The 123,623-nt window shown below is 41.9% G+C and overlaps 2 protein-coding genes across 2 annotated transcripts; one reads left to right on the top strand and one right to left on the bottom strand.

The window, feature by feature from the left end:
* Window positions 1-18,936: 18,936 nt before the first annotated feature.
* On the bottom strand, window positions 18,937-38,289 carry fkrp (fukutin related protein). The gene is made up of 3 exons (XM_060856226.1): window positions 38,247-38,289; window positions 31,735-31,942; window positions 18,937-22,847 (listed from the first exon to the last, which is right to left on the bottom strand). Exon 3 carries the CDS (start codon window positions 22,668-22,670, stop codon window positions 21,165-21,167), a length of 1,506 nt encoding a protein of 501 aa, XP_060712209.1. The 5' UTR covers window positions 22,671-22,847; window positions 31,735-31,942; window positions 38,247-38,289; the 3' UTR covers window positions 18,937-21,164.
* On the top strand, window positions 37,808-90,560 carry LOC132836769 (striatin-3-like). Its single transcript, XM_060856223.1, has 18 exons — window positions 37,808-38,061; window positions 47,051-47,154; window positions 52,845-52,918; window positions 58,611-58,692; window positions 63,428-63,607; window positions 66,061-66,220; window positions 67,223-67,364; window positions 68,125-68,229; window positions 69,603-69,724; window positions 73,432-73,607; window positions 75,252-75,299; window positions 75,770-75,891; window positions 76,479-76,646; window positions 77,469-77,609; window positions 78,771-78,869; window positions 80,336-80,422; window positions 81,269-81,475; window positions 83,743-90,560. Exons 1-17 carry the CDS (start codon window positions 37,849-37,851, stop codon window positions 81,436-81,438), a joined length of 2,193 nt encoding a protein of 730 aa, XP_060712206.1. The 5' UTR covers window positions 37,808-37,848; the 3' UTR covers window positions 81,439-81,475; window positions 83,743-90,560.
* Window positions 90,561-123,623: the final 33,063 nt, after the last annotated feature.

The following is a 123,623-nucleotide window of genomic DNA, read 5'->3' as shown; positions in this document are numbered from 1 at the left end:
CCTTCTGAAACTCAAAAATCACACCACCACGTTAGAGTCCAATATTTTTATTTGGAAGCACTAGCTTTCGGAGCGCTGCTCCTTCATCAGGTGGTTGTCAAACTTGGTTTTATATTGGAAAGGCTGGGAACAGACCAGACACAAGGTTAGACTTCATGCTGTGATCAACAGAGCGACACTGAAATCTTTCATTGGATGCTTGAAATGGAAACTTCAGCAGGAAGATTGGGAACTGCTGGAATAGCTGCAATACCGAAAGGACTTCTTGTGCTGGACTTGAAAGGTGGGTGCTATTTTGCTCTTCTGGCTGGTTTGATTGTAGCTACATATTGGGGTGAGGGAACAACATTCAGCCTGTCCTTTCCTATTCCTATACCTTCCTGATTCAGCCCTTTCCTCCGTTCCCATCTTTTGGAAAAGTGTAGTGTAGAGTCCCTTTCGATTTGGTTAGATTCCCTACCGTACGGAAACAGGCCCTTTGGCCCAACAGGTCTACACCGACCCTCTGAACAGTAACCCACCCAAACCCATTCCCCTACCCTATATTTACCCCAGACTAAAGCACCTAGCACTATGGGCAACTTAGCATGGCCAATTCACCTGACCAGCACATCTTTGGACTGTGGGAGGAAACCGGAGCACCCAGAGGAAACCCACGCAGACACGGGGAGATTGTGCAAACTCCACACAGACAGTTGCCTGAGGGGGGAATCCCTCTTCAATCGCCTTTGAATATTTCCCTCATGTTCATGAGGAGTAGGCATGAGATCCAGGCAGCGGTGACTTTGCTATAATTACTAGTGGCTAGGCCTAGCCGCATTTGTGTTGGGGGAGGGTTTAGTTGAGTTGGGAGGCCATGTTGCAGCTGTACAGGACATTGGTTGGGCCACTTTTGGAATACTGAATGCAACTCTGGTCTCCCACCTGTAGGAAGGATATTGTGACACTGATTTACAAAGATGTTGCCAGGGTTGAAGGGTTTGAGCTACAGGGAGAAGTTGAATAGGCTGGAATTGTTTTCCCTGCAGTGTTGGAGGCTGAGAGGTGACCTTATAGAGATTTATAAAATCATGAGGAACGTAGAATAGGGTAAATAAACAAGGTCTTTTCCCTGGAGTGGGAGAGTCCAGAACTAGAGGGCATATGTTTAGGCTGAGAGAGGAAAGATATAAAAGAGACCTAATGGGCAACTTTTTCATGCAGAGGGTGGTACGTGAATGGAATGAGCTGCCAGAGGAAGTGGTGGAGGCTGATATAATTACAACATTTAAAAGGCATCTGTCTGGGTACATGAATAGGAAGGGTTTACTGGAATATGGGCCAAGTGCTGGCAAATGGGACGAGATTAATTTAGGATATCTGGTCGGCATGGATGAGTTGGAGCAAAGGGTCTGTTTCCGTGCTGTGCATCTCTATGACTACCTCTGCTGCCCTCGTCACCATCTTGGTTCATAATAAAAAGCCAGAGGTTCATGTCCACCTCAATCTGACTATCTATTATTGGGGTGGCTCAGTGGCTAGCACTGCTGCCCCACAGCACAAGGGACCGGGGTTTGATTCCTGCCTCAGGCGACTGTCTGTGTGAAGTTTGCACATTCTCCCTGTGTCTGTGTGGGTTTCCTCTGGGTGCTCTGGTTTCCTCCCACAGTCCAAAGATGTGCAGGTCAGGGGAATTGGCCATGCTAAATTACCCATAGTGTGTTAGGCGCATTAGACAGGGGTAAATATAGGGTAGGGGAATGGGTCTGGGTGCATTACTCTTTGGAGGGTCAGTGTGGACTTGTTGGGCTGAAGGGCCTGTTTTCATACTGTAGTTAATCTAATGGCAAGAGTTGCGGGGCTGTTGCCTGGAGGATTATGTTGTTGAACATCCTACCCTTCAAACCATCTGAGCGCCTTCTCCCTGCCATCCTGGTTTTGGGATGACCTTCCTTTGCTATATGGAATCTTACCAGCACCAGGTTTATGACATCTGGCACAAAGTGTGCTGTGGTGCTGCAGGAAGGGTGTTTCGAATGGCATGTGGAGGGTTGTCTTCAAATTGTCTTATATCTTGGAAGCAAGAAGGTTGCCTGAATTAGCTGTGATTCCTTATAAGAAGTCAGTACAAAATATTTTCCAATGAGTTGCCTGTTGCTGTCTGTTTCATAACATCATCTAGAAGGACAATGGCAGCAGGTACATGGGAACATGTACCCCCTTGCAAGTTCCCCTCCAAGCCACTCACCATCCTGACTTGGGAATATATCACCGTTCCTTCATTGTCACTGTGTCAAAATCTTGGAACTCCCTCCCTAATGGCACTGTCACTGTCTGCGGACTGCAGCTGTTCAACTAGCCAGCTTACCACCACCTTATCAAGGCCAACTACTGATCGGCATTAAACTTTAGCCGATCCAGCGATGGCCACATTCCACAAGTGAACAGCAAAGAAAGGTCCTTCACAGACTCTAGACTTTCTCTAGCCCTTTCCGTTTCTCACTTTGTAAATACAAGTTGTTCTCAAGTTAATCCGCTCTGCAAACCCCTTCTGCTGGTTGTCAGCTGCAAGTTCAATTTTGATGTTCAATTCACAGAATCATCACATCCCTGCAGTGTGGATACAGGCCCTTCGGTCCAACAAGTCCACACCAACCCTCCGAAGACTATCTTACCCCGACCCATTCCCCTACTCTATTACTCTACATTTCGCATGACTAATGTACCTAACTTACCCTGAACACTCTTGGAAATTTAGCATGCCAATTCCCCTAACCTGCACATCTTTGGACCTTGGGAGGAAACCGGAGCATGCAGAGGAAACCCACACAGACACGGGGAGAATGTGCAAATTCCACACAGACAGTTGCCCGAGGCAGGAATCAAACCATGGTCCCTGGTGCTGTGAGGCAGGAGTGCTAATTACAATTGGAAGCAAAAACTTACATTTATATAGTTCCTTTTCACCTAATCGTATTCCAAAGTGCTTTACATCCAACGAAAAGCTTTTGAAGTGTGGTCATTATTATAATGTAGGAAACATGGCAACCAATATATTCTTAGCAAGCTCTTGCAGACAGCAATGTAATAATGACCAGTTTTTTTTTGGTTTGTTGATGGAATGTATCATTTGCCAGGCTGGCATTTCTTGGCCTAATTGCTCAGGGGAAAACTAAGAGTCAACCACATTGCTGTGGGACTGGAATCACATGTAGGCCAGACCAGGTAGCAATATCAGATTTCCCTCCCTAAAGGACATTAGTGAACCAGATGGCCTTTGACAGTAATTGACAGTGGTCACAATTAGAGCTCAGACCTTTTGAGTTTATGAGTTGGGACGTCATGTTGAGGTTGTACAGGACATTGGTGAGGCCTCTTCTGGAGTACTGTGCCCAGTTTTGGTCCCTCTGTTACAGGAAGGATATTATTAAGCCGGAGAGGGCTCAGAAAAGATTTACCAGGGTGTTGCTGGGAATGGAGAGTTTGAGTTCTAAGAAGAGGGTGGGACTTTTTTTCCCTACAGCTTAGGAGGTTGAGGGGTGACTTTTATAGAGGTTTATAAAATCATGAGGGGTACGGATAAGGTGAATGGCAGGTGTCTTTTTCTATGGCAGGAGAGTTCACAACGAGGGGGCATATGTTTAAGGTGAGAGGAGACATGAGGGACAACTTTTTTTTACACACAGAGCGGTTTGTGTGTGGAAAGAACTTCCAAAGGAAGTGGTAAGTACATGAGCAAGAAATGTTTGGAGGGATATGGACCAAGCACAGGCAGGTGGGACTAGTTTAGTTCGGGATTATGGTTGGATGGCAGGGTCTATTTCCGTGCTGTATAACTATGACTCTATGACCAGATTCCGACTGAATTCACATTTTTAAACACAGTGGGACATGAACTCTCGTTGCACAGACCATGAGCCTGGGATCTGGATTACTAGATCGGTGACATTACCACTACACTACCACCTCGATGACCTTTAATGACATTTCTCATGGGATAAATATCGGTTCGGATACTGGGATAACTCTTCTGAAAGAGTGAGACTGAATCAGTTACATTTACCTATGTCACAACGTTGGTCTTTTTACAAGGTTACTATGCCCTTAAGTTTTTTTTCCCCAGAGATGGGAGGAGGGTAATTGGTCAGGCTCTAAGTAGGCTGGGTTTGAAAGGTTAATTGGGGCCCTTTTTATTTACCCCGAAGGCTTTCCTGCATAAAAACAAAACGGAATAATCAAAGGGGAGCAGCCAGCTAGCTGTATAGCTCGCCTTCCTTTTGATTCAGTTTTTGATTCAGTTCAGCAGCAGTGTATGTAAAGAAAGGCTGCTGGGGTAAGACCAGCCAGGTACTCTCTAACTTAAAGCTTTTGTTTCATTTTTGCTCCTTTTCTAAGGGATGTGTTGTTTGGGATTGGTGCAAGTATTTTCGGAACAGCATCATTAAGTCGGGATAGTCTTTCGGGTTTTTGGATAGGATATGTTATCCGGTATTCTCTTTTCTGTTTTTTGTGTTTCATTCTGTAATTTTGTAAATAAATTCTGTTTGTTTAAAACTTGGCAGTCAGATCAGCTAATATCCACTATACACTTACTAAAACAAATAGCAAAGTTATGGTCTGGGCTACCTGCTTAAAAATGTTTAGAGGGGTCCGGCTTGGTCCATAACACATGAGGGATCATATGGGACCTTGTCTCATACTTCATCTGAATGACGGCATTTCTGAGTGTGCAGTATTCCCTCAGTACTGCACTGGGAGTACTGGGCTATATTAGGTACTCAAGCCTCCTGAGAAGGATATCTGCTCAGTGTGGACGAGTTGGATCAAAGGATATACTTCCAAACTGTACAACTCTATGACTCCATCTTGAACTCCCCCAAACTTCTCACTTAGTAAACCAGCACAAAGATAGACTTGCATTTTTATAGCACTTTTCAGAACCTTACAAACCAGTTCACAGCCAATGAAGTGCTTTTTAAACTACATTGTTACTATATAGGAATCCATGAGGGAAAAATTGGTTCCGCCCTATCACCTCCAATGAATTTTCCCCCAAAGAAGACAAAAGCCAAGATGTCAAAATGGCTAATTCAACTTGTGCCCTCCTCCAGTGGGAAATCATGGAATCCGTACAATGTGGGAGCAGGCCATTTGGCCCATTAAGCCCTCTGATGTGCATCCCCCCAGACCTAGACCCCAACACTATAACTCTGCATTTCTCATGGCTAATCCACTAGTCTGTACACCCCTAGATACTACTGGGCAATTTAACATAGCCAATCCACCTAACATGCACGTTTTTTGAACTGTGGAAGGAAAACCATGCAGACACAGGGAGAATATGCAAACTCCACACAGTCAGTTGCCCAAGGCTGGAATTGAACCTAGGTCCCTGGCACTGTGAGGCAGATGCACTAACCACTGAGCCACCATGCTGCCTTGGGGATGACTTATCTGAGGAAGGAAATGGGGAGCTGCACCTGCTCCCAAACTCTTTTGGGATTGACAGCTTTGAAAACTTGGTCTTTTTGAGAGAAAATGCATTAGCAGGTGATCATTTGACAAATGATACAGACAAATCTTCTTTAAGAATGCATACATTTGTCTGCTCCACAGATCAATGATGCATCTTATACAAAGTATAAGGGGATTGGAACTGAATGCACAGCTCTTTAGCAGAGGTGGCACAGTCACTCACAACACCAGGGACCTGGGTTCAATTCCACCCTTGGGTTACTGTGCAAACTCCACACAGATATTCTCCCCATATCTGTGTGGGTTTGCTCTGGGTTCTCCAGTTTCCTCCCACAGTCCAAAGATATGGATTGGCTGTGCCAAATTGCCCATAGTAAATCCCCTATGGGAAATGCAGGGGTGGGGTAAGGGGGCTGAGTGTGGGTGGGATGCTCTCCAAAGAGTTGGTGTGGACTTGTTGGGCTGAATGGCCTGCCCCAACACTGTAGGGATTTCTATTCTATGAAAAGAGTTAGCAGAGGCCAAGGGTAACTGAATGGCTCCTTGCTGTAGTCACTGTGTGTTTCTCCCTTTCAATTCACTCTTGGGAGCAACAGCTGATCCTGAAGTAGGCCATGTATGATGACTCCCTTATGAGATGTATTTATAAGTTTACTGCTTATGTGAGTTCAGTTTGTTAGGCTTCCAATCATTCCTGTTTGTTGAACAGCAGCCAGTTGTTAAGATGGTGATCTGGGTTATAATAAAACATGTTGTCCCTGGCTGAAACAGCAATAGCAAATGTTTTCCTCCAAGGGCCCTCTTCTGGCCAGTCCATGATGAGATTTTCAGAAAATGTTTTGCAATGTGTTTCTCTCAGTCTCTCAAGTGTTCATTCCTGTAATGTAATAAGTATGGGTATTTTTAGCTCAAAAATTAATCTTTGTCAATGACCCCCAAGTCTGATGCCCTCTCCTGAAGAAACCTGACTGTGGTAGGGGTGTGTGTGCACCATCCTAGTTTGTAGTTCATAGAAAGTAGGCGCAGGAATTTTTTTTAGATTAAATTCCCTACAGTGTGGAAACAGGCCCTTCGGCCCAACCAGTTAACACCGACCCTCGAAAGAGTAACCTACCCAGACCTATTTCACTCTGACTAATGCACCTAACACTATGGGCAATTTAGCATGGCCAATTCACCTGACCTGCACATCTTTGGACAGTAGGCCATTCAGCCCATCGAGCCTGCATCACCATTCAATCGGATCATGGCTGATCATGCAATCTCAGTATCACGTTCCCTCTTTCTCTCCATATCCCTTGATCCACTTAGCCGCAAGGATCACGTCCAGTTCCCTCTTTAATGTATCTGATGAACTGGCCCCAATAGCTTCCTGTGGGAGAGAAGTCCACAGGTTCACGACTCTCTGAGGGAAGAAATTCTTCCTGATTTCTGTCCTGAATGGCATACTTCTTATTCTTAGACGGTGACCCCTTGTTCTGGACTTCCCCAACATCGGGAGCATTCTTCCCGCATCTAGCATGTCCAGTTCAATCAGGGGTTTATATGTTTCTATGAGATGTCCACTCATTCTTCTAAATTCCAGTGAGTATAAGCCCAGTAGATCAATTCTTTCTTCATAGGTCAAATTATTGTTCCTCCAAATATTTACTGTTAACAGTCTACAGGCTCCATCCGTGTAAGATGCCCCACATTATCTCCCTCAGGTGGCTCTTCTTCAGATAGTGAGCTGTCTATGCTGGGGGAGAAGGCTTCATCACCATGTCCAACTCTGATCCCACCAAGTGCCTGAATATCACGTGCCTTCAGGTTTTGGGTACCCAAATTCCCCTCCATCATTACCAGCCCATTCAAACTGCTGCTCTGGTTAGTCGTTAACTCAGAATAGTTAAAGAGTTTGAACTATGGACTGAGCTAGTTTGGCACAGCTCAGCTCTGTACCAGACGGTGTAATTACCAGCTGACCCATGAGAGGCACTTGGACATTTAAATGAGTATAAACTCCCTTCACTGATTTCTAATTTGTCTCGAGGTTCCACCTCCCCATCCTCCTTCACTTTCAGATTTTAAAGGCATTACAGGGTATAGGGAGAAATTGGGAATATGGTGTAAGGATCAGATTGAATGGCACATCAAGCAGAATCCCTACATGTGGAAACAGGAAAATCCACCAAATAGCATCTCACTCAGACCCACCTCTCTATCCTATCCCTGTAACCCTGCATTACCCATGGTCAATCCACCCTAACCTACACATCTTTGGAGTCTTGTAGGAAACCCACACAGACAGAGGGAGAATGTGCAAACTCCACACAGTCACCTGAAGGTGGAATTGAACCTGGATCCCTGGCACCGTGAGTCAGCAGTGCTAACCACCAAGCCACCCCGTGAACAGTCTAGGCCTGCTCCTGGTTTCTATGCTTCCTCTTCTGTTTGCTGTTTTCAAGCATGCCAGGACAGCTGGTTTCATTTGGCTTTCAAACACATAAAGTAGTTGCCAAGGTGTGACTAGTGTGGTGTCTTGGGGTTCTGTGGCCTCAGCTATTTATTTTACTGACGTTGATGACAGAGTCAGAAGCTGATCTGGGGGAGGGTATAAAAAAACTGCCAATTAATTAAGTGAGTGAAGAATAAAATGGCAGATGGACTATAGTGCGGGGAAGTGTAAAGTTATTCACTTTCATTGTAAAAATGGGAAAGCAGAGCATTTCTAAAAGATGTCTTGAGATCACAATCGGATTGAATGGCAGCGCCATTTTGTCTACTCCTATTTTTATTTCTTGTAAATTTAGTAAAGTGTCTCCTTGGCAACTGTGGTTGGCAGAGAAATCCACAGATGTTTGTGGATGAAGGAATTTATATGAATGATTTGGATATGAGCATAAGAGGTATAGTTAGGAAGTTTGCAGATAACACCAAAATTGGAGATGTAGTGGACAGCGAAAAAGGTTACCTCAGATTACAACAGGATCTTGGTCAGATGGGCCACTGGGCTGAGAAATGGCAGATGGAGTTAATTCAGATAAATGTGAGGTGCTGCATTTTGGGAAAGCAAATCTTCGCAAGACTTATACACTTAATGGTAAGGTCCTAGGGAGTGTTGCTGAACAAAGAGACCTTGGAGTGCAGGTTCATAGCTCCTTGAAAATGGAGTCACAGATAGATAGGATATTGATGAAGGCATTGGTTATGCTTCCCTTTATTGGTCAGAATATTGAGTACAGGAGTTGGGAGGTCATGTTGCGGCTGTACAGGACATTGGTTAGGCCACATTTGGAATATTGTGTGCAATTCTGGTCTCCTTCCTATTGGAAAGATGTTGTGAAATTTGAAAGGGTTCAGAAAAGATTTACTAGGATGTTACCAGGGTTGGAGGATGCGAGCTAGCAGGAGAGGCTGAACAGGCTGGGCTGTTTTCTCTGCAGCGTTGGAGGCTGAGGGGTGACCTTATTGAGGTTTACTATATCATTAGGGGCATGGATAGGATAAATAGACAAAGTCTTTTCCCTGGTGTGATGGAGTCCAGAACTAGAGGGCATAGGATTAGGGTGAGAGAGGAAAGATATAAGAGAAACATAAGGGGCAACTTTTTCATGCAAAGGGTGGTATGTGTATGGAATGAGCTGCCAGAGGTAGTGGTGGAGGCTGGTACAATTGCAACATTTAAAAGGGATCTGGATGGGTATATGAACAGGAAGGGTTTGGAGGGATATGGGCCAGGTGCTGGCAAGTGGGACTAGATTGGGTTGCATTATCTGGTCGGCATGGATGGGTTGGATCGAAGGGTTTGTTTCCCTGCTGTACATCTCTATGAATCTACGTCAGATTTCTAAAGGCTGACATTCAGAGACACCTGGGCATGCATGTCAATGAATGCAAGAGGTCAGCAAATTAGGAAGGCCTTTATTGCGGGGGGACTGAGTGCAGGAACAAGAAGATCTTGCTACCATCGTACAGAGCTTTGGTGAGTCTTCATATTTGAAGAACAATGTACTTGCATTAGAGTAAGCACAGTAATAGGGTGTTCTGCTATAAGAGGCAGAGCAGATTGGGCCTATTTCCTCTGGAATTTAGAAGGTTAAGCTCAACTTAATTGAAGCATGAAAGATTCTTAAGGGGCTGAATAGAATAGGAACTGAGAGAATAGATGCCCTGACCAGTGGAAACAGAATACAGGGACAGAATCTCAGGATAAGGAGCAGGTCATCTGGGACAAAGATGGGAATTTACTTCACCCAAAGTGAAGTGAATCTTTGGAATGCTTTACCCCAGAGGATTGGCGGATGTTGCAATAATGAAGACATTTAAGACAGATTGACTTTTCTCTTGGACTTTTCTCTCTTCAATTATCTCTTGGAGAAAATTGAAAGTTATGAAGAGCAGGCGTAAAGCGGAGCTGAAGCTTGAGATCAGCCACAATCGGATTGAATGGCAGAGCCATTTTGTCTACTCCTATTTCTTGTAAATTTAGTAAAGTGTCTCCTTGGCAACTGTGGTTGACAGAGAAATCCACAGATGTTTGTAGATGAAGGAAGGTACATGCTGAAACTGAAATTTGCAACTTGTAAATCTAATGACTTCTGACTGACTACCAGGTGACCCCTTACTCACCAAAAAATGTTTTCACTGTCTAGTGGAACGGAATGTGAGCCAACACTGGAATGGGTGAGGAAAGGAAGTGTGTCTAGCAGCCTCAATTGCAAGTACATTAAACAGAACACAGAATCCCTACAGTGTGGAAAGAGGCCATTCAGCCAAAGTTTGCATTAATCCTCTGAAGAGCAGCCCTATCCAATTCCCCATACCTTGCATTTATCTTGGCCCTGCACATCCCTGGACACTATAGGTAATTTAGCATGGCGTATCCACCTAACCTGCACTTTGGACTGTGGAAGGAAACCAGAGCACCCAGTAGAAATCCATACAGACACAGGATTGACGTGCAAATTCCACACAGACTGTCACCCAAGGCTGGAATCAAACTGGGGTCCCTGGTACTGTGAGGTGACATACTAAACGCTGAGCCACTATGTCACCCACAAGTTAATAAAGTTAGGTGCCTTTAACTAAAAAATACTTCCAGGTTTACAGAAGACTTATCTTGTGAGCAATGCTCATGAAGAAAATCAAGTCCAAATGCAGGCTTCAGGTGTACTGTGTTGGGGTCGGGTGTGGGGGAGGATTGTAAAGTTGATCCAGGACGCACTGATGTAAATTCAGAGCTCGTTTTAAAGTAATATCTTCTGTCCTTATCCATAAAATCCTACTCTAAGTTCCAATAAACTCTACACATTGAATACAAACTGCTTATGGAGCTTTGTTTAATTGTAACTTCAGCTTCCCTTTGGGGTGGCGCCTCTATTGGCAGGAGGATGTAATTACAGACAAACACAAGGTCAGAATGAAAATTTCCTCAATGCGCATTTGAGGTGGGGTGTTTTAATGGAAGGTAAAAACAATGACTGCAGATGCTGGAAACCAGATTCTGGATCAGTGGTGTGGGAAGAGCACAGCAGTTCAGGCAGCATCCAAAGTGCAGTGAAATCGATGTTTCGGGCAAAAGCCCTTCATCAGTTTTAATGGAAGGCAATCAACACAGCAAATACAAGCAGATGTAAGTTTTAGCACAGCATAACATTTATATAAAGCTTCTCAATGTGTAGTGTTTTGTCACAACTGGATTTCTGGATTGCAATCTGAATGTGAAATGTTTTTCTGTTTGGAGTATATTCACTGTGAGTTGAGTAAATTGAATGTTGATCTGTTTGTTTCTCGCTTTGTTTAACTTCTGCCCTGCGACCATGTAATGTTAAATAAATTTTAACTGTGAAGTTAAATGCTCATGATGCATTCGTAAAAACTAGAGTTCACAGAATGTAGCTTGTCAAGTATGTGTGCATGCTATTTGTCAAGTAAGTTCCTTTGTCGTGGTTCACTGACTAGCACTCTTGCCACTGAGTCAGAAGTTTTGGGTTCAAGGACCAGTCCAGACCATTGAGCACATTATCCACACTGAAACCAGGGGAATCGCTGCACTATCTGAAGACCAGCCTCTTAGAGGAAACTATAAATGCGGGTCCCATCAGGTGGCAAAAGATTCCATGGCACCATTTTCCTTTTTTCTTTCATTCATGGGGTGTGGGTGTTATTGGCTAGGCCAGTGTTTATTGCTCATCACTAGCTGCCCGTGAGCACTCTCCTTGACCCACTGTTGACCAGTTGGTTTAGGGACACCCACAGTGCTATTAGGGAGGGAGTTCCAGAATCCTGACCCAGCAACACTAAAGGAACAGAATATAGTTCTAGGTCAGGAAGGCAAGTCTCTTGGAGGAGAAATTCTGAGTGCTGTTCTTCTTGGTGATGGTTAAGAGGCTGGAAGGCCCTGTCAAAGGAGCTAGGTGAGTTGTCATTACGTAGACAGTATGCAGAGGTGCCACTGTGTGTTGGTGGAGTGTGCGAATGTCAAAAAAGAATTTTGAAGAGGACCAGGACATGGATCTTGTTGTCCTGATCAATATTACCCCACCTCCAACAACTTTGACTGATCTCTTAAGAGTCATAGAGATGTACAGCATGGAAACAGACCCTTCGGTCCAACCTGTCCAAGCCGACCAGATATCCCAACCCAATCTAGTCCCATCTGCCAGCACTTGGCCCATTTCCCTCCAAACCCTTCCTATTCATATACCAATCCAAATGCCTCTTAAATGTTGCAATTGTACCAGCCTCCACCACATCCTCTGGCAGCTCATTCCGTACATGTACCACCCTCTGCGTGAAAAAGTTGCCCCTTAGGTCTCTTTTATATCTTTTCCCTCTCACCCTAAACCTATGCCCTCTAGTTCTGGACTCCCTAACCTCAGGGAAAAGACTTTGCCTATTTATCCTATCCATGCCCCTCATAATTTTGTAAACCTCTATAAGGTCACCCCTCAGTCTCCAATGCTCCTGGGAAAACAGCCCAGCCTGTTCAGCCTCTCCCCATAGCTCAAATCCTCCAACCCTGGCAACAGCATTGTAACTCTTTTTTGAACCCTTTCAAGTTTCACAATATCTTTCCGATAAGAAGGAGACCAGAATTGCACGCAATATTCCAACAGTGGCCTAACCAATGTCCTGTACCGCCGCAACATGACCTCCCAACTCCTTCATAGAATACAGCACAGTGCCGAACATTTGTCCTAGCTTAAGCACCTATCCATGTACCTATCCAATTGCCACTTAAAGGTCACCAATGATTCTGACTCTGCCACTCCCACAGGCAGCGCATTCCATGCCCCCACCACTCTCTGGGTAAAGAACCTACCCCTGACATCCCCCCTATATCTTCCACCCTTCACCTTAAATTTATGTCCCCTTGTAACATTATGTTGTACCCAGGGAAAAAGTCTCTGTCATACTCTATCTATTCTCCTGATCATCTTATAAATCTCTATCAAGTCACCCCTCATCCTTCGCCGTTCCAATGAGAAAAGGCCTAGCACTCTCAACCTATCCTCGTACGACCTAGTCTCCATTCCAGTCAACATTCTGGTAAATCTCCTTTACACCCTCTCCAAAGCTTCCACATCTTTCCTAAAGTGAGGCGACCAGAACTGCATACAGTACTCCAAATGTGGCCTTACCAAGGTCCTGTACAGCTGCAACATCACCTCACGACTGTACTCCAGTACTCAATACTCTGACCAATAAAGGAAAGCGTACCAAACACCTTCTTCACTATCCTATCTACCTGCGACTCCACTTTCAAGGAGCTATGGACCTGCACTCCAAGGTCACTTTGTTCAGCAACACTTCCTAGGGCCTTACCATTAAGTGTATAAGATTTGTTTTTCCAAAATGCAGCACCTCGTATTTATCTGAATTAAACTTCCATCTGCCATTTCTCAGCCCATTGGCCCATCTGGTCCAGATCCTGTTGTAATCTGAGGTAACCCTCTTCGCTGTCCACTACACCTCCAATTTTGGTGTCATCTGCAAACTTACTAACTGTACCTCTCATGCTCGCATCCAAATACTTTGCACAAATTGGCTGCTGTGATTTCTACAGGATCAGTGGCTATATTTCAGAAAGCTTCACTGGCTTTAAATCACTTTGGGACATTCCAGAAGCCATAAAAAGCTCCCTGCAAGTCTTCTTCTTTCAATGTCAAATGTATCTCAACGGTTTTCCTTGCTCTTCAATTTTATTGCATCCCCCACAAAAAAAATGCCCTTCTTCATTTGACGATGTTGATGGCTACTGAGGTTTGGTCTTGTAGGTACCTTGACCAAGCAGTGAGTTTATAGATGTCACCATGATGTTTCACTAAACCCCCATTCTGTTTGTGGTTTGCTTTACTCCTTCATGTTACCCAGTTGCCCATCCTTAACTCCCTTGAAAAGGTGTGGCCTTCATGAACTGCTCTGATGTATTTGGTGTAGATACAGCCAAAATACAACTGAAAAGGGAGCTCCATATTTTTGCCGCAGCAAACAAATGGTGATATAATGCTGAAAAGATGGTATTTTGCTTCTAAGCAGAATCTGGAGATGACAATGTTCCCATTCTTCAGAGATAGTAAACTATTTGATCCGTGATTAATGTGCAATGCGCTATCTAATCCATTTCATTCACAAGGTTAAACATGACAATGGTTTTACAGGCATTAACCATGGTTAAATTATAGCCTGCCATTCCACAAATTATTTTTTACACGTATAACGCATACTTAAATCAACTTCACCATAATTCCAGTAATGTTGTAGTTCTTAATGATAATGTTGGTGGAAGTTGGTCTATTCAATTTACACATTAACAGAGATGGTGCATTAGCGATTAACTTCTGTCCTTGCAGAATCTCTCTGTCAACATTCATATGGGCTCTACAATGCCTGTATATCAAATTTTTCCATGACTTCATTGTGGCCTGAGCATGAAGTCTTTTCTGGTTGGATGTTCCATGACTCTCTGAGCACTTGTTGTTCATCTCACTAACACAAGTTCGCGTTCCATCACCATTCCTTCCCTATCACATTGAAATCCTCCCCAAAACGAATGTATCTTGTTAGGGTGGCATTGTGTCTCAGTGGTTAGCACTGCTGCCGCTCAGAGCAAGGGACCTGGGTTCAATTCCACTCTTGGGTGACTTGGCTGTGTGGAGTTTGCACATTCTTCCTGTGTCTGTATAGGTGTGCTCCAATTTCCTGCTGCAGTCCAAAGATGTGCAGGTTAGGTGGATTGGCTATGCTAAATTGCCCACAGTGTCCAGAGATGCGTAGGCTAGGTGAAGTAGCCATGGTAAATACAGGGTAGGAGGGGGATCTGGGTGGGATGAACTTCAGAGGGTTGGTGTGGACCTGATGGGCTGAATGGCCTGCTTCCACACTGTAGGGGTTCTATGAAAGAAAAACCTTTTTAACAAATCCATCTAGAGATACCAACCCCATCCAATATAACTGGCAACAGGATTGGGCTCGTTTCACCCTTTGCCTTCTGTCTATTAATATCAAAAACCATAATGCCCATCAGTCCCCCTTTCACCCAATGACTCTCACTCCTGTCTGTGGATCTATCAAAACACATTCCACTCAAAAGTATCGACAACACTGGTGCCTAGAAATATGTGGATTTTCCCCAATAAGACAAATGGTCCTTTTGCAAAGTGCTATTTTGCACAGGGTTATGTCAAATTTGCAACACAAAACACATTGCTGTGTGCTTTAACAATGTTGCACACTCTCAGTCCTGTAGTAGTAGCATCAGTTTGGATTATATGTCCAGGCTTCTGGAGATTAATTGGAGCTGGTTAGAATTTGCTCTTGCCCTTTTAAAGAGAAAAATGTCACAAATTGGTACGTCTCCAGTAAATAGTTAAGATTTTTCCTATTCTCAGCATTATCAAATTGGTGGTAAGATTCAATTAAAAATATAAAAATCAACACAGATAAGTGAATAATATAAATAAATTGATTAAAATTAATTCATGATTGCAGGACATGATGTGCTGAGACTCTGGAGTCTAATCTTTGCTCAGCTGATGCGATCATTAGTTAGCCTCAAATCCTTTGTATTTAAGAGGCAAAAGTCAATAGAATTTCCACATAAGACCATAAAACATAGGTGTGGAAGTAAGGCCATTCGGCCCATCGAGTCCACTCCGCCATTCAATCGTGGCTGATGGGTATTTCAACTCCACTTACCCGCATTCTCCCCGTAGCCCTTAATTCCTTGTGACATCAAGAATTTATCAATCTCTGCCTTGAAGACATTTAGCGTCCCAGCCTCCACTGCACTCTGCGGCAATGAATTCCACAGGCTCACCACTCTCTGGCTGAAGAAATGTATCCGCATTTCTGTTCTGAATTGACCCCCTCTAATTTTAAGGCTGTGTCCACGGGTCCTAGTCTCCTCGCCTAACGGAAACAATTTCCTAGCGTCCACCCTTTCCAAGCCATGTAAGTTTCTATTAAGTCTCCCCTCAATCTTCTAAACTCCAACGAATACAATCCCAGGATCCTCAGCTGTTCCTCGTATGTTAGACCAATCATTCCAGGGATCATCCGTATAAATCTCTGCTGGACACGTTCCAGTGCCAGTATGTCCTTCCTGAGGTGTGGGGACCAAAACTGGACACAGTACTCCAAGTGGGGCCTAACCAGAGCTTTATAAAGTCTCAGTAGCACAACGGTGCTTTGATATTCCAACCCTCGAGATAAGTGACAACATTGCATTTGCTTTCTTAATCACAGACTCAACCTGCATGTTTACCTTTACAGAATCCTCGACTAGCTCTCCCAGATCCCTTTGTACTTTGTACATCTCCTGAGAATGCTCCTTGTTGGAAAAACTGTGCTTTCCAATGGGTGAGGACACAATTCGGCTAAAGTATCAATGCCCTCCATAACTTTCCGAAGCTGCCTGACCTTCTTAGTTTTTCCAGCAATTTCTGATTTCGCTTCCGATGTTCACTGTCTACAACACAGTGACTATACTTTAAAAATATTTTATTAGTTGTAAAGATCATGAAAGGCGCCATTTAAATGCAAAGCCTGGATGAAGTGGTGGTAGACAGCTGGTGCCTGTGGGGAGGGTGTGTGTGTGTGTGTGTGTGTATGTATGTGTGAAGTCAATTATATAATTGTAATAATGCAAAGCCAATTATGTAATTGTGATAATGCAATGTCATTTTCTCCTGGCAAGAGCAAAGTGTTAACATTCATTGAGGGGAAATGGTTGAGATTGTCTTAATTCTTGGACTGAGAGTGTGGGCCAGTTACAGTACTGGACCACAGGTGTGGGCAATGAGAGACAGCTGACAAACATGAAGGAGTTTGCCAAGAAAATCTGCAGCCTGGATCGGAACAAAAGGGGCAAAATTACTGTGTGGCATTCAGTTGTTCGTAATTTGTTTCGATCAGAACAGTTCACAATTATATCCATGCCATTAGACGTCTAGTATGTGCTGCTATGTCTCCGCAAGAATTTGATCGCAGCTCATGTATTGCCAGAGAAAGCAACTCGTTTGCATGGTGCTGGATGGAAGGGCTGAGCTCTGGTTCCAGTTTCTGTTAACTGATCACAGCCAGGATTACAACAGAGTGGAGTACTTGAACTCAGTAGCTTGGGAAAAGGAGTTTTGAAAATAAAACTCACCTAGATTTCCAGTTTGTAATCAGGAACTTTGATGTAGAACTCCAGCAAAGAAGAAATTGCACTTGCATAACGCCTTTCACAACCTCAATATGCTCCAAAGTACTTCACAGCCATTGAAGTATTTGGAAGTGCAGTCACAGTTGTAGTTCAGAAAACACTGCAGCCTCATATGAGCACAGGGTGCTTCCACAAATAAAAATGAGAGACTAACAGATAATCTTCCAAATGTAGGCCAGAACACTTCGAGAAATTTCCTTCATAGAAACGTAGAAATTAGGAGCTAGAATAGGCCATTGGCCCTTCGAGCTGGCTCTGACATTCAATAAAATCGTGGGTGGATCTTCCAATCTCAATACCATTTCCTGCTCTCTCCTCATACCCCTTGATAAATTTAGATCTGAAAATTTTATATCGTCAGTTGACCTAACCATCATAGCCTTCCATGACAGTGAATTCTGCAGGTGAATTCTCCTCTGAGTGAAGAGATATTTCCTCAACTCAGTCCTAAATGGCTAACCCTATATCCTGTGACAGTGACTCCTGGTTCTAGACTCCCTGCATCTAGTCTGTATAGCTCTGTGAGAATTTTATGTTTCAATTAGATCCTCTCTCATCCATCTCCATGCTAGTGAAGACAGACCTTAAGGCAGTCCTTCCATCCCCACTACCAGCCTAGTGAACCTTCACTACGCTCCCTCTATGGCAAGTAAACCCTCTTAGGTAGGGTGTGCAAAAAGGTACACAATAGTCCGGATGTGATCTCACCAAGATCCTGTATGATTATCAGAAGACATTCCTATTTGGCCAATATACCATCTGCCTTCCAAATTGCTTGCTGCAATCACCTATTTACTTTCACTGGTGGTCAAGGACACACAGATTCCTTTGTGTATCCACACTTTCCAACATATCACAATTTAGATATCACTTGGCCTTTCTGTTTGTCACACCTTCACTGTTGTGCTGCATATGCCATGTGTGTTTGCCCACATACTGAAATTGTTGAGATCACCCTGAAGCTCTTTGTATCCTCCTCACAATCCTGCCTAGTTTTCCGTCATCAGCAATATTGCATTTGGATAACTTACATATATCTTGAAGAGCTGGGGTCCAAGCACTGACCCCTGCGCTACATCACTAGACACTGCCTGACATTCACAGAAAGACCCATTTATTCCCATTCTCAGTTTTCAGTCTATCATCCAATTCTGAATCCATGCCACCATATAACCCCACTGCCATGTGCTTTACAGTTGCTCACTACTCTCTTCTGTGAGACCTTATCAAAAGCCTTTTTAAAATTCAAATTCATCACATCCACTGGTTCTCTGCTATCTATTCCATTAGCTGTATCCTCAAGAACTCTCCAGTAGATTAGTTAGGCATGATTTCCCTTCATAAACCCATGCTGATTTTGTCTAATCCCATTAATGCTTTCCAAGTGTTCTGTTATCATGCATTTAAAGCAAACTCTAGTATTTATCTCAAACTCATGTTGGGCTAACTGGTCTATAATTACTTTTTTCTCTTCCTCCTCATTTTAACAATAGCAAGGTTACATCTACCACAGTCCAATCTGCAGGAACTGCTCCAGAGTCTACAGAAATTTGGAAAATGACAATCAATTCATCCAATATTTCCAGCTCACTGTCTTTATTCTCAGGGATGCAGATTATCAAATTCTGGGAATTTTCTTCAAAAATCTGCTCAAGGGATGTGGGCATCACTGGCCAGTCCAGCATTTAAAGCCCATCTCTAATCACCCTGAAGACTGATACCAATCAATCACATTGCTGAGGGTTTGGAATCACCAGACTGAAAAAGGATGCAGATTTCCAACACTGAAAAACTTTAATGAACCAGATGAGTTCTTATGATAATAGAGTTCAGACTAGCATTTTTATTCCAGATTTGTATTGAATTCAAATTTCACCATTTGCCACGTTAGATTTGAACATAAAGCCCCAGAACAAGGGTGGCATGGTGGCTCAGTGGTTAGCATTGCTGCCTCACAAGAGCAGGGATCTGGGTTCAACTCCAGCCTTGGGCGACTGTCTGTGTGGAGTATGCACATTTGGCCCATGTCTGTGTGGGTTTCTACTGGGTAGTCCAGTTTCCTCTCACAGTCCAAAGATGCACAGTTTAGGTGGATTGGCTATGCTAAATTCCTGACGAAGGGCTAGGGCTTTTGCCCGAAACGTCAATTTTCCTGCTCCTCGAATGCTGCCTGACCTGCTGTGCTTTTCCAGAACCACTCTAATCTAGACTCTGATTTCTAGCATCTGCAGTCCTCACCTTTACCATGCTAAATTACCCATAGTGTTCAGGGATGTGTATGTTAGGTGCATTAGCCATGGGAAATGCAAGGTTACAGGGATGGGTTTGGGGGGGATGCTTTTTGGAGGATCAGTGTGGACTCATTGGGCTGAATAGCCTGTTTCCACATTGTGTGGATTCTATGGAACATTAGCCTAGGGTTCTGGATTATCAGTTTAGTGACACCACTGCTTTCCCCATTATCAGCCTTTTGTCCTATTAATTCCTCTAGCACCATTTTTATTTCACCAATACTAATTTTCTTCAATTCCTCCCTTGGTTTTTGGAAATTTATGTTTTCTTTGGGGAAGACCGAAACAAATCTCAGTGTTCAGTCTCTTCAGCAGTGCCACGGTTACTTTTACACCTACCCGAGAGAGCAGACCAGACCACACACATCATGTATTCCAAAGTTCAGAGTGCAGCTTGTGACTTCTAACTCACAGACAAAATTGACAATGCTGAACCATGAAGATTGCAACAGTGGAAAATGGTGAGGTCATAGTGGGAGCTGCTAGTTTGGCATTAATACATTAAGGATTGGAGAATGACGATGATAGCACGGATAAGATACCGGCCTTAAACTACTGGATGAGCTAGAATTTGTGTCTGGGATTTTGACCCTGAAAGGACCGAGCTGAGAAAGGCTTGGATTGGTATATAAACTAAAGGAATAACTGAGGCCTGGATAGGAGGTTTATTAAATTGGCAGTGGCGTAGTTCATTGGAATTTCACAACATGATTTTTCAGAAAATATATCAATAACTTAAACATGGCATTGATCACGTTTTAGTTCAGGTTCTGAAGAGTCACTGAGCATCTTCTAGTGCTCTGCATATTTTTAAAGTTCAAATTTTGCTTGCACATAACTCCAGATAATTTAATTGATCTCATATCAACTGGATTTATAATTCTGTAATTAGGAGTTTGAGCGGTACTCTCAAAGTTTGAGCACTCCTGAGAAAATTTACATCCTTTCATCTCATATATATTTAAAGCTATTGTATATTAAAAGGAATGATATTCCCATACTAACTTTGCTTGATAGGTTAATGGTAGTTGTTTTTTTCCCTAGCATGGGGGATTTCGAGACTAAGGGACATATTTTTAAGGTGAGAGGAGGTTGATTTAAAAATACGTGAGGGGCAAATTTTTACACAGAGGGTGGTTGGCATGTGGAATGAACTTCCTGAGGAAGTAGTGGATGTGGGTTCAATTATAACATTTAAAAGGCATTTGGATAAGTAGGTGAATAGGAAAGGTTTGGAGACATATGGGCCAGGAGAAGGCAGGTGGGACTAGTTTAGTATGGGATTATGGTCGGTGTAGACTGGTTCAACTGAAGGATCTGTTTCTGTGGATGACTCTGTGACTACATGGTGCAACACTGGAGCTAGGACAAAAGGCCTCATGTTTAATCTGTCTGTGGTCAGGTCAGGTTAGGTTGGGGATAAGACCATCCAGGTTTCCAGATGCTGCAGTGATACAGCACTACCTGTTGGAAAGTGAGTGAGTGCGGATATTAAGGAGTAAAAGTCTCCCATCTTCCACTCATTTCCTCACTATCTCTATCTGAATCCCCAAATCAAAAAGGTCCAGATAATGCCACCATAATTCCTGGAACTATCTCCCAGGAAGATGCGGTGTCTTCAAGAGAGAAAATGGGGAGGAAGAAATAAATGTGGAACAATAATTATCTGTGATATAACGTCTCAAAAGATTCTACCAGTCCTTATTGCTAATTAATATCCTCTGCATTTAATCCTTCCTCTCTAACTTTTTCCTGGCAGGGTTTGGGTACTCAGGATTTTCGATGACACCCTCTCCAAATTTCAATTCTAGGAAGCGCCTGTGATTGTTGGGTGCAAGTGCAGTTATTCCAGCAAACTGTATGGGGACCAGTGGTTTCAGAAAGTGCTCTGGGAACTCCATGTCCTGTTTGTGGTCCATCCACGTGTTTTTGGTCATGATTCCATCTCTGGCATAGAAAGGCCACAAGTCAACATGCAAGTGGTTGCTTTCGCTGTATTGCACACGGTAGAAGTCACCTTCCACTGCCTTTTCCCACACGTAGCCATTCTCGTCCACAACCGATCCAGAGTCCAGGCTCCTTAGAAATTCGCAATTTTCCACATCATCCAGATAAATCCCAAGGTCCACGTCGTAGTCCCATGGAATGATGTCCTGGTGACGGACTGCTCCCAGAAGAGTTCCGCCCTCCAGCCAGTAGCGGACACCAGAGGACTCCAAGATGTTTATGACATACTTGGTAGTCTCGCGCAAGGCTTTGAGGCAACAAGGTGGAGTCCACCTGTTTTCATATAGGTACTCAGGCGTGTCATCATGCACCGTCCTGAAACAGCGAGGAGTATCTTTGTTGCAGCCGTACCACTGCTCCTTTCCATTGGGCTGCACCACATGCTTCACGCCGAAGTCTTTGAAGAGTTGGGACAGCCTTGCTTTTGTGTTGATGTCTGCCTTCCACCGGTTATGGGCTGACATGAATAAAGAGCGGTGGTACGACGAGAACACCACATTCTCTGCCATCTTCACCTTCCAGCCATGCAGTGAAGACTGGACAAAGAGGGATGTCAAGAGCGGCCTTGTCATGGGCTGAGAGAAGTTGAACAAATCCTCCGTTCGAAGAAGAACCACTGCATCTCCGTCAATGGCATCGCAAACCTGGGCAGGAGAAAGCTGATAGACGGCAGTCCACTCCTTAAGACTAACTCGCAGGTTTAGACAGTGGAATGTTTCCTCATTCTGAATAGGAGCTGCTACCATCTGAATCTTTCCTTTGTTGGCCTCAAACTCCTGAAGAAGATGGTCAAGCTGCTGGGTTGAGTCCAATTGCACCCCGTCAGGCACCAGAAGGGTGTACTCAGTGTTGATGTAGAATTCAGGCCTGGTGACATAGTACGGCTGATCTGGAGATGCCTTCAATAGCACGACCTGTATGTTCTGCTTATTGGGCAGGTCCAGTGGTGGGTATGGTAGTTTGTCAGCCACCACAACAATGGGCTGGTCTGGTCTTTGCTTCAGGAAAGACTGCACCACACCTACTACCCAATTCTCAAAGTCTTCAAACTCTCGTATTAATACAGTGATCCCAGTGACTCTTGAAACTGCCAGTTTCCTGGAGGCAGCCTTCCCTGGGACTTTGTGTTTCAGCATTTGCTGCTGAGTTTTGGAGACATAGTAGAGAACGATGAGATTAATCATTATTGCCCCAGTCAGCAGCATCTGGCAAAAACTAACCCGCATTGTGCTTTTTAATAATTCAGTAGTGTTGATAATTAATTTGTTCACGTTGCAACTTTTCTTGAATTATCTCTCATTGTCTTTTAAAATTGCAAAAATGACCAATCACATCAAGATCCTGATTCATGGTCAACTAATAGTTGCAATTAATTCACCAGAAACATACAGTCTTCTTTGGATCTAAAAACAAAAATAGAGAAATTATTCTGCAAAGAGATAAAAGTACTCATTAATTGATGACTACGTGCAGAATGGAATCTCCTCAGTCTGGTATTCCTTGTAGAGGTCAGTGAATACATTGGACTTGTTGACTATTAACAAAAGTTAAGAAATAGGAACTGGAGTAAATCTTCTCAAATCTTCCATCATTCAACAAAGTCATGACTGAATAATAATAGCAAGCATTAATATAAAATGTCCCAAGATATTTCACATGAGCCTCAGAAACAAAGTCTGATACAGAGATATATTAGGAAATATTAGAGCAGGTTATCAAAAGTTTGGTCAAAGAGTTGGTGATTGAAACATCCTATAGGAAGAAAGAGACCAAGTGGCAGATAGGTGTCTGGGCTTATGGCCCAGGCAGCTGAATGTATCATCACCAAATGCCATGATACTTCAAGCCAGAGATGCTCAAGGGGCCAAAATTAGAGAAGCACAGATATCTTATAGGGTTGCAGATTTGAGGAGATTTGAGAGATCCAGAAGAGCAAAACTATAGAGGAAGTTGAAAATAAGAATGATAATTTTAAAATGAAGGTTTTTCTTAACCAGGAGGCAAGTGAGTCACAGGTGATGAGTGAACATACTCTCTGTGGATTAGGATATTTCAAAGGAAATTAAGTAGGGAGGATTTACTAAAACTATATCAGGTACTAGTCAGACTATAATGGAATGCTGAACAGTTTTGGATGCCTTATCTAAGGAAAGATACATTGGCATCGGAGACAGTCCAGGGAAGGTTCACTAGTCTGTTACCAGGTATGGAGGGACAGTCTTATGAGGAGAGGTTGATTAGGTTGGGACTGTACTTGTTGAAATATAGAAAAATGAGAGGCCATATGATTGCAACATACAAGATTCTTGGAGATTAGATGGGATTAATCAATAACAGTCAGCATGATTTTGTTAAGGAGTGGTCACATCTGACCAATTTATGGAGTCATACAGCCCGGAAAGAGACCCTTCAGTCCAATTCATCCATGCCAACCAGGTAACCTAAATTGTACAGTCCCATTTGCCTGCACTTGGCCCATATCCCTCTAAACCTATTCTATTCATGTACCTGTCCAAATGTCTTTTAAATTTTGACATTGTACCTGCCTCTACCACTTGCTCTGGAAGCACATTCCATACCAGCACCACTTCAGGTCCCTTTTAAACCTTTCTCCTCTCACCTTAAACCTATGCCCTCTAAAGTCATAGTTAGAGCTATAAAGCACTGAAACAGACCCATCAGTCCAACTCGTCTACCGCCGATCAGACATCTTAACTTTACTTAGTGACATTTGCCAGCACTTGGCCCATATCCCTCTAAACCCTTCCTATTCATATACCCATCCAGATGCTTTTTAAATGTTGTAATTGTACCAAACTCCACCACTTCCTCTGGGAGCTCATTCCAAACACACACTATCTTCTGCGTGTAAAGGTTACCCCTCAGGTTCCTTTTAAATCTTTCCCCTCTCATCTTAAACCTTTGCCCTCTAGTTTTGTACCTCGCCTACCCTGGAGAAAAGACCTTATCTGTTTAAGCTATCCATGCCCCTCATGATTTTATAAATCTCTACAAGGTCACCCCTCAGCCTCTGATGCGCCAGAGAAAAAAGCTCAAGCCTATTTTGCCTCTTCCTGTTAGTCAAACCTTCCACTCCCAGCAAATCCTTGGAAATATTTTCTGCACTCTCAAGTTTAACAACGTTCTTCCTATAGAATTGTACGCAATATTCTCTTGAAAGCATTCTATGTTTTGGCTTCAACTGCTTTCTGTGGCAGAAAATTCCACAGGCTCACCACTCTCTGGGTGAAGATCTTTTTTATCTCAGTCCTAAATGATCCAATTCCATATCCTTAGGCTGTGACCCTAGCCCTGGACTCCTCGGTCATCAGGAACATCATTCCTGTGTTTAAGCCAGTCTAAATCTGTTAGAATTTTCTATATTTCTACAAGATTCAACCTCCCTCCCATTCTTCTAAACTCCAGTGAATATGACTGTAACTGATCCAGTCTCTCTGCATACATCCGTTCTGCTATCCAAAGACCCAGTTTAACAAACCTTCCTTGTACTCCCTGTACAGCAAACATCCTTTCTCCAATAAGGACACTTATACTGCATGCAATACACCAGATATCGTCTCACCAAGGCCCTGTGCAATTGTAGCATGACAGCCCTGCTCCTGTACTCAAATCCTTCCACTATGAAGAAGGTCATCCAACCAGTTGCCTTCTGCACCTGCGTGCTTACTTTCAGCAACTGCTGTACAAGGACACCCCGGTCTCGTTGCACCTCCCACTTCACAATCCATCGCCAATTAGATAATAATCTGCCTTCCTGTTTCTGCTACCAAAGTGGACAACCTCACAATTATCTGTATTGTACTTCATTTGCCATGACTCAACTTGTCAACAGACATGAATTGAATTGAACTGAATTGAATTTATTGTCATGTGTACCGAGGCACAGTGAAAAGCTTTGTCTTGCAAGCAACACAGGCAGATCACACAGATAAGTAGCATAGATAAGTAAATAATGGGTAAACAGTGGCAAAAACAGAAACACAGGTACAAGCAAAAGTTAAGAGCTTGTGAGTCCATTCAGTATTCTAACAACAGTAGGGTAGAAACTGTTTTGAAAATGGGTGTGTGTGTGTGTGTGTGTGTGTGTGTGTGTGTGTGTTCAGACTTTTGTACCTTCTCCCCAATGGTATAGGTTGTAAAAAACCATTGCCAGGGTGGGATGGATCTTTGAGAATGCTGGCGGCCTTTCCTTGACAGCGGGCTTAGTAGATGGATTCTATAGATGGGAGGTTGGCCTTTGTGATTGTCTGGGCCGAGTAAATGAAATGTTTGATTTTCTTTACTTGGAGCTCACAAAAAAATCCTGATTAACCATCCTACTTGCCCTGAAAACAGCAACTCTCAAACTACTCGTGACTCACTACTTGAGCACCAGTTCTTCAAGTATTATGTTGTGTCTTATATCAACTTACACTCAGAATCCTAATGATCAGTGTTTGACTTTATCAATGAACATCTCCCCCCTCAGATAGACTGACTGGACAGCCTATGCTCTCTGTGATTACAGTTTTCATCCCCTTATCGAAGGAAAGATATACTGGCATTGGAGACAGTCTGGAGAAGTTCTGCTAAAATGATTCTGGATTTAGAGGGAATTTCTTACAAGAGGAGGTTGAATAGGTTGGGCTTGTACTCATTGGAATGTAGATGATGTAAAAGAAACCTTAGTGAAACGTACAATATTCACAGCGGGCTTGACAGGTAGCTGTGGCTCTAGTTTTGAACTCCCCTACCCTTGGAAAAAAACCTTGACTATTCACCTTATCAATGCCCCTCATGATTTAATGAACCTCTATCAGGTCATTCCTCAGCCTCCAATGCTCCAGGGTAAGAAGTCCCAGCCTATCCAGCCTCTCCTTAACTCAAACCCTCCAGTCCCAGCAACTTTCCTGTACTGTTTCTGGTTTAACAATATCCTTCCTAGGGCAGGACGACCAGAATTGTAAGCAATATTCCAAAAGTGGCCTTACCAATATCTTGTACAGCTGCAACAAATGATGTACTCAATGCTCTGATCAATGAAGGCAAGCGTGCCAAATGTCTTCTTCACCATCTTGTTTACCTGCCACGTCACTTTCAAGACACAATGAACTTGCACCTCTAGGTCCCTCTGTTCAACAACATTCCCCATGGCACTACCATTAACTGTGTATGTTCAGGCCTGGTTTGCCGTACCAATATGCAACACCTCATTTATCTAAATAAAACTCCATCTGCCACTTCTCAGCCTATTGTTCCATATTATCGAGATCTTGTTGTATTCTTAGATAACCTTCTTCACAGTCCACTATGCTACCAATTTTGGAGTCATCTGCAAACTTATAAACCAAACCTCCTATATTCTCATCCAAATCGTTGATATAAATAGCAAACAACAGTAGACACAGAACTGATTCTTGTGGCACACTGTTGGTTACAGGCCTCCGGTCCAAATAACAATCCTCTACCACCACACTCTGTCTTCTACCATCAAGCCAATTTTGTGTCCAATTGGTTATCGCTTCCTGATTCCCATGTGATCTAACCTTACAAACCAATCTACCTTGCGAGACCTTGTTGAAGGGCTTGCTAAAGTCCATGTAAACGCTTTGCCTTCACCTATCTTATTGGTAACCTTTTCAAAGTATTCAATCAAATTTGTGAGACACAATTTCCCACACATAAAGCCATGCTCAGTTTCCTTAACCAGCCCTTGCCTTTCCAAATGCATACAAATCCTATCTTGCAGAATCACCTCCAACAAATTAACCACCACTGACATCAGACTCACCAATCTATAGTTCCCTGGCTTTTCCTTAAACAATGGCACAACATTAGCCACCCTCTGGTTTTTTGGCACCTCATGCACAGCTGTCGATGATACAAATATCTCTGCAAGGGATGCAATCTCTTCTCTGGCTTCCCATAATATTTTGGAATACACCTGATCAGGTCCCGGATATTTATCTACTTTTACATGTTTGAAGAGATCCAGTAAATCCTCTTCTGTGACGTGGAATCTTTTCAAGACATCACTACTTATTTCCCCAATTTGCCTGGCTTCCATGTCATTCTCAACCGTAAATACTGAGGCAAAACATTTGTTTAGTATCTCAATCATCTCCTGTGATCCCACACATAGACAGTCTCATTGACCTTTAAGGGCCCTATTCTCTCCCTAGTTATTATATTACCCTTATTGTACTTGTTGAATCTCTCAGAATTCTCCTTAACCTTATTTGCCAAAGCTATCTCATGTCCCCTTGTTGCTCCTTTGCTTTCCCTTTTAATTTGGGCAGCACGGTGGCACAGTGGTTAGCACTGCTGCCTCACAGCACCAGAGACCCGGGTTCAATTCCTGACTCAGGCGACTGACTGTGTGGAGTTTGCACGTTCTCCCCGTGTCTGCGTGGGTTTCCTCCGGGTGCTCCGGTTTCCTCCCACAGTCCAAAGATGTGCGGGTCGGGTGAATTGGCCATGCTAAATTGCCCGTAGTGTTAGGTAAGGGGTAAATGTAGGGGTATGGGTGGGTTGCGCTTCGGCGGGTCGGTGTGGACTTGTTGGGCCGAAGGGCCTGTTTCCACACTGTAAGTAATCTAAATCTAAAGTGTACTTCTACTCCCATATACTCCTCCAGGGATTCACTTGATCCCAACTGTCTATACCTGTCATTGCCTCCTTCTATTTCTTCACCAGAGCATCAATATCTCTAGTTATCCAGTGTTCCCTACACCTACCAGCCTTGCCCTTCACACTAACAGGAACATTCTGTCACTGTACTCTCATTATCTCATGTCTTTGCCTATGAACAGCCTCCCCCAATCAACTTTTGAAAGTTTCTGTCTAATATCACCAAAATTGGCCTTACTCCAATTTAGAATTTTAACTTTCAGATCAGGCCTATTTTTTTCCATAATTATTTTAAAATTAATGCAATCATGATCGCTGGTCCCACAGTGCTCCCCCACTGACTCCTCAGTAAATTGCTCTGACTTATTTCCCAAAAGAAGGTCAGGGTTTGCTCCTTCTCTAGTAGGTACATCCACATATTGAAGGAGAACATTTTCTTAAACACGCTTAACAAATTCCTCCCTATCCAAGCCCTTTACACTAAGACAATCCCACTTTGTTTGGAAATTAAAACTCCCTACCATTACAATCCTATTGTTCTTACAGATATCTGAGATCTCCCTACATATTTGCTCCTCAATTTCCTGCTGACTATTGGGGACCATGCAGTACAAGCCCATCCATGTTATCATCCCCTTCCTATTTTTCAGTTCCACCATATAACTTCATTGGATGATCCCTCAGGAATACCCTCTCTAAGTACAGCCATAATGTAGTCCTTAATGAAGAGCTGACCAGGTGTGTGGATGATGGCAATGCATTTGATATCGTCTATTTGGACTTTAGCAAAGCTTTTGATAAGATCTTGCATGGAAGACCGATAACGAAGGTAAGTCCCATGGGTCTAAGGAATTTTGGTTAAATGCATCCAGAATTGGCCAATTGGTAGGAAACAGACGATGATGGTTGAGGGGTATTTTTGTGACTGGAAGCATATGTGTAGTGGGTTCCACAGAGATCAGTGTTGGGACCTTTGCTGATTATGGTATACCTAAATGATTTAGGCCTGAATGTCGGTTGGTTGAACAGTAAGTTTGCAGATGATAAGAAAATTGGTGGGGTGATAAATAATAACAGAGAGGGTCTTAGATTATGGGAGGAGATGGACTGTGGCAAATGGAATTAAATCTGAGTAAGTGTAGGGTGATGCATTTGGTCAGGACAAACAGCACGAGAATACAGGATAAACAGTAGGGCCCTGGGAAACACGGAGGATTAGAGAGATGTGGACATGCATGTCCACCAGTCCCTTAGAGTAGCAGAACAGGTAGATGAATTGGTTATGCAGGCATATGGGATAGTTGCCTTTCTTTATTACCTGAGGCATTGAGTTTAAGAGCAGGGAGGTTATGCTGGAATATTTTAAAATGTTGATAAGGCCAAAATTGGAATATTATGTGCATCCTGGAATCCACATTATAAGAGGGAGGTGATTGCACTGGAGAGGAAGCAGAGGGGTTTCATCAGGAGGTTGCCCGGGCTGGAGGGTTTTCGTAATGAGGAGAAGTTGGATTGACTAGCATTGTTTTCCTTGGAGTGGGGAACACTGAATGGGTCATGATTGCGTTGTATAAAATTGAAGGGCAGAGAAAGATAGATAGGAAGGAGATTATCCTTTTGATAGAGAGATCAATGAAGCAGAGATTTAAAGTAAGGCGCGGGAAATTTAAGAGGGGATGCAAGAAAAATATTGTTTCACCCAAAGGAGGGTGGAATTCTGGAACTCACTGCCTATAAAGGTGGCGGAGGCAGAAACCCTCATAAAACTACAGAAGGCTGTAACACAAAGGGACTCGGAGCTACTTGGACATAAAACACAGAAAGTCAGCACACAGGTCCTCAGGTAATCAGGAAGGCTAATGGAATGTTGGCCATTATTTCAAGGAGGTTAGAGCATAAGAGTAGGGAAGTCTCATTGCAACTGTACAAGATGCTTGTGAAACCACATCTGGAGTACTGTGAGCAGTTTTAGTCCCATTACTTAAGGAAAGATATCATAACAGAAAGTTATAACGAGGATGATCCCCAGTATGGAGGGATTGTCTTAGGAAGGTTGAGCCAGTTGGGATTCTACTCATTGGAATTTTCAAGAATTAGAAGTGATCTCATTGAAACATATAGGATTCTTAAGGGACTTAACAGGGTAAATACTGAGAGATGGTTCCCCCTGAGGGAGAGTCAAGGGTCAGAAGGTATAGTCTCAGAGTAAAAGGTGCACTAATAGAAGACTGAGATGAGGAGGAATTTCTTATCTCAGATGGTTCAGAGTCTTTGGAACTCTTTGCCATAGTGAACTGAGGGGGCAGAGTCCTTGTGTACATTTAGGACTGAGATAATTGATAATATGATCAGTAGGGGAATCAAAATTACAGGGCAAGGGCAGGAAACTGGATGTAAGGGATGTCAGAATGGCAGAGCAGGCTCTGTGACTCTATAACACCTCTTACATTACATGTCTGTAACAGCAGCAAATTTTCAAACTTCTGCTTATTTTCAAAAATGAGGAACATACACAAACACTTCTATTTTTCAGCAACTGATCTGGGAGAACAGGAGTTCACCTCAGCATATTTGGGGAATGGTCAAGTCCCATCACTTATTAGATTACTTACAGTGTGGAAACAGGCCCTTTGGCCCAACAAGTCCACACCGACCCGCCGAAGCGCAACCCACCCATACCCCTACATTTACCCCTTTACCTAACACTACGGGCAATTTAGCATGGCCAATTCACCTGACCCACACATCTTTGTGACTATGGGAGGAAACCGGAGCACCCGGAGGAAACCCACGCAGACACGGGGAGAACGTGCAAACTCCACACAGTCAGTCGCCTGAGTCGGGAATTGAACCCGGGTCTCAGGCGCTGTGAGGCAGCAGTGCTAACCACTGTGCCACCGTGCCGCCCAACTTCCTAGCTCCATGTTGTGAAGCAGCACTTACACTGAAGGTTTCATTGCAAAAATAAAAGACATCCACTTAACTGTGGCTCAGCTTTCAGCATCTTCACTCCTGAGAACCAAAAACAGTACATTTCATACTCTCAGCTGAGCCTGGATTGTCAGCCTTCTTCTCATGACTCCAGGCTCCACAAGGAGTCAAGGTCGCAATACAGCAACCAATGTCTCCCTTTGCACCTGGCATTTAAACAAGCTTGAACAGGCATCAATCGATCAGGGAGAGACCTGAACACAGATTTTTATCATAAACGGAATCAAGTGTTATAAGGATAAGGCAGGCAAGTGGAGCTGAGGATTATCAGATCAGCCATGACCTCATTGAATGATGGAGCAGACTTGATTGGCCAAATGGTATGTTTAAGCTCTAGCATCTTATGATCTTACTACTAAGTGACAAGACACTTCAGGTTCAGCTAAAGGTGCCCTCTTCCCAAAAAAGTGAGAACCGAGACACTATGGGCAGCTTACAATCCCTGGAAATTATACTAAATATCATTCCATAATGTTATCATTGTCTGGACTTGCTCCAATGCAAAAGGGTTAATATTTCTGTATCCGAGGCAAGGAATATGGAGTCATTAAAAAAAAAGTACTATATCTATAATTTGAATGTAACTTGTACTTTAACTTGCACTTCAACTTAAATTTGTGCTCAAACGGGTCAGTACAAAAGATAACACATTTGTAACTCAAATAATACCTTGTTTTCAAAGTTGTTGGCTGCTGAAGAATAGATTGAATCCAGGCCAGCATACTCTCTCATACACTTGCCCCCCATTGACAGGAACTGTGCTTGCAGGTGCAAGTTGGTGTGTTCCATTCAGAAGCAAGATTTCTCACTTTTCCGTGATGATCAGGTGTCTCCAGGAATTGCATATTTATCCTCCAGACACTGTTGCAAATACACACTGGAGAAAAACCATTAGAGTATTTTAAATTTTTCTTTGAATACCCCTGTTTATTGGTTATAAGAGCATTAAAGATGGGAGAAGATCATCTGTCAAGGATAGCATGGATTAGTGGAGCAGGTTGAAACCTGAGTATTGATGGAAAAGTACAAGATCAGGGGTCATTAACACTACATAGTTACTAACAAATTCAATGGGTAAATGAAGGGAAATTTCTTCACTCAAAGAAAGGTTTTAATGTGGAATGGTTGTGCAAATAGCTAATATGTTTCCAACATGTAATTAGATGAGTACATGAGAGAAAAGACAGCAGAAAGATATGTTGAAAGGCTCAGATGGGGTAGATGGAATGGAAGGCACTTGCATGAAATATAAGCATCCAGTTGGGCCAAATGGCCTGTTTCTGGGTTGTATATACTCTGTAGTCAGGAATCATCCAGTTAAATAATGCAGAGTCTTTTGGCTTTCCAATTGGCCATCAGAGGACAGGGGGTAATAAGGATGGGCATCTTTTTGTGTTGTATGTTTCTATTACTCTGTCAGGTGACCAATGGCAGGAGCATTGGGGTGTATCAATGGACACATGCTCATTTGAGATCTCCAGGAATACATTCAACAAGAGCTAACAAACGTGTTCAGGAGTCACTTCATAATCTTAGATGTACCGTTACTGATCTACGTAACTGATTTTTCTTCACAGTGATTTTCTCATCTTGGCTGTGCTTTTGTGATGGCCAGATACTCCAAAAAAAACCCAACTAGACTTAACCAACTGGGTGGCACAGTGGCTCAGTGGTTACCACTGCTACCTCACAATGCCAGAGACCCGGGTTTGATTCCAACCTCAGGCGACTGTCTGTGTGGAGTCTGCACATTGTTCCTGTGTCTGCACGGATTTCTTGCGAGTGCTCCGGTTTCCTCCCACAATCCAAACAGTGCAGGTCAGATGAATTGGCCAAGCTAAATTGCCCATAGTGTTCAAGGATGTGTAGGTTAGGAGCATTAGTCAGGGCTAAACATAGAGGAATGGATCTGGGTGGTTTACTCTTTGGAGGGTTGGTGTGGACTTGTTGGGCCGAAGAACCTGTTTCCACACTGTGGGGAATCTAATCTTAACCTACTAATGGTCATATTCATTTTTGATCTAACAAGTAATACAAGAAGGAACTTTTGACATGCTCACACTGCAATGGCTTGTGGATTGGAACCTCCTTTTTTCGCATCGACAAGTTCCAAAATTGTTCACTTTACTGCTAATTAAAATTCTGGTTCAGTGGGGAGCACTCTTGCTTCTGAGTCAAAATGTTTTGAGTTCAAGTCCCCCTCCAGAGGCCTCATGCAATTTAGCCTGACACTCCCAATGTACTCCTGAGAGAGGGCTGCAGAGTTGGAGCTTTTGTATGAGATTAAAATTAAGTTTATTGTATGCAAGAGCTTGGCACTAGACGACAAAGAGCAAGGGAGTACTCTCTGCTGTCTCAATCAATATTCACAAGGGAACGGTAGCAGAGTGGTTATGTTACTTACTGGATTAGTAACTCAAGGGCTTGGACTAATTATTACACTAATGGACTAAGATGGTAACCTTCTTGAAATATATAACTTGATAGGTTGAATACTGGGAGGATGTTCCCACATTTAGGAGAAATTAGAACTAGGGGATGCAGGTTGAAAGTAAGGGAACTCCCCTTTAAGACGTAGATGTGAATTTTTTTTTGCTTAGAGGGTTATTAATTTGTGGAATTCTCTGCCCCGGAAAGTAAAAGGCTGTGTCTTTGAATTCATTCAAGGCAGAGTTAGATAAATTTTTGATCGATTGGGCATTACACAAAATTAAGTCAGCTGCTTTCTGATTTTGCAAGCGTGCTATTCAAGAAGGAAGTTCATGACCTTTTTGAGAGCAATGAGGAACGGGCAATAAATGCTGGCATGGCTAATGATGCCATCACATGAATAAATTTTAAAAATGTTGGGATGTTCCCAAGATTCATGATAATGTAAATATCAATAAATCAACACTTGCCTCTTCTATTTTTTACATTTTACTGATGGATGAGTTATATTTTGGTTGAACATTTACTGGCAATATTAAATAAGTATCAATATTACGCATATGGTTGTTGTAATAAAAGGAATATTAAAATATCTTGAGGCAAGGGAAAAAGAATGGAGCTAGGTGAGATGGAGAAAAAGATTGATGCAATCTTGATTGTGCTGAAATGTTACATTTTTATGGAGAAGACACACTGGCAAAGCAGTTTTGTTAACATCAAAGCAGGGTGGGCTTGCATTATTAAGGTAAGCTTCAGTAAAGTGCTATCACAGTGATAAACATAACCTTTGGAACACTAATGGTTGATTGTGGGTCACAGTGTATTACATAAGATTGGCAACTCTTCCGGGATGTATTGCTGGAGATTTGGTCATGTGATATCTGATTGCATAGTGTCTGGTCACAAGACATGCTGACAGGTTATAAATGCTACTGTATTTATTTTATAAAGGTCAGGTCTCTTGTAGTTTCTTATTAATGCTGCTGCTGATCCTGAGCTGAGAGCCAGAAGGCTTTCCCTATGTGGACAGAAAAGAGTACAAAGCTCTACCTTTTTCCACAGCAGTGTGAAGAAACCAACTCCCAGGTCTCCCAGGCAGTTGGAAAGATCTGGCTCATTTTGGCAGAGATTGAAATAAGTACACCGTGCATAGTGAAGAAAAGATGATGCTACAAAAGAAATTATACAGTGCCTTTCACAATGTCAGCACATCCTGAAACTCTTTACAGCAAACCAGCAAATGTGATAATAACCAGCCAATCTATTTCACCAATGTTGCTGGAGGGATAAGTATTGGTTGGGACACCAAAGATTGCTCCCTTGCTAGTTGTTAAAATTGAGGCAGCTTTTCCATCCACCCGATAGGGTAGATGTGACCTCATTTCAAAATCTGTTAATGCAGCATTGCATTAGGAATGGCAGCCTGGACATGTATCAACTGCAACTCAGTTAGTAACATGCTTGCCTCTGAACCACAAGATTCCACTCCAGGATTTAAGAATAGAAATCAAGATTGACACTCCAATATAGTAGTGAAAGCATTCTGTCAGAGGTGTCGTATTTCAGATGAGATGTTAAACCAATGCTCTGTCTGGCCACGTAGGTGTATGTACAAGATCTCAAGCCATTACTTTAAAGGAGGACAGGGGTGTTTTCCCTGGTGTCCTGGCTAAAATTTATTCATCAATCAACATCACAAAAAAATAGAATATGTGGTTATTACTGTACTGTCCAGATTTACCAGATTAAATAATTTCAGTGTATTTAAAACTAACAACCAAATATTGCCAAGTCTACTGTTTCAGCCTTCCAGTTCAAACACTAACTCAAAGGCCAAGGAAGAACATTAAGACCAGTACTGTGGCTGACTACCATAAAGGGTCAATGCCAAAATACCTTGATATTACTCTTAACTGTACCTTGACTGACTGATAACATCTCCAAAACTCTGGAAAAAATATCCAAAAGAACTGTGGATGCTGGAAAGCAGAAACAAAATCAGAAGTCTGGCAGGATTTGTGGAGAAAAATCAGAGTTAACATTTCAGTCTGACGTCCTGAAGAAAGGTCACTGGACCTGAAAGATTAACTGATTTCTCTCCGCAGAAGCTGCCAGACCGCTGAGATTTTCCAGCAATTTCAGGTTTTGTTTCCAAAACTCTGGAACCTAAGTCAAGACAAGACTGAATCTCATAAAGAAACTGGCAGGTACCACCTGGCGTAACAGAACTAACACACTATGCACTGCTTTTCTTGCCCTAATCTATCCAAAGCAGATTCTTGCTGCTCAACAACGACCACACAAACATCTCCAGAAAGTCATGAACATTGGGACCAATATAGTTTAGAGTGACTGAATTCCTGTGCTGACAAATATTGAACCTCCATATGGAATAATCCTCTTTAAAGAACACCATTGACCAAGAGCAGTCAGAATTCCTTTAACACGAGACTTTAGGAAAAAAAAGCCACATTCTTCACTTCATCCCATCTGGTTCACTAATATCCTTCAGGAAGGAAACTGTGATTTTACCTGGCATTGGTCTAGATGTGACTCCAGACCACAGCAAGTGGTTGACTCTTAACTGCCCCCTGGACAGTTAGGAATGGGCAATAAATGCTGGCCTAGTCAGCAATGCTTTCATCCCATGAATAAAATAAATTCCCTGATGTTACGACACGGTGGTGAACCTTTCTGCTAATTAAACCAAACACCCAGAAAAGCTCACCTCACCTCATAGTCTGGTTAAGTATGAGTGACAGAGAACTCCGCAAATTCCACTATTTAAAGACAAACTATCAATTTTATTCTTTAACTCTAAATGTGAACATTAAACAACAACTATTTACAACTCTAAGTCTCCTTTCTCTTAAAGGTCTGTTATCTATCTCCAACTCTATAACAATATGCTGATCCAATAAAAGCCCCTATTAAAATTACGGGTCAACTTAATTTTCAAAACCAGACATGTGGCTGTCATTGTCGGCGTCTGTCTTCCTCTGGACGTAGATCTCCTTGGGCTGTCTTTGGTCTTTTGTTGCAAAGATGTTTAATATGTAAAAGGTACCTTTGATTGAGGCTGTTTTGAATAGCAGTCTCTCTCTAGATGGCAGTTTGTTGCTCTCTCTCACTGGCTAACTTTTAAAATGCCAGTTACTTTATACCCTAAACATTGGATTGACTCATTGGTTTGATGTTGTTAAAACAGTAACATTCAGATTTTAGTATCCTGGAGCATAATTTAAACTGATTGGTTAAATTAAATGGTGGTCAAAATAACTGCGGTATCTAGTTTACGGTCAAATTTTACGTATTTTCAATGTTCCAGTACACTCTGAGTTTGCTAGTTAATCACATGACAGTTGCTTGCAAACTCTCACTGCCAAAACAGCAACTTCATCACACCTTCAACTTCATAATACCTCCCCTTAAAAAAACTCATCATAATGAAAAAATGGCTTTTTTTCTTAACCCCATTACAATGAAATACACATACATAGAACATCTGTTCAATCTTATCTATACTTTATCCACACCCTACCAATTGACGACAGCCCCACTGTTGAGTGCAAACTTCACTGAACATGACCTGCTATCTGACCCAAGCAATGAAGTCCAGATTACACCCTTCCAATGAAAATCTGGAGAAGCTTCAACTACTTGAGGACAAGCCATGGAAAATGTTGGCCATATGCTCCAAAGGTGCACAAGTTCAAACTGTGGCATGCAAGTTTAACCATCAACTATGTACTGCGGGATAAATTCCTGGAAGCATCATAACCATACACACTGCATCAGCCATAGGCATTTGGAATGATATGTTCAACAGTGAACTATCAATGTTTCATGAGTTAGCATTATGAATTTTAAAAATCACACTGATGTTTGCTTTGCTGAGTGAAAATTAGCTACTGCACTTCCTATATTGCAGCAATGACTGCACTCCAAAATGTCCTACAGTGGTTTGAGATGTCTGGTGGTTGTGAAAAGCGTTATGTAAATGCAAGTCTTTCTTCTCTCTCTATACAGACCTCCAACCCACACAACTTGTGAGTCAGAGTGCTACGCACTGAGCCACAGCTGACATTTGCAGTTTTTTTTTAAAATAGAAAGTAGTTAATTAACAAGATATAGCATCATGTGCCACAGATGGTGCCCTGTGCTTCCCTCAGACAGACACACCAACATCCTTTCTACTCAATGAATGACTCTTGACTGGAGTGTAGGATGTTGTGGTGCGCATTATTTGGCAGGAAGTCAGCCCGCCTCCGTGGCTAGGGCGCATGCGCCGCCCGTTCAGGCCGACGGGGACCTCACTATCTGGCAAGGGGACAAGGACGAGACGGCCAAGAGATGGAAGGGCAGCCAGCCGCCATGGCTTCGGCGCTCGGCGGCGCGGGCTGTCCGAACCCGGCGACCCCACCAGCCCTGGAGAAAATCACCTCAGAAAACTCCCCGGAGCCGGATTCCTACACGGTGCCGGGGATTTTACACTTCATCCAGCATGAATGGACACGGTTTGAGATGGAAAAGGCGCGATGGGAAGCGGAAAAAGCCGAACTGCAAGTAAGTGAAGCAGCCGAAAAAAAGAGGGGGGGGTCAGACGGTGTCGGAAAAAAAATCGAAATCCCAAATTCCGTTTTCATTGTTCCAGTCGGTTCTTTACGTTGAACGCTATCGATATCTGAGGAAACGCGAGTGCGAAAACGTGCTTCATGGGAGAAAAAGAGGTTTTTCTCAGAAAAAATTACCTTCTATTGTTGCGGAGGGTCGGTGGTGCGCAGCCATCTTGGATTTAAAGATGGCGGATTGTGGTTATGTCATGAGCTCAAAAAATCCTACTCTCGAAATTGCAATTATTTATGCTTTTTATAACCCTTTGCAACGTGAGCTATTCATACATTGTACCTGCAACAAGCCTGACATTGTTTTAAACGTTTGATAGGCAAAGATAGTGTATCTGAGGGCTAAGTGGAGTTTCCTCTCCAAATGTTGAGGATTCCTCTTACAAATGCTGTCTCCTAAGAATTTGTCTTTTTTTCGTCCTGTTTATTAGGGCGTTCAATAATTGAAGACTTGTTAAGTACAGCACTTGTAACTGTCACACCTTGTAGATGTCTAGTCTGCTTTAGAATCAGCAAAGTGGGTGATTTTGAGTTGTAGTACTGCTATGAGAACTTGATTTTTGCATTGATCTTATGGATTGAAGACCTGCCAGGATCCCTGAAACTAAATTTCACTGAACTCTCAAAATGGGAAAAGTGGATCGAATTCCAATGCTTTCATTGTACAACGCAGAGGAAATTGATGTTCTTTTTACAGCTGACTTTGCATTTTGAATTTCTAAATTATTTCAGATTCAAGCTAATTTTAGCTTATTTATTTCTCCAAGGGTAATGCACCTTTATAGTTTATTGTCACCTGGTTTGAGAACAATAATGTGGTCTTGAACATAGAAATAAATGGTCAGACCAGAATGTAACCAAATATAAGGTTAGTGTTCATCTGAGTTCAGTTACAACTTCTCTTCATGGATTTCTTTCATGAATCTGATTTTGTATACGTATTTAATGTTTTCCTTTGTCTGTTTCTTGCTGCATTGTAGCTGTTGAAATATGATCTGCAGTCTTTCTTTAATCATTTTCTACTCTCCACTGATGGCTGTTCATATAAACCCAGAGCCATTTCTAAACTAGGGCACAGAATCCTAAATTTGGAGCAATGAATCACAATTTTTTTTCATGTTTAGACTTACCTTTGTTATAAATCAAATTCTTACCATAAATATATTTGGACCAGTTAAATTAACAGCTTAAAAAATATTTATGACACTGTAGAATGGAAGCTAAAATCGGGATCAATGTGGAAAAATTAGTCCACCTGATGCAACAATACACATATGAGAGTGAATTTCTCTGTAAGGCAAGCATAAAGTAAGGTTTTACTTATTACATGGCTATAAATATTGTCCAACTCGTCCATGCCAACCAGATATCCCAACCCAATCTAGTCTCACCTGCCAGCACCCTGCCCATATCCCTCCAAACCTATTCCTATACCCATCCAAATGCCTCTTAAATGTTGCAATTGTACCAGCCTCCACCACATCCTCTGGCAGCTCATTCCATACACGTACTACCCTCTGTGTGAAAACGTTGCCCCTTAGGTCTCTTTTATATCTTTCCCCTCTCATCCTAAACCTATGTCCTGTAGTTCTGGACTCTCTCTCTCTCTCTCTCTTTCCTCCCCCCCCCCCCCCCCCCCCCCCCCCGGGAAAAGACTTTGTCTATTTATCCTATCCATACCCTTCATAATTTTGTAAACCTCTATAAGGTCACCCCTCAGGGTCTGTTTCCATGCTGTACATCTCTATGACTCTATAAATAAGAACTGATTAGGTGTTTGGATTATCTATGCTACTTGGTCTGTTTTTCACAAAATATTGGAAGAGGGAGAAGGGAATGGTAGAATTGAAAGTATGACTCTGATCTTTATCCACATTGCTATTGAGTTGAAAGTATATGATATTATTGCAGGATAGCTTGACTATGATTCTTTCCCCCGTTTGGTCTCCCCTCATTTATCTCCATATTAAGGTTTCCAATATGCCACATGTGAATACCATTGTATATGGCTGTCCAAACTCTACAATCAGCTTCAAATAAAAATCCAAGTTCTCTTGAAAGAGGATCAATGGAAAAAGATGCCTGTTTTTTAAACCTTCAGGCACAGGACCGGCATTTCCCTAAAGTTTTTTTTTGTTATTGACATGGTGTCAAGACCTGCATTTATTGCCTATCCCTAGTTTCTTTCATGATGATTCTTGAATTGTAGCATTCCTGCTGTAAATATGTTCTTTCAGTACTGTTAGGTAGGGAATTTCTGTATTTTGATCCAGTGATAATGCAGGGTTGATTATTATTGGTGTGTAATTTGGAGGGGAACTTGAACGTAATGACATTTCATCTGTCAGCCACCCTTGTCCTTGTGAGTGCGAGTCCCCAGTGGAAGTTTGGGAGTTGCTGCTGGAAAATCTTTGGATAACTGCTGCAATAGATCTTGTAGAAAGTACACATTGCTTTCTCCCTTTTGGTGTTTTGGGTATTTAAGAGTGATGAGGTGCTGATCAAGTAAATGCTGAGCCCTCCGGGAAAGAGAATTCTGTAGGATATAAAATCTTATGAGAGAAAAAAAAGAGTCTCCTCATCTCTTTCTTAATTGGGAGACCGTTATTGTTAAAGTGTCCCTTTGTTCTAAGCTTTCCGAGAAGGGAAATGACCTTTCAGCATCTATTCTGTCAAATCCCTCAAGATCTTATGCATTTTAATGAGATCTCCTCTCAGTGTTCTGAACTCCAGTGGATACAGGCCTAACCTTTCCTTATAACACCCTGTGAATTAGTTGAATGAACATTTAGCAAACCGCTTCTAATGCTTTCCTTAATTAAGGAGACCAACACTGTACACTATATTCTGATGTCATCTTATCAATGCCCTGTACAACTGTAGCAAAAGTCCCTCTTTTGGAATCCATTCCCCTTATGATAAGCAGCAGCATCCCATTTACCTTTCCAGTCAGCCACTATGCTTGCGTGCTGACATTGAGTCATGCACCAGGACACCCAAATCCCACTGTATCTCTGAGTTCTATAATCTCCCTCAATTTAAATAATTGCATCATGTTTCTTCTTCATGCTATTTAAATACCGGCCTCTCTATTGTTGAAATAGCTACATATTTATGGATCTGACGTTGTTCCTGATCACTGGTGGCCCTTGGAATATCACTAATAGAGTAACCTGGTGACAGTAATGCCTTTGATATTTCAGCAATATATTACATCACTTCATTAATGTAAAAACAGGTGGAAAAGCCACAAATTTGACTCTAATGAGAGCTTAACACAGTAGTTTGAGTACCTGACAACTTGGCTTCCAGTTAAGAGCTCAGCAGTTCAGATTCTGGGATTGTGAGTGTGCAGTCATGAGTTTTTCACATCTTCTCTGTGGTTGTTAATTTGGGCATAAATCAGTGATCTTCTCATTTGTGTTGCTCAGTTAAATGCTACAGCAGTCAACGAAATCATCAACGCAGTTTTGTTTATTTTTAAAGAAATGTCAAAGGAGCAGATGAGAGTGGCAAGCTAGCAGTGTCACTTTTATGTTAAAGTCAGTGGTGTCTAACATGTCACAAACATGATTTGAATCTGGCCACATAATGGTCAATGTGGCTCAATTTTAAATAGAGTGGAAGTGAGAAAGATAGGTTCAAAATGGTCTGTGCAGGTGCCTAGTCTTTACAAGCTGGTGGATAACAACTGAGTTGGACAGGAGAAAGCTACTAAATGGCAAAATCTTCCTTTGTCAAATGTTTCCTCAGTCTCAAGTTGTTAATTAACTTTAGCTTAGTGGGATCATCTGCTAATTTATTGAGTTAACAAAATAAGTAAGCGAAGATTTCAATTTTAATTAATTATGCCCATGGTAAAACAAAGAAGTAAACTAAACAGGCTGAAACACAGTCAATGAGGCACAGAAATATGATTTAAGTAGTGAATTTTCTGCTATGGAGAGGTTTTCATTGCCTTATAGAGAATACTTAATTTGTACTTGCTGAAAAAGGATGGTTGAGTTCCCTTTAGTGTTCAAGCAGGCAAATCAGAAAGCTGCCAGGCTGAGGCCTTAGCCTACACAGTTGCCTGGTCACAGCTAATGAAGCTATGATTATATTCAAAATTTTTAGGTCACAGGAGAATGTTGGTGAGATTTCCTATTCCTAAGTACTCTCCCATCCCCTCCTTGTATGTGTCTGCGTATGATTAATGAAGCATGTTTTGGCACAAATATAGACCACCCCAACTTTGCATACCTTGCCAGCATCCTGTCTAGGCTTGTACATGAAGAATGATAGATGTGTGGCAAGGCCTTTAAAAAGGAGAGGAAGATTGGTGGGAAAGACAGAATAGGAAAATAAAATTGATATTGTGCTTGTATCCATATTTGATTAATAATTTTCACTTTTTCCTTATGGCTTAAATGTATTATTGAAATGTAATCCCATACACAAGCTCTGTTTTTCTCCTCAAATCTTCCCACTATAATCCTTATCTTTTCACCTGAAGGGTTCCCCAAGAGTCAGTGGATTTAAACGTACTGTTAACTTATAGTGGCTATCCACATTGCCCATAGAAAGTTTGGGCCCAGTCGTATCTGTGCTCAAAATGCACTAGAAAGCAATGGATATGGATTAGCAATGGAATCTCTGGATCACTTCACCTCCCTGATGTTGCTGAAAGTGCAAGTTGTTGTAGCATATGTCTGATTGTCTCGTCTCATCCAGTTCAGATCAGTGTGTTTTATGCTTAGTGCCATAACTATATTACAGGCACATGGCTTATCCAGTGATTGAACAAAGCCAATCCTGCAATCAAGTCGTCATAGAAAAGCAAAGTACTGCGAATAGTGGAGATCTATCATAAAAATTGAAAGTTCTGGAGGAGCTCAGTAGGTCTATTACCGGCTGTGAAGAGAGAAACAAAGTTTTAACATTTTGAGTGCAATATGACACTTTCTCGAAACTGACAAATGAGGTGGAAAAGTGGTGGCTTTTCTACTGTGGAAAAAAACAAGGAAAGTGCAAGTGAAGAGAAGGGATAGTCACATGAATAGTGGAGGGTGGGGGAGTATAGAAGATGACAATGTCATAAAACAAAATGATTGCAGAGAAGCAGCGTAGATTAAGGATAGCTGTTAGTTTCAGAATATAGATCAGCTCTGCTGGAAGCAAATACATAAAGAACCAAACAATTCATGGAGATCAAAGTTCATGATCTGACTATGTTCACCTCTGTTCAGTACGATGTGCTGTAAAGTGCCTAAATGAAGTATCTCCTCCTTTGTTTTCTTTCTTCATTGCTGAGCAAAATACTTCTGTGCGGTGTAAACAACTGATTAGACTATGTGTTCTTCCCTTTAGTAAGGAAGTATCAAAACAATTGTGTGCTTTTCTGTTTAATACAATCTGTGAGCTGGATGGTCAGCAGTATCTGGCGCAAATGCTGAACGTTTGTGTACTTCTGATTTAAAAATATAGAGTACTGCTTAGGAAGCTAAACTCTTGCAAATGCATAACTGCTTATCATTGACTTTTAAAATTACTTTTTATGCTCAAATTTTATTCAAGTCAGGGGTATTTGTAACAGAGACAAAAACTTGAAAGAAACTTCTCAGTAACCCTCTATCTGTTTGTTCAGTTAAATGTTGAAGTTTTGCTAGAAAATAGATCAGTTATACAAGTATTTCCAACAAAACCACCTTATTTCCTTGTTAATATTGTCGCAAGAGGATATTTTGCATTGTGGACCGATATTCACTAGGATACTGGTTTAAAACTCTTTTTACATTAAACTTAAAATAGTTGCTTCATTCCATCAATCTGCCACAGCATCTAAAGGGGAAAATCCAGCATTGTCGTAATTCTGTCAAGATCAAAATATTTTGTTTTAATTTTTGTATTGAAACTTGCATTTCGTTGCTACAAATGTCTGATTTCTCACCTGAAGCAAAATACCACGGTGATTTACAAAGGAGGCAAGATGGGAAGGAGGAGAGAAATAAAATTAGAGTAGGAATTGGGGGGAATAGAAGGGTGTGTGGATGGTTTTGAGTGCAGCTAAGGAGACAGCTTGGCTGAAGGAGTTGCCTAAAGCAGTATGGAGCATCTTACAGCTGATTCCAGTGGTGGAGTCAAGGCAGTTTATTTATCCAATCAGCTCCCAGGAAGTTAATTTTTTTTAAAAAAAAAGAAGTCATACTTTATATACTTTCCTCCATCTTCAAAACTAATACTTCCTTGGCTGGAAGAGCAGCCATGTAACATCATCTGAAGCTTCCACATAAAATAACATCAATCTGAAATAAACAGCTTTGTTGGTTATTTATACATTTGACTCCCACAGTTTGCTATCATTCTTGTTCAAAGGTCTGGATTAGTTTAAGCTAATGGTTCCAGACATTATGGATTATAGCCAGGTGTAATGAGTGCCAGTGGTCAATTTTGCAAATAGGAAGGGCCCTGGCATATGCTAGCATCTTACACGTTTTACATGACAGATGGTTGTTAACAGCACCATTGTATTAGTTAGAATTTGCAGTGATGGTACAATTTTGCATGTGCTGTTTTTAGGCTAGCAATGTGCCAAGGCAAAAGTAGGTATAAAATATAGCTTTTTAGAAGCTTTCCTATTAGCTGAGTTGTTAAGGACAACATGCAGCTAAGCCAGATAACTTGGAACTTTCTAAACTGGATTCCTGATCTGTGCTGAGGTGCCTGATTTTTAACTCTAGAATGCGTTGTAACAGCTGGCTTTAATATATGTGAGCTCAGAGCAAGTACAAGTCCTCATGTTCTCATTGTCGGGAAGTCTGAGTGTTCAAGCATGTTATAAGACTTTAGTCTTGGTGTTGTGGAAAATCAAATTGCCTGTATCATAACTATTAAAAGAAATAAAGAATTTACATTTAGCTAATGTCCCTTTCAGCTTCAGGATGTCTGAAAGCACATCAAACAATAAATTGAAACCAATTTGTACACTGTAAGGTACAATGGCTGTCTTGGAACTTTGACATAGTTGTAACAGCTGTACCTCTACTCTGACCAGATCCCTACTCTCTCGGTTCTCATTGTGGGGTTGCAAGGACTTGAAATGTTGTCAAAGAGGGAAAATGTTTGGAAAACATTGCCATAGGATCTTTCATAATGGCCACCTTGAATACTGACCTAAAATAGATTCTTCCATCTTTAAATTGGGCCTGGAACTTTCACGGGTGAGAGTGCAGGCGTTGAAGGAAAGCCTGGTTTTCACATTAAAAAAAGAGAACTGTAGTCAAGGTACTAGAAACCTGCCAGTTTATTAAAACATATTCTTGAAGGAGTTGATAGTTTCAGCCAAGGAGAGAGAAAGTTGATGTGGGGAGAAAACATGATTGTAAATAGAACAATACAGGGTGTTTTGCTATAACGCGCATTTTTGTCAATGCAAATTTGCTATAACACAATTGATGAATTGGGGACACTGTTTCTAAAGTACAAACTTTTAAAAGTGCATTGCTGAAATGTGATTACATCGCCAACACTTTAAGCGCTGTTTCTAAAGTATGATTTTTCTATATCACAGGGTTGCGCAAGAACACAACCATCATGTTATAGAAGAACTGACTGTAGTTTGAGTTTATAGGAAAGTAGCTGATATGTATCAAACCAATCGCATCACATCACTTTCATAAATCCTATTGTAATTTAAATATGTGCAAAATATGTTATTTGAGTGTTTTTGTTTTTAACTGTTGAAACATCATGTTATCATTGATTTGTTTAATGTGCTGATAATGTATTTTAGGAAGAATTAATCTTAAGCCAATATACATTAACATTGTCGAAACCTACACTTTGCAATACATTAGCACTTCAGTATCATTATGAAACTGAAAATGCCTCTTGTATAGCAGCCACATTTGGGAGGTCAATTATATTGTCAGTACTTTTCACCCATTCAAGTGGAAATAATTTTACGCATCTGTCATTGGCATTTCACTTAAATTCTCATGACAGCTTTGGAAATTGAACTTTAGTTAGTCTGAGAAGCAGTCAGTGACTGACAGGCGGAGCTGCTCAGACTTTTTATCTGAGGGTCTAAATAACAAGAGGCATCCATCAATAGAAATGCCAGCAATTTAAATTACAATAAAATGTAACATCATTGCGGAAATTTCTGACGATGAATGAGGAGGGTAATGCATTTTGTTTAAAAGCTGCTTTCAAATTGCTGCTACGTTGTTATGTAGCTATAATTTTAAACAATTCTGTTGATATTTTTTCTAGTTATGTAGTTATTTTGTATCCCATTTTGTGTCTAGTTGTTGTTGAACCCTTACACTTATGTCCTTAAGTATCATCTCTGTAGTAATGAGGGTGTGCAACATGTTTTGATGATTCATTCTTCAAGTAAGCTGTCTGCTTATGTGATCATTCAAATGTAGAAGAACAAGGCATTCTTCTAGTGCCTGTTCAATTGCTTACAGACACACCACCAAAGAGTACATATTATCTAATTGTTAGTCTTTTTGCTGTTTGTGGTAAGCTATGTATGTAGAGTGGCTGCCATATATACCACATTGCTACAAGAAATCTTAATCTGAGGCAATTTGGATTGTGAATTGCTCTGTGATGTGTTACGTTTTTTTCTCTGACATAACATTTATCTAAGCATCCTGCAAAAATATAGTCTTCTGGTTGTGAGGTTCCTGCTGTTGCATTGCAGAAACATTTCCTGGCACTACAGCAAGGGCATTATTTCAAGATTGTGATCCTTGATGCCTGAACTTTTCAAGTTGTCAGAAGAGCATAGCACTACTGCTTCCTGAATCAGGACATTGGGGAGAACTTCTCTGCTATTTTTCAAAACATTGCAAGATGTCTACCTCCTCCACAACAAAAGTCTAATTGCAGCACTATCTCCTACAATTTTACTGATTGAAATCTGCTTTTATATTTTAAAGGCACGTGTAGCCTTTCTACAAGGAGAGAGGAAAGGTCAGGAGAATCTGAAGAAGGATCTGGTCCGGAGAATTAAGATGCTGGAATATGCCTTAAAGCAGGAAAGGTAAGCTTTGTAACTGAAGTATGGAACATCCATGAATAGGAACTTCAGAACGGCATGAGTAGGCTGTTCAGTCTCTTGAACCTGCTCGGCCATTCTTGTAGCTCAGACTGGTGTGGAGCAGTACTGGGAATAGTGGGGTCTGCACTTTTGGGACGGTCCACACCTGATAATTGCTGGTGCTAATGTTCTTGTGAACTGTATAACTCCGAAGTAGAGAGAGTTTTAAACAAAGTTGTGGTAGAAAGATGTGGTATATTAAGTAGAAGAGAAAAGTTGAGAGAGGCAATTAGTAATATAGGAATTGAGGATCAGAGAATGACAGGAAGGGACAGAGAGAAGAATACTGTAGCAATTAAAACTTGATGTTTTATAGTTGACAAAAAAAAGAGCTAACCAAGTGAACAAATTCATAGCACATATTCCAGTAAGTACGTTCCGATAGCAATTAAGGAAACATGGCTTCAGCATATCCAGAATTGTGCCTGGTGTCTGAGGAGAGTGTGACATTCAAGAAAAATAGAAAACTAGATAAAGGTGGAGGGGGATCTTTAGTTCAGGAGATCAGGATGTAGAATCAGTTTGATTTTGAGTAAGGAATAGTAGAGGAAATAAAGCATGAGTTGGATTGGTCTACAAGCCCCTTAGTAGTAACCACGTATGCAAGAAGAAATATTGGGTGATTGTGATAAAAGGGGTGGCAAAAATCGTGGGTGTCTTTAATTTACATATAAACTGGAAAAATCAGAGTTGCAATAGTAGCCTGAATGAGGAATTTGCAGAATGGATCTGAGAGAGTTTCTTTGAGCAGCACATGTGGGAGTGACCAGAGAGCGCAGGTTATGTTTGACTTGATATTGTGTAATGTAACAGGATTGGTTAATAACCTGCAGCAAAGGTACCATGAGGTAGCAGCAACCACAACATGACAGACCTTTATATTTAGTTTGAAAGGGAGGTGGTTAGGTCTAAGATTAGCATTTTAAATGTAAGAAAGAGCAAATATGTGGACATGAAAGCTGATCTAGCTGAAGTGAACTCGCAGACTAGGCTAGCAGATAGACTAGGCGAAGTGGGTACTGCAGATTCTGGAGATTAGAGTCAAGATTAGAATGGTGCTGGAAAAGCACAGCAGGTCAGGCAGATTCCAAGGACCAAGAAAATTGACATTTTGGGCGAGGGACTTTCTCCTGAAACGTCAATTTTCCTGCTCCTTGGATGCTGCCTGACCTGCTGTACTTTTCCAACACCACTCTAATCTTGACTCTAGCAGATAGACTAGGCGAAGTGGGTACTGCAGGTGCTGGAGATTAGAGTCAAGATTAGAATGATGCTGGAAAAGCACAGCAGGTCAGGATGTAGAATCAGTTTGATTTCAGGTGAGGAATAGGAGAGGAAATCAGTCATGAGTTGGATTGGTACACAAGCCCCTTAACAGTAACCACTTGAAGATATGTATACTGCTCTTCTAAAGAAAATAATTTAAAGGAGGAGGTGTGTAGTTAACTAAAGCATTTGGAAAAGCATCAAACTTAAGGTAAATATTTACAACCTGGCCAGATGATTGGTTAGAATATAAAGATCAATTGAGAATGACTAAAAGATTAATCTGGAGTAAGAAATTAGATTATGAGAGGAAGCTAACTGGGTACAGAGGAACCTCGGTTATCTGAATGTGATGGATGGGCACTCTTTCGTTTGGATAATCAATTATCTGGTTAATTGATTTAAATGCCTTTCCTCTGGTGTTCGGAGTTTTTAAAGTCTGCTGCAGCACAATGCAGCGCATGAGGCCCTGCTTTCCCCCCACCCCCTGCCCATGTGCAACACAGCCCCTGACCCATGCAACCCTGCCCCCGTGCAACACCCCCATTCCCAACCCTGTCCAACACCGCCCCCATGCAGCACCACCCCCCAACCCCATACGCACCTGCCCCCTCTCCACGACAGCCAGACTGGACACCAACAACAAGACCGTGACTGCTGCAGTTGCCTTTATGGGGTAAGTCTCCAAATAGCGTGCGCGCACACGTAGCCTCAGCCACATCCCCCCACACAACTTTTTGTCAGGTTCCACCTTTGTCCTGGTCAGATTATCTAGGGGTGGGGGTTTAGGGTACACTCCTCTGCAGAACTCCAGGGAAAGTGTGAGGAGAGAGAGAGAGAGAGAGAGCGGGCGGTCAACCATTTTGGGACAGTGCCTGTTTAATCACTGTTAACAAAAGATGCAGTCACTGTTGGAAATACATCTTTGATATAATGTTTCTATTGGGACCTCAAGATCTCCTTCGGATAATCCAATTATCGGATAATTGGTATTTGGATAATCGAGAATCCTCTATGTAAAAAAAAATACAGAGAGCAAAGGTTTCTACAGGCATTTATAAAGGAAAGAGCAAGTATATGTTGATTCTCTAGAGATTGAAAGTGAGGAGTTAATTTAATGAAAACCTGCAAATGAAATGAAGAAATATTTTCTTTCTGTATTCATGGTGGAGAATTTAATTCCTCAATAGCTATATAAATCACAAGGTGGAAGAGAGAGAGCAACTTAGCAAAATTGGAATTACATGGGAAGTGGTTCAAAGCAAACAGATCAACAAATCATGGGGTCCAGATGGACTTCACTGTAACGTCTAAAGAGGTTGCTCATGAGCCGGTAGATGGGTTGGTGTTAAGTTTCTAGAATTCTATAGATTCAGAAAATGTTGTTCAGATTAGAATGTAACAACTAAAACTGTTCCAGTCAAGAAAGGATGGAGGCAGGAAGCTAGTAAGCCAGTTAGCTTGATATCTGTGGTGGGAAAGGTGTTTGAATTAACTATTAAAGAGATTACAGCCAGTTGTGTAGAAAAATTCAAGGAAATCGGGAAGAGTTAGAATGGTTTCATCAAAGGATAATCTTGTTTTTAACCAATTTATTAGAATTCTTTGAAAGAGTAATATGCATTACAGATTAAATGGAGCATTTAGATATAATGTACTTGGAGTTCCAGAAAGTGTGGAATGAAATGCTACATCATAGCAGCAGGTTCAATTCCAGCTTGGAGTTTGCATGTTCTCCCTCTGCGTGGGTTTCCACTTGGTGCTCTGGTTTCCTCCATAGTCCCAAGATGTGCAGATTAGGTGGATTGGCCATGCTAATTTTCCCCACAGTATCCAGGGATGTGCAGGCGAGGTAGATTATCCATGGTAAATGTGGAGTTAGGGGGATAGGGTGGGACTGTGGTTCTGTGTGGGATGTTCTTTGGAGGGTTGGTGCAGACACAGTGGGCCAAATGGCCTCTCTCTCCACTGTTACAATTCTGTGATCAAAGGAAATTGCTGAAAATAAAAGCTTGTGGTGTAGGGGATAACTTATTAGTATGGGTGAAAGATTGGCTGGCTGGAAGAAATGCATCTTTGCTCAACAGGATCTGTTGAGTAAAGTCCTGCAGTTGTGCTAGAGCTTCAGTTTTATCAAAATTTACGTCAATGACTTAGATGAGGGAAGCATGGTTCATTTGGGCAGGAAGAACAAAATAAGGTATTACTTAAATGGAGGATAACTGCAGAATTCTGAGGTGCAAAGGGATTCAAATTTTTTTTAAGATTAGATCAGATTACTTAGTGTGGAAACAGGCCCTTCGGCCCAACAAGTCCACGTCCACACCCACCCACCGAAGCGCAACCAGCCCAGACCCATTCCCCTACATTTACCCCTTCACCAAACATTGCAGGCAATTTAGCATGGCCAATTCACCTAACCTGCACATTTTTTGGAATGTGGGAGGAAACCGAGCACCCGGAGGAAACCCATGCAGACACTGGGAGAATGTGCAAACTCCACACAGCCTGAGGCGGGAAATGAACCCGGGTCTCTGACGCCGTGAGGCGGCAATGCTACCACTGTGCCACCGTTCTAATGCATGATTCATAAAATGTTAGTATCCAGGCACAGCAGGCAATTGAGAAAGTGCATAGGATGCTATCCTGGAACATAAAATGAAGGATTTCATGTTTTAGTAATACAGGGCATTTCTGACAGCAATCTTGTGTGTTATGTGCAGTTTTGGCCATCTCATTTAAAGAAGATGTGAATATATTGCAGGCAGTTCAGAGGAGATTTACTAGGTGGCTGCCTGGAATGAGCAGTTGCCATAGGAAGGTAGTTTGGACAGGCAGAGCTAAATTATGCTGGCATTTAGAAGAATGAGGGGTGACTGAATTGATAAGATCCTCAATGGTCTTGACAAGGTGGACATGGAAAAGATGTTTCTCTTGTGGGTCAGTCCAGGAATAGGACTAATACTATTTTAACATTAGGGATTGGGATTCACCCTTTGTGGACACTGCTGATTTTTCCCAGTTCTTTCCTATGAACTATGAAGCTGCCTCATATACATACTTTCAAATTGAAAGCTTGTACTTTCTCAGTCTTTTAGTAATCTGGTTTTTAACCACTCCTGCTCTGGAAGTTACTCAAAATAGCTTTCTACTAAGGTAACTTAGAACAGGAACTCTTCTATACTCCCTTCTGCGAGATAAAGTATATTGTCCTTTGGAACCCCATCAGATCTTCTCCGAACTACTCAAAAATTTCCAATCTCTGGTTTTCCTAAGTCGAAATCAACCTTGATTGTCCTAAACCAGAAACAAGATTATAGCCCTCAATACTTATATTCCCAGTCATAAATAAAGTGTAATATTAACAATCTTCCATTAACACTGCAAGAGTTCCCTGCTGTCTAACAGTAGATTAGGTCATGGTTCTGGAAAAACTGACTGACCTAACCCATCATAAATGTAAACGACAACCATATGCCACAAGTTTGACATCCAAACTCTTAAAATGGTGATTATACATATATACCACGCCACTTTATTGCCATTTTATTTTAATTTAAGACACTACTTTTAGATCGCACTACATCTTTTTCATGCTTAATGAAATATTCTGCCATTTTGTGATTATTATTCCTGAAGATTCTTTTACAAGATTATTAATTACCTCTTAAGCTACCTGAGATGGAAAATCATAGTATTTTTCAATAAAAGCAAAGTCAGGGTAATGTGCATTTCAAAATGTAAGCTCTGTTCTGTTCAGTAAAGTTGGATCTTAATATGCCTGTGCAAAGTTGAGGGAAGCAGAGAGAAAGGAAACTTGCTTTGACAAACTGTAGGAAAATTTCACATGTAGCCACCTGTTAGAGTAGCCACCTGTTAGGGTCTTGACCTTTCAAGCATGTCTCAGTACTTTTTAAAATGGGTCAACCAGAGTTCCTGCTTCTGATTCGTTGGACCTCCCTTTACTTTAGGAAAGTATGCAGTGACATTGGCCTTTGCTTTGCTGCTGCCCATTATAATGAGTTTGCAATTGTGGAAAGAACCAGAGAGTTACTTAGAGACTGCTGATGCTGGTGAAAGCCTCTCTTGATCCCAATACAGTCAGCTTGCTCAAAATGTGTTAAAAACAACTTACGGAAATATGAAAGGATGGTTTTATTAAAAATGCCATTTCAAATTTAGCACAGTCTTAATTGTTGGGGAGCATTGGGATTCATAGAAATAAATTCTCAAGTTATGTCCAAATTCATGTCCAAAATTCAATTATCCTTTTTTGCATTTCCTTTTTCCCATGTTAGGTGCTTTGCTGTTATAACTATCATGTCTTAATATTACACTAGAGTGTCTTCATTTCTCTTCTTTTCTAGGACAAAATACCACAAGCTGAAGTACGGAACGGAACCGGTTCAAGGTGACTCAAAGACAGATACAGCAGATTCTGGTACATTTGAGAAATTATACATATTTTTACCTGAAAGTGTTTCATACCTTCAGTTAAAATGACACTTTTGCAGGTGTACAGTGTTGATAGGTTAAGCAGCCTGCAATTTTGTTCATAAAGCTTTGTCATGTTGGTGTTTCTTTTTAACTCCTGTTACTCTAATTAGGCCAATCTATTCCCACCAGATTTGCCTGCGTAACTTCATCTCAACAATGACCATTTAAATTGCAGACTGTCTGCAGACCCCTTATTGTGGGGTGTTATTCCTAGTTGCCTTTGAACTGAATGGCTTGCTAGGCCAATTCAGAGGGCAGTTGAGAGTAAACCACATTGGTGAATTTACTTTAACAATTAATGATTTTATGGTCATCACTACTAAGATTAACTTTTTAAATTCCAGATTTGTTGACTGACTTCAATTTCTGTCATTTACCATGGTGTTACTTGAATCTGTGTCCCCAACATTAACATGGGCCTCTGGGTTACTAGTTCAGTGACAGTCCTGATTATCTCTTTATTTTAGTATCCGATTGTTTCTTAAATGATCCTACTTCCACCACGTTATCAAAAGCTATTGCATATGTTGATTACTGTGTGCTGTGAGTTGTCACCCCATGACAAATTATTGCTCAAATTGTAAACACATTTGTACAGTGCTCTTATTTAATGTTGTGCTACTCATAAATTCTAGGAAGACAATCATACATAAATCATGTGCTTTGTAATGCTTTAATACTTTACCTCGGGTAGATCCCACTGCCACCACCAAAAGACCTGTAACTGATGTTGCTTCTTTGTTGTATTTTGCAGCTTTAAATGCCCTCTTCAGGCACAGTACAAGTCCAGAATGATTTCTTCTGTTCATTGTTTTTAATCATCCAAATCATACCCTTTTTATGTGCTTCATGTATCAAAATTTCATACAACATGCAAACATTCAAGTTTTAGACTTGGGGAAGGAACAGATATAAAATCTGAATTTGTATCGCCAGTATTTAAGTATTGCATGTTACTACTTGACTTATATCTATATTGTTAGCAGGAATTGCAGTGATTGTTCCAACTTGTTGATATGTCTCCAAATCTGTATGCCCTCTAGCAGTAGCTGTAGACTGTCTTGTAAATTAGTTGTTGAAAAGTTTGGGAGTGAAAAAGTGCAGCAGATCAGGCAGCATCCGAGAAGCAGGAGAATCTATGTTTCCGGCATAAGTGCTTCATCAGCAATGGAGGGGATAGGTGCTGCGAGATAAATAGAGGGGTGGTGGTGGGGCTGTAGGGAAGGTAGCACAGAAGGCAAAAGGTAGATGTAGGTGGGGGGGAGGCTGCTGGTGATAAGTCAGGGAGGAGGGTGGAGCAGATAGGTGATAAGGAAGATGGATAGGTTAGGACAGTTCAAGAAGGCGTTGCTGAGTTGGATCTGGGATGAGGTGGGCAGAGGGGACATGGGGAAACTGGCGAAATTGACATTGATGCCATGTGATTGGAGAGTTCCAAGGTGAAAAGATGAAGCGTTCTTCCTCCAGGCATCGGTGGCTTTGACTTACTGGTGGATAGGGCCAAGGACTTGTAAGTTCTTGGGGGAGTGGAAGGGGGTGTTGAAGTGCCGGCCACAGGGTGATGGGGTTGTTTGGTGTATCTCCCAGAGATGTTCCCTGAAATGTTGCGTGAATTAGCATCCTGTCTCCCTAGTGTAAAGGAAACCACATCGAGAGCATCAGACACAGTAGATGAGGTGTTTGGTTGTGCAGGAAAATCTCTGCCAGATGTGGTAGGATCCTTTGGGGCCTTGGATGGGGGTGAGGGGGAGGTGTAACCACAGGTTTTACACCTCTTGCAGCAGCAAGGACTGGAGGGTGGGTTGGTGGAGGAGGATGGGGGAAATGAACCTAACAAGGGAATCGTGGAGGGGATGGTCTCTGGAATGCTGGTTGGGGAGGGAAATATATCTCTGGTGGTGGGGTCTGATTGTAGATGGCGGAAATAGCAGAGAATAATGTGTTGTATCCAGAGATATCTTGGTTGGGAGGTGAGGATCAGTGTGGTTCTATCCTTGTTGCAGTTGGAGGGGTGGGTTCAGGAGCGAAGGTGAGGGAAGTGGAGGAGATGCGTTGGAGGACATTGTTGACCACGTGGGAGGGGAAATTGCGGTTCTTGAAATAGGAACCATCTGGGACATCCTGGAGTGGAATTGCTCTCTTGGGAGTAGATATGGCAATGGGATTGGTAATAAAAGAGTGTGTTTTTACAGGACTTGGTAGGATGGGGATGTAGTCCAGTATGGGGCTGGAAAAGCACAGCAAGTCAGGCAGCATAAATTACTTGACCATAGGCGGTACAGAACCTATCTGCAAATCCATCACTACACATTGTGCGCACACATCATTTTGCAACAGCTCTCATGTAGGTTTCTTAATCCTATCATTCTTAACCTGGGGCTTGAATGCCAATTGCAGCAACTCTATTTACCTCACTGATTGGAGTTCAGTTAACCCCAATCAGACTGAGAATTGAATGTGAAATCTTCCGCACTCTACAGTAGTGAGAGAATTCTGCTATATTTCAGAAGCAACTGAAGGAATAGTGATAAGTCTGGGCCTGTACATATTAAATTTTCTTGTGAGCACCATTAATATGAAATTCAAACAATTTTGTATGAATAGAGTTAGGTGGAGTAACTACTTGGGTTTCAGAGCACAGTGTAAACACATTGGAATTTGAAATTGTTCATTGCACTGTTCCAGGCTTGCCTACTGGTGGAATACTGTCGATTTTCGAAGATACATGTCTAATTGCTCTTTAGACACACTAATAGGAATTACAAGAGTATACTAGAAAATTACAGTTATGTAGTTTGGAAATTAGCCTAATAACAATATTGTTTCCTAATCATTAATAAAATGATTAACGTATTGTTAAACTGGAACTACAAGTCGTTGTACTATAACGCACATTTTGTTAATGAGAATTCACTGATGCAATTGACTAATTGGGGTCACTGTTCCTATAGCGTGAACTTTTAAAATATGTATTGGTTATAACCCGATACGGGCTCCATTAGTTTGAATAGTGCTGCTATGACACGGTTTTCTTACAACATGGATTACACAAGAATGGAACTACCGTTTTATAGCAGAACTGACTGTACTTGCTAATAACATGATCAGTTTGGATTCTACCAGAGCCAATCTGTTCCAGACCTTGAAAGATTCAAATGCCAGAGCAAACGCATGCAGCATCAAGGTAGCATTTAAATAAGTGTGGTACATAGGAGCCTGAAGAAAACTGAGCTTATTGGGTGATGGGAACAGTTTTATAGTGGCTGCAGTCTTACCTGGCACAAGATCATGCTTGTGAGCCAATACAGTCCCAAGACGTCACTGCAGAAGTTTCTGAGAGAAACATCCTCTGTTATTGACCTTCACGGCACCATATCCCAATGTTGTGTTCATAGTGTTCAGATCCATTCACAGCTCCTCTGAAAATAAAGCTGCTGATGCTATCCTATGGCATGACCTGCTCTGGTGCCAGAAAATACCTAGTCATCGTTCCTTTAACCTTTAAACAGCAGCTCCACTGAAGAGTGTTCCATTGTCATTATCTTCAGGAGTAGGAGGCTCACCATTGACTAGATTCTCAAGTGGAGTTGCTGTTTCACCAATTACTGTTTGTCAGGTACCCCTCACTTGATCTCTCGAAGTCTCACCACTATTTAAAAGATAAAATTGATAGAATAGTTGTCACTTACCTGTAGTAGTAACAATGTTTGAGAAGCATGTTCATCATTGGGAGAGCAGTTCATTTGATTAATGCCTTCTCAACCACTAATGCATCATGGCTGCAGTGCATACAATCTAGGGGTATGCAACGGTTACTGACCAAGGATATTTCATCACCTTCACCTTGATATCTACCACTGAGAAGGACAAGAGTATCAGTGTTATGAGACCACTGTCATCTCTCAAGTTCCCAAACATCTTGTCTTGAACCTGAATCAGTTTGCTTTGTATTTGCTGTGCCAATATCCTGAAAATCCCAACTTCACATGTAGGAGTACCATCAGCATGATTGTTGCAGTGGTTTACAAAGAGGACCCTCCAGTAAGGAAACCAACAGTTAACAGTAAATGACTAGTTTCAACTACAACTCAGGAGCAAAAATACGAAACATTAGCAGCTGTCACAAAATAATTATCACTTAAATTCTTTTGGTAAAGCCTTTAAAATGTATACTAATGCCTTGAATGAGGAACTTTGGCCAGCAACAATGTGATGCAAGATTTACATCCTAGTACAGTGGAGTAACACAATATATTTATTATTCCCATTGTGTATCATAGGCGTGTGTTGTTTCACTAGTTCCTTTTGTGGTTTTAATATTCTCCCAACACTTGAAACCAGAATTACTGAACAAGCACCTGTAAGTTCCTACCTTGTTGCATCCATTGCCGTTGTCTCCTGCTTTCAGATACTCACATCTTTTATTATACATAATATCTATTCTAGCCTCTTCATGTTACTTTTGTTTCTCCATGCTGAATAAGCAATCTGCAACACCTTCCTGAATATAGAACCTATTGATGTAGGTTTCTGTTTGTCTCTTTAAATTATTTCATTCTTGTTTTCCTCTAACTTCCTTCCCTGAAACACTGACTGACCCATGTTAGACTGTAGTTCCATAAATCCGTGCTCTGTTTAAGTCTCCATTGTTAAATTGCTTGGGTGGCTGGTTCACACTGCGTGAACCATCATTAATAAAATCGATATTACCTTCAACCAATGCCTATACCTTGTATGTAAAGTCATAGTCATACAGCACGGAAACAGCCCCTTCAGTCCAACCAGTCCATGCTGAACCTAGTCCCACTTATCTTATCCTGACCCTTATCCCTCCAAACCTTTCCTCATCATTTACCTGTCCAAATTTCTTTTAAACGTTGTAATTATATCCACTTCCTTGATAGAGACATTAGATGGGCAAATATCTCTTGCTTCCTATCATGCATTGCTGATTGTAGCTGAAAATGTGTTGCTGGCTAAAGCACAGCAGGTTAGGCAGCATACAAGGAATAGGAAATTCGACGTTTCGGGCATAAGCCCTTCATTCATTCCTGATGAAGGGCTTATGCCCGAAATGTCGAATTTCCTATTCCTTGGATGCTGCCTAACCTGCTGTGCTTTAACCAGCAACACATTTTCAGCTGTGATCTCCAGCATCTGCAGACCTCATTTTTTACCCTTGCTGATTGTAGCAGGCTTATAGCCACCATAGCTGAGATACAACCAACTCGTAAACCAAACTATCCTGGATTGCATGCTTCATTTAGCACAGGATAAGACAGTTCTCTGCAATGCCATCTGGGTGAACATTCTTGTACTGAGGTACTGTAGAACCTGAAACTGAAAAATATGCAGCTCTTATCCATTTTAATGTATTCTTTCCCTTGCAAAGCTCCTGTGCATTTACTTAGCTTTAAGATAAAAGTTGAATACAATAAGAAAATGGATATTTGATTAAAATAACGCTCTGTCTGCCACAACAAAACAAATTAAATAATTAGTTAAGCGACCTAATTTGCTAAGAATGTAATTAACCAATTTAAGCAAGAGTTTATTGTGATTTGTAATCTAAGATTATTTTAGAACGTACTATAATTATACAGCCATATATCAACTCTGTACTTTTATCTTTTCAGTTATAAATAATGGCCCCGATACATCAACTGTGGAACAGAATAGTCCATTATCTTGGAAAGAAGGGCGGCAGCTGCTGAGGCAGTAAGTATACGTCCCTATTACTTGCAGTTCTTGATGTATGGAGAGGCAAAATCCCACGCCTGAATATGTAATACTACACAAATGGGTCAATAGTGGCTTGTCAATCTGCCAATCCGGCCCATGAAATCCAGGTAACTCCATTCTCTCAGCACTTATTAGTTCGTTAGTTTCCAAGATACTAAGGGTTTGGAATAGGCTACTCTTGGCGATGTTGCCTCAATTATGAATAAATCCTAAACTGGAAGTTCAATTTCCAGATCAACTATATATGTGGCCTGCAAGTCTCCATGCTGAAAGACCCAAAGATTTTTTTTAAAATGCTTGCAAGCTACTGGCATTGAATATTTTACTGCAGAGCAACTCTATTGTTACCAACTCTTTTAGGATGGCTACCTTCCATGTACCTATAACAACCTATTTGCACTGTTGGCTACCATTTGATGTTCCTAAAAGCATTTCAACTTCAGGATATGTTTGCTCCACTTATGCAAGTAGATGGAAAACAAGCTTGGTGATGGCCTTTGTGTTGTCGCAGAATGTTTTCTTTTTTTTTTATTTTTTTTTTAAAAAAGATATTTTTATTAGAAATTTAATATTTTGACAGATTTACAAAAATAAACAGAACTTTCAAGCACAAACATTAATATAAAAATAGATCTTAAATATATAATCATCAAAATTCAAAGGAATGATACTAAAGAAGAAAGAAAAACAATGAAACTCAGTTAACTACTAATCTAATCCACAATTATCCAGAGTGTATAGTTGAGTCACTTACATCCTTCAAACAAGAGAAAATGTTCTCTAATACACTCATAACAGTATAATAAAAAGGAAACTATTTCCAAACAATAAGAACAGAAAAAAAATAAAACATGTTTGAATGGAGATCCTCCCCCTTGTTCTCAGGGGGCCTTACTTCCTTTCTAAAAGTCCACCATATCCTCTCCCAAACAGTGTCCCACCCTTGACCCGGGCGCTCCTTAATAGGATTTAGATATAATACCGAGCTAGAGTTAACAGTGAGCGCCCCACCCCCACCCCTCCCCACCCACACCTGAGTATATCTGATAGCATCAATGCCACGTACAAACACACATAACTATAAAATTACAACTCCAACAGATTACAGTTAAGTATAATAACATAAAATAGCAAGGGAAGACAACCCTGCTCCCAGAAGCAAAAGTAAAGTAGAGTAAAGTATCCACTTCTCCCCACGGAGTGTGGAAGAGGCAAGCCAACATAAATTGTCTCTTACGATTTATTTAAACGAGTCTAAAAGTTCCTTAGCCTCTTCTGGTGATCTAAAATTATACTCGGATCCTTCGTGGGTAAAGCATAACATCGCTGGATAGCGTAAGATGTATTGAATATTTAAGTTCCTTAGACATTTCTTCACCTCATCAAACGCCTTCCTCCTTCGTGCCAAAGCCGGGGAGAAGTCCTGAAATAACATAATCTTGGATCCTTCATGAATCATAGCTTTAGGATCCTTTCCAAGATTTCTGGAGGCATCCAGGAGTATCTGCCTCTCCCTATAACTCTGCAGCCGGAACAGGACCGGGCGTGGGCGCTGGTTTGGGCCAGATCCGCGTACTGTGACCCGGTAGGCCCACTCCACCCTTACCCGGTCAGTTTCAGCCCCCAGGTTTAAAAGCTGGGGCAACCATCGCTGCAGAAATACTGCTAACTGTCCCTTCTCTTCTTGTTCAGGGAGGCCCAGAAGACGGATATTCTTTCTCCGATTTCTATTATCCAGGTCATCCATGTACATTTCAAAGGCCCGGACTCTCTGCTCCAGAGCTCGCACCTGTTCTGCAGCTGTTTGTGCTGCAGCCTCGGAGGTCGTGGCCTTTAGCTCCGCCCCCTCCACTCGGCCCTGTAATTCCTCGAGAGCCTGGCTGTGTTTCTGCAGCTTTTCTTCGAATGCATTCCATCTCTGTCTGGATTCTGCGATGAAATTGACGAGTGTCGTTTCCAGCCTGGCAATCATCTCTTCAAGGCCTGTTTTTACATCAGCTGCAGCCGGAGGAGGAGAGGAGGGTGGGGGAGGGGTCTTTGTTTTCTGAGAGCTGCGGGATCCCTTTGGTTTACTCATTATCCACTTACTATTATATTTAAGCAGTTTAATATTAAGCAGCTAATTAAGGTTAGAAATTTTTTTTGGGTGGTTTGGTAAGTGTGGTGGGGGTGAGTAACTCACTTTACCCAGGTTTTGGGAAGAGCACTGTAAACTCAGACTTGCTGAGTCGCCGCCATCTTGGATCTCTCGCAGAATGTTTTCAAGTGTAGTCCTTTTGTCAAACTCCTTGCCTCTATTTAACTCTATTTTACTTCTATGATCATGGTGGAAGTCCAGGGTTTTGGTCAGTGGAGCATTGGTAACTGAAAGCTTGTTAGCCAGTTTTCAGATAATACAGTTGCAAACAATAAGATACATAAACAGACCGTTCCAAAAGAAAAGGATTTATGACTGAGAAATAGAATTTGGGTCACAGATTGAAATCACTGGTTTTCCTGATTAGAGTGATGCTGGAAAAGCACAACAGTTCAGGCAGCATCCGAGGAGCAGGAAAATCGATGTTTCGGGCAAAAGCTCCTGAACTGCTGTGCTTTTCCAGCACCACTGGAATCTGGAATCAGGTTTCCAGCATCTGCAGCCCTTGTTTTTACGTCAGTAGTTTTCCTGACAAATCGTAGGGCGAGAGTGAAGGTCAAGGTGGGTGTTGCCAAGGTACAGCTGGATGTTATGTGGAAGAATGCAAGTGGAACCTGATATTGAATTGTCAGATGATGTTACTGAGGGATAGCACATGGATAAGAAAGAGGACGAAGCTAAGGAGAGATCCAACGTGGATTCCATAAGTAATGGTGCAGAAGCCACAAGTGAACGGATAAGGGTGGGCTCAGACGTGGACAACCCATCCAACAAGGACAGTACCAACCAAATGGACAATGAAGGGAAGGCCTTGAGGGATGATGGTATGGTCAACCAGGTCATTAAAATGGATTGGAGAAGATCAGGAGGGATAGGTAACCACAGACAAGTGAAATGCCATTTATGACTGAATAGGGCCATTTCAGTGCTGACTGCTAAGGAAATATTATTAGAGGGTTTTAGATATAAACATCTGGAAACATGGGCACTATTTTCAAAGACAACATGTTCAGTGTGCATGAATGGAAATAAAGATTCAAGATAGGTGGTAGTTTACTAGAACAAGGAAATGAGATACATCACAGGTCATATTGTGGCTTTACAGGACATTGGTTAGGCCATTTTTGGAATATTGTGTGCAATTCTGGCCTTCCTCCTATGGAAGGATGTTATGAAACTTGAAAGGGTTCAGAAATGATTTACTAGGATGTTGAAAATGTGTTGCTGGTTAAAGCACAGCAGGTCAGGCAGCATCCAAGGAACAGGAGATTCGACGTTTCGGGCATAAGCCCTTCATCAGTATGCCCGAAACGTCAAATCTCCTGCTCCTTGGATGCTGCCTGACCTGCTGCGCTTTAACCAGCAACACATTTTCAGCTCTGATCTCCAGCATCTGCAGACCTCACTTTTTCCTTACTAGGATGTTGCCAGGGTTGTCAGATTTGAGCTACAGGGAGAGGCTGAATAGGCTGAAGTTTTCCCCGGAGTGTCGGAAGCTGAGGGGTGACCTTATAGAGGTTTATAAAATCATGACGGATGTGGATAGTGTAAATAGACTAGGTCTTTTCCCCAGGGTAGGGAAGTCCAGAACAAGAGGGCAAAGGTTTAGGGTGAGAGGGGAAAGATTTAAAACGGGCTAAAGGATGACTTTTTCACAGAGGGTGGTGTTTGTATGGAATGATCTGCCAGAGAAAGTGGTGGAGGCTGGAACAATTACAACATTTAAAAGGCATCTAGATGGGTATATGAATAGGAAGGGTTGAGAGGGACATGGACCAAGTGTTGGCAAATGGAACTAGATTAATTTAGGATATGGTCGGCATGGACGAGTTGGACCAATTGATCTATTTCCATGCTGTACCTCTCTATGATTCTATGACGTCAAACCCAGGAGTATCACAGATAATTAACTGGAATTAATGGTAACTACAAAAATGAACTCCTCTAGTAAATGTGCATATTCTGATCTATAATTTCATTCCCAAGATAAATTCATTTGAGAATTGAGGTGATTCTTTTAAATTTATGTTGTTCATTGTGTTCTACAGAGTGAAGCTGTTTTAATGACAGTCCATGATGCAAATTAATGGTGTGACTTTTACTCAATTTTCCAAATGTTAACTTTTTTTATTTAGCTTTGACGTTTTGCTAATGCATTATGTGAATGACTTGCAACAATCCAACCCACTCCATTCGGTCTGATTCTGGCCTCTTAAAAATGGTTATAGCGATCCTCCTCTGGAACTTCCTTCTCTAACTGCCTTGTCTATGGTGCATTCCTTTTGAAATCTCCTAACAAGACCTTCCTAATCTTCCTCTTTTGGTGTCAAGTTCAGAACTCATAATTTGACAGTTGGCTATTTTAAACTTTGCTGCTCATGAATACTCTGATGCTTGATGGTTTCCATTTCATATGCATGAAATGACCTTTTAAATTAATGATTCTACTTACAGGAAAGAATTGTATAATTCTAAATAAAAGGTGGATTAAAATATGCAAACCCCTTCATGATGATGTTGTACTGTTGCTTGTAGATTATATGCAACTAATTGAACTGTGTGCTGTGCTTTTAGATATTTGCAAGAAGTGGGTTATACTGACACTATCTTGGATGTGCGGACAAAACGGGTCCGATCCATGTTGGGCCATTCCAGCCCAGAGCACAATGGAGCAGCAGAGTCCAACAGTTTGGGACAGATCCTAAATGGAGGAGATTCACCATTAGTTAAGCAAATAGAAGAACAGATCAAAAGGTGAATGCCTGACTCAGACTTATTTTCTGGTAGTTTCTAGTTACCTGAACTGTGGACATCTATGAGATTCATCTAACACAGCCACAAATCTTGGAGTCATGTCAAGACAGTAGCTTATTAGTGCACTTCTCATTCTTGATCATGATCAACAGTGAAGCTGCTTTGAGCACAAAGTAGTGTTTGGCGATGACCTCTGGTTTCTTTTACACACCTTTTCTGTATCCTCACAAACTGATGATGTCAGAAGCTTGAGAGCAAGCTACTTTTGGAATGTGGAAGGAAGACGAGAAGAAGTTGGAAAGAGAATTTGATTAAGTATGGGAAAAAAATCATTTTGTTTTGAATTCATTTGGAGAAACACGGTTAGCTGGGACTTGAACCTTTTTAGATTAGTGGCTCTTCATCTATTAACTTTAGGCACTCCTTTCCTGTTAGTTGACTCGCCCTTTCATTTGAATGTTAAATTAATCACTGAGCTCCAACAATCATTTAACAGTCTTTTTTTTGGGAAGGTTTAGTGTAGTATGCATTACCAGAAGTCACATTGGGAGATAGGGAAGGTTTTGTTTTTCTGTGATTCAGCTGGGGGGATAATGCAGCACATAAGGAAGGATTCTTGTGGTTTGAAACAGATGGCTAATATGTCTGCTCTGCAAGGTGGTGGCTCTGGTGCCAAATGCATATTATTACGTTTTTTTAGTAGTCCTTGTTATTTTTAACATGACTGTCTGCAAATAAATCAAGGCAATACTGCTTGGTTGTATTGTGACACAGTGATAGTGTATCTCCCTCTGTACCACAAGCTCTGGATTCAAGACCCACCTGTCCTGGGTTATGTCATAGCATGTCCAAACAGATTGATTAAAAATAACTTAAGAACAAAGTACAAGAGTAAGTTGCTTGGCCCTTTAAGAGTGCCTACCATTCAGTAAGATCGTGACTGTTCTGATTTTAATTCAACGCCTGTATTTCCCCCTGACTTTTCATTGCCCCCTTGGTAATTACTTCTATCAGAAGTATTTGTTCTTCCTTTGGCTGAGTTGGCCGAAATTTACTGCATACATCATTTTGATGTGCTGACAGTCAGGCATGCAAAAAGGAGACGGGGAAATCATCAGTGTTCTCAGTGCTCAGGAGGCACAAAAACAGCCGTGTCTCTTGCCCCTAAGCGTGGTAATACCTGATAAAAGCATGTGCACTGACAGTCAATCAGGTTAAGATCAAACTGCCTGCAAGTACTTGCTGGAAAAGGAGTGGTAATTTAAATTGGATATCTGCAAACATATGGAACTGAAACTTGGAAACGTTTACAAAAAAAAAGCCCCTGTAGCTGCTTGTATTAACTGTGTTTTTCAATTTGGTGGCGATGTGAGCTTCAGAGACTGACACCTAGAGTGGTGCCCGACATTAAACTTGCCTTTCAATTCAATTTTGCATTAAGTTTTAATTTAAGCTTGCGGGTATCAGGTACGTTTAATTCACTTTTGAAATAATGGAGAGAGAAAGGTGTAGCAAAACAACATGGAGAGCTATGAGTTTGCCTCACATCCATCCTACTTCCTATGTCTTGTTAGCATATGATACCAGACAGCTTCTACAGGTGAAATAAAATATTGATTATACACTGATACCGCATTCAGCAGGCCAAGAAATTCCACTTCTACCTGGGCGATTTGCAGAGAGGGATAACAGACCAGAGAGACTTGCGAGTAAAGGCTATTAAACACATCCTTTAGCATACCATGTTTGTTTTTGATACAGCTGTATTAATGGAACTGTTGTCTAGTCACTAAAACTGTAGTCCACTATATCTGCCAGATTCCTTTCTAAGTCTCAAGTCTATTCCCAGGAGCGCTATATTTGCAATGGAAGCAGTTCAGAGAAGGTGACTTGGCTGATTCCTGGGATGGAAAGGTTGCCTTATAAGGAAAGATTGAACAGTTTGGACATATACTGGAGTTTAGATAAATGAGTGGTGATATAATTGAAGCATAATGTTCTGAAGCAGCTTGACATGTTACATGTTGAATAATGTTTCGTCTTGTGAACTTGGGATAAAGTTTGATAGTAAAGACGTCTCCTATTTAAGGTTGAGAGGATGAGGAATTTCTCAAAATAATTAATCTTTGGATCCCTCCAATCAATAAAGGATGGGTTATTTGAATATATTAAGGTCTAAATTGGACCAGGTTTTGATCTGCAAAGCAGCCAGGGCTGATGGGGTGGGGGATGGGGGCAGGCAGAAATTTGAAGTACAGGCTGACCTCTTTTTGACCATGATAATTTGAATGGTTGAGCAAGCTCAAGAACCATCTACTCTTCCTTGTATTTCTTTGTTTTCATGTAAGAATTAGCCTCTAATTGGGGATTAGACAATGAAAAATAAGTTGTAATTTGCTCTCTTAATTACTGTTCTTTTGTGTTGACTCTGGTGTGTTCTTTTTCATGTTCAGAAATGCAGGCAGTGAATCTCGAGATAGCCTACGAAAATCAGTACTGGAGAAGATGCCTTTCCTCCAGAATGTGGATGATGATAGTGATGAGGATGATGACGAATTGGACAGTGTTCATTCAGAACTCTCAGTCACACAGAGGCTAAGCAAGAAACAAAGGGTAGTTATTGATGTATTTGATTTTCTGACTGTTATGATTACCCATCCATAGAAAATTTCCATGCATAGTTTGATTTTTGAATTGAATTTGTAAGTATGATCCTGAGAGCCACTTCCAGGCAATGAGAAAACGTTCTGGTATTTATTAATGCTGCATTAATCTCAAAAGTTATATTTTTAAAAGACTTTTGTATAATTGGCCACATAAAACTAGTGTCATTGCTTGTTGTTTGGGTAAGTGTGAAGAATATGTAAGCAGAACTGTGTGTAGTAAATTAAAAGTGAGCTGTGTAAAAGCTGTCACCTTGCCATTTGCATTTGCAGACTGCTAAATGATTAATTTGAAGAACTTTTCCCAATGGGCCCAAGTGTTTGGTTACATGCATTCCTTGAAGCAAGAAGCTGGTTTAAAAGTAGTGACACCCTTTTTTTTTAACAAAAAGGTTACAGGATTTTATTGAACCTCATTTTGCTGAGTTCTAGCTTACATAGACTGAGAGCTGTTCTTTGTTTTCCAAATGCTAACCATGTATGTTGTGAGTTGAGAACTCACTGGAGCAGAGACTGAGAGTGATCCTCCTCATCTCTGGAAAAGAAAAATTAGAAGCCTAGACACATTCTTGATGATAAAGTAATGTCATGTCTGATGAGAAAGATTGAAGAAGAATTGAGAAAATATTAAGGTTATGAGCTAAGCTGCAAGGCAAGACCCTGCAAGCAGATGGTAGCAAATAAAATTAATGGTGAATTAAATGGATAGAGATGTGAGTGAATGTACTTTAACGTTTGAAACGGGTTGAATGGACTGCACAGTATCTCCTGTGCTCCTACCTCAGTGGCAACCTCCCAAAGTGGTCAACAGTCCATTTGAAAATCCATTTGCTCTGAGCTGAGCAAGAAGATCACTTTAGGATTTCGTTGCTGGCCCCTCACATCAATGCATTTGCTTGATTTCCAAAAGAATTACAAACTTACCTGATTTGTGATATGTGTACTACTACAGATAGGCACCGAGATAACAGCTGCTGATCCTGCCATGGACTGTGAAACAGTGGATGCTTTGAGTGAATTTCACTTCCTGGAGACTGGAGAGGAAGAGGAAAGGGGTGAAGATTCCAGAAGTTTGAGGGATGACAAAGAGCTAGGTAAAAATAAGACCAAATCTAGAATTTGTCATCTGAGGGAATTGTATATCAAAGTCAAAGTGTGGTGCTGGAAAGCACAGCAAGTCAGGCATATCCGAGGAGCAGGAGAATCGATGTTTTGGGCATAATCGTTCCTGATGAAGGGCTTATGCCTGAAATGTCGATTCTCCTGCTCCTCGGATGCTGCCTGACCTGCTGTGCTTCTCAGCACCAGACTTTTCTACTCTGATCGTCAGCATCTGCAGTCCTCCCTTTCTCCTAGTCACTGTAAAAACAAATGCAAAATATTGTGGGTGCTGTAAATTCAGAATAAAAATCGAAAATGCTGGAAATACTTGTGGAAAGAGAAGTAGATTTCAGATCCAGGGACCTTTCTTTAGAACTGAAGGAATACCGAAATGTAATAGATTTTAAGCAAGTTTAAAGTATGGGGAGGAAGAATGAAATCAGAGGTCTGTGATAGGATGGAGGGGAGAGGAAGTGGAAAGCAATAAGGTTTGTCTCAGAATAGTTGAAAGCAAAGGGGTTAAACCAGTAGCTCAGTCAATAAAGTCACTCAAATGTGGAACTGGACCATGCAAACTAGAATGTCTCCGGTTCAGGCACTGTTTGTGCTGCATTAATTGATCTCACCCGCCATAACCAGAAGGGTTGGGTTTGTCTTTCTGTAAGCATTGAGATTGTGCAGCCATCTAAAATAATGCATAAAACCCTTTCTGCTGATTTTTCTATAATGTTTAATCCATGATTGCATTCACAGGAAATCACCGCTCTAAGCTTCAAGATGTGCTGACTAATTTTACAGACATTGACGGCTTGCCTTCTATCCCAGCTGGAATGATCGGTCAACCTAAGGCAAGCGAAGGTAGCAGTATTTCTTTGCAAAAATAATTGAAATACTGAACCCCCAAAAGTAACTGAAGAGCATCAGATGATGGCCCAGCAGTTTATATCTATTAGATAGTTCTTGAGATGGCATTCTTATGACGCAGTGTAATGTTCACAGAATCACAAAATGGTTACACTACTGAAGGAGGCCATTCGTCATGTTTGTCAGTTTTCTGCAAAAGCAATTTGCCTAGTTCTACTCTCTTTACCCCTTCCATATAACCCTGCAAATTTCTTTCATAGGGAAGGGGGTGGGTTCTGGTTGGGATGCTCTTTGGAGGATCAGTGTGGACTCGATGGGCTGAATGGCATGCTTCCACAATGTAGGGATTCTGTGTTCAGATAATAATGCAATTCCCTTTTGGAATTCATGATTGAATCTGCTTCCAATGGATCCTCAAACAGAACAATCCAGATCCTAACTATATGCTGCAGAAAAGTGTTTTCCTTCTTGCTGCTGTTGCTGCCGTTAAATAGATGCCCTCTGGCCTCTAGCCACTAGCAACACGTTTTCTCCCTGTGTATTTTATCCAGGGTCCTTGTGATTTTGAGCAGTTCTGTCAAAATACCCACCCAACCTTCTGTCAGGATAACAATCTCAGCTTCTGTAATCTATCCATGGGATTAAAGTTCCTCACGCCTGGAACTTTCCTCATGAATCATGCCTGCACAAACAATATTTCTTGTGAAGTATTTTAAAATACTATACTTTGTGGTTTAAGATTTTCGGGGGATAAAATCTTCATATTTTTCCCAGCATCTAAAGACATTACTGGAATTCTTATGCATTTGAGAAAGAATTGACATTGTTGCATAATCATTTGGTATGTAAGGAGTGGTAAAGATCTGTACAACCTTTGATTGTGAGCCATCCAAGCAGTGAGCTTCTAATTCAGTCTGCATGCTGCACATATTTAGCAGATTTCAATTGGAGTTAATTCTGAAAATGTGATGGCATGCAACTAATTACTGAGAAAAGAGCGGCCAATACATGACTTTGCTCTGGGGTATGCACAAACAATCCTAATGCAATCCCAGTGAGGATAGGAGCAACTCAGTTACCCCACTTGTGGAACAGAAGAAGCTGAACTATTACACAGCTGAATTTGCATGTTTGGTAAAATCACCTTTTAGAGGTGGTGGCTGTCTCTGGTAATGCGGCTTCAAACCACTTAATTCAATCAAACTCATTTACTTGTGCTGTTGGGACCACATAATTTCTCATTAAAAGGAATAATGTGGGATTGATATAGTAGCTGTACGTGCATGTCCTACATATCCTCTCAGTGGAGTAGTGATGACAAAACACTTACTAATATTCTGATGCTGCTTGCTTTGTTTCTGATACAGGTGTCCCTCTTGTATTTCCCCCACATGCTAACAAGCCATTTATACTGGGGACGGATAATGCTGGAGATGGCGATATGAGCCTTGGTGAGCTGGCAGACCTGACGGTCACTAATGACAATGATGTAAGTAGTTTTCAAAAACTGAAGTTCTTAACAAAATTTGGCTTGAAATGTTGCAAGTGAATTTCTATTTTGTCAAGAAAAAGTACCCTCTTATACAGCATGGATACAGACCTTTCGGAAAAGCTAGTCATTGCCAACCATGTTCCCAAACTAAACTAGTCCTATTTGCCTGCACTTGGCCCATATCCCTCCAAAATTTTCCTATTCATGAATTTATCCAAATGTCTTTTAAACGTTGTAGCTGTACCTGTATCCACCACATTCTCTGGCAGTTCATTCTCCAGGCGTACCATTCTGTGTGTAAAAAAAAAGTGTTCCCCTCATGTCCTTTCTCTTCTCACGTTAAAAATATGCCCACTAGTTTTGAACTATTCTATCTTAGGGAAAAGACCCTTGCTATTCACCTTATCTATGCCCCTCATGATTTTATAAACCTCTATGAAGTTACTCCTCAATCTCCTTTGTTCCAGTGGAAAGCTCTAATTCAAACCCTCCAGTCTCACCAGTATCCCGATAAATCTTTTCTGAACCCTCTCCAATTTAATAATATCCCTCCTATAACAGGGCGAGCAGAACTGCATGCAGTACTCCAGACGAGGCCTCACCAATGTCCTGTAAAACCTCAACATGACATCCCAACTCCTCTACTCTAAGATTTGAGCAGTGAAAGCAAGCATGCTAAATGCCACCATAACCACCCTGTCTCCATTTGCTGCAAATTTCAGAATTATGAATCTGAACCCTTAAATCTTTCAGCTCTGCCATTAATTGTGGAAATCCTGCCCTTGCATTTCATAACTGAGCTGAAAATGTGTTGCTGGTTAAAGCGCAGCAGGTCAGGCAGCATCCAAGGAACAGGAAATTCGACGTTTCGGGCCAAAGCCCTTCATCAGGAAAAACAAATTGCATCTGCCACTCCTCAGTCCATTGACCTAATTGATCAGGATTTCTTTCTAATCTGAGATAACCTCCTTCACTGTCCACTGTGGTGTCATCTGCAAACTTACTAACTATGCATCCCATATTCTCATCCAACTCGTATATCTAAATGACAAACAAAAGTGGACCCAGTACCGATCACCATGGAACATTGCTGGTCACAGACCTCCAGTCCAAAAAACAGCCCTTCACCACCACCCTCTGTCTGGTACCGTCCAATGAATTTTGTATCTAATTGGCAAGCTAACCCTGAATCGCATGTGATCTTATTTTATTAATTAGCCTACCATGTGGAACCTTATCAAAGGCTTCACGAAAATCCATGTCAACAATATTTGTTGCTCTGTCCTTATCAATATCACTTCCTCAAAACATTCAATCAAGTTTGTAAAACATTATTTCCTTTGCACAAAACGCTGCTGACTATCTCTAATCAGTCCTTGCCTCTCCAGTGTATGTAAATCCTATCTTTCAGAATCACCTCCAACAACATATCCACCATCAATGTCAGACTCACAGGTCTCCAAGTCCCAGGCTTCTCCTTATAGCCTTTTTTAAAATGTATATATTTAATGGAAAAAATATTTTCACTCTTACAAATAAACAAAGTTCTAAAAGTACAGAAAAGTAAAAATAATATTGTACTATTATATTACAGTAACGTTGACAATAAAATGCCTACTATTCTTCAAGATAGTCATCTCATATTTACTTAAACCAAATTAGCATAAACTCAAATTAAATAAAGTAACATTAAATTACACTACAATCCACTAAAATTAAATTGCACTACATTGTACTATAATAAATTATTCCACTCGGCCTTCCACCCTCCCCCACCCCAGTGGAAGACAACAAGCAAACTATTGTCATTAATGCAAGAACTGTAACAAAACTCTACAGTGGACAAACAGGCAGAAAACTAGCCACCAGAATAAATGAGCATCATCTAGCCACAAAAAGACATGACCCACTGTCACTAGTACCTTTACATACAGATGAGGAAGGACACCACTTCGACTGGGACAACACATCCATCCGAGGACAAACCAAACAGAGGCACTCATGAGAATTCCTAGAAGCATGGCATTCCAACCTTAACTCTATCAACAAACACATTGATTTGGATCTCATTTACCACCCCCTGAGAAAAAGAACAGGAAATGACATTACCAACTTCAGGAAATCCAAACTCATGCATAAATAGAAAGTAGACCATACCACCAGTGCTTCATCTGGAGGCTCACTGATGATGTTACCTCGTATAGGGATGAAATGTCTGAAAACGAACCTTCCAGCTCAGCGAGCAAACCTACATTCAGCTCCTGAAATAGAACAAGCAAATTCCCCATCAGGATATTGGTCCCTTTCCAGTTCAGGTGAGCAGGTCTTTTCCACCCCAGAAGAGATCGCATTGATCCAAACATCACAGTATGCATTGCACCATCTCTTTAGCCGTTGATTTGTCTTCCCTGTCTGTTTATTCCTACTGTCATGAGAATGTAACACCAGGAGTAAACCAGAGATTATTACCTTTTGAGGTTCTGCTTTTTAACCTACCTAACCTGTTATATTCACTCTGCAAAGCCTTAACCATTTCCCTAACTGTGTTGTTCCTACCAATGCATGCAACAACATCCAGCTTTTCTCTGTCCCCTTTCACAGTATGCTTAAACCGTTTTGAGACGCCCTTAAATATGATACCAAGAAGGCAACACACTATCCTAGATTCACACTTATGGTTCCAGAATCTCCTCTGCATGTCCCTGACAGGAGAGTGCCCACTAACAATTATTCTTTTCAATCTTGACAAACCCAGCTTAATACAAGATTCATTCTTAGTATCTGACTGCCACTTCTGTTTTCCTCTGAGAAGCTGTCTCCTTTAAAAATGGAATATCTGAGACAGGAATACCCATAGGAGATGTATGAACTACCTGCTTACCTTTCCTGACAGTCACCCATCTATCCGACTGATCCAGCTGTGTAACCACCTCTCTTAATCTACTAACCCTTATACTATGTGTCTCTTGAATGCCTTCAGTGACATTAAGTCTTAAAAGCACCTTATATATTTTTTTAAAAATCTGCCCATCCTTACCCACAGATTAAGATTTTAATCTTAAATTTGCATCATTAGAACTCATGAATTTTGAAGCATTAACTACATTAAACTAGAAGGGAAAGCACTTTTTGTACCATTTTAAAAATATTATTTTCTCTCGCTGCTTTTGCTGGTGTTCAGTTCCTGTCCTCAACCTTGTGGCTATTCTGCATGGATGAGCAAGTCCAGGCACAGACTAAAGGCCATAGAGGACATCCCAGCTGAAATATGATCTTATTCTACATGTTTTAGCTGAGTTGGTGAGCAGTGATTGAAAGTGTGAAGCAGCTTTTTCATCCACATCCCAAAAGCCTAGGGCAACATGCTCAATTACAACAACCCAAATGCAACTCTAGAATGTGGCTAATATTTTCCAAAACAGTTGAAACTTTAAAAATCTAATGCTGTATTGCAATGGAGGCTAAATGTTACTTGTTTCACAAGGCTCCTCCTAGCCCATTAGAGAGTGCTATCCATCAGTCAGAAATGCTATCAACTCTTTGGAAGAGGGAACTTTGCAAACATAGCCAGGAATGTGTCTTAAATCAAAACAGAAATTGTTGGAATACTCAGCAGTTTAGGCAGCATTTAAAGTGGGAGAGAAAAATAGAGTCAATGTTTCATGTCAATGACCCTTCATCAGACTTTGACTTCCTCTTTGCAGATTTCTGACTGCAAAGATGCCTTCAGGAAAACCTGGAATCCGAAGTATACGTTGCGGAGCCATTTTGATGGGATCCGCGCGTTGGCGTTTCACCCAGTGGAGCCTGTGCTCATTACCGCTTCTGAGGATCGTACTCTGAAGCTGTGGAACCTGCAGAAAACAGTTCCTGCCAAAAAGTAATTTTTTTTTCTGTATCGTGAGATCAGTTTGTTTCTGATTAGAACTGAGCAAAGCAGGCTGAAGTTGGTAAATTAACAATTTCTTGACATTACTGAATCCTGTACAGTTCTGTTGGATTAGTCTTTTCAAAGGACCGAGTATTGTGGTGGGTTAGGTCATGAACTTGCAGTTTTAGCCACCCAGAGACAGCAAAAGTCTTGCTCCCCTTTGAGATGACTGTGGGTTAATAATTGTCCATAATTTATACGGAGCAGGCGAGCTTGTTCAGAGGGGGTACCTGGGGCGTGGAATAGAAAATAATTCATAGTACAGAGGAACCTCGATTATCCAAGTATCATTTATCTGAATTTCAGATTATCTGAAGGGGACCTCAAGGTCCTGATAGAAACATTACATCAAAGAGCTGTTTCAACCCTGATCGCATCTTTTGTTTAGAGGTACAATGTTTAAAAACTAACTTGGTTCACTGAAATGCTGCTAAGAACAGTCCTGGACAGCCCAGGGACCGTCTCTAAATGACTGACTTTCTGCTCGCGCTCTCTTCCCCCCACACTTTTCCTGGCATTCTACATATGGGTGAACCCTAAACCCCCCTTTCCCAGACAACCTATACAGGGCAGAGGTGGAACCTGTCAAAATGTTGCAGTAAAACCTTGTGCATGCATGTGTGTGTGCATGTGCATGTGCGCACGCGTGATATTTGGAGACTTACCCCCACAATGGCAGCAGCAGTCTTACTGTTGGTGTCCAATCCAGCTGCTCTGGAGAAGTGGGTGGGACGAGGTTAGGGGAGTGGAGGGGGGGGTACAGGTTGGCCAAGGGGCGGGGGTGCAGACAGGGGTCAGAAGGTGGGTGAGGGTGTATAGGATTGTGGAGCGGGTGGGGGTGGCAGGGTTGGGATGAACAGGGTTGGGGGACGGGCGGGGGTGCAGGGGCTCGCTCGCGGTGTGCTGCTGCCTAGTCTTCTGAACAGGGAGTAGACTTCACAGAAAACTCCGAGCCCCAGAGGAACTCAGATAATTGATTATTCAGTTAACTGAACGAAATAGTGCCCCCCCACCTCTATTGGATAATCGAGGTTCCTCTGTATTGCAGTTAAGTTTGATGTTAAGGTTTATTGTTGGAACACTGCCTCTGGATCTAATGAGTGCACATCACTGGTGTTAGGTAGACCAGTTAGAAAGCATTTTATTTCCCAATGGTAGTGCTTCTCACCATTTGAAATTCTGAAGTTGTTCTTGGGGCAGTTAATTACTAGTTGGAAGATGTGTTTCTACAGTGGATGCGTCAAGATTTACTTCCTTTCCCTGTTTATCTCTTATTCCCTTTTGAAGCTAATGTTATACTGTCTGTGGCATATGCTAATATCACAAGTTACATATCTAAAGCAACTCCTTGAAAATGCGAAGTGTATCTGTTCGAATTCAAATGGGAAATGACTCTAACTGCCTGCCTGTTTGTGGAGACCTGTTTTATTTCCATTTTCAGATGGCTGTTGGAGACCGAAAATGGACACGTTGCATAAAAAGCAGCTAAAAATTTTACATTGGCAATAAAACTTTAGTGTTTAGAAAATCCTGAAAGGATGTTATTGGAAGAGAAAAATGTCCACTTAGGTGTGTAATTTTATTTTGTTCTAGGAGTACTGCGTTGGATGTGGAACCAATTTATACGTTCAGGGGACACGTGTGAGTATATAATTATCAGTTAGCCCATCAATCTTAGATGATGCAAATAATCTCTTCATTCCAAATTCCCATTGAGATGCTGTTACTTGATTCATTCAAATTGATAATTCAGTGTTTTTATTGGAAGTTTACAGCTTTAATTAATCAAACACTGAGTTCATTTGTCCATGGGGTCACTCTATCTGCATACTCTGTTCCAGATTTGATTCAGAGTCGATACTTTGTGGATCTCACCAGGACAACTGAAATGGTGTAAACGCTAGCCATTGTGCTCATAGGTGTTGAAATAGACTGCCTGACTGGGAGCTAACTTGTAACTGTACTCCAGCTGAGTCATAGTCTTTAGGACAATGGGAAATTATTGAACTACACTACATTGGTATTGCTTTGGGAATTCTGATAACACTTGTCAAGCAATTTTAATTGTACTTGGCTCTTTTTTTTTAAAATCTCTGCCTCTCCTGTTACAGAGATCCAGTGTTATCATTAGCGGTTAGTTCAAAAGGGGACCAGTGCTTCAGTGGAGGACTTGATGGCACAATTTGCTGCTGGAATATTCCAAGCTTGAACATTGATCCATATGACACTTATGGTATGTGCTAAGTAGTATTTAACAAAATAGCATGCTGATAGACCTGCAAATGCAAGATGACCAGGACTCATTATGTACAGTAATGAACGATAGATAACAATTGACTTTTAACTGTTCTGGTTATTAACTAGGGTGATGTTTAAACATTTTATGAATATCCAGTTGTATTCAGGCTTTTATCTATGTTATTTATTTCCTTGCTGACTTTCCCTCTTTACTCTTTTCTCCTGAACATGCTGATGTTTATTCTCCAATCTAAGCCTGGGGTTTCTATGTTTTATCTGAACAACAATATTAGTTGTCATTTTTTATGTCTACTAAATCTGCATTGTTGTGCTGACCAAACTAGGTCATGAGGGGTCAACCATTTAATGTACACTCCTGCTGATATTTACTTGTAACCTTCTTTTGAAAATGGTTAAGATGTAGAGAAGCAAAGCCTGGGTATCCCAAAGAAATGAGACACTGGAGGGGCCAGACCTGATAGGTGGTGTAATTATGTTTATGATCTAATAGTGTTATTAAGACTCTGTTTTCTCTGTCATACAACTTATCATTCAGTAGTAAGAATATCCTTGTTTTTACAGATGAGAGCATTCTGTCCAGAACACTAAATGGTCACACAGATACGGTTTGGGGACTTGCATTTAATATCCCAAAGAACCGCCTCATTTCTTGTTCAGCAGATGGAACTGTTAGGTTGTGGGACGCAACCGCAAATCCAGCATGTGTTAGTACGTACACCAGAGAGAAGGGTGAGTAAAGGCTTGGGAGTCAAACATATGGTGCCTCTGGGATGATTAGGAAAAGGGATACTGGAGTAAGGCTACCTTTCTGAGATGTGTATTAGAAGTAGGGAGTTGCTGCCTTCTGGGAGAGAAGATACAGACCAACTAGTGGTACAGAAGAGAGACATAGTTGCTGCCTACCAGACAGGGGTGTATCATCTGCTGCAGGGCTGATAGCCCTGCCCCTCATTAAATTTGGAGCTCTTATACCTGAGCCAGAGCAAGATGGAGTGAATTGTCAGATCTAAAGCAATGAAGGAAGAATTAAAATGTTGTAATGTTTAATTATTGTAGTTTCTTCTTAGTCTTTTAGCTTCTTATCCTTGAGATGCACCACTCTTTGCTAGGATGCTGTTCCTTCATGCAGAACTGGGACTTTGGTACTTTTTCATCGGTGGGCATCAAACATTGTCAGGCTTTTTAATACAAGAGAATATTGAAACGAAGAGATGAAAACATACCTCAAATACTTTCCAGCTGTTGGATTCAGGAGCAGAAACTCCTACTTTTTCTTGACCCTTGGGCCAGTTGAAATGATAATTGTTTAGATTTGATTTGGTACTTTTAACTGTAATGTGGGCTCTAACTGATTAGTATAGTTCAACGATAGGCTGTATCAGCCATTGAACTACAATTTGGATAATAAATGCTAGCATTTATCAATCGTATGCAATTGATATTGGTCGTACAATTACAATGCCCTGAGGACTGCAAGATAAAAGTACAGTATAGTAACACAGTAACTAACTACTTACGTTTTGTAGTCAAAGTTATTTTCCTGTTCTGCAGAAAATGGCATTCCTACCTCTGTTGCCTTTGTGAGTGATTCTGATCATGCTGTAGCTTCCTTCACGAACGGCGATGTGGTCATATATGACCTGCAGGCATTGCAGCCAGTAATGACCCTGGATTCTAAAACATCTGACAGTGGTAAGCTGACACATGAGGGCTAGTAAAGAGGGGGTTACAATCTGTAAATGACTCGTGTCTTACTTGTAGAGCTCTACACCTCTAACCTGTAGTTATTTGCTCCTTTCATATGGAGCTATTTTTCCTATGTTTTGCTGGAATGTTTGTGAATTAGGTGTATTCAGATTGTATCAGTTGGGTAATAAGGCTATACGTGGTTTCTGTTGACCTCCGTCTCTGACAAAAGCATGCATATGTCAATTAACCACCCACTAAGAACTTTGCAGAAATTATATCCTTTTGAGTCATATGTAATCCTGTGATTTCATCACAGAAGATGTTAACGATGTTTTGAAGTAATTGGAAGAAACCAAATTGAGGCTTTGGAGGATGCAAGAACTAGATTAATGAGAACGCTAACAGAACTGTGAAGTTATAGCGGTTCAGAAATATTAGAGGTTTATTCATCTAGGAAAGAGAAGTCCAAGATGTAATCTATTGAGTCTTAAGGTTATGAGAGGCTTTGCTAAGCGAGAAGATGTTTGCCATTTGTTGTGGGCACACAACTTGCTTGAATTGATTTATTTAACTCTGCGAGTACTTATAACGTGGAACTTGCTACCATTGTGTGAGTGAGCTAAATAGAGAAGTATTTAACAGGAAGAAAGCAAACACCTGAGGGAGAAAGAAATAAAAAGATACATTGATGGGGCTAGACTAAAAAAGCAGAATGAGGAGCATAATGTCTGGCATGGATCAGTTGGTCTGATTGCCTGTTTTCTTGCTACATACCTGGAAAGAAAGAAGTTGGCCATTTCCCAGCCTTGAGGGGAATTGTGGGTGCGGATAATACTGTATACAAAGCAAGTTAAAAGTACCATTGCAAATCCCCACACCCTCTTAACATATGAGATTGATGTATTCTTAGGGCTAAAGGATCTGGGGAGAAAGCATGAAGAGGATACGGAGTTGGATGATCAGCCAAATTGAATGGTGGAGTGGGCTCACAGGGCAGAATGGCCTACTCTGCTCCTTTTTTTTCTGTGAATTCCAAGATTATATTAGACTTTGAAATTACAAAATATAGTTCCTGATTGTGTAAATCCCAGTTAATTTTGTAAAACAAAATGACCTTGGAAAATCTGGTTGGGTTAAATACACTTTCTTTTTCTCTCTGTTCAGCTGCTAATCAGATTAACCGAGTTGTCAGCCACCCCAAGCTGCCAGTAACTATTACTGCGCATGACGACAGGTGTATTCGGTTCTTTGACAACAAGACAGGTAAAAAAAAAACGAAAGTTTATTTGATTTATTCAGAGATTGTACATGTGGCAGTTGAGATCAGAAGTTCATTGAATTGTTCTAAACAGTGAAATTTGTAGTCTGAACAGGTAAAGACAAGAGGCTAGGAACTCTGCAGCAATTAACTCTCTTTCTGACTCTGCAGAGCCAGTGCTCCCTCTACAAGGCACAGGTCAGGGGTGTGGTGGAATACAATCGAGAGTGTGGTGTTGGAAAAGCACAGCAGGTCGGGCAAGATCCGAGGAGCAGGAGAATCGATGTTTTGGGCACAAGTGATTGTGGTGCTCCTCGACTGCTGCCTGACCTGCTGTGTTTTTCCAGCACCCAACTCTCCACTCTGATCTCCAGCATCTGCAGTCCTCACTTTCTCCCTGTGGTGGAATACTACCCCTTTCCTGTATGAGTGCAGCTCTAACAAATGAAACTTGACACCTTATAGAACAAAGCCTGCTTTGCTTCGAATCATGTCAACAAACATTCATTTCCCTCACCACATTCTCAGTAGCAGCCATGTGCACCAGCTACACGATGCATTGCAGAAATTCACCCAGGCTTTTTAGTCAGCACCTTCCAAACCCAAAACCATTGCCATCTAGACGGGCAAGGACAACCGATACATGGGAGAACCATGACCTGTAGGGTCCTCTCCAAGCCAGTCACCACCCTGACATATAACTATATCATCACTCTTCACTGTTATTGGGTCAAAATCCTGGAGTTCCCTCCCTACACCAATTGGACAGCATTCAAGAAGACAGCTCACCATCATCATCTTGATAGCATCCAGAGATAGGCAGTAAATGTTAGCGATGCCCAAATTCTGTGAATGAATTTTAAAAAAAGACATTTGAGATGGGAAGGCATTCAGAGTAGAATGAGTTAGCAGAATGTGGCAGCCGGAAATGGTGTAATGAACACTTCTCACATACTTGAGGATGAGCTTTAATATTTCTACATAATGTGAATGGCCGAGTAAACTCAGCAGGTTAAGCAAAGAGATATCCACCTTTAACACAAAAAGAAAAGCAATCGGGCAGAGCCTTGAGCTGCTTGGATGGTCGAAATCTACAGATCCATTTCCTGCTCAGTATCAAACTTCGAATGGCTTGAGAGTTTGAATATCTGAAATGAGAAGTTTGCTTTCCTTGTGGATATTCAACATTCACCCTAATCTGATGTTGGTGGAAATTGTTTTAATTGCATTCTGCCAGGATTGCTTTGTGTTTTAAGAATACCTAGGCCCGACCGTTAAACATTACAGAAAAGTATCAGTGCTACCTCTTAATCAGACGACCATTCAAGCCATACGTAACTCTTCGGAGTCGAGGAAGAGTGAGGGAAAAAAATACTGATGAGCCAAATGGATGTGGAGAGTAAAGAATATGAAGAGTTATCAGTCTATCTAACTGATATCTTTCTGTGATGTTCTTTAATCCACCTGATAGGAAAAATGATCCATTCAATGGTTGCCCACTTGGATGCAGTCACCTCTCTTGCTGTTGACCCTAATGGAGTTTTCCTGATGTCAGGGAGTAAGTATCACTGAACCACCTTTGCCTGACAATTGTTTGTACTGTTGTATTCTGCACTCTATAAAAGACAAGAGGAAAAGCCCTGACTTGTGTATAGTTTGGAAGAAAAAGACACATTTTGGGTAAAGCTTTTTACATTGCACTCTCCAGGATAATTCTGATTGACACCCAATTATTATTCTTTGTTCATACATTGATATTTTCCTTTTACGTTGATATTTCTTGTAAATTGTCTTGACGGGTGCAAAGTGAAAAGCTTCAAGAAAACGTGTCTCTTTCTTTCAACAAGACTTGAGTTCTGTACTGCCAAACAACTATATGTCATCCTGAGTTTATAAACCATCTTTCACCACATCAGTGTTTTGCAGCCAATAAGTTGCATTTTTTCACTTTTTTAAAAACTAACACTTCGTTCAACAACAACCTTATTGGGTTACCATTCTATTTCATATATCAACACCTACACCACCAGAAACCAGATTAACTAGGTGTTTTACATCATTTCAGGCTGCATCCGAAGTGCAGCGAATCCTGATGAAGGGCTTTTGCCCGAAACGTCGATTTCGCTGCACTTTGAATGCTGCCTGAACTGCTGTGCCCTTCCAGCACCACTGATCCAGAATCTGGTTTCCAGCGTCTGCAGTCATCTTTTAACCCTGTTTTACATCATTGCTGTTTGATTCTTGATCATTACTGTTACACAGTTAAGTACATATCTCATTGGCTGTAAAGCGATTTGGAATGTTCTGGGTGGAATGATGTGTGCGATAGAAGTATATGCTTTTTCCTTTTGGTTTCTATGTGAATATGTAGTGTTTAAATGCTTGAGTGTGCCCAATTAAACAGGTCATGACTGTTCAATACGGCTCTGGAACCTGGACAACAAGACCTGCGTTCAAGAGATCACAGCACACCGAAAGAAGTATGATGAGGCAATCCATGATGTCACCTTTCACCCGAGCAAAGCCTACATTGCCAGTGCAGGAGCAGATGCCCTTGCCAAAGTATTCGTATGACGCAATATCACCTCTCCGGTCTCATTTCTGTGAGCAGGTGAGCTGCAGCACTGCAAAGCCTGTGAAACGATTTTTACTCCTCCGCATCCCATCATTGTAAAAAGAATTTTGAGGCAGTGAGCTCACTACGTTGCACACTTGCACATGAGTATAATGTTTGGGGTACCATCCAACAACGGTCAAGGCCACTGGCAAGCTCCCTTTTATGGTACCACACAAAAATGTTAAAGGTACCACAAGTTAAGCTGAACGGTATGTATGCAGCAATGAATTTTGTGTGAGATTATTGGTTGGACTCAGTGACCTGGAGGAATTGTTTAGCACTGTCAAAAGCTTAATCAGACTATATTTGTTGCTAAACAAAAGCTGAAAGAACTGTGGATGCTGTAAATCAGAAACAAAAACAGAAATTGCTGGAAGAGCTCAGCAGATCTGGCAGCATCTGTGGAGAGAAATCAGTCAACATTTTGGGTCAAGTGACCCTTCTGAGGTCATTTGACCTGAAAAGTTAACTCTGATTTCTCTCCACAGAAGTTGCCAGACCTGCTGAGCTCTTCCAACAATTTCTGTTTTTGATTAGATTTGGCCCTACATTTATCCCTGACTAATGCACCTAACACTACTGGCAATTTAGCATGGTCAATTTACCTAACCTGCACATGTTTGGATTGTGGGAGGAAACCGGAGCACCCGGAGGAAACCCACGCAGACACGGGAAGAATGTGCAAACTCCACACAGACAGTCGCCTGAGGCTGGAATCGAACCTGTGAGGCAGCAATGCTAACCACTGAGCCACCATGCTGTGGACGGTTTGTTTGTAGTACTAGGTGGTGTCTCCACGGTCTGTTAAATCACCAAAGGCCATTAAGGGCTGGCAATTTGCTACATGCTAAGAGCCCAGATTTTAATTAATGTTCCCACTCTTCATGCATAATACATATGCCTGATAGGTGAGGGCCAGATTGGAGTTGACTGCAGTGCTGTTCAGTCAAATAGCTGGCCAATCCTGTCTGAACTCACTCATGAGACTTTAAGTTGTTGGAAGGATGCAAGTGGCCTTAGCATCCTTCTATTGACAAGAATCAAGCAAATTGTGGGGAAAGTGTGTAGTTATTTATATATAATGCAAGCTTTGGTAGTTGGCACACTTCAGTATTCAGCTCCTGTCAGGAATAGCAGTCATGTTTTAATGCTTGTCTACTCACACTAGCCCTAGTTACGTGCATGAATCTCTACAGTTCCTGATCATCAAGAACTCAAAACTCAGGTTTCCTGGCCTTTAGTGCCCTTCTATTTCTTATCCATTAGTTTTCCTTTTTTGGAGTTTATTGCCTGGAGGTTTACGTGATCTGATTTTAGCTCAGTTGCAGGCATAAATTGAAAAAGTAAGAAATCGGAAAGGGGTAAGCCAAAGGATCCTCAAATCCGCACAACCCTTAAGGCTGAGCTTCTACTTCAACTCTAATGTTTCCCTCTATACCATGTTTTACTAGTGGGAAATCCTGTTTCAAACAGGATCTGTTGTTAATGGCAGCTTCAATTATATGGGAATTAATGGATTTAAACTTAAATTTAATAACTGCAATGATTAAATTTGATAACTGCATTTATTAGTATCAACGTAATAAAATCACGATTGAAAAATAAGGTCATTTCTAATTATGTTAACTCTCCTTTTTCAACATCAGAATATATTTTAACTTCAAACATTCAAGTTAAAGGAATTAGCCTTTTTTCTCATTTGGGAAGTAGAACAGCAACTTGCATCAAATTATTGAAATGGGGAAATTGGCAAAGTGTGCATATCATATTTAATTAAATGTCTTAATTAGCAGTGCATCGGTAATGTCCCAGAGATAATGCTTGAACTGCATTCTGTCTCAGCTGGTGTCGGAACTGGGCTGGTACACTTGACACAGGAGGAGCTGAGAGAATTAAACTCAAAGTTCCTTCTGTGATTTCTCTTCACTTGCCTTTTATCTCACAATGCCCACTTCAAATGACTGGAGGGAGGGAAAATTTAGGATTGATGATAATCATCAGCCTTTTGATAATCCCTCTCCAGGTTGATATGTGTAACATGGTCGTTTGGACAAGTTAGTGGAGAATTACAACACTGCACGGTCCACATGCATGTGCAATCACTGCTGCAAGAAGTCAGGAATTCTGTTTTTTTAAATTAAATTTTAACAAAAATTTCTTAAGAATGATTTTGAAAAGCTCACATCTGCCTCCTGGTGGTTGAATACAAAAGCAACTTTTTTTAATATTTTATGTTTCATTCTGTGTTCTCTTCCTTTCAGACTGGTATCTGCTCTTCTATAAGGGTTGATCCCACATTTCTCCCGGAACGGTTGCCTTTGAATCAGTGAATGAAGATAACTTGCCCTCCAGCCATGAAGTTCAGGATCCTGAGTTTGCAGTGCTGGGTTGTTCCCCCTCCACATATTTCGTAGCAAAGCTCTATCGGGGCCTGTCTTCACTGAACTCTACACAATATGTATATGTTTTAAACTTTAAAAGAAAATTGCTTTGGTAAATTTTGTATAGGTACCCGATCGTGGGCTGTGTGGAAGAAGTAAAAGAAGTAGCAGAGTGTAGGTCAAACCGTATAAAGGGGCGACAGCAGTTTTTGTGCTGGCATAAGTTATTTTTTAATGTTGGACTACTTTTCTAATGCAGCCTGCCACCGGTGTGATTAAGTTTTCGTTCCCTGGCCAGTTATCCATCTTGTAACAATTAAGCATTGACTTGCTGGAATATAGCAGCAGACACATGTCACAGAGATACAGGTTCATCACTCTTTGTCCTATCCCTTCCCCAATAGGGAGTATTATGAGGGACATACACACAGATGGACCAAGGATCTCCAACTTGGGCTCAAAAGAATATGAATGTAGTAACACACAGTTAGGGGGGGCTTGTAAGTTGCCTCTCATTTCATAATCTGAGGATCACTTAGCCTGACGGTGTTGAATGTACTCTATTAACAAAGGGTAGCTTTTATAAACTAATGCACCTATCTGTCATCCTCTGGGCAATTTAATTTAAAGTAATTTTGAGAGAAACCATTTTCCAGGCCCTCCACCAGCATTTTTTTTGAGTGCTTCCTTTTGAGAATGGAAAACCCATGCTTTTCCAATGTTTCTTCATTACTTCAACTGCTGACAGGAGAGGACAGCCTGATTGCTGCAATCTTTACTTTAATCTGACGAGCACTCAACAAAGCAGTTTAACCGTGACTTCTCCCTCTGACTTTTAATCTTTCACACTTTCATTGGCTACTGATTTGCAGTGATTGGACATGTTAATATCAGATAACTGAGCACAGACAGGGAATCAACCCTGGGGGGGGGCTTTCCTGGCTTGTAATACTTCATGGCATCAGGATAAACATTGTTGTGAACTGGGTAGGGAAAGTCACATATCTGCCTTTAGAGAAATTGTGTTGGTACAGTTTGGGAATGCTTTTGTTTTAAGTTTAAAAAACATCTGGTTAAAATGATGGTAGGTGATCAGGAGAATCCTGCACAAATTCTCTACCCCTTTAGTGCTTTTTGTTCTATGAGAAAAGAATTGCTAGAGTTTAAAATAGTTAATGAAAGGAATGGTACTTGGAAATCTGCAATTGCAGATCCTGGTGAACTAATCCTTTGCCACTCCTTGAGAGCTCAGCATATTATATCATTGTTCTCATCCTGTTATTCAGTAGTACACTGAGTGGTGGTTAGTGAGGGTTGCTGCAATGGCTTTGAGAGTATTAAGACGGAAGTAATGCAAAACTCTGGGCATTTACCCCAAAATGTTGCTGCAATGCATTGAGTAATTAACTGTGTCAAAATATATTTGCTTTCTCCTTGGATTTATCAGTTTGCCACTTCTGCTAAATATGATGGTTTAAAACAAAGTATTTCTTATCGTAACAAGGACGAATGCTCCCTTGGCTAAGTTGGTTGGTAAATTTATTGGCGGCACGATGGCACAGTGGTTAGCACTGCTGCCTCACAGCACCAGGGACCCGGGTTTTATTCCAGCCTCGGGCAACTGTCTGTATGGAGTTTGCACATTCTTCCTCCGTGTCTGAGTGGGTTTCCTCCCACAATCCAAAGATGTGCAGGGGAAGGTGAATTGGACTGTTAAATTGCCCATAGTGTTCAGGGATGTATAGGTTAGTGCATGAGTCAGGGGTAAATTAAAGGAATGGGTCTGGGTGGGATTCTTTTCAGAGGGTAGGTATGGACTTGTTGGGCCAAAAGATCTGTGTCCACACAGGGATTCTAATGCATTGATTTTGAATGAAATGGTGCTGAGCCACTCTAAAGAACTTGAAAAGCAAAAGAAAAACAATTTGGCTGTCCAACTTGCTGTATCCAGGGGTCGCACATGGTTCTTTCGTCATGGGATCCATCGGCCTGCAGAGTCACCACTCTCCCAAATCCAGTCCATCAATCGCCGATACCATGGTAAAGGAGGAAATGAAGTAGCATGCTAATATTTCTATATTGCTCACCTACCGCTCCCTTCAAACGTATCGCTTGACTGCAAATAGACCAGCTTTTGTGGGCATCTGTTTCTTGAGTCCAGACAATCCCAGTGTTGGGCTCTGTTTTGTGGTGAGGTGGTTGCTCTCAGATAAGTCAATACAGTTAGACCCCAATCCCCTCCCCAAACTATGGAAGGGAACGTCAGTATTGTATGCTGTCCTGATCACTATAACCTGGTCTTGAAGCTGCTTGAGTGACTTCAGGATTGGTATTAATTCTGATGCTGTTCCGTAGTGAAATAACCTGTTAACACTCACTATCCAGACTTACCCTTGGGGAAAGTGCTGGTCAGCTGCTAGTGAAACTCATACCTCAACGTGCGAGTATCGCCTTCAGCAGAGGAGGAAAAAGGGATGATAATTTTTTTCTTTGAACTTCACTAGGTAAACAATGGTAACACCCCATCTTCTGAATCTGGTGTCGATTATTTACCAGGACACCCAGGCTACAGTAAACTTTTAATTCTGCAAAGTACTTTCAAATTATGAAATGGTAATCCATTTAATTAGTCAGTACAAAGATGTTTTCTAAATGAAACTATAGCCAATAATGTTTCAAAGTGAATACATCCTGGCATGTAAATACACGGAGGCCAGTAGCACTAAGAGGCATCCTGTTATAGATATTTTAAATGCTGCTTGCTTTCCACAGCATTACTGATATAGATTTTTTTTGCATTTGTTATCGATTATTACTATTTAAAACAAAATATTTTTGGGGCTTCCTCAACATCTCAGTAAGTCACAATACTGTACTGATCCTATTCAATCCCAATAAATAGAGAGTTGGGTGATTCTCATCAGCTAGGACAGGAATTGACGTGCTGCAGTTGAGCTTGGCAATCGAGACCTTAAAAGCTATCAGACAAAATTTCTGCAACTTACTGCTATCTTGTTGAGGAGGTTAGGGGTCACTGGAAAGCTATGAGCATTGGATTAATGCAGATCAGCCGTGAATGTGATGCTTACCATGGTTAATCAGCTCAGCAGTGCTTCCTCTTCACTTGCTAATTTGATCATTCTTGATTAAAATATATTGTGCTGCTTCAAGATACTTTCTCTGCTAGATCAGCAATGGCTCCCTCCTGTGGTTTAAGTGGGAAAATGCAGTTGTGTGGTTTGGCGAACCAAACAGATATGAGAGATGGGGAAATTCGGACAGGTTTCCTGTTCAGAAACAGGTAGTGGACAGAACACTTGTACAATCTTCAGCTGACGATTCTATCTGTAATGTGTACCTCTCCCCTTACCTACACATCACAATAAAATGGCCTTTCTGTACTCGGTATCAGAGAAACAGAATGGCTTCCTGTAATCACATGGCATTATCTTTCAAGAAGAGAATTGGAGGGTAGTGAGTACTGGTGAGCTGTGAAGAATTAGACTGGTTTTATTCTATTGTGAACTGAGCATAATATTTAAGTTGTTACATAAATGTGAACAAAATGCCTCCAAGTGATATTGACCTTTGTTTATTTCAGAACTAACATTTTCTTCATGTGGCATTTAACACATATAACCGAGCAAACGTAGCAATCTAGGAAGCAAAAACTTACATAACAAATACAATTCAAACAAAGACTTTGACATTGATTTTATATATAATATATATAATATATATTTTCAGTTCATTTATATTGTAAGTGGTATAACTGTTCTATGGCATTCAGAATGACATTCTATTCAGTGGGACTGTCCAACGCTTCTGTGTTCATGAGCTGTACAGGTACAGCTCTTGGAACCTTAGGACCACTTGAGAAGCTTAAATTCTTTTTCTCACCTTTCTGAAGCTGCTGCAGTTGGCAGTCTAACGTTCTGATTTGGGTTTTGTCCCTCAGTGAAGGGACAGCTCCACGAATGGACCTTTTTCCAAATCCTCTGGGCTGTCAAAATTATAAATGTGGTAGATGTGAAATATGGGTACAAATAAGGTTGGATTGCCTGGTCTCATGAATCATGCTTTGGACATCCCTGCTGTATAGTATGCACTTCCAGTCAGAGACCTTCTGACTTAAGTCCCTTTGCTCTTTGGAATCTTATACCTGTTGTCAAACTCCGGTCGACCAGATTCCTGAATGTACACTCCCTGGCAGTTTTTGCAAATGTTTAATGGCAGGCAACATGCTGACAGGCCAGCTCAGTCTCTGCACTGGGAACAAAATGCTACTTTGAGCAATCTCAAGAGCAGGGGCTTTCTACAAGCGTGTACTTGTAATGATCACACTGCAGAGGGTTATTTTGAAAGAAAAATCATTTGGAATTTTGACACTGTCAATTTGTCTTGCAGCATTTGGTTAGCTTTTGTAAGCAGCCAGGATCATTTGACACCAGAATCTTTGATAACAGGAATTTCTTGCTTGCAGGCAGGAAATTCAAGATGGCATTGGGATTTTGATGAGGGAATGAAACATTGATCATTTAAATCCAGGTTTAAGATTTCAGTTTATAGTTTTAATCCTGATTGTTTAGGTTTACTTCTTTGAGATCTTGTCACCAGTTTCCCTCTTGATGTTGTGTTAGATGGACACCAATGTGATAATGAAACAGCCAAGTCAAAGAAAACTACATATAATTATTTGAGGATGGAATTTAATTGGTAACTACCTTGAAGACGTTTTCAGAATTTATTGCCCCTTTTTAAAAAATCAGAAGTTGTTAGCATTCTTCAAGACATACCTGGTAGGAGATGAGTCCTCCAAGTTCAGACTATTCATTTTATTTTCTGTCTTGGGGGGAAGGAAGAAGAGACCCGAGAGGCGCAGGAGCATTCTTTTAAACTTAATACCCTAATTCTTCCCTTTTGAAAGGTCTTTTTAATCTTACACCAACACCATCAAAAAAAGGTATGTGCCATTCCCCCAAAACCGCCACCTTATTATTAAAAAAATCACATTTCAAAGTCAGTATGAGCTTTGCACTTGGTTCTTTAGTGTTTTCTTTTGCCAGGCTCCAATGCAGAAACCTGCAGGACTAGCCTTTCTATTGTCCTCTCTCCAAATTTCTCTTTGTAAAGTATGCAGCCTCTACCAAGCTAAGGAATTGGCCCATTTTTTTTTCTGGCTCAGTGTCATGTGCTCACTTTACTGTGTTTCTAATATTCCAATGTACAGACAACAATGGAACACTTGCCTGCAGTTAATTGTTTAGAGTCATGGACGCTTCCAGCACAGGTAAAGACCCTCCGTGTCTGTGCTGGTCAAAAACAAACACCGAACTATTCAAACCCCATTTTCTAACACTTGGCCCATAGTCTTGTATGCCTTCACATCCCAAGTCCCCACCTCAATGCTGCTTAAATGTTCTGAGAGTTTCTGCCTCTATCACCTTTACAGGCAGTGAGTTCCAGACTTCCATCATCTGCTGAGTGGAAAAAGCTTTCCTCACCACCTCTCTAAACCTCCTGACTCTTACTTTAAGTCTTTTGTCTCCTAGTCATTGATCCCTCCACGTCTATCCTAACAGTTGTATGCATTTAATCATGTCCCCTCTCCACCTCCAGTTTATAGCATAAAGAAACTTTAAAGCTGCCTTTATTGGTAAGAAAGGTTGTGCTGCTGAAAATGAATTAATCCGTATATATTGCTTTTTTTTTTAAAAGTAAATGGTGGGCAACCTGAATATGGTGGAAAAGATTTTATCCACAGATTGTTATTGGTTGCTAGCTGTCCATTGTGCTGCTGTCAAAAACTTGCTGATGCAAATAACTTCTACTTGGAGTCCTTTTTTGTACAGACCCCCACATATTAGACCCAGGTTGAAAATGGCTAGTGGATGATTTGTCGAAGTCTTTACCAATGTTAAATTGTCAAACATAAAATCTTACAAAGTTACATTTGTTACATTATTTGCCTGTTGGTACTGTTCCACCTATTTTTTTTAAGTTGGGAGATGTCTGTTTCTTACTTTGACCAAGGTAAGGGCTTTTTTTCATTAGTTGGAGCAATTTAAACCCTTCCCCACTCAAACAAAAAGTCTGAAATTTCAACTCCAGCACCATTGAACTTGGGAAGGAAGTTTACTACTTAAAGCATCCTTTATTGTAATGCTTACAGGCTGGTTGTTCGACACATTGTTTGCAGGAATTGTTGCCTCCTGGGTCTCCATTTGGTAGGCGGCTGGCTTGTTAACAATCTCTCTCCAAATGATTCTGTCCCTTCCCCTAGTCCCCATAAAACCCAATATTGCTAGAGCCCTACGTTACTGCCCAAAAATAGCAAACTAATTCTAAAACATCCTGGTTTGAAAAAATGCCGTATGCAATTTTTAAAAATGGGAATAACAAATCAATGCAAGACTTTGGAAAATGAGAGACTGGGGTCTTGTTTGCTGGTGCTGAGTGTGTGACAGGGTTGAACTCTCAAATCATTTTATTAAAAAAGTACTTTTTCTTCCTCTACAAATATATTGCAAAGGAACTGTATATTGTGTAAAATTTTAAATATGTGATATTTTGTACATCTCACTATCTCAAATAGTTGTGTATTTATCAAAGACTACTGTAACTCTTTTTTTTATGGCACTTGTTTTCCATGTCTATTTATTTTACTTTGTCTTAAATAATCAGTGATGTTCTGTACGTGTAAGGTCTGAAAATAAAGTGTTTGTTTTCTACAGATTCTGTCACAGTAATTCAACTGCACTGTACTTAATCAGTGCCCTCAAAGTAGCCTTGGCATAATCTTCTGTTAATTTTTCCTTTCTAAACATAATCACTGGATAGGCTCCGCAGTTCTTTACCAGTTGGACTCTGTGACTACACAGTTATAAGTAATTGTTTACATACAGGTTTTCCATTCTAAATGTTTACATAGATTCATTGTCACATGTTACATAAGCAAAAAACCATAACAGGAAAGCATGTATACACACCTTTTTAATAATATATGGGCATGTCTGTATTTGCAGCAATGAATAGTTAGAGGATTGACAGGGTATCCTGAAGTAGAATACCTTTAATGATGGTTAAACTGAAACACTGCTGTTTGAAATTTTCTGGTCATAGCATCCCCAGCAGACTGCATTTAACTGTCTGAAAATCTTAGGACATTTTGTGTGAGCTGGTGCAAAATGAGAACTTGTACCTTAGTCTGTCATAACACTGGAGTTTACTACTGAGGGAGGGCTGCTCTGTTATCCTTCTGGTGAGATGAGAACTAAGCACTTGTGCCTGATCCACTTGGTCTGATGGTTATAAAAGATGCCGTGACACTGTTTGCAGAAGGCTATGCTGTCACCTGAGCTGACATTGCTCTCTCAGACACCACTAAACCAAAGAGTGACTGAATCTTCATTCCATTGTTATTTAGAGAACCTATCTGTGAACTGCATGAGTGCCATATTTGCCTGCATGCTAACAGTGACTGGACTTCAAAGAAATTCAATGTGTCCAGCTCAGTGCTGTCTCTGATCTGTATTGGCCTCTGATCGGGCGATGTCTTAATTTTAAAATTCTCGTCCTTGTTTTCTCAATCTTCCATGGCATCACCCTACCTTGCCACCTCCAGCCGTAGAATTTTTCTTAACTCTGTGCTTTTATCGTTTCTGACCTCTTGTGGTTCCCCGAGTCCATCACTCCATCATTTACAACTGTGATCGGAAGATTTGAGCTACAGGAAGAGGATGAACAGGCTGGGGCTGTTTTCCCTGGAGCATCAGAGACTAAGCAGTGACTTTAAAGAGGTTTATAAAATCATGAGTATGGTTACAGTGAATAGACAAGATCTTATCCCCAGGGTGGAAGAGTCCAGCACTAGAGGGCACAGGTTTAGAGTGAGAGGGAAAAATTTAAAAGGGACCTAAGGGGCAACATTTTCATACAGAGGGTGGTGCGTGTAAGAATGAGCTGTCAGAGGAAGTGGTGGAGGCTGGTACAATTACAGCATTTAAAAGGAATCTGGATGGGTATATGAATGGGAAGGGCTTAGAGGAGTATGGGCCAAGTGCTGGCAAATGGGACTAGATTAGGTTAAGATAACTAGTTTGGCATGGACAAGTTGGACCAACGGATCTGTTTCTGTGCTATACATCTCTATGACTCTTAAGCCATTTCTCAGTCCACTTCCCCAGCAATTTCTTATAATCTTCCTCACTATCCACAGTACCACCTATTTTAGTGTCATCTGCAAACTTACTAATCATACCTTTATACATGCTCATTCAAATCATTGGTATAGATAACAAACAGTAATTGCCCAGCACTGAGGTACTCCACTAGTCACAGAACTTAATCTCTGGAAGTTCTCTCTCAATCTTTCTGTCTCTCTTCTTAAGATGGCTCACTGTTCTAGTATGTATTTTATCACATTTTGTTTGAAAATCCTCCTGCCATGTTCCTTGGGAAATTTTACCAGATTAAAGGTGCTACATAAATGCAAGATAATATTGATATATATTTAGATATATACTAATGCAATGCCTTTTAAGATTATTTAAGTTTCTTCAGTGATGACTGTAAGTTAGAAATAGTGAGACAAATTGTCATGTTTCGTTGGCTTCTGATCAAACCTGAGCAACAGAACATGCTATGCTGCTATAAATGACCTTGGTGCTGTTTCCTGTGTGTATGGTTATAGAGACAAGCCAAATAAGACCATAAACAAAATAAGGCGTTTTCTTTTCCCTTTCCTGCCAAATGTTTGCAGTTATAGAGTACTGAGCCAAATAGAGAATTGGAGTCCCCCATCTAATTTCTCAGCTCAGTGGTTCCAGGTTCAATTCCACGCTCTGGCAACTGTCTGTGTGGAGTTTGCACATTCTTCCCATGTCTGCATGGGTTTCCTCTGGATGATCTGGTTTCCCTCCACCATCCAAAGATGTGGAGGTTAGGGTGGATTGGCCATACTAAATTGCCCATGGTGTCCAGGGATGTGTAGGTTAGGTGTATTAGTCAGGGGTAAATATAGGCTGGGGGATTGGGTCTGGTTGGGTTACTCTTCAGAGGGTCAGCGTGGACTTGTTGGGCTAAAGACCCTGTTTCCACTCTGTAGGGATTCAATGAATCTGCTTTTTGAATCAACTGACCTGGGTCAAGGCAGCATTTGTCAAGACATCTTTTGTTTAATGAGGATGTCCTTCTGATCGCAACCTCCAAACCCCTAGTGTATAAGATGATGGCAAGGGCAGGCACCAGCATAATGATCTTCCCACATAATTCAATGGTATCTGAGCTTGCAAATGAGCAACGAATACCAAATTGGGAATGACTAGGACTAGGAGGAGGAAAACCTGCCAGTGTCTGTGCTCATGATCGGTGCTGAGTAAATGATGCTGAAATTTGTGAAATGTATTGATATCAGATGAGGGAGCATCAAGGTCGACACGTGTCCTGTATGATTTAATTGCTCGAAGCTGCATTCATAACACTAGTGTTGACACCTCTTGTAGATTTCCATCTGTTTTGGAGTAACGTGCGACTTTGCCTTGAATCTCTTGACAAAATTGGCCCCACTGTTTGCAGCCCATGCTATACATTACCCTAGCCTCTGCATAATTTATTCATTTTCTCAACATCTGCCTCCAGATCCCCATATCATTTGGGTTGAAGCTAGTATCTGCAACTTGAGATCAATGCAGATTGTTGTTTCTGCCCATTGGAATGGAGGTGAGATTAACAAATGCACATTATTAGTGAGCTGACTGCACGTTGCTACCCTTTTAAAATAAGAACATTAGAAATCTGAGCAGGAGCAGATCATTGAACCTGCTGTACCATTCAGTAAGGTCATGGCTGATCCATCTCAACTTTAATTTCCTTTAATACTCTTGGTAGCTACCAATGTTATTGGTCTCTGTCTTAAGTATGCTCAACTGAGAGTCCACAGTTGTCTGTGTGGCAAGTTCTAAGCATTTGTAATTTTTAACAGAAATGATTAAAGACAACACGGTGGCACAGTGGTTAGCACTGCTGCCTCACAGCGCCTGTAGACCCGGGTTCAATTCCCGACTCAGGCGACTGACTGTGTGGAGTTTGCACGTTCTCCCCGTGTCTGCGTGGGTTTCCTCCGGGTGCTCCGGTTTCCTCCCACAGTCCAAAGATGTGCGGGTCAGGTGAATTGGCTAAGCTAAATTGCCCGTAGTGTTAGGTAAGGGGTAAATGTAGGGGTATGGGTGGGTTGCGCTTCGGCGGGTCGGTGTGGACTTGTTGGGCCGAAGGGCCTGTTTCCACACTGTAAGTCTAATCTAATTACAAAACACAGTGTACAGTGGAGCCAATTGGGTAGTCTGAAATTGGAGTCAGATGTTATTCAGACCGCAGCTGGGAGTCAGGTTTCTTGCCCTAAAGGACGACAGTAAATCAGTTAGGACTTTTCAATGTGAATTCAATTCTGGTGTCAACCCACAGTTTTACTAAATTTGATCCCGCCACTGGCCACAGTGGGATTTGAGATTGCCAGTGAATAACACAGTCATTGCATTGTTGTGCACTTCCATGTCTGTGCAGCATGAGGACTGATAAGTGATTCTAGGCAATCATGAATACAAAAGAACCTTAAATCACAAAGCTGCTCCTGTGCACTGAAATATACATAACATTTTCATGCTCCACAATATTACAGGTGCAAACTGGTATTTACATTTTGTGGTTATGACTTCATATATAACACATTTTCTGCTTGGTCGCCCATTTGTGAAGCAGTGTGAAAAAAATAGATTTACTTCTGTTTATTACTGTTTGTTTGATTATGTGAAACTAGCTGCTTGGATTGTCCCAGGGTGGGGTACATAACCTGAAACTCACAGCCAGGTCTTTCAAGAGTGAAATTAGACAGCATTTTATGGTAGAAGTTTGAAATTATCTTCTACAAATGGCAATTGATGTTGAATAAAATGTTCGATTTAAAATCTGAGATTGATTAGATTTTTTGTTAACCAAAAGTGTCTAAGGTTAAGGAGCAAAGGAAGGCATGTGAGGTTAGGTGGAAGATCAGTCATTATCTCATTAAATGGCAAAATTAGCTTGATCTCTTGTTCCTCTGGTCCTAGCTTAGGTCTATAAGCAAGTATTTTGAACTGAGCTCACAAAACAAATGTGTTTGGGCCTCTTCAGGCCGTGAGTGATTTTGTATAGATCCTCTAATGTAGAGTATCTGCCTTTCTCGTCTAACTGGAAGCCTTGTTGGGTAACCTATCTGAGGTTTATTGCATTGTTGCAACTATATACAGACCATGTGATCAAGGCTTCTAGCAATCTCTATAGCACACTAACCCTTGGGCTGTCTCGTACAAGCTCCTTCTTTGCTCTCCACAGGAGCGATTGAGTACTCAAGGCCTGCACTCACTAGACATCAGAAGCATGAGAGGAGATTTAATTGAGCTCCATGATAGGCTAAAAGGGACTGACAAAATAGACACGGAGATGTTTCCCCTTATGAGACAATCCCGAGGTCCATTTCAGATACGTGGAGGAATTACTTCTCGAAGGGTCATGAATCTATGGAATTCAATACCCCATAGTATAGCGAATACTGAATTTAAGGTGGAGATGGATGTTTTTAATTAGTAATAGGTTACAGGGTGATGAGGAGCAGGCAGCAAAGTGGAGTGGAAGCTGAGTTGAATTTGACCATGATAGTATTTAATTATAGAATAAGCCCGAGGGGCTGAATGGCCAACTCCTGTTCCTAGTTCATCACATGGACTTGGATAGATCATATTACAATGGGTGGTACTTACTGTATGTCATTAAATATGAATTATTTCAGACCCATGTGTGACGTATGAAGTTTAATTGTATGTTTCCATGAAGTTACATATGCTGCAAATGTCACTTAAATTTTGCATCATGTAATTAATAGCACAGAAGGTGAGTATTCAACCCAACCTTAATTGTTTGGTGCCAAATTACATATTTGCACTTCTTTCCAGGATGTTTTAAAAAATTCCTTGTTAGACTCACTAGTAACACTAATATTTATAGCCTTTAATTTTGTACTTGAGATTTGTGGAGAATGAAGTACTCTGCCACAAATCATTCAAATCCAAAGTCCTAATTAAATTCAACCAGGCCAAGTTCAATGAGTAAGATTGCAGAAAAGGCAGCAGACATGTGTGAACAACACCACCAGCTGCAAGTTCCCCTTCAAATGGCACACCATCCTGACTTGGAAATACATGGGCTGTTTCTTTCACTGTCAGTGTTGAAATCTTGATACCCCTTCACAGCAGTCCTACGGCTGGACCTACCCCATGTGAGGCTGCAGCAGTTCAAGAATTCAGCTGGCTACCAGTTACTCAGGATGTGCTGCTTCTTTTCCACATTCGGGTCTGGGTGTCCCTGGAGAAGGAGCACGCGGTATCCAACACCACCCTCGAGATTTTCAGGGAGAGGTGGGCACCACGGAGTTTTATTTCCCCCTCTGCCTCTAATTTTATTTAATCCCTGCCCTCCCTTTCGCTTATTTTGATGACCAGCATTGCCCTTGTGGAGAAGGGCACTGGCCACTCAGGTGTTTCCTTTCTTCCTGCTGGTGGAATATAAATAAAGATTTCTGCACTCATTGTTATTCACTGTGTCCTTAATAATAAAACAAAATGCTGGCCCTTGCCTTTCAAAACAAAATGCATAAGCATGTCTGGCAACAATTGCATCTTATGATCATTCATGCGTGGTTCCTGTTTTATCAACTTTACTAGAAAAGTCCTCTGACCAGAAGAGGGTGCTGTTTTCTATTAGGAGTAAGTGAGGACTGCAGATGCTGGAGATCAGAGCTGAAAAATGTGTTGCTGGAAAAGGGCAGCAAGTCAGGCAGCATCAAAGGAGCAGGAGAATCGACGATTCAGGTCCTGAAGAAGGGTTTATGCCCAAAACGTCGATTCTCCTGCTCCTTTGCTGCCTGACCTGCTGCGCTTTTCCACTAACACATTTTTCAGCTGTTTTCTATTGTCAGATATAAAAACTCATACTTGACAAACAATCTTTAGTATTCCATTCTGAAAGCAAAGGTTCATTGCTGTGCAGTTTTGTAATACTTCAGCATCATGTTGGAAGCATCTGTGGTGATCAGCCACATTTGCTTTCTTAGACAGCATTCTCAAATTTGAGTTTGTCCAAAACTTGCATCAAGTTCCATTTACCACTAATGCCTTATGCTTGCTGATCTAAAGTCAATCCTGGTAAAGCAACATCACAATTTGTTTGTTAATACAATGTTCATTTGAGTTCAATCAAAGAACTTTGTTGCCACAGAGGCGATCCTGACTTCAGGACGCAGTATATCTGCTATGGTTAGGCAGTGATAAGAGTAAAAAGCTTGGTAAAAAAGCTTTTCATCTCTGTCCATTAATTTTCCTGACTTCTGCAGTTCTGCCGCAGTTGAGGAATTGATGCTTGAGAGCTCAATATAGAGTCATAGAGATGTACAGCATGGAAACAGACCCTTTGGTCCAACCCATCCATGCCGACCAGATATCCCAACCCAATCTAGTCCCACCTGCCAGCACCCGGCCCATATCCCTCCAAACCCTTCCTATTCATATACCCATCCAAATGCCTAACTTCACCCAAACAGGTTCCTCCAAGATTTAGTGTTCATTAGCAGAGGGATTGAATTCAAGAGTCGTGAAGTGATGTTGCAGCTGTACAGGACCTTGGTAAGGCCACATTTGGAGTAGTGTGTGCAGTTCTGGTCGCCTCACTTTAGAAAAGATGTGGAAGCTTTGGAGAGGGTGCAGAGGAGATTTACCAGGCCGATGCCTGGAATGGAGAATAGGTCGTACGAGGATAGGTTGAGAGTGCTAGGCCTTTTCTCATTGGAACGGCGAAGGATGAGGGATGACTTGATAGAGATTTATAAGATGATCAGGGGAATAGATAGAGTAGACAGAGACTTTTTCCCCGTGTACAACAGTGTTACAAGTGGACATAAATTTAAGGTGAAGGGTGGAAGGTATAGGGGGGATGTCAGGGGTAGGTTCTTTGCCCAGAGAGAGGTGGGGGCATGGAATGCACTGCCTGTGGGAGTGGCAGAGTCAGAATCATTGGTGACCTTTAAGCAGAAATTGGATAGGTACATGGATAGGTGCTTAAGCTAGGACAAATGTTCGGCACAACATCGTGGGCCGAAGGGCCTGTTCTGTGCTGTATTGTTCTGTTCTATTAAGATTAGTTGTGAATTTCACTGTTTGTTAATTTTCCCAGAAACACTCCAATGTCCAGCGATATATGAATTCAAACAGCAAAGGCGGTAACTGTGCAGGTTCTCTCTCTCTCTCCTGCCCTGTCCTCACCATGTGCTTGCCCCTTTATCTGTTCTTCTCCCTTTTAAAACTGCTGTTGTTTTGACTTTTTTTTCCCCAAAGTTCCAAAACAATGCAACAGCATATAAAACAGTAATTGCTGCTCCTGGGATTCGAGGAAATCACCTCCAACACCTAAAACACCTCCAAAAAGGAGCAGCCGTTACAGCCAGAAATTTGTCCCGTCCTCCATCTTGGATTACCCAGAATCCCTAGCCTGAATACTCCTCCATATCCTACAACATCGTCCCTCAATCTGCCTTTCCACATCTTGTTTCTATTATGTCTGAAGAGTAAATTACTTCAGATGCTGGAATAAAAAACACTGGAGATCACAGCGGGTCAGGCAGCATCCATGGAGAGAAAGCAAGCTGACATTTTGAGTTCAGATGACTATTCATCAGGGCTGAAGTGAAGTGTGCAGTAATGTCTCCTGGTTGTCTCCAGATATGTAGTTCAACAAGTAGTTTAAATGCCCACCTGCTGGGTTTTAAGTAAGTGTTGGTAGACATGAGCGGTAGAGATAAGATTCCCCTCCTACACAGTAGCAATCAGTTATAAATCACACACCAGGTTATAGTCCAACAGGTTTATTTGGAAGCACTGGCTTTTGGAGTGCCGCTACTTCATCAGTTGGTTGCTTGTCCTAAAGTCCACCTTGGATGATGGTCACCTGAAGATCCGAAGCCGAATGTCCAAGATTGCTGGAGTGTTCCCCAACAGTCATGCCAGGTGATTGTTGCGAGGTGTCCGTTCATCCATTGTCGTAGCGTCTGATTGGTCTCGCCAATTAAGCAACAAAGCAGAGTGGCCAAGCAGAAGCTGATAGCCAAGCTTGGTACCCATGGGAGTGGCCTCAACTGGGACCTTGGGTTCATGTCACACTACAGGTGACCCCGCTGTAGTATACACTCTCTCACACACACACACAGACTCTGTGTCATTCACAAGCTCTCTCTCATACTCAACGTACATACATGCCCCACTCTCACCCATGCATTCACCCTCTTACAGGCATATATCTCATCACACTCACTCACACACACTTAACCAAGCTTACGCACATGTATATGCATTCACACCCACACACATGCACACACTCATTCTGTCTCTCCTACATGTGCACATGTATAAGTTTATGGGGTGAATTTGTTTTTGCAGGATTACATTTTATTTTGTTCAAAAACTGCATGAATCCACGTAGGACTCTAAATCCCACTTTAGAAATAGATTAGATTTGCAGTGTGGAAACAGGCCCTTCGGCCCAACAAGTCCACACCGACGCGCAACCCACCCATACCCCTGCATTTACCCCTTACCTAACACTACGGGAAATTCAGCATAGCCAATTCACCCGACCCGCACATCTTTGGACTGTGGGAGGAAACCGGAGCACCCGGAGGAAACCCACGCAGACACGGGGAGAACATGCAAACTCCACACAGTCAGTCGCCTGAAGCGGGAATTGAAGCCGGGTCTCAGGCGCTGTGAAGCAGCAGTGCTAACCACTGTGCCACCGTGCCGCCCACAAATAGAACCAGTTTAACTCAATGTTGGAACACAGACAGACCTCACACCTTAACGCATTGTCTGAGCTGAGGTGGCACCTATTGTTAGAAAATTTTTCAATGTATAATTTCAGTTACATCACACTATAAATTTTTGCTATAAATTCTATGTTATGATCGAGCCCTCCACAATCACCTGATGAAGGAACGTCGCTCCGAAAGCTAGTGTGCTTCCAATTAAACGTGTTGGACTATAACCTGGTGTTGTGTGATTCTTCACATTGTTAGAAAAGCTAGAGATATCTTGAAAATGTAATTTAAAAGAAGTTCTGGGATTTACATATCAAAAACAGAAACCAGCACATCCCAATCTAAAAGATAAAAAACTGAATCTAAAATTGTTTAGTGTATCATTACATTTCCATGACACTGTACGTCTGTGTCTATAAATTCTGTGCCTTATAGCCTTATTCTCCATAACCACCTGATGAAGGAGGAGCGCTTCAAAAGCTAGTGCTTCCAAATAAACCTGTTGGACTATAACCTGGTGTTGTGTGATTTTTAACTTTGTCCATCCCAGTCCAACACCGGCATCTCCAAGTCAGTAGCAATCAGGACAGTTTTAAGTGAGCTGTCAATGCACACTTCTTATCATTTCAACTTTCAGCTTTCCAATTGAACTCAGCTTATAAAAATGGATTTGCATTGATGTTTTCATCATGTCTGGAAATGTTAAATATTTCACATTAGTAACCATACTTCAAAAGCAATGTAGGAAATGCACTTTCAAATCTGTGCACAAGCATAAATCCAAATAACTGTTGGTTATGAGTGCTGATTACAAAAATTGGAATAACTCTCCAACTCTTCTCTGATTTAAAACAAAAGTTTCCTGACTATCTGAGCTGGAATGCTTTTAATGTCTCATCTAAAAACCATCTCCAACAGTGCTGCACTCCCTTGGCACCTTACTGAGAGTAAAAAATGAGGTCTGCAGATGCTGGAGATCACAGCTGCAAATGTGTTGCTGGTCAAAGCACAGCAGGCCAGGCAGCATCTCAGGAATAGAGAATTCGACGTTTCGAGCATAAGCCCTTCATCAGGAATTAAGAGAGAGAGCCAAGCAGGCTAAGATAAAAGGTAGGGAGGAGGGACTAGGGGGAGGGGCGATGGAGGTGGGATAGGTGGAAGGAGGTCAAGGTGAGGGTGATAGGCCGGAGTGGGGTGGGGGCGGAGAGGTCAGGAAGAGGATTGCAGGTTAGGAGGGCGGTGCTGAGTTGAGGGAACCGACTGAGACAAGGTGGGGGGAGGGGAAATGAGGAAACTGGAGAAATCTGAATTCATACCTTGTGGTTGGAGGGTTCCCAGGCGGAAGATGAGGCGCTCCTCCTCCAGCCGTCGTGTTGTTGTGTCTCAACACTTTAACTCTCCCTCCCACTCCACCAAGGACATGCAGGTCCTTGGACTCCTCCACCGTGGGAAATGCAAGGTTATTGGGAATAGCGAAGGGGGTTGGGTCAGGGTTGGATGCTCTTCAGGGGGTTGGTGTGGACTTGATAAACCGAATGGCCTGCTTCCACATTGTGGAGATTCTATGATCCTAGTGCAATAAAATATGCACTAGAAATACTACAGGATATAGATGCTGCCAGACCTGCTGAGTTTCACCAGCATTTTCTGTGTTTGTTGCAGGGTTTCGCTTTAAGCCCTTTGATCTTTTGAACCAAAGAAATATTCCATGATGGTTACTCGGCTGTAATCTAGGTTAAAGTATTGATCAAATTTATTGTCAGTAATTAAATTTACAAAAGCAAAACAATTCATCATTTTTTTAACTCTATGCCTTAAAATTTGACATTGAGCTGCAAAATATTAGGGCGGCTGACTCAAGATTTTTGTTGGAGAGTTGGATTTTAAATAATTACCGATGATGCAATATAAGCAGAATAGCAACCCTACAGTTGCAGATAGAAGCCATTCAGCCCATCAAATCAGCACTGACCCTCCAAAAAGCTTCCCATCCTATTCAGGCGGCGCGGTGGCACAGTGGTTAGCACTGCTGCCTCACAGCGCCTGAGACCCGCGTTCAATTCCAGACTCAGGGGACTGACTGTGTGGAGTTTGCACGTTCTCCCCGTGTCTGCGTGGGTTTGCTCCGGTTTCCTCCCACAGTCACAAAGATGTGTGGGTCAGGTGAATTGGCCATGCTAAATTGCCCGTAGTGTTAGGTTAGGGGTATGTGTGGGTTGCGCTTCGGTGGGTCAGTGTGAACTTGTTGGGCTGAGGGGCCTGTTTCCACACTGTAAGTAATCTAATCTAAAAAAAAATCCCATATTTAATCAGGTACACTACAGGGCAATTTAGCCTAGCATATCTTTGGACTGTGGGAGGAAACCGGAGCACACCCACACAGACAATGTGCAAACTCCACACAGTCACCCGAGGCAGCAATCGAACCCACATTCCTGGTGCTGTGAGGCAGCAGTGCTAACCACTGAGCCACCCTTTGATGTTTGTCATTATCGCAACATCTTTGTATCAGAGCACGTGATGCCAAATGTGCGTGCGGAAAATCCGCAGTCTTTTAAGGGACAGTAGGGTCTCCCAATGAAATGCCTTGTATTCATCCCTCAGACTTCAAAAACAATATTTTCCCGTGGAGAGTTGCAGTTTGATTAAGGATGGCAAACTCAACACATAAAAAGGAGCCAGACTGGGCCACTTGAGTCTGCTCCAACATTCTAAATCATGGTTCCCTGGGACTACAGGTTGACACACCTTGGAGTTGAAAATTTGAAAGACAAAATTTCTTATAGTGATAGTACATATGTTCTACAGATCGCCTGGATTAACTAAGAATGGGAGCAGATAAACCTGCTGTGCATTCTTTGTCATCCTGACGGTAGCTGGTGTTTGTAACTGACCATACTGGTCTTTCAGGAATAGTTGTTACATCTTTTGAATTTACTTCAGCATAGCACTATAGAAAAACTTGGCGATTGATTCGACAACCTAATGTGGGTTATTGTTCTTGGGGGTTTTGATTTCAACTGAGTTTGAGCAACTGGGTGGTGTCTCATTATTACAATGAGAACCAGTCATTCTTGGAAGCTCGTTCTGAATCCGAGCCAAGATGGGATTGAAAGTCATTTTGGCTCCAGTGGAGGAGGAGGTGGCATTTGTACGAGAAAACATTGTCTTAAATCCAACCTTAGAGAGAACATATTCAACTTTATTTGTTTTAAAAGAAGAACAAATATTACTCAGTGGAACAATGCATCAGAATTGCATGAATTTTTCTTCTCACGAGACTGGATCTATTCCAGGTCAGCTTGTTACCTCTAAGTATCACTATTCTGAAACTCTACCACCTGTCCCTTATCCCGGACTATCCTTGTTAACTTAAATTACATTTTGCTTCATCCTCCAGCCCCTTAAGTTTTAAATTCTCAGCTTTGTGTTTGAAGTATCAAGTTGGTCATTCAACCCTTGTCCAGCCTGGTTTGTCAATCAATTAATTTCTGTTCGTATCACACTACAGGTGACCCCACTACACGATACACTCTCTCTCATACACATACACACAAGCACACATACACACAACCTCTTACATACTCACACATTCACACAGATCCTCTCTCATACACATGCAGTAATTCTGGTCTCCTTCTTATCGGAAAGATGTTGTGAAACTTGAAAGGGTTCAGAAAAGATCTACAAGAATGTTGCCAAGGTTTAGAGGATTTGAGTTACAGGGAGAGGTTGAATAGGTTAGGGTTATTTTCGTAGGAGTGTTGGAGACACTGAGGGGTCACTCTATGACTCACAGATAAACACACACACACACACACACACACACACACACACACACACACACACACACACACACACACACGTCTATGGGGTGAATTTGCATTTGCAGAATTGTACTTCCTATCTTGTTCAAAAAGAACACAATCTGCAGGCAGTCAATACAAGCAGTTAATCCATGTAATATGTTCTACATTCCTATTTTGGAAGCAGAACCAGTCTAGCTCAATATTGGGATATAAACAGACTCTAACCTCACACCTTTAATTCATTGTATGAGCTGAGATGTCACCTTTCTTTATACAACCTTAAGTTATCTTGGGAATGTGACTGGAAGGAAGTTTTGGGATTTACATATTCATGAACTGAAACCTGTAACCCATTCTAAAAGATGAAAGACAACCACAATCTAGATTTGTTCAATATATCGTTTAAGTTGCATGAGATCTTTTCTGATAAATTCTGTGTCTTATATTCCTATTCCACAGCTACCTGATGAAGGAGCAGCGCTTTGTTACTTCCAAATAAACCTGCTGGACTATAACCTGGTGTTGTGTAATTTTTAACTGGAATCATTCCATCTGCCTTTGATCCTTGATGTGCTGACCTATTTTTTTTTCCCATTTCAGGTATTAAAAATTTTAAATTAAAACTCTTTAAAGTGTGTCCCACTCCGATATCACCTGTACCTGTTTCTTGTAGCTCTCCCAAGCAGCTCAGAATGTTGGGAAAGCAAACTGTTGAAGGTATTGAGTGGCCTCACTAGTCATTAGATCATGCTGTGGGTGACATGATGGCTCAATGGTTAGCACTGCTGCCTCATTAGTTCAATTCCATCCCTGTGTGGAGTTTGAACATTCTCCCCATGTCTGCGTGGGTTTCCTCCGGGTGCTCCGGTTTCCTCTCACAGTCCAAAGATGTGCAGGTTCGGGTGGATTGGCCATGGGGAAATTGCCCCATAGTGTGTAGAGATGTACAGGCTAGGTGGATTAGTCATGGAAAATGCAGGGTTATAGGGATAGGGTGGGGCAGTGGTGGGTGTGGGTGGATTGCTCTTTGGAGGGTCAATGCAAACTCGATGGACAGAATGGCCTGTTTTCTAGACATTCTATGAAAAGTAGATGATTTGACCCATGACTCCACGCCACCTTTCAATGAGATTGTGGCTGATCTTAAAATCTTCAACTCCATTTTCCTGCCTTTGCCTCAGAACCTTTTACTTCTAAACATCTGTCTAACCCAGCCTTGAATATCTTTACCAACACAGCCCCTACGCTCTTCTGTGCTGGAGAATTCTGTGCCCCAACCCTCATCAAGCCCCTGAATGATCTTACATTTTTCAATATTGTCACCTCTCATTGCCGAATGTATATGAGCCCAGCGTCCTCAATTCTTCCCACAAGAAAATCCCTCATTGGCTGGGATCAACCATGTGAACTTTCCCTGAGTCTAATGCTAGTCTACTGTTCAAGCCAAGAAAAAACTATAGCACAAAAATACTTGTTCACAAAACACAAACACAGGCGCAGCGAGTAATCAGGAAGGCTAATCGATGCCTGAAACGTCGATTTTCCTGCTTCTCGGATGCTGCCTGACCTGCTGTGCTTTTCCAGCGCCACTCTCTAATCTTAACTCTTTCCTCCAGCATCTGGAGTACCCACTTTCGCTTAATGGAATATTAGCCCTTATTTCAAGAAGGTGATGTATCCAGATAGGTAACTCTTACTGCAATTGTACAAGATGCTGGTGAGATCACATCTGAAGGACTGTGAGCAGTTTTGGTCTCATTATTTAAGGGAAGATATTATTTCATTGGCCATTCAGAGATGATTCACAGTACATCTCGATCATCTGAAGGACACAGGCAGGTTAGTCGAAGTCTGGATAATCAAATGCCACACTGGGACCTTGCAATCTTGCTGGATAATCCGATATTTGGATAATCCAATGTCAGATAATTGAGGTTCCTCTGTATAGAGGGATTACTTTGTGAGCAAACCCAGGGAGGCAAACTTTGCTAACTAGAGGCCAAACAGTCTAACATCAATTTTTGGAAGATTTGGAAAATCATAACCGAATCCAGCATGGCTTCATGAAAGGAAAACAATGTCGGACTACTATCTTAGTGCTCTGAAAGGAAGTTTCAATCAGTGTGGATAGAGGGGAACCAGTCGATGTACTGTATGTGGAGTTCCAGAAGGTGTTCAACAAGGTACCCCACAAAGGGTTAACTCATAAGATAAGAGACCATGGTGTTGGAGGTAGGATATTGGCAAGGACAGAGTATTAGCTCATGGGCAGGAAACAGCAAGTGGGGATAAACAGTTCTTTTTCAGCTTGGTGACTCTTGACCAGTGAGGTTTCTGGCCAGGTTCTGGGCCCTTGGGACCAGCAATCTCAGCAAAGCTCCTCTGAGCCAAGAGTAGAAGACCTCCTAGGGGTCCCTTGGTTGTTGGGTCCTGATGTACACTTCTCTCCCACCCCCACCCCCCACTTCCTTGTCCTGGGCCCTGCAGCTGGAGGGAGAAATTATTTATTCATTCAGGGGATGAGGGAGTCTTGGCTAGGCAGTATTTATTGCCCATCCCTATTTATTGCCAGTTAACAGTCAACCACATTGGTGTGGGTCTGGAGTCACATGTCAGCCAGACCAGGCTTCCTTCCCTAAAGGGCATTAGCGGGCTTTTCTGACAATGGATTCATGGTTATCATTGGACTCTTAATATCAGATTTTTTAAATATTGAATCCAAACTTCACCATTGGCAGGATTTGAACTTGGGTCTCCAGACCATTATCTGGGTTAACAGTCCAGCGATAATACCACTGGGCCATTGCCTCCCCCTATGACCCTAAGATGCTGGGGAAGATCTCCAGCCACCAGTGACTGTTGAATACCTGACACTAAGAAATGCTGGAAGCATTCGACAGGTCAGCCAGGATCTGCAGAGAGTTCAGCAAAGTTACCACTCCAGTTTTTGTTTGGGTTGGGGAATGTTTTGGCCCCCACCGAAGTGACATCTCTCTGCTTATTGAATCCTCTTGTAGGATCTAACAGGTGACAACTCCCTCAGCTGCTTTCTGTCACTCTTCATCTCTTGCTGTCTTTTTCAATCATTCTCTCTTTGCTTCCTCCTCTCTCGATTTTCAGGAAGATAATCAATCAGCTTGCTGGGTAGTTTTTCGTGTGGGAGTTGAAACTGAGTATTCTCAAAATGGCCATGAGCACTGCAGGCTTCCTCATTTCCCCTGCCCCCACACCCCACATCATCCCAGTCCCAAACCTCCAAGTTGGCACCGTCCTCCGGACCCATCCATTACTTTCTCCCACCCCCCCCGACCTATTATCCTCTCCCTCACCTTCATCCACCTATCGCTTTCCCAGCTACCTCCCTCCAACCCCACCCCTCTCCCATTTATCTCTCAGCACACACCCCGGTCCATAACCCTCATTCCTGATGAAGGGCTTTTGCCCGAAATGTCAATTCTCCTGCTCCTCGGATGCTGCCTGACCTGCTGGGCTTTTCCACGACTCTGATCTCCAGCATCTGCAGTCCTCACTTTCTCCAAGGTATTAACTGGCCGATATTCCTTCACACGCATGCCTGAAACTTGCTTTGAAGCAGGGGTGTCTCTCGATAGTGATGGGTCACAGGGATTGGCTTCAACCTTGGAACTTAACAGCCAACTGTTACCTCCAGCTGTGATCAGCTAACTCTGCATGTGTGCTTGGGATTGAGCCTGAAACACCCGCCACCTCATTTCGAATACCTGGGGGAGCACTGTAGTTTAAGTTGCGTTTCCTGCCCAGCCTACAGCTCTCCTCCGCCTCACCAGTTTAAGAGAACTTGCAATTCATCTGTCTCTAATCAAAGAGATACCACTGTACTGACAGCACTTTCAGTTGCATAGGAAGACGTGTCCTTTCAGTCTTCAGCGAAATTGTGGGTGTTGAATTATGAAAGAAACCTGTGTAAATTACTTCAGGCTGCAGGTGTCAAACAGCTTGTATCAGCGGGAGGACATTGTAAGAACATATAGAGGCTGAAATAGGATGCGGCCATTAAAAACGCCTCAATCATTTCCAGTTCATTTGAATCCCTGATGGCCCGCCATTATTATGGTTGCAATCTAACCTATGATTGCACGATGCAAATCAGTGTTCCCATCAAGCCACAGAAAGAGCTGGAGAAACCAAGCAGGTCTGGCGGCATCTGTGGAGAGAGGGGGGGGGGAGAAAAAACGAGGAGCATTTTGAGCCCAATATGACTCTTTTTTTTCAGAACTGAACAGGGTTGGAAAGTTGTTGATTAAAAAGGGAGAGGAGGAGAAAATACAACAGAAAGTGAGGGTTCCTCAAGCACAAAGCTTAAGGGAATTTTTTTATAAGTATTTTTTATTGAAAACCTTTTACAAAATATATATATATATAATATACATACAAAAAAAAACACCATCAAAACAGAAAAAAAGGCAGTACAATAAAGCCATAACACAGTAATATTGTTAATGAAAGACCTACTATTCTACCAGAACAAATATCTACTTAATTTAAACTAAACTACAAACATAATAAATAAATACTAAAGAAATTAAAATAAATTTAATAATATCTTGCTACTTGTGGGTGGCACGGTGGCACAGTGGTTAGCACTGCTACCTCACAGCGCCAGAGACCCGGGTTCAATTCCCGCCTCTGCACATTCTCCCCGTGTCTGCGTGGGTTTCCTCCGGGTGCTCCGGTTTCCTCCCACAGTCCAAAGATGTGCAGGTTAGGTGAATTGGCCATGCTAAATTGCCTGTAGTGTTAGGTGGGTTGCGTTTCGGCGGGTCGGTGTGGACTTGTTGGGCCGAAGGGCCTGTTTCCACACTGTAGGTAATCTAATCTACTTTATTCTATCTCACTCATCACACCTCCACTGAGGCTACCATCCCTGGGATCACCATCTACAGTACCCGTGTTCATTTTCCCCCCAGTCTCCTCCTCCCGGGGCCCAATAGGCACCCATTCTGATTCCCACAGCTATACCACGGCCCTAATTAATATTGCTGATAAGTCAGTGTTGATATAATTTAACACGTCTTGTAAAACTGCTCTGTTTTGTGGTGCACATATTTGTGAGGTAATCTTGGGGGAGATGCTCCATCACCAGCCTACACCACCCCATAAGACTTGGTGGGTTTCCTGCTGTCCAATTCATTAAAACGTTCTTCCTCGCAAAGTGGGTAAGAACGTTACACAATCTCTTCCCGTGTTCCCCCAGAGAGGGCAAATTTGACAACCCCAAAAGAAGAATTACCGGATCCACGTTAATTTCAATCCTCAGGATGTCCTTTAGCTCTCTTACTATAGCACTCTAGTATCTCTGCATCTTACAACATGACCAGTAGCAGTGTGTGAGAGTACCTATATTAATTTTACATTTGCAACACCCTGGTGATGCTCCTCTCTTGAACTTAGCTAGCCTCTCTGGTGCCATATGAACCCTGTATAAGATCTTCAATTGCATGGCCTGCGCTCTGTTCCATACTGAGGTTTTCCTTACATTCCCCCAGATGTCTTCCCATACCTCTGATGAAATATCCTCTCCTAACTCTCCACATCCTACGGAGTGCTTAAGGGAATGTTAATGGAACTGGAGGAGAGATAGTGCTTTAAGAGTAGGTGTTAATAGCAGAAAATATTCAGTTCGGCTGAGAGCAAACCTTTGCAAATAGGACAGCCACCTGACGAAGGAGCAGCGCTCCGAAAGCTAGTGCTTCCAAATAAACGTGTTGGACTATACCCTGGCGTTGCGTGATTTTTAACTTTGCAAACAAGATGCAGAGGTGGGAGTGAAGGGTTATAATTAAAATGGAGTTCAGAGTTCATGGTCTGAAGTTGTCGAACTCCGGCTTGCTTTGGGTTCTGCTGCAAATCTGTGGCAAGCCTTGGCTCTGAATGGACTGAAACGACAGCGCGGGAGCAAGATGGCGTATTGAAAGGGAGAGCTATTGAAAAATGAGGATCATTCCACTGGACAGAGTCCTCTGGACATCCACAATTTCTGTGCCACCCACTGGATATAAGTAATCTGTTGGAAGTCGAACTAGGATCCAGAACTGGCAAACTTTTCCGCTCACTGAGACTATGCAAAGCAGGATTCAAGTCCAGAAGTTGGAGCAAGGGGTCTGTTTCTGTGCTGTATGATGCTATGATTGGCTGAGGAAGCCACTGCTGGATGAAATGTTCAATCATATGTGTGAACCTCCAAGAATTATAATCTAATTGCAAACATCTAACAGCCAGTTTGTGAAGGAGGAGACCAGAAGTTAATTTTGACATGCTTTTAGATTTATTCACAAATGATATATTTCAAGAGTACAGCTCCCAGCTCTACAGTCTTAGGTCAATAGATATCCCTTTATACTCTTTTACACTGATTGAACAAATTAACCAATAATCTACTTTTTAAGGACACCATTGCAAAAACAAAATAAAAACAGTAACTTACCAAATTAAAATGTTTATTACATTCATGAATAGCTAAACCAGCCAGCTGTTTGGACATGCCTGACTGTGGGATATACAGACACACTTGGCCTCACACCAGCACATTCCACATTACCGATTTGTACGACAGGCAGACTGTCTTCTGGTAAAAAGCCCTTATGAAGGGCTGATGAAGGGCTTATGCCCGAAACATCGAATTTTCTATTCCTTGGATGCTGCCTAACCTGCTGTGCTTTAACCAGCAACACATTTTCAGACTGTCTTCTGGGCTTGACAGCAGCATCCTGTTAGTGGCAAGCACCAGTCATGTTGTTACTGCACAGTAGCATCCTGAAACAGCCAGTTTCACTCATTGCTCAAACGTTTGAGAGATCTTACTCTTTCAGTGTGCAGTGCCACAGTGCAAATGTCTGTAGCTTCCTTTAGTGGCTAGGAGCATCAAAATAAACGCACGGACACTGCATTGCTATTGACATGCAAGTCCTGTGTGTATGTGGAAAACAGACTGTAGCAATTATTTGGCAGTTCAAGTTAGGCAGAACTTATTGTAGACCAGCTAAATAGGATGAAAGCTGGTTTGAGCGTGCTTCGCACAATACTTGCTCTATAAACTTGAATGTTCAAAGAATTAAAATTACTCCCAGTGATTTTCCACAATCAGCCCTCTATCTTTTAAGGTAAAGAGTACTGAAACTTGGCGTTCCTGGTTACAAACATCTTATTTTTCAGAGTAAGAAGGCAGAGGTTCGATCCCACACCATGCGCTGTTCTCCGTCACCTCTGAGCTCACTCAACAACACTATCCCTTTGTATCTCCTACTGGTTTGGTCTGTCCCATTTCTTGGAAGATACGGAGAACCTGTGTGAAAGTGGCAGTGTTGCTGAGTCATAAAGGGTGTACCATTTGGAATATAGCATGGAGGTGTGTGTGTGTGTGTGTACAGACAGCCCTACGCAGGACAGTAAATGCCAAGTCAAGGTGGGAACAGGAGCGATAAAACCAGCAACTGGAAAATAGGGGTTTCTGAGAAGAGGTTTAAAAGATCCCAGGCGAATGGGAAGGTGAAGGGGCTTGAGAAGAGAATTGAAGAGTGGCTGATACCTCAGTTGCTCATAAATGGTAAAGGGAGAGGCTGCACGAACTACCAGGAATTGGGGACTGGATGGGAGGTCTGAGAATGTGGGGGTCATGAGTCTGGAAGAGGTTGCAAGTAAAGAGTGAGAAAGTCTGAAGGAGTGCAGTCTTAAGACTCTCCCATCCCTGGAAGTTTGGATTCTTTTCCGGAAATAGCAACATTGGACACAGTCAGCTTCTGACCTCTTACCCAACACTGGGTGACACCTCAGTTAATCAAGACTGTGTGCTAATGATGAAGTTAAAAATCACGCATCACCAGGTTATAATCCACACATCATCAGGTAGTTGATGAAGGAGCAGCGCTCCAAACGCTAGTGCTTCCAACTAAACCTGTTGGACTATAACCTGGTGTTGTGTGATTTTTAACTTTGTCCACCCCAGTCCAACACCGTCTCCTCCTCATCAGTGCGAACGATGGCATTCTCCTGAAAGTGACTGGTTCATTCTTCACATGTAAGGTCCACTGAATTAATGGTGGCCTGCACCAGCCTTGGAAGGGCATCCTCGAGCTCATTCAATCTCATTACATTCCTCTTCTAGTATGGGTGAATGGGTATGATCTGGGCATGATTCCCCCTGCCTTCCTTACTCCCCTCCACCCACTGTTTTTTTGCTGCAAGTATAATCCTGCTATTATTGATTCAAAGAGTAGAGTGCAGAGACGGTGTTTTCTGTGGACTGGATTATTTGCTGTGAATCCTATTGTAAAATATGCCTCATATCCAAATCGAAAGTGGAGTCGGCTATTTGGGTATTGGAGTAAAAGAGCATCAGCCCCACTGTGTTTTACACCACACTCTCAACAGCATGTTCCCCTCTCTACATATGGGACTGGTCAAAGTCTTACAGTACAATAATGCCCCCCTCCAATCCACTGCTGCCATATTCCATCTCCTTCCCATTAGCTGGTTTCACTAATGTAGCTGCTACTGAGCTTTTAACAATCAGAGTGCTCTCTCATCGCCCAAAGTCACCTTCTTAGTGCACTATTTCTCCTATTATGTTAGTTTTGTCAGCTGTAGCACTGTAACACAGAGCACTTGTCTCTGGGTTTAAAGATTCTACCTTTTGGGGTAGCACAGTGGCTCAGTGGTTAGCACTGCTGCCTCACAGCGCCAGGGACCTGGGTTCAATTCCTGCCTCGGGTGACTGTCTGGGTGGAGTTTGCACGTTCTCCCCGTGTCTGTGTGGGTTTCCTCCCACAACCCAAAGAGGCGCAGATCAGGTGAATTTGGCTGTGCTAAATTGTCCATGCATTAGTCAGGGGTAAATATAGGGTAGGGGAATGGGTCTGGATGGATTACTCTTCAGAGGGTCAGTGTGGACCGATGGGCCTGTTTTCGCACTGTAGGTAATCTAATTTAATCATGTACGAATCTCACTCCAGGATATGGATGAATAAAACAAGGCTGATGCTCCATTGGGTGCGGTAGTGAAGGAATGCTGGACTGTTGGTGGTCCCATCTTTTGGAGCTGATGTTAAATTGAGCCTTGGTCTGCCCTCTCAGGTTGTTGTAAAAGATCCCAATGTTCGATATGAAAGAATGTAGACGGGGTTAAAAAGGCACTTAGCTCACTTGCCTTCATTGCTCAGTCCTTTGAGTATAGGAGTTGGCACGTCATATTGAGATTGTACAGGACATTGGTGAGGGTTCCTCTGGAATACTGTGTCCAGTTCTGGTCGCCCTGATGTAGGAAGGATATCATTAAGCTAAAGAAGGATCAGGTGAGATTTACCAGGAGGTTGCCGTGTTTGAAAGGTTTGAGTTGTAAAGAAAAACCTGGGTAGGCTGGGGCTTTGTTTGCTGGAGGGTAGGAGATTGATAGGTGACCTGACAGAGGCCAATAAAATCATGAGGGGTATAAACAGGGTTAACATCTTTTCCCCTAGGATGGGGGATTTCAAGACTGGGGGCCACATTTTTAAGGTGAGAGGAGAGAGAGTTTAAAAAGACATGAGGGACAACTTTTTTACACAGAAGGTGGTTCGTGTGTGGAATGAACTTCCAGAGGAAGTGTTGGATACGGGTACAGTTACAACGTTTAAAAGACACTTGGATAAGGCCATGAATAGGAGAGGTTTGGAGGGATATGGTGCAACCAGGTGGGACTAATTTAGATTGGGAATATGTCTAACACTGACTGGTCGGTCTGTTTTCATGCTGTAAGCCCTATAACTCCATAAGAGCTGGGAATTTTCTCCAGCGTGCGGTCAATATTTATTCTTTGATTAGCATTGCAGAAAAATATTTATCTGTTCATTATCGCATTACTGTTTGTGAGTGCTTGCTGTGAAAATCTTGGCTGATCTACTCCCTACAATGACTGCACTTCAAGAAATTACCGTAATTGTCTGTAGTGTCTGGTAGTTGTGAAATGTGCTCCATAAACACACACCTTTTTATTAAGCATTGCCCTTGCTGTTTTTGGGAGCTTGCTGCCTACAAATGAGGCGCTGTGTCTGCAACATTACAATGTGCGTTTTGTTTTGGAAAGTACATAATTGACTGTCAGGCACTTGGAGACGTCTGGTGATCTCTGGCCTCTTTACAAAATGCATGTCCCTGTAAAGCATCTTGAAGTACCTGAAGGATTCTACATAAATGCAGACCTTTCTTGTTGCAACTGTCAGAAAATATTCTCGCATATGCTTCCAAGAAGGCAGTTCCAGCTGCCTGCAGATCATCTTTGGTTGACATTTACCTGGAATGTAACTTAACCAGTTAGCAAGGGTGAGAAACAGGAACTAGTTTTGAGATAGGAAAGAATTGAGGACGTAATTGCGCCCAGAAATTCTGGTTTGTTGTGATGTTTTGCATCGAAAGACATCATTATTGCGTGTTTCTGAAGTGATGGGCTATGCTTGTGAAAATCAAAAATTGTTACTCCCTTTTTTACTGTACTTCAAAGTGTAGATTGAAAGTAAATTTTCACCTCAACCATCCCTCTGGTTTATCCTCCTTACTGAATATTGTATCTCAAATGGCTATCTCACCACCACCGCCACAGGGTAATTAGGGAAAAGCAATGAAAGCTGGCCAATAGCCAAAGATGTACACATCTCAACTATTAAAGAATTAAAAACAAAATACAAAAATTCTGTATATGAGCTGACATGTTGAGTATTAGCAGGGAATTCATGATTGTTTCACATCATGCTTGATACTGTCCATATTCTGCATATATCCACCCACACTTTTGATAAGTGTTATCAGTCAATACAGACGATGGGGAATTCAATGTTGAAGTTCCCTTGCCAAAGCCACAGGGACTAAATGGCGTTCCAACGCTCCATCTCGCCTGTTGGGTTAAGATAGCTTCCTCTAGGATGGGTGATGTAAGCCAGTGACTTCCTGTTCTACATGACAGCTGGGGCTATTTTTCCTGGAGCGTCCAGAGAGTGAGGTGTGATCCTATGGAGCTTTCTAAAATCATCAGGGACGTGGATAGGGTGAATAGTCAAGGTCTTTCCCCCAGGGAGGGGAGTCCAAAACTAGAGGATATAGGTTTAAGGTGAGGGGAAAGATTTAAAAGGAGCAACTGTTTCACACAGAGGGTGGTGCATGTATGGAATGAGCTGCCAGAGGAAGTGGTGGAGGCTGGTACAATTACAGCATTGAAAAGGCATCTGGATGGGTATATGAATAGGAAGGGTTTGGAGGGATATGAGCCAAGTGCTGGCAAGTTGGACCAGATTAATTCAGGATATCTGGTCAGCACGGATGAGTTAGACTGAGGTGTTTCCTTGCTTTATGTCTCTGTGAGGACCTAATGGTATTATTGCTAGACTATTAATTCAGAGACCCAGTTAATGTCCTGGGGACCTTGGTTCAACTCGTGCCACAGTAGGTGGTTTGGTTTGATTTATTAACGTCACGTGTATAGTGAAAAATGTTGTCTTATGTGCTGTGGGATTGTGTTCAAGTAACGACCGAAATTCGTGAGTGGCGAAAATACCCTCTTTATCCAGCAATCACAGCTCAAGGTCAAGACAGCAATGGAATCCCGAAATACAGATCTTAGAAGAGCCCCTATATACAGAGGGGCTGTATTAAAATTCCATTACAATGGTGTATCTATAGCGCAGAAAGGTTTGAAGGACTTCTGTCCTGGGGGACAGGAGATGGGTTAAAACGTGCCAAATGATGGCTACCACCTACTGTGGGATTAAGATGTCTGTCCGGTCGGGGATGAGGAGGTGTTAGTCCTTATGTATTTTAGATTGGTAAATGTTAGGAAAAATACTCGGCCTATATGCTCTAAAGAAGTGAGAATTTGCACCTGTACTTAATAAAGCATGTTAAACTGATGACTGCAGCTGGGTTGGGAGATTTATTTACTACTTGGCAGAAGATGAGGCATTCTTCCGCCAGGCGTCGGGTAGTTTGGGGTTGGCGATGGAGGAGACCCAGGACATGCAAGTCATTGGCGGTGTGGGAGGGGGGTTAGAGTGTTCGTCCATGGGGCGGTGGGGTTGTTTCATGCATGTGTTCCGGAGATTGATCACACTCTCAGCTACCTTTTCCCCCAGCCCCACCCCTCTCCCATTTATCTCTCAGCCCCATTCAGCCACCCTCCTCATTCCTGATGAAGAGCTTATGCTTGAAATGTTGATTCTCCTGCTCCTCGGTTGCTACCTGACCGGCTGTGCTTTTCCAGCACCACACTCTTTGATCCATATCCCTCTAAACCCTTCCTATTCATTTACCCAAGCAGATGCCTTTTAAATGCTGCAATTGTACCAGCCTCCACCACTTCCTCTGGCAGCTCATTCCATACACGTACCACCCTCTGTGTGAAAATATTGCCCCATAGGTCTCTTTTACATCTTTCTCTCTCACCCTAAACCTATGACGTCTAGTTCTGGACCCCCCCCAACCCAGCAAAAAGATCTTGTCTATTTATCCTATCCGTGCCCTTCATGATTTTATAAACTTCTATAAGGTCACCCCTCAGCCACTGACACTCCAGGGAAAACAGTCCTAGTCTGTTCGATCTCTCCCTCCAACCCTGGAAACATCCTTGTAAATCTTTTCTGAACCCTTTCAAGATTCACAACGTCCTTCTGACTTAGTCAGAGGTAAACACTGCTGGTAATAAGGGCTGATAAGGTGTGAACATGTAGTAATGGATTTGGAAGGGTTGTTTTGATTAGAAAAGTTTATATTAAATTTGGATAGTAAAATATCGTACGGAACTGCGATCTTATGAATGAAACCATTGTCGTAAATAATTGGTTAGTAAAAGGCTATCAGTGAATGAACAGGAACCTGGTATTAATGAATATAGTGAGCTGGTGAGTGGGTTAATAAAGATAAACATATGACACAATATCTCATAACATAATATCTCATAACATAATATCTCATAGTGCTTTACAGGCAGGTCATACGATACAAAGTGCAAATTGGAAGATTTTGAATTTAATAAAAATTTGGAATAAAGAGTCTAACAATGACCATGCGTCCATTGTCAATTGTTGGGAAAAAGCCATCTGATTCACTCATGTCCTTTAGGGAAGGAAACTGTCATCCTTAGTCGATCTGGCCTACATGTGACTCCAGACCCAAAGCAATGTGGTTGACCCTTAAACTGCCCCCTGGACAATTCAGGATGGGCAATAAATGCTGGCCCAGCCAGAAATGCCCTGATCCCATGAACAAATAAGAACATCAGTATGTGTCCAAGGCAACTGTATATGATACTTTACATGGGGACTATACAGCAAGGCATGTTGGGAACCTTGACCAATAAGACCACCCAACCCCCATCAGCTCCCCAATCCAGGGACTTAAGTGGATAGTTTCGAAGATGCTTCATCGCAGTGTTGAGAGAGTGCTGCTTTGTCAGAAGTGTCACCTTTTGGGTGTGTTTTGGACTATAAGTGCTAAATTCAAATTATCTTGTTGAGGCGAATGGTGAAGATTTTACAGTACTATTCAATGAATGGTGTGGGTGGCTTTGTGCATGGGAAATCATGTCTCACGAACTTGATTTGAGCTTTTTTGAAGAAGTAATAAAGAGGATTGATAAGGGCAGAATGGTAGTTGTGATCTATATGGACTTCATTAAGACGTTCGACAAGCTTCCCCATGGGAGACTAGTTAGCAAGGATAAATCTTCTGGATTACAGGGAGAACTAGCCATCTAGATACAGAACTGGCTCAAAGGTAGAAGACAGAGGGTGGTGGAGGAGGGTTGTTTTTCAGACTGGAGGCCTATGACCAGTGGAGTGCCGCAAGGATCAGTGCTGTGTCCACTACTTTTCATCATTTATATAAATGATTTGGATGTGAGTATAAGAGGTACAGTTAGTATGTTTGCAGATGACACCAAAATTGGAGGTGTAGTGGACAGCGAAGAAGGTTACCTCAGAATACAACGGGATCTTAATTAGATGGGCCAACGGACTGAGAAGGGGCAGATGGAGTTTAATTTAGATAAATGTGAGGCGCTACATTTTGGGAAAGCAAATCTAAGCAGGACTTATACACTTAATAGTAAGGTCCTAGGGAGTGTTGCTGAACAAAGAGACCTTGAAGTGCAGGTTCATAGCTCCTTGAAAGTGGAGAAGTGGAGTTGCAGGTAGATAGGATAGTGAAGAAGGCGTTTGGTATGCTTTCCTTTATTGGTCAGATTATTGAGCACAGGAGTTATGAGGCCATGTTGTGGCTGTACAGGACATTGGTTAGGCCACTGTTGGAATATTGCATGCAATTCTGGTCTCCTACCTATCTGAAGGAGGTTGTGGAACTTGAAAATGTTCAGAAAAGATTTACAAGGATCTTGCCAGTGTTGGAGGATTTGAGCCATAGGGAGAGGCTGAACAGGCTGGGGCTGTTTTTCCTGGAGTGTCGGAAGCTGAGGGGTGACCTTATAGAGGTTTATAAAATCATGAGGGGCATGGATAGGATAAATAAACAAAGTCTTTTCCCTGGATGGGGGAGTCCAGAATTAGAGGGCATAGGTTTAGGGTTAGAGGGGAAAGATATAAGAGACCTAAGGGGCAACCTTTTCACACAGAGGGTAGTGCGTGTATGGAATGAGCTGCCAGAGGATGTGGTGAGGCTGGTACATTCGCAACATTTAAGAGGCATTTGGATGAGTATACGAATAGGAAGGGTTTGGAGGGATATGGACCAGGTGCTGGCAGTTGGGACTAAGTTAGGTTGGGATATCTGGTCAGCATGGACGGGTTGGACCGAAGAGTCTGTTTCCGTGCTGTACATCTGTATGACTCTATGAGTCTTCCTCAAATATGTTTCTTTTTGGAAACACAGCCTTCAAACAAAAGTGTTATTCTGACCTATGAATTTTCAGCGTGTGGATGCCCAATGTAACATAACGTAAATCTGGTAACCACTCTTTCAGTCGACTTGTGAGGCAGAGAGGAAACAGCAGTGATGCATTGCCCACACAGTCTCATATCTGACCACTGTCAAGCAAGCCCAAAACCTCAAGAGAAAGTTCCATTTTCCTCCCAAATTGTCTGCTAAATCATTCTTTGTTAAATGTCACTGCCTTTGTTCAAGAAAGACGCTGCATTTACACAGCATCCAATTAGCTTGCAGCCAATAGAGTTGACCTCATCGTTGATGAGTCAGCTACAGTTTGGTTGGTTCAGTGTGGTCGCCTCTGAGTCAGATGTTCTGGGTTTTCAGTGTCACTACATCAGCTTACAGTAGCGAGACTGACACACCCAGTATTATTCAGGGAGAGCCACACTCTCAGACATGCTGCCTCTTTGGATGAGAAATTAAAAAGAGACTTCATTCACTGTCCCAGGTGGATGTAGAAGATTCCATAGCAATTGGAGTCATACAGCCACGGAAACAGACCCTTCGGAACATGCCAACCACGTTTCCCAAGCTAAGCTAGTTCCCCTCACCTGCATTTGGCCTCTACCCTTTTCCTATCCATGTACCTGTCCAAATATTTTTTAAATGTTGCATCTGTCCTTGTAACTACCCCTTCGTCTGGCAGCTCATTCCATACACATGCCACCCTCTGCGTGAAAATGTTGCCCCTTAGGTCCCTTTTATATGTTTCCCCTCTCACTCTAAACCTATGCCCTCTAGTTATGGACTCCCCCATCCCAGGGAAAAGAGATTTGCTATTTACCTTACATATGCCCCTCATGATTTTATAAACCTCGATAAGGTCACCTCTCAACCTCCAATGCTCGAGGGAGACAGGTCCCAACCTATCCGGACTCTCCTTATAACTCAAACCCTCTGGTCTTACCAGCTGTAAGAAGATGTCTAGCACCTTATGTCAGCACTGACTTTTCAAAAGAGACCTCACATCCTGGCTTTCCTCTTGTAAACCGGCACATAATTACTTTCAGGTAAATGACAACTTGCCTTTTTGAAAGCTTGTACGGAATTGAATTCCATTCACGGGGTGTGTTCTAACTTCAAACAACCATTTGTATGAAACAGATCCTCCTCAATTCCCTCTCACCCTTTCTTTACAAAGAGGTGGTCTGGTTGGCTCAGTTGGCTGGAATGGTTGATTTACAAAGCAGAGTGATGCCAACAGTGTGGGTTCAAATCCCACATCAGCTGAGGTCACCATGAATGACTTTCCTTCTCAACCTTGCCCATTGCCTGAGGCATGGTGACCCTCAGGGGAAACCACTATGAGTCTTTTCTCTTTCTCCCCCTCCCCCAGTGAGAGAGCAGTCCTATGGCCCACTTGGTCTATGGTGACTTTACTTCACAAACAGAGTTGCCAACTTTGACTAAATGGAGGAGTCTTAGATTAGATTAGATTACTTACAGTGTGGAAACAGGCCCTTCGGCCCAACAAGTCCACACGGACCCGCCGAAGCGCAACCCACCCATACCCCTAACCTAACACAACGGGCAATTTAGCATGGCCAATTCACCTAACCCACACATCTTTGTGACTGTGGGAGGAAACCAAAGCACCCGGAGGAAACCCACACAGACACAGGGAGAACGTGCAAACTCCACACAGTCAGTCACCTGAGTCGGGAACTGAACCCGGGTCTCAGGCGCTGTGAGGCAGCAGTGCTAACCACTGTGCCACCGTGCCGCACAACTTGCTACAAGAGCATATGGCATTAACACAGTATTTAACAATCAATAATGCGATCGGAGTCATGATTTGGAGATGTTGATGTTGGACTGGGGTGGACAAAGTTAAACATCACCAACACCAGGTTATAGTGAAACAAGTTTAATTGGAAGCACTAGCTTTCGGAGCGGGTGGTTGTGTCTGATGAAGGAGCAGCGCTCCAAAAGCTAGTGCTTCCAATTAAACCTGTTGGACTATAACCTGGTGTTGTGTGATGTTTAATAATAAGATCAGTTGACATCTTGCCACACTCGCTTAATGAAAAATGGATTGTGCCAATCTCAACAGTGATTTGGGCCTTCTGTTTATTCATTCACGGGATGAGGGCATCGCTAGTCAGGCCAGCATTTTTTGCCCATCCCTAATTGCCCAGGGGGCAGTTAAGAGACAACCCCATTGCTGTGGGTCTGGAGTCACGTGTAGGCAGACCAGGTAAGAATGGCAGTTTCCTTCCTTTAATCCCCACAGTGTGGAAGCAAGCCATTTGGCCCATCAAGTCCACACTGACCTTTCAAAGAGCATCCCTCCCAAACCCACCCCATTCCTGTAACCCTGCATTTCTCGTGGTTAAACCACCCTAACTTGCACATCTTTGGACGGTTAATGGAAACCCACGCAGACACAGAGAGAATGTGCAAACTCCACCCAGTTGCCTGAGGTTGGAATTGAATCTGGGTCTCTGTTGCTGTGAGGCAGCAGTGCTAACCACTGAGCCACCCTAAAGGACATTAGTGAACCAAGTGGGTTTTTCTGACTATCAATGCATGGTCATCGTCAGACTCTTAATCTTTCAGATGTTCATTGAATTCACATTTGACCATATGCCAATGGTAGGATTTGAACTCAGGAACCCAACATTACCTGGGTGTCTGGTTTAACAGTCCAGCAATAATACCACTAGACCATGGCCTCTCTGACTGAAGTGAGGCTTTCAAACCGAATCAAAATGATCCTCAATGCTCAGCTGACAAAGGGCAAAGGCTACAAAGCAACTTTACAGCGGGCTTGGGAGTCACTTGGTTTGTTCCAGTAAACAGTATCAGAAAGGTATCGCTGGAGCAACATCCTGTGGGGTTATTGGTGCTTAGCAACAACTTTGGTCCTGAATGTTGGTCCTGGACAGACAGTCAGCGCTAATGTTACTTCTATAACTGAAAACAATGCATTCCATCAAGGCAAGGTATCCTTGGCTCCTGAGCTGATATTTATAGAGTCATGGAGTCAAAGAGCTGTACAGCACGGAAACAGACCCTTCGATCCACTTGTCCATGCCAACCAAATATCCCAACCCAACCTAGTCCCACCTGCCAGCACCTCCAAACCCTTCCTATTCATATACCCACCCAGATCCCTTTTAATGTTGTAATTGTACCCATCAACTTCCAGCCTCCACCACTTCCTCTGGCAGCTAGCTCCATACACGCACCACCGTCTGCAGGAAAAAGTTTCCTCTTAGGTCTCTTTTATATCTTTCCCCTCTCACCCTCAACCTAGGCCCTCTACTTCTGGACTCCCCCACCCCAAGAAAAGAGCTTGTCTGTTTACCCTATCTGTGTCTCTCATGATTTTATTAACCTCTATAAGGTCACCCCTCAGCCTCTGTTGCTCCAGGGAAAACAGCCCTAGCCTATTCAACCTCTCCCTATAGCTCAAATCCTCCAACCCTGGCAACATCCTTGTAAATCTTTTATGGACCCTTTCAAGTTTTAGAACATCCTTCTGATAGGAAGGAGACCATTCATGTGACAGGAATGAATGGAGGCCAGTTTGGTCGGGAAAATGGCCTCCTCCATTTCTTAAGCAAGATGGTAATCGAGTGCTGTTGTTGTGACTCCCAAAATTCCAGTCCTTTTTAATAGGATCAGTCCTGTTGTAAGCAATGCTGTGATGGGTTTGCAAAGAGAATGGAATATAAACTGCTTGAACGAGTTTTGAAAAGATTTGTAGCTCAGGTTGAGGTTCTGGTTGTAGGTTTGCTCACTGAGCTGGAAGGTTCTTTTCAGACATTTCATCACCATACTAGGTAACATCTTCAGTGAGCCTCTGGATGAAGCATTGCTGATGATTCCTGCTTTCTATTTATATTTTGGGTTTCTTTGGGTTGGTGATGTCATTTAAAAAAAGTACCATGCAAGAACTGTAACAAACTCTATCTTGGATAAACAGGCCAAAAACTAGCCACCACGAAACATGAACATCAATTAGCCACAAAACAACACTAATATCCTTACATACAGATGAGGAAGGACATCACTTCGACTGGAACAACACATCCATCCTAGGAAAAGCCAAATAGAGACACGTATGAGAATTCCTAGAAGCATTCCAACCGGAACTCTATCAACAAACACATTGACTTGGACCCGATTTACTACCCTCTGCGAAAAAGAACAGGAAATGACATCACCATAGGAAATAATATCACCACAGGAAATAACATCACCAACCCAAAGAGACCCAAACATATAAATAGAAAGCAGGAATCATTAGCAATGCTTCATCCAGAGGCTCACTGAAGATGTTACCTAGTATATTCATGAATCATCTGAAAATGATACTTCCAGCTCAGTGAGCAAACCTACATCCAGAACTGTTTGATCCTCGGCATTGTTGAAGGAATCTTCTGCTTTCCCAGTCAAGATAGCCTTCCCACTGGTGTAATGTAAAAGTTATTCGTTACTTGAGTGAAAGACGTTGGTCTTGATTGGTTTAAAGTGGTTAAGAAGGTATTTAGCACGCTTACCTTCATTGCTCATATCATTGAGTGTAGGAGTTGGGACGTCATGTTGCGGTTGTACAGGATGTTGGTGAGACCACTTTGGGAGTACTGTGGATATTACTAAATTGGAGAGGGTTCAGAAAAGGTTTACCCAGGATTGCCAGGACTGGAGGTTCGGAGATTAGGACCCAGGCAGATAAAGGTACGTCCACCAATGATGGAGCAATTAAAATGGGGGATACAAGAGGCCAAAATTTGATTAGTGTAGAAAGTTTGGAAGGTTCTGGGAAAAGGGTACAGTGAGGGGCAAGGCCATTAAAGGATTTGAAACAAGGTTAAGAAGTTTAAAACTGAGACACTGTTTAACCGGGAGGCAATGTCTTATTATTACCAGATCTTTTCCCATTGCTACACATTCCAGTTGATCTACTTCATTTCCCAGAACTAGATCCAGCGCTGCCTTTCTGCTTTCTGGAGTCTATATTAGGCTAAACAAAATCTCCTCCAATTACTGCTGTGTTATTTTAACATTCCTCTGAAATTTTCAGATAGATTTGCTCTTTCATCTCTTTTTCATTACATGGTACACTGGTCTAACCCGTCCAAGCTGAACATAATCCCAAACTAAACTAGTCCCAC

This window comes from Hemiscyllium ocellatum, chromosome 47, assembly GCF_020745735.1.
Source record: "Hemiscyllium ocellatum isolate sHemOce1 chromosome 47, sHemOce1.pat.X.cur, whole genome shotgun sequence".
Lineage (NCBI taxonomy): Eukaryota > Metazoa > Chordata > Chondrichthyes > Orectolobiformes > Hemiscylliidae > Hemiscyllium > Hemiscyllium ocellatum.
This window is presented reverse-complemented; position numbering and strand designations above follow the sequence as displayed.

Excerpts from the sequence above, each read along its gene's own strand:
- LOC132836769 (XM_060856223.1), top strand. The coding sequence starts at position 37,849 with ATGGAAGGGCAGCCAGCCGCCATGGCTTCGGCGCTCGGCGGCGCGGGC. Across the intron at positions 78,870-80,335 it reads GTTCTTTGACAACAAGACAG|GAAAAATGATCCATTCAATG; the intron begins GTAAAAAAAAAA and ends TCCACCTGATAG. Across the intron at positions 80,423-81,268 it reads AGTTTTCCTGATGTCAGGGA|GTCATGACTGTTCAATACGG; the intron begins GTAAGTATCACT and ends CCAATTAAACAG.
- fkrp (XM_060856226.1), bottom strand. The coding sequence starts at position 22,670 with ATGCGGGTTAGTTTTTGCCAGATGCTGCTGACTGGGGCAATAATGATT.